The sequence below is a fragment of the Astatotilapia calliptera genome, chromosome 5 (assembly GCF_900246225.1).
Source record: "Astatotilapia calliptera chromosome 5, fAstCal1.2, whole genome shotgun sequence".
In the NCBI taxonomy this organism is placed as follows: Eukaryota; Metazoa; Chordata; class Actinopteri; order Cichliformes; family Cichlidae; genus Astatotilapia; species Astatotilapia calliptera.
In genome coordinates this window covers 10,253,571-10,374,891 of record NC_039306.1, presented here as the reverse complement: position 1 = coordinate 10,374,891, position 121,321 = coordinate 10,253,571, and the positions used below count along the sequence as shown (strand labels likewise).

Genomic DNA, 121,321 nt, shown 5'->3' with positions numbered 1-121,321 from the left:
CCAAGGACACAACGACCGAGACTGTCCAAGCTGGGGCTCGAACCGGCAACCTTCCGATTACAAGGCAAACTCCCAACTCTTGAGCCACGATCGCTTTATGAAACTTAAAGCCTATTTAATATTAATGATGGTGTTTATTTTGTTAAGTAATTATGAATGCTGATAGTTTGTGTTTAACATGGCCCTAAGATGCTTCCATTGTGATACTAACACACCAGTTCCCTATGTTGTTTCAGATATTCACTGTAGTGCATCCTGGACACATTGCCAAAACATGACAGGGCTAGCGCAGACAGATGACACACTCTCTGTGGCTGATTTAGAATAACCAGTTACCATAAATTGCATGTAATTTGGTCTGTGGTCACCAAGACATAAAATGTGCATGTATAGAATCGTCAGTCACATGTGATTTAAAAAGAAAAAAGAAAAGAAAAGATTTTTTTGGTGTGATTTCCCATTACCCACAGATTTCAGTTCAGGATTCTTTGAGTGCCATGTCTGTTTCATAATGTCAAAAGTTGTGTATCAAAATGTCTAGCGTTAAAACAAACCCATATAGAATTTGCTAGTAAAATAAGTCCATATTTGTTGTTTTTTACAATGCAAGGGATTATTTCCCATCTTCTCAAATTGTCTAACCTAAACAAAAATAATAATAAATAAGAAAGTATATACATTTATGTTCAATTCAGATAATAGACTGCTTCTTTAAAGTCCGTATTAAAGCCTTATATAAACGCACCTTAAACACAGGCTGTGTGTGGTGTGGGGGGAACACAAGGATTATAGTATTAAGCATTACTTTGCTGGAGAACCAAATGTATTTTTTCATCTATTGTTTCAATTCAACCGGCTGCCTAGCACAGACACCTTCATCCCACACGGAAGTGCTGTGAGATAGCGTTGCCCCTAATTCCTCTAGTCCAACCCCTTTTTGTCTGAATCTCGCCCCTGATTGGTGAAAATATCATCCCCTAGGCATTTCATTGGCTGAATGCTTGCCTTTGCCAATCTGCTATTGGTCAGTTGTGACTGAGAACCCTCACCCCGCTTTGTGCCGCTGTCTGGACAGCAGCAGGGGTCTGGAGAGTGGGAGGAGGGAGAAAAACCAAAGAAAGGACAAAATGAAACTGGATGAGCTGAGGGGTGGCGGGTGGGGGCAATAAAAAAGAGAGGGGAGACAGAGGGAGGAACCGAACCAGGCAGCCAAGAGAGGCAGCGAAAAAGGGGAGGGAGCAAAGAAGGTTACCTCATCTAGAACTGTACACACGGTGCAGGGGAGAAGTTGTGGGAAAGTAAACAGGACAGGAGGTTTCCAATCTGTGTTCAGCCACTTGCAGCCCTCACAGGAGACTATAAAGATGAGTGTGCTGGAACTGGAGCTGTGGTAAAAGCTGAGAGTTTATGGGAGGCTACCAGGATTAAAGGGTCATCAGGGAGTGCCTGAAGCTTCTCGGAGGACACACTACTGAGGACAAGGAGGTGAGAGGCATATTTGTTGTGTTCCAAATAGGTTCTCCCTTTCCTTGTCTTATTTTTTTTATCCTTTTATTCTGTCTCTTCTCCTTCTCACTCCCCACTCTCAGCATGGTTAGCATGTTGCAAAGACAGCAGCTTTGTCCAAGAGGGCTATTGATGGAGTGGAGTTGGGGGTGGGTGTGCTGGTTTGTGCCTCTCTGTCTCTCAGTCCGGCACTTAGAAGGGCAGCTGAATGGACAATGTGGAGGAGAAGAGCAAAGGATGGGAATGGTAGATACCTGTGTGGCCCTTTGGCAGAGTACACACCATCATGGACGATTAAACCTGAGCCTGCCTCAAATAGCCAGCAGGGATACAGAGGATGAGGCCTTGTTATGATAGCATTTTCAGAGACAGACACCAGGAAGGATGAGAGAGGGATTGGTGGCTCAACCTAGATCCAAAACACCTACTAGCTGGGGTTTTTCTCCAGTGCCTTCAGCTATAAAAAAGAGGCCTGATCCCGGCCTAAACCATTCCAGTTTGACGGTTGCTTCCCGGCGTACAATGGCCCCTTCTGGGATGGATTTCACACTGCCTCTATACTCTCAGCAGAATAGAAAGGGGACACAGGAGGGTGGAGGGTTGCAGTTGGGGGGCCTAAGGGACCTCTGACCAACTAATTTGCATTTTGTGCTAGGGCTCTGTTTCTGCTTCACTGGCCGGATGTCCAAGGCATTTTTTTTAAAGAAACTCTATGGGCTCACTGTATCCGATCTTTTTTCTCCTTAGTCACAGTCCAGCACTTCCAACAGACATTAGAAATCCATTCATGCATGTCTTTAAACTACCACAAAGACGTTACTATCAGTGGACACCCTCTTCATTTTGCCAAACATTCTCCCATGAAACTTGCACACATGCACTCACACAGTGTACACATGTAAGGCCTTCAGACTGAACTTAACAATAAGCCATTTGATAGTGGGTACACGCCTCCCAAATGTTTACCGGTGTACTGTATCGCACACTGACTACATTCCCTTGGGATGTAGTCAAGAATTAGATAATTAACTAGTAGAACACATTCAGAACTGTTTGGATGTAGAAGCTTATCTGAAGTATTTTGTAGTCACACTAATGTCATGTTACCCAAACATGTCTTATCTTATTTCCTGTTAGCTCTTTTTGATAACAAATTCTATAGCCAAGTCAACTTAACAAAATTCATTAGCCTTCATTAGCGTAATTGCCAACAACATGTTTAGTAGGTTAGTTAGTGATTCTAAACTGACTATTTTTGCAAAAGGCAATTTCATGGGCAGGTGCAGGCAATTCCTTCATTATGTCATTGTCAATTGAACAAATAAAGAGCCTGGAGTTGATTTGAGGTGTGGCACTTGCATCTAGAAGATTTTGCTGTAAACAGACAACATGCGGTCAAAGTAGCTCTCTGTGCGGGTTAAACAAGCTTTTCTGAAGCTGCTAACGGACAGAAAAACAGAAACAGAAAAAAACCTATCTGAGAAACTGCTACAATATTAGGAGAGGCAAAATCTACAGTTTTGTACATCCTAAGAAAGAAAGCAAGCACGGGTGTACTCAGCAATGCAAAAAGACCCAAACGTCCACGGAAGACAGCAGTGGTGGAAGATCGCAGAATCATTTCCATGATGAAGAGAAATCTCTTTACAACAGCCAACCAAGGGAACAACACTAAACTCCAGAAATATGCAGTCAAAATGATTGGGTGGTGTTTCATTATATAGATGGACAATTACCCAAAACATACAGCCAAAGGAACCCAGGAGTTTATTGAAGCAAACAAGTGGAATATTCTTAAATGGCCAAGTCAGTCATCTGATCTTAATGAGCATCCATTTCTCTTGTTGGAGCCTAAACTTTGGACAGAAAGGCTTACAAATAGACAGCAAATTTGTCCAACTACCTTTGAGCCCCTGAAATGAAGGTGTTGTGTTTATAATGCTTTAGTTGCTTATATTTTTATGCAATCTTTTTGTTCAACCCTCTAAATTAAAGCTGAAAGTCTGCATTTCAACTATGTCTTGAGTTGTTTAATTTAAAATTCATTGTGATAATGTACAGAACCAAAATTATAAAAAAAAGTTGTCTCTGCCCAAATATTTATAGACCTAACCGTAGTTGGATCAGGTGACCCTGAATCCTTCCTTAGTTATGCCGCAATTGGCTCAGGCTGTTGGCAGCTTCCCATGATGCCCTGAGTGTTTGTTCTTCGTTCACCTCTTTTCACTTTCTGTGTTTATACACTCTGACAATGAAAGTTTGCCCTGTTACTTTGAGCTGCATAACTCTGTGTTTATGCATTTAATCATTAGTTGTTAAACTCAGGCTCACTTCCACAGTCTGGGTTTTGTCCAGTCTTCCTCCCCTCAGCCCCAACCAGATAGCTGTCCCTCCCTGTGGCTGGTTCTGCCAAAGGTTACTTCATGTTAAAAAGGAGTTTTTCCTTCTCACTGTCACCAAGTGTTTGTTAATAGGGGATCCTTTAATTGTTGTGGCTTTTTCTGTGTTATTGAAGTGTCTTTACCTTGCTTTATTAAGTGCCTCGAGGCAACTATTATTATGATTTGGCATCATATAAATAGTATAGAATAGAGGTGAAATTAAACTTTTGAGCCATAAGGAAACATTTGTTTGAAATTCAGTGAAATTGAATATGTTTATTAATTGTCATCTTTTGATATACTAACCTTCATCGGTCACAGTAAGTGTCAAAACAAAGATAATGCTGGCACTCACTCAAAAGTTCTCTTAGTGTGGGAATATCTTTTTATCTTGTTTTTGCTTCAGGAACTATGAAAGGAAATGTGAAGTTTAAAAAGCTTTGACATAAAGCATTAACAAACAACCAGTGTTGGTTAAATTAAGGTAGGGTTTTCAGGGTCTGACCCTGACAATCTTGGAATTTCTGATTAGTAGTTTCAGTCAGAAATATAATTTCTCATACAGGATCTGGGGTTTTAAGGATCGCCTTTTTCCCCTTTGGTTTCAAAGTGGATTTTTTTTAAGGGGGGAGTTTTGCATTTATTTGGAGTGTAGAGTAGACAGGAAAGGAGGCGAGAGCAGGGGAAGATGAGCAACAAAGGGCCGTGGGTAAGACTTGAACCCATGCTGCATTTCAGCCATATGGCATATGGTCGCCTGCTCAATCGGTGAGCTGAACTGGAAAATAGATTTTTTTAAAACTTGATTTGACTGATGTAATTGTGCGAAAACAACTGTGTTCTTTAATTTAGCAATTCAGCAGCAATGTGGTGGTACTTTGAAGTCTCTTTATGTACTCTGTGAACTATGCTATATGTTCTCGTGTATTTGGAACTGCTGACGGTACTGACAAAAAAGCCAAAACATCAAATCTGAGTAAAATAATTAACTTGGTGTCTTGTTCCAAACAGAGGTATGCACCTATTCTTTTCACCCCATAAACTATTTTCATCTTCAGCATCTCACTATTTACACTTTTTAAAAAATCTTCTATGTTGTTTCTGCACATAACTGCTAAGTTATGGAAGTATAGAGATCTAATTTTGGAACGTAAGAAACGCTAGGAACTAAAGATTAGGGCACCCTGACCTCTGTAGTATTGACTAGTCTCTTTCTGTCAGATCTAATGAAACTAAGATTTCAATTAAATTACATGTTTAATGGAATTGCAGGAAGGTTTAAGATAAGATAAGATAACCTTTATTAGTCCCACACGTGGGAAATTTGTTTTGTCACAGCAGGAAGTGGACAGTGCAAAAATTAGAATACAATAAGAATAAATACAGTACACAACTGTACAGAATACTATATACAGTAGAATAAAATATACAATAAGATAAAAATAGAATACAAATGCTATATACAACTGAGTAAAAATACAACGATGCCAGAAAAGATTATTGCACTTAGTGTTATTGCACATGTGTGGATGTGTGTGTTAGATCAGTTAAAGTCTTTGTTGTGGAGTCTGACAGCAGTGGGGAGGAAAGACCTGCGAAATCTCTCCGTCCCACACCGTGGGTGCCGCAGTCTCCCACTGAAGGAGCTGCTCAGTGCTGTCACAGTCTGCTGCATGGGGTGGGAGATGTTGTCTAACAGTGATGACAGCTTAGCCGCCGTTCTCCTGTCACTCACCACCTCCACTGGGTCCAGAGGGCATCCTAGAACAGAGCTGGCCCTTCGGATCAGCCTGTTCAGTCTCTTCCTGTCCCCGGCAGAGATGCTGCCGCCCCAGCAGACCACACCATAAAAGATAGCAGAAGCCACAACAGAGTCATAGAAGGTCTTCAGGAGTGGGCCCTCCACTCCAAACGACCTGAGTCTCCGCAGCAGGTACAGCCTGCTCTGCCCTTTCCTGTAGAGGGCGTCTGAGTTATGAGTCCAGTCCAGTCTATTGTTCAGATGAACACCAAGGTACCTGTAGCTGTGTGTTAATTGCACTATTATTAAAACAACTTCTTGAGATTTCGTAAGAAAACCAAAGACATTCTTTCATTTGGGAGCACATTTTCATATGTGATCTCTGATTTGATTGGCACATCAAAAGAGCAGCCACCCCTGTTTGTCACTGACAATGACAGTTTGCCTTGTTACTTTAAAGTGCACAATAGCAAACATCAAACAAACACAATGTCAAATCTAATGCTAAAGGCAACAGCAGACTGCAGAAATCTAAGAAAGTCGCTGCACATATCAAAAACTGAATTGTCTGAGATTGTTTACATAAGACATTTTAGATTTAACTAAGTGTAGTTACTGTTGTTGTTCTGTGGTCCCAGTTGCTGTTTTTATTGTTACGCTCTAGCCTGGAGCAAGATCAGATAGAAGAGACTGACATCTACTTGGAACTCAGAGGAAAACCACTGAAGAGTTTTTATTGGCAACAGGGAATTATTCCCGCTACATTTGGATGCTCCAGCATTAGTCTGTACTATCTTTAATGTGCACAAAGAACAAATCAATAAAACACTTACAGCATACATCATACAAGCTCATAATAGCACTTCACACAGGGATTTTTTTTGAGTATTTGATGTTACTGGAGAATTCCCCCTTATGTATCAGACAACTTTGATATTTAGAAACACTTGTGATAAATGTTATGATCTTTCAGGCGTGTCTTTTTTGATGATTATATGCATTATATTATTATAGACATTGGAGACATTGAATCTAAAATGCAAAAAACCTTCTTCCTGGTTTCTTATTAGTTTTTGCATATTTGTCATACTTACATGCTTCAGATCATCAAACAAACTTTTAGACAAGCATAAACAAAGATAATACAAAACCCAGTTTATAAACACTGATTTCATTTACTATGGGAGAAAAGCTATTAGTGGTGCAACTGATCAGAACTCTCACGGTTCTGATCGGCTCACGGTTTTAAGTCACTGATTGGATCAATTTTCGGATCAACAAAAAAAGACAAAAATGTAACATTTACTTAGTGAAGTATTTTTTTGCCTGTTAAAAACATTAAACTCAATACTTATTCCACGAAATTATATTAAAAAAATGACTGTACAATATAGGGCTTTGCATCTATTTTATTTATACAGTGTCAAATTACAACAACAGTCGCCTCAAGGCGCTTTATATTGTAAGGTGGACCCTACAACAATACATACCGCTCATTATATCGCACTCCGCTGTGACATAATGAGCTGTCACGGTCACGTAGCTTTCCGTTGCCCTGGAGATCCACCCATTTGTAGTTGGGCAACAGAAGATGCCTGGGACAGTTCAGCCATAACTTTAAACTTTTCCTGCTCATACATGCTTGGAATGATCTTGCCACTAAAGTGGACGCGTAGCGTGGCTCAAGCGCGTTAATCATAGTTTAAACCCCGTGTTTCGCACAACGGAATACGGCTTCCCGTCTACAGCTAAACACCCCAAAAGCTTTTGTAATAACTTTGGCCCGGTCGGATTGGGCAGGAAAGGGCTGCTTGAATACCGCAAACTCCTCTGCTCCTCCACTTGGACCGCTAGCGCTGACCATAACTATCGTTTGACAGACCCACCACGCGCACCATACACATACTTTTTTTCTTCTTTTTTGAATCTTCGGATCATGTGCGTGCCGCACCCTTGCAATTAAGTGTTAGCAATAACTGACCATGAGTCTTTCACATCACTGCAGAGGAATTTTGGCCCACTCTTCTTTACAGAATTGATTTAATTCAACCACACTGGAGGGTTTTTGAGTGTGAATGACCTGTTTAAGGTCGTGCTTACACAAATCTTGGATGAAATTCCTTTTTTTTATAGCATGTATACGGAGGAAATATATCAACATTTGATACAGGCAATGTCTTTGGGCCTTTGTTTTCTAACAAATTGTATTGTAAGGTGAATAACACCATATTGATTAAAATGTTCCTCTAGACCTTTGAGTAATTGCTTTCATTCACTTCTAATAGCTGACTGCAGGACTTATTGAACTTAACCTTTCCTACATATGTTTCTGTCAAATCCTCCAACTAGTGACGTATTATTAACCTCACAGGTAAATCAAGGCATATAGAGACACCCAGATTACACATAAAATCATCAGTAATGGTTTTGCAAAAGAACAGGTGAAAATAAGAGAAGGGAATTAACATAGATACTACAGTAATTTGGGCTAGTTTGAATTAATCAACAATCCATTTCAAGCCTATGCAGGTACAGCAGTCAGTCAGTCTTACACATTTTTGCAGATATTTTATACTTAACATACTTTATGTTTTGGTTAAAAAAAAAACTACTTCATGGATCAGGATATTCTTCAGCATTTGAACAGTAAGGGACACACTTGTCTTGCCCACTATTGTGCTGTGTAAACAAATGGGATATGGGGAAGTCACAGTTAGTCCTACTGTTTTGTTTCCTTGATTAATGTGACATCACCAGCAAATGTGCTGTTGTGAGCTGACATTACAACCAAATCTCTGTACAGCAGAGGGCATATGAAGGCCAAAATGGTTCTTGAATGAATAATACATCCCCATATGTCTGAACAGTGAAAACATGACAGCAGATCTGGGAGAAAGTAGGAATAAACGATCAAAAATCTGTAAAGATAGCCCTCTTATCATATTGTGCTTACAGTGTGTTATTGTATTACACCTGGCCTTTGGCACAGGCGCCTTGTGAATCTCTCGTGATCATTCATAAAGTATAAACCAATAAGGCTTATCTTCTGGGTTCAAAGTCTTTGGTAGGGCAAGTCTATGTGTAAGCAAATCCATGAAATCCACAAATGTCTGTGAACAGCCTCCCACTCAAATTGTTACACCTTTTGACAGCCAAAGAAAGACATATTCCGTTTGTTCTCAAAGAACTGTTTGCAGTTACTAAATTGGCCAAGTCACATTTATATCTCCTGATAGGAAGTCTACCGGGATGCTGAAGAAAAGATGAAGAAGGAAGGAATGCCAGCGGCAGAATCATCTCTGCCTGGCACTGTTTGTTCCTGTCAATGGTCTGCTAGTCTCTCATTGTCTGCTGAGTGTTTGTGTGCCACTTTCTGTAAAGGAAAACCCTAAAGTAGTGGTGCTCTCAGTGACTCTCTGTTGGATCTTTCCAATGCTGTTTATTCAGTCATCACCAGCTGCTGTTCTTTGCTTTTGTCTATAGATATGTACAACATAGTCAGCCACTGACTGTTGGCTGTGAGGTTTATCTGTATTTGGTCTAGTACTAAATATGAAGCCCAGCAGTTGTTTTTTGTCTTCTAACTTTAAACTCTGTGATTTAATTTAATTTTTAAAGAAAATTATGCACCCTTACTGCTTTGTTAAGCTGTTAAGTAAACTGCAATAGAGAGATGAGATGGAATCGTGGAGCACAAATTGGATGCCAGGGACCCACAAGATTTCACTCAGTAATCAAAGACAGCACACTTTGAATGGAAATAAAATGCAGACGAGAACAATACTAAATATGCAAATCCAACAACTGCCACATTTAAAGTACGACAAGGTTTCAGCTACAAGGTACTCTGTAAATGTGTGTCCTGGCACAGCCTAAAAAAGACGCATTTTGCACTTTCCCTGTACACATACATCCCTCCTCTCATTACCACATTTGGTGCACAGTGAGGGAGTTTTCAGAGCCCTATGTAGGTCAGGGACAGGGTGTGTAGGAGTTGGTTTCATCTCTATTCTGTGATGTATCTCATTTTCCCCACAAGAATAGCTTTCACACAGAACCACTCCTGGGGCTCTTTATTTTTCTAAGCTTGAATCTTTTTGATGGCTTGTCCAAATGCTTTCTTTCAAAGAAAGTTTGCTCAGAATACCTGTCATTTTAATTCTGAGGGGGCTACTTCAAGTTAAAGATTCTGAGTTGCGGTTTTCTATTAGTATTCACAAGCAGAACCTTTGTTTAAACCACCAGCTATCCTGTTGTCTTGAATTAATTCATAAACATCAATATTTCCATTGTCATTCATGTGTTGGCTCAGACCAAGTCTATAGTGAAGAAATGAGAATGATTCTCCATCCAGTAAGGCTTTCATCTGTGGAAGCACAACAGCAGAAACTTTCCAGTGAACTTAGTGTTAAGCTTGGCTGATGTTTATTTTTTCACTATTTTATATTTTTACCCTACTGACATTTCAGTCTGGCATGTGTATGATAAAGATGGTGAAATTTACATTCACCTAAATAAATAAATAAATAAATAAATACATACATACATACATACATACATACATACATACATACATACATACATACATACATACATACATACATACATACATACATACATAAATAAAATGAACCAGTATAAAGGAAAGGTATGAACAGTGGGCAGACTAAATGATTGAACTTTTCTACTTGGCTAGCTGACACCAGATAGGCTACTATGTTAAACTATAGGGCTGTTATAATGATATATATCGGATGATGATATAAAAACATCTATCGTTTCATTTTAGCTATCGTTTGTTTCGTGGTGTCGCAAAATAAAATGTTTACGGCAATATTTTTTTCATCGTTTTGATGGTCACTGTAGTGGCTATATTAATTTCTTAAAGTTCTCTTTCTGTTATATTTTATATAACCACACTAGGGATGGACAAGCGCCTGTTTTTATGCGTTGTGGTTAGCAACCACGACGGTAACACCATCGCGTGTCCGCTTGTTTATGTTCCACATAAACCTTTCACAATAAAGCTCAAGATCCTGTTGAGACTTTTCAAAATAAACGGAATCACGTGAAAGAGCAGATTATTTACGGATGAGAATTAAAAAAAGAGCCGCCAGGTGCTAAAAAATAAACCTTAGACTCAAACGTTAGAACAGGCTTTTCCCCGCAGCACGCCGTGTAATAAATACTCACAAAGAAAACGGCGGCCTTTACAACTTATGTCTAAAAATGTGTAGTTTCATTCCCGCAAGACGAGCTGCCCGAGATTCACAGAATTTACAGAAAATTTTACATTTTTGTGATTTATATCGTTATTGGACGATAGAATTCTTATATCGGGATATGAGATTTTGGTCATATCGCACAGCCCTATTAAACTAATTATGTTATCAGGTGCTACAGTCAATGACTGGCACTGTACCCCAACAGTTCCCCTCCCCCATTATAGCTATAAACATGAATACTGAAAAGTATAATGGGGGGGGGGTCTGTCCAAGCCTTTCCAAAAGGGTCACTGTTGACCACTCAGCTGAATTCTGCTGACATACTTTTTCAACTGTAAATAATACTAAGACATTCAGTTTCATAAAGAAAAAGTTAAACACCATTGCTGATAAGTTATTGCAGTAACAACCCAGCTCATGTTCATTATTTGGGTAATAGTAGCTCAGTGCTATCACTTAGCTTAACTTAGGAAGACACTGATTTCGGAGCACATGAGTGTATGCAATTCAAACTTTGGGAAGTACCTCTCATAAGAGGTCATTCATCAGCTCATGAAGCCGTAGCTTTAAAGCATGATCTCACTTAAAAATTGTCAAACAAACGGAAAAGTGTTGAAGAGATTCTTTGCTGACAGTCAGTGACCCCAACTGTTCCAGTGTGTGGTGCGTTTATTAGCTGACTTCTGCACCTTGAGAAAATGTGTGTGGTTGCATAATGGTTCCTGATGTGGTTTTATAATGTTCTTTTTCTGCTTGCATTTTTTTGTATTTGTGTGTAACGCCCAGAAGTGGTCGAGTGTACATGTGTGAATGTAAGTGACACTATCAGTGTAAGTCTCCTTTCTCTCTCCCTGTGAGGTTTTACTCTCTTTAGTCGCAGCTTTCTAAAACAGTCCACAAAGCAGTATCTGTGTTGGCTAGCTCACCTTTATCACTCAGAATACCCCCCCAATTTTATTAGGTACACTTTAATTCTCACAGTCTCACATTTCAACAGGTAGCTAGGCTCGGTTAAATTTTCCACCACCATCCCTCGGATGGCATTTTCATGTAGGAATGTACATTGCGTGACCTTAATACAGGTCATGGAATCCAGTATCAATTTAGTAGAACGAGGAGGGTCTTTTAAAAAAAATGTTTTTAAAAGGGATTTCTAAATACACCAGCATAATGCAATACTGTGATATTGCACAAACCCCGTTGAAACATTCATGCATTCCTGCTACTTCTTTCCTTAAAAAAATCCTCCTTTCTTTTACAAAGAGATACAGCCATAGGCTACACAGCCATAGGCTACACAGCCATGATCCAAATGTCTAGTGAATTAATCAGTACCTCACTGCAGTGACGAATGTAGAAACAATGCTTTTGGAGGACAGAACAGAAGTTTTTTCATCCACAAAAGAGTCATTGTTGAGTTGACCAGGGAGTGGGCCGAATGGAGAAACTGTGTATGTGGTACAGAGGTTGTGAAAGAGGTCAAAGGCTGTGTTGGCATGCAGTTGTTAACAAGCAGAGAACCAGTTTCTGAGGAAAGGCTTGTGCTCTCTATTAAATTGTTCTGTTTTATGTTAATTTAAATACCCACAAATGTTAGCAATATTCCAACATTTTCCTAAAACTATTGTTAAGTTTTGGGGACTTGAATCAGTCCTTGTGTTCCTTAAAAAACACTTCCAAAATCACCATTTCCAATCTCTACAAAAATGCATGCTTAACTTTATCTAACATGAGGTAAGTCAGATGAATCAACACGATAGCTTCTTAAGTTAGTCTACGGCCTTCCTCTGCAGAATATCCTGTGTTCCCAGAAGCAATGTTTTTCCTTTTTTTTTTTAGCAGCAATGCAAAGAGTGAACTATAATAAAACACCAACTTAAAAACACATTCAGTTATTTTGTGTTATTTTAATTACCCGAAAAGGAAAATGGACAGAAGAAAGAACAAAATAACACTCTAGTGTTCACGTTGGTATGTTATTGGTGTTTTAAGATTACAATGAAAACTAATGAACCTACTCTTCAAACACATTTGCTTTAGGATTGAAAGCCATCACTAAACCAGAAGCACAGCACAAATAAACATCATCCAAATTGAGCTGTCAGCATGCAGTAAAAGCTAATGAGAGCCATAACAGACATTATCCTTGTATCCAGGTCAAACAAAATTGCTCACAATGATTTTTACAATCCTCAAGCAACATGTTTCATGGCTGTGTTCCCGTGCATCCCGTGTTTAGCTGTCATTTTCCCAAAGCAGTCTGACAAACTGCCCCCCCTAATCCCAACAATGTTCCAGCACTGGAAGCAGTTTGGTGCTAATCGAAATGCAAAGCAGATGCTGGGTTCAGCCGTGGTGCACTAAAATGGGCCGAAATGGAGTAAGTACAACATATTTAATAATTGGAGCAATTTAGTGCCTTGTGGGAATGTGTGCCATAGAAATTATAAAACAACAAAATAAAACAGAATTTTGAAAGTGCGATTGTGAAATCACAATGAAATGGCCTTTATTATGTGTACCAGTATGAAAGATTCTAAAATCATAATGTATTTATTGAGAAGACAAGATGAATTCAGCTTCTTCTTACAGTGTTCTCTATGCATTCATAAAACAGTTATCTGTTGTGTGAATGACTTCATTTCCTTAGTATTTAAAAAAGTGTACACGAATCTTATGTCCAAAACAAAAAGTCCAGTGTTCATCCTTTTGTTCTGAACACACTGCAAGGTTAAAAGTTCATTTTTTCCAGTTTGGTGTTGTTTAGTACAACAGAGATCTTTATCTCCTACTTCTTTGTGTCTCTTAAGCAGCTTTGGTATGTTTGCAAAGTTAAGACGACATTCCAGTCTTCGAGCTTATTTACCTTTTTGCCTTGATCCTGGTATTAAAATTGCAGTGATGAGAGTTAAAACAACATACTTAATGTCTGCACAATGTTTTTTGATGGAGCAGCTTATTATTAGACTTGGGATGATATAACCACCACCTTTTCTCTGCTTTCTACTTGGAGTGTATTATCACCCTGTCATTCAGTGCGTCAAGTAACCTTATCTTTTTCAATGCTGAGGTCTTTTTTTGATTACGTGGACACGATACTTTTTCTTGTTTTGTTCTCTAAGTTATTATCTGTTATGAAAATGCTATAAACAAAACCATTTACACTAGACGTTTCACTCTTTTTCAGCGATTATGTCTACTGTGGTGTCTCAGCAACTGCTAAAAGAGGATGGAGAGGATGATGACGAGGAGCAAGGAGAAGAGTTTGAGTTTGATGACAGTACAGATGAGGATAAACTTCAGGAAGACAGTAAGACGGTCACAGACTGTGTCAAACCTGTCCACGCATCAAAGCATGAAGACAACGTGACATCAGGCAGCGTCTCACAAACATTTACTGACAGCACAACTACAACTTCACCTTCTGCTGGACCAGACGGCGTTGCCACCAACGATCCAGTTTCAGTTTCTACCACAGGTAACTAGTGTCCAGAAGTAAAAGGGGTATCAGGCAAATGGTCATGTGGCTTCTTAGTTATGTATTTTGTAAAATAATAAATACATTCTACAAAACAGCATAAATAATTGGCTAATCTGATGTGTACACTGGGGGCTGTGTGATTATCGTTATTATATTTTAAGGAGAAAAGTCAGCTTCTTCAAACAGTTATTTATAGTAAACAGATGTGCTATTTATTTATTTATTTATTTATTTATTTTTTAGATATTTTTAAATGTCAAGGGATTTGCCAATTTTACATTTGAACTGAAACAGATAGTCCCTTTGAAATCCTTTTAAGACCACCCATTTACTCACATTTTTATCTTCCACTACAAAACTTAACTCTATCAAACATATCAAAGCCACACATCAAACAGATAAAACCATGGGATTTCATACTCACTTTGGCTGATGGACTACATACAGTCCAAGTCGGTCTCAATTGAAATGATTGTGCAATACCATATATTAAGAAAAATAACCTTCAGAAATGCCTTTTTTCCTTACATTTTTTTTTTATTTAAGAAGAGGATTTTATTAAAAAACCAAGTGAAAGGCCGCTCTTGCTCAGCTTTCTTAAAAATTCCCCAGGCATCAGAAAGTATTAGGCTATTTCCTGTAAAATTATCTTCTGATTTAAGGCAGTTTCCATTTACAAAACAGATGATGAACAGCCTGAGAGCCTACTGCCATGCGGTACAATGTAAGCTTCACAGTGGAGAGGCACAAAAACTGACAATTACAGTCTTTGTGCTTCAAACAACTTGTCTAGATCTAGAATTACTTATAATTTTCCAGACATTCTCACACCTGCACAGCAATGCTGGCAGCAGCACAAAAGATGAAGATATTAATTTTATTAAAACGTAATGCTAGCCATCCAAAGTGGACCCAAGTTGTGGCCTCCGGCCGCATGTTTGGCACTCCTCAAATATTAACAAACCGCCAGCCAACATGCCGACGCTTGTCACAGAGCAACAGCAGCCTGCAGACACAATCTACCTTTGCATAATAACTGTATATGATTGCATTCACAGCAACGAGCTACCGCAAGGTAACTTCGGGCGGCGATCGTGTGGGTAGCTGTTAACTTGCTCTTTACGGAAGTTATATTCCTTGTTTTTTGCTTTTTGCGAACTGTCTTTTCATCTATGTACAACCCTGCATCAACAGCTTTATTGGGCACGCGGTAAGGCTAGCCTTTCTTGTACAGCCTCTAAAATGGACACAGGTAAACAAACGGATATGAACAGAAATATCTAAAATAAGTAATTTACTCGTGTAGGCATCGACAAAAAATAGTAATCCAATCCATGTCCTGAAATTATTGACGAAACTAGCTGGCATATTTAGATATGACGTTACTCAAACTCAGTACTGGGTAGCCGCATAAACTTGTTCATGGACAGCAGTTAGCGGTCATCGGCTTTTAAGGTAGTAAAAGACTGTCGCGGTAAGAGATGCGCAATGCTTTTTCTTAGACGTATAGCTACTTTTTTATGCATTGTGTCCCGAAAACAGCTAACGTGACACCCAGAACACTCTCTGAACACCTCTAGCCTGAGCAGCAGCGTAATAGACGTGGCTCGTTGGTCTAGGGGTATGATTCTCGCTTAGGGTGCGAGAGGTCCCGGGTTCAAATCCCGGACGAGCCCTAGGTATGTTTCATTTTTATTAGTAAAATTCACCAGTATAGGAAAGAGAGCTTCTCTTTCAGCATGCAGTGGTTATTTGTGCATATTTATCTTACAGTTCTATTTCTGTACATACCTGCTTCATTTTCTTTAATAATTTGCCTCATGTTTGCTGTTTTGCCATTATTGACGTTAAGGACTTCAGTGAATTACACAGAGTCGGTAGGTACTTTCAGCTGCCCCTTTGTTTCCCAAGGGGTTATGACAGGACATGAATCACATGTGTGATTTGGCACAGACTTTTTTTTCCCTTCCTCGGGATGGGCATCTGGTGTAATATCTGCTCCCTGAGGCTGGGTGTTTCTCCTCCTGGCTTCTCCCAAGAATCTTTTGCAAACACGATGACTGTGTAACCTACATCATAGATTTACCACCTTCATAATAGTACTTAGTCTGTTTTCATTGTTATGTTTTCTTAGTACTACAATACAGCTGGGGTAGGCACATGACCCTCCATGACCCTGAATTAGATAAGCAGAAGAGAATGAATGGATGGGTGGATGGATTATAATTACTCATGTAAAAATTTCCAGATGTGGAAATACTGTATAATTTATAAAAATGTTTTTAATAAGCATCCAAAGCTTTGCATTCAAAGTTTTACATCCTCCTGTCTTTTGGTCTAAAAAGCAAATAAATGTCTGTCAAATGTAGTGAGGTAGAAGTATGAAATAGAATAAAGTCAGCAGTATAAGTGAAAATGACTGTGTGGTTGGCTGTACAGGCGTTTCAAGTCATCAAAATGATACCTATTCTGGTTACAAAACTCTATTAAAAGTACACTGAAAGTACAAATGGAATAAAATGGAGCTTTCTTATCGACAAAAGTGAAGGTTACTGTTTTGATATTTTTCACCTGTGAAACCCACAAGCTCCAGCCCTGTGTTATATTACGCAACTTCCATTAAACTGCCCCTGGGCATAACGGTGAACTGCACCTACTATGCCACTGCCTAATAGCTCATCTCAGGTAAGCTGAGATGTAAATGTGATTTTTCATCACTTAATGTGATCTAATCTGTTTTCTGTAGCGAGGCAGAGTCTCAGTGACTTCAACCAGTTGCTTGTGGATTTAATCTCTCCTTAAAAGGATTTAATTGTTGCCCGAAGCAGACAGGCGTTAGAGAGCAGAGTTAACTAATTGGATGAACTTATGTAGATATAAGTATGGGGGTGGTTGTAGCTCAGGTGGCAGAGCAGGTCAGCCGCTAATCAGAAGGTCGGTGGTTCGATCCCAGGCTGCCTCCTGGCTGCATGCCAAATATCCTTGGGCAAGATACTAACCCCATGTTTGCCTACTGGTGGTGGTCAGAGGGCCCTGTGACGCCAGTGTCCGGCAGCCTCGCCTCTGTCAGTGCGCCCCAGGGCAGCTGTGGCTACAATGTAGCTTGCCATCACCAGTGTGTGAATGAATGGGTGAATGACTGAATGTAGTGTAAAGTGCTTTGGGGTCCTTAGGGACTAGAAAAGCGCTATACATTTATATTTCAGGGTTTGTGCGTGTGCTTAAAATGCTTGAATTTTAATGGTGTATTTAATGTTGTATTTTCAAGGTTTGAAAAGTGCTTGAATTTCAGATGTGGTGCTTGAAAGTGTAACTGTATTTCATTCACCACAAATAACTATCTGATTGAATAGTTTTCTTACCAGACAGAGAAATAAAATGAGTCGCAAAATGTAAAAGAAAAATTTCCCCGCCTGGGCTGCCTTGTGTCTGTTTCAACGTGTGATCCCGCCCCTGCCTCGGCCAGTCGGTGATCTGTGCGCTAACATACCTGTAGGCTGCTGTTTTAATGTGTTTGTAGTCTCAAGTTAGTGTGTTGCCTTGTGTAGTTAGTGTGAATGTCACAGTGAATGTCACAGTTGCTGCAAAAAAGCCACCAAAGGCAGATTGCAGTGTAAATGCTGAGTGACACACTTGCTGTCAGACCTGCAGGTTTATCCCTGCGCTGTTCTCATCTGTTTTATAGTGGACACAAACTTTTTTTTGGAGTTGCATAAATAATTTGTGTGCCTTCTTATTTGATGCAGAACACCTGATTGTTCTGTACATACTTTTAAATGGTTATATAAAAAAACGTCTGAGCCTTGGCTGCATTTTTAGGTAAATAGTACCATATAACTTTGTTGTTTGCAAAACTGTGCATATTTTTTTAAAAATGTACAATTTGTATTTGCATTACAAGTTATGAAAATGATTCGTTAAACATGCTTGTGGTTTTTACAGTCAAAAATATCACTTTCTACTCGTATTTAAAATTTTGTCTGAATTTAGATAAATTGTGCTGATACAGTTTGTCAAAATGAGAAAATAACAGATTGGCAAGATGAACAGGTGAAATATAGAGGCCAAATCAAAAGTAGTCAAAAACATCCAGTTATACCCTGGACCCCAGAGGGTTAAAGGCTAAAAGCAAAGTTGTCACCAAGTACTGTTTATATTTGTGTGTACAGCTTTTTTGAGTATTAACCTTGTGCCTTTGGGTGAAATAATGGTAATATGAGGGACCGATCCATATGGTCACAAAGACAAGTCATTTGTTTCTGTGCTAAGTACCAGAGTTCCCCGGCTTTCATTCAAAATGTGTTTATCATCAGCACCTACACATTAAACTACTTAAACACTATAAATGTCTTCAAGCTCACACTGAGGCCGGTGCTGGAAAAGTTTGAAAAGGGACCTTGAAAGTGCTTAAAAAGCTTGAATTTGATCCTGAAAAAGGCGTATGAACCCTGATATTTACTACCTGGCTAATGTTGCCAAATAGGCCCTGGTAATTACATGCTCAGATAAAGAGGGAGATTTAGGTCTTGGAGAAGTTCTGTTGGACAAAGTGGAGTGATTAGTCCTTAATTAAAAAGCTTTTTTAGCAAGTATGTGTGGTAATCCGTTAAGTGGGCTGTGAGATGCGTAGGGGAATTCTGAGTGTCGATAACAGTGTGTAGTGGAGGTCTTATGTAATCGAGAGCTGAGAGCAGCTAAAATGTAGATTCTTCCCTCACTTGGATGACTCAAGCTTTTGTGAAAGGTGCCAAAGTAGATTGATTGTAGCCTTTGATTAAGGGCACCTTTTTTTTTTTTTTTTGTACAGAACGTATGCCATCAGAATACATTACAATCATGCAAATCACTTTTAGCTGTGGTTTATACACATATTGCTTCACTTTTAGTAACACTCATGATTTTATTTAAATTCTAAACACAAATTTAGTTTATGAAAATTTCTGCATACGAGTAGTAAATAAATAATAAATACACCAGAGTCACAAAATGTCTTTTTATCACGTGGTAAAGTTTCATTTTAAAGTTTGTACGTAGTGCTTCATTTTCTTCGGAATAATTTGCCTCATGCTTGCTGTTTTGCTCTTTTTGACAGATGTTCCAGTTACTGAGTCACCCAACTGGTAAGTTGCCTTTGATTATGATCAGACCATGGGGAAAATCACTAAAGGGTGGTGGAGAAAGTAAACTCATTACTATTATGTCATTACGCCTGCGATAATGTCATGCTTGCACTTCATCCAAACACGACATTGAGTGGGAGATACTGTGACGTTATAACATTTAGATGCCAGATGACATGTCACAGATAATGACGAGGTGATGTCAAGTATGAAGTGCTTCTGCTGATACAGTTCTAGAGGGAAATCACTGGATTGCCTGACTCACAATGATGCATACAGTATATTAGGATTAGCCTCATCTAGAATTCCTAATGTAGTAATGTAAATTTTGCAAGTCTTTTTTGCAATGCAATTTAGTTTTCTTCATATAGCACCAAATCATAACATATATCAACTTAGCACACTTTACATAGTAAAGACTAGACCTGGTTTCTCTCCATTATCCTTTGCAAATGTCTCCCTAGTGGAAATGAAGCAAGTCTAAATGTATGCATGTACTGACAGTGAGGTGCATGTCGATTACAAAAACGGGGACAGCGTTTCTGCGAAGACCCGTGTGTTTGTTTTTGTTATTGCTTTGAGTAGAACAAATTGAATTCCATTATTCTTCATTGTATAAGTGTTGTGGTACCTGTTAAAGCCCTGCACATATGGAACGCCCACAAGTTCATTCCATTTTTTTTTGTTGTTGGTGTTGTTGCTGATTAGACTTCTTAGAACTGTGTGGGCGTGTATGACTATAAATGACAGCTCCCTCCCTCGCCTGTTAGCTTTGCTCTGAGTTGTGGGGGAGGACTCCATGTACTCATATCTGTACACAGAGTCCTCACATAATTCCAAGCAGAAGTCTGACTGCCTCCAACCTGAGGAGTGGTCTAATCAGCCAGAATAGCTGAATATGCTTGTGTGGGTGTACAGGGACATTAGGAGGCAGATCACGGCATAACTTGGCGCATAATACTAACTGCGTGGTTCTCTTCCACGGGGAGTACATTTTACTTATTTTTGTTGTGCTTTTGGAAATATTACATATAATATTTGACATTCACGAATGAAACTTTCTACATCCATGAATATATGATAATCCAGTACCTGACTCTGAATCATTGGAAATGTAAAATGAACAGCAGACAAAATATCCATTCCTGAGAAGGTGCATGAAATGACCTTGATATTGATGCAGTCAGAAATCATCTTTCATGCAGTTAAGATGATTTGCTGTGAGGCGTCTGCATAGTAAATGATGATTTGATAGTTTATTGATTCCACTAAGGAAACTGTCTTTTTGCCTCCTGCTCTCCACGGGGAGGTCAGCAGTCAAAGTCACTTACAGAACAGAAACCCAGACACTAACGGGCAGAATTAGAGTTTCTCCAAAGCATATTTCAGCTCATGGTGTGTTTGAACTCACCGTAAGCTTGAAAGGCAGTCATCCTATTAAATCCCCAAAGGTAAAATCCATTGCGCCAGTCAATAATAATGAAAATAAAGTGAACACTGAAATTAGCCGCAATATACAAACACTTGACTTACACTGGTTATATAGTTACAGCTGAACTTATCAAGAGGTAGATTATCCTAGATTCTAAGTGGTATGTTTGCTTTAAAAAAGGACAGTTCTATCTACCTATAATCACTCAGGATTCACGACTCAAGTGTAGAGCAAAAACTGACCCGTGTGTTTCAGTCCCACAGGAGAGATATTCTGGCACACATTTAAGAAAAAAGCTGTACAATGTCAGTGATAGAAAGGTGTCAGAACACAGGAAAGATTGCTGTGTGTGGATATATGTAGCGACAGACTGGTCAAAGAGCCCACACTGACCCCATCTCCTATGTTGAAAGTGCTTTAATAGGCATGTGAGTGAATGGAAGTAGACGTGGTCTGATGAGTCACGTTTGCTGTTACACCGTGTGGTTGACTGTCTATGTGGCAGCAGGACACACTATTTAAAAAAGGCTGCAGAGGCACGCTATGGGCAGTATACTTTGTCTTAGCATTGATTTAGATTTTATTTATCAGTGTCGTGCTTCGGCAGAATTATAGCTCTTACTCTACTACAAAAATAGTTTCGGAATAGATTTAGGTATTGACTTGGCCTCTGAATTCCCTGGTGCTCCGATCAAATATCTGGGGATTGTGCTGGAAAATTTAGCTGTTTTTTGTTCTTCTTAGCTTTGTAGCTTATACTGCTTTTTGTACTATCTTTTACACACTGACCTTGTGTGCAGTTCTATTGTTTTTAGTTCTGTCTATGAAAAAAACATTAAAACTACAAAAAAAGACCAAAAAACCCCCTTTGGTTTGAGATCTCATCAGAATAATTTCTCTCTACCCTCTGTGCTTGCTTGATGGAAACCATGAGGTCTCCCACCTGTGCTTCTAGGAAGTGTGTTCAGAAACCTCTGCTGATAGTTTGGATTCCTGTCGACTTTCCTGTGCTGAGAGAAGTTGCCTGTGTTTGTACACAGGTGTGAGCGTGTCTGTTTGTGTACATTTCTGCTGTGTGCATATGTGAGCTCATAAATGATTATATACGTGTGTGCTTGCGTGCCTGTGTGTGTGCGATAAAGTCACAGCGAGGTCTTGGCAATTTCTCATTCAGGAAGATTTGTGCTGAGTGCACATTTCCAGTTTGGTTTAGTCAATAGTCTGCCTTTTAAAGAAAAGCTATCAATAGCACTTTCCACAATCAAGGTGTTAAGACTGTCAGCACATCCACTAAATCTGTCAGCAGTTTTAGAATAATATTGCCAAAATTACTTTGCGAATGTTATTGTAGAAATATGTGTTTTTTTTTTTAGCACTGCTATGACAGCACATCAGCTCGTTACAGCTATTAGGCTCAAAGCAGCACTTCTCTCCTGAGTTTTATGTGCATGTCAGTGTTTGATACCAGCATTTACCTCTGACTTCACATTTTAACACTTGACAGATAGTTTTCATTAAACGGATGACACGGAACCCCAGCAGTGAAAAGATTAGCACAAAAGATACCATGACAACGTGTCTGCATGCATCTGTTTTATGCACACAGAGCCTTAACCTTACCGAATAACTTTCCTTTTTCACTTTTTGTTGTTTTTCCCACAGAAGTTTTTTGCCTTCACCTTTTTTTCCCTTTTGCAACTTTGCGGGGAACTTTACACATTTGCCCTTGGAAAGCAACGTGTCTAATCTACCATGAAGAACGCATTTATTTTTCACAGCCACTTTGTTTGAAGAACTCTCACCTTGTGTTTCCCTCTGTTGGTGTTGCTGTGAACGAAAAAGAAACAAAGATGATTCTGTAAAAACATTCAAAGCAAACTAGTATATAAATATAATGAGAAGCCATGAACTCAAGACTTGCAGTGCAGTCTAATTGGAGTCTGTCATTGCTGTACAGAAAAGCTTGGCATTAACACAGTGTGCAATTTGGAAAAGGTTCAGGATAAGTAGTAGATTTTTCTATGCGTTTGCACCTTTCGTCCACACGTAAACGGCGTTTTTGGTCACTGAAAACGGAGATTTTTAAAAACTCCGGCCAGGGTGGATATTTTTGAAAACTCAGTTTTTTACATTTACGTGTGGACGAGAAAAACGCAGAAAACACAGCGTCAAAGGTGTGCGCATTTTTTGACGTCACACTGTGCGCCACGTTATTGTTTCGGTCAAATGAATTTCTACAATACTGTTAATTGTACTCTCTGCAGTGTTTAAATGCTTACATATACACACACAGTTACTGTCCCTCCACACATACGACTCGGTTCTGCTTTTATGCCCCAGCTTTGTTTACTTTTTCCCACCGAGGCTTCTAGACTTCTGATTGGCCAACATTTCTGCATGGTTAGGAATATATCGCCACCTGCTGCTTTGGCATGTTCATAGCCGTGTTTTCCTTCATTTCTGCCTTTAAGTGTGGACGGGATTATTTTTTAAAACGAAAACAGAAAATCTCAGTTTTCAAAAATACCCGTGTACGTGTGGATGTAGCCTCAGTGTGCTTAATAAAAACACTAAAAGTGCTACTGTTTATTGTTTGTTCTTTAAATTATGTTTGGACACATTGACTTAGATGAAGATCATTCAGATCACTGTGGCGGGGTGTGGTTTGTGGTTCAGCTGGGGATGTGTTCACAACGTTTAGTGGCGTGTAGTGTCTGCGCTGCACTCAGCGGTGACGTGGGGGTCGTCGGACACTTACTCTGGTGAGAAGGAGATGACAGGGCCCCGCCGGCTCCGGTAATTCACTCCATGGGAGATTTTCCACTTGAACAGCATCGTGATGACACCTTACGCTCAGCCTTTCACCAAGTGATAAGAATTGATGGTCACACGGTGTGCCCTGATGCAGCGCTGACCTACCCGCATTTTGTATTGATTAAAGATAGGCTTTAGCGAGTGAGTCGTGACACTCGCACAGAAGAGGAACACACCCAGCTGTTGGCGCCTAAGAGCTGCTGCGAAATGAATCTCCAGGCGGCTCATTATAACCCAGTGGAAGGGATTATGGGATATGACAATACTCTGGAATGAATTATGGCCCAAATTACTGCCCGTGCATTTGGGGGGATCTGCATCGATGGTGCGTGTCCAGCCTGGGATGTGAGCTGGTCAACTGACTGGCCATACCAAAAAAAACCTTTGCGCCCTTTGCCATTAGTGGAGGACCCTTTTGAGCACATTGGTATGGAGAGTAGGCTAGGCCAGATAGCTCCCCGGCCTAAGTTGGGCAATGGGGGGGCAATGGCGGGGCAATGGCGGGATGTGTGGTGTCAGGGGAGGTTTTCCATCGCATGGCCACGCCTTCCCTTAGTAGGATGCCGAGACCAGGGGGAAGGTGTGCTGCACAGAAAGAGGTGGCTGAAAAGCCTTATGAGCAGGAAGCAAATTGTAAATAAAGTCATTCACGTGTCTATAACACTGTGTGCTTTGGGTCCTTTCTACCACACATATTATGAGCAATCACCAGAGAAATTCTGATAATTCCAAAGGGTCACTTTTCCTTTTAGCTCTATCTGAGATGATCAGGAGAGATCGAGGGGCTAAAACGGGCAGAGATTTGGCATATTGCACTGCTCTGGTGCTGTTGGTAAAGAGAATGGAAACAGATGGAAATGCAGTATTTGCATTCAAGCAGCTTCCACTTTAGGCTGTGCTCTGCCCCAGGCGATGTCATTTGCATTGGAAAATCATTCCTCTTTCTCTCCTTAAGCTATATGACTCACTAGGGCTTATAGGCAGAGATAAGTTGTGACGGGGGTGCGCAGAAATATTCCTGGATCGATTGCTACCCTGCTCAAATTACTCATACTTGACATGAATGCACACAGTCAGGGAGGCAATCTGTGTATCACTATTGTTCTGACTCTGCTCTTTTCCCACACAAGTAATTTTAATGACAAGAGATCAGTTCATTGCAAGAAATGTGATGAGAAATAGCTCTTTTTTGTTTTCATGTGGGAGGAGATCCTTTTTGTCCTTCAGATTGAGATGAATGATGCCACATCATAGACAATGCATCAGAGTAATACTTTGCAGAACTAGACACCACTGTAAAACCAAACGGTATTATCAGTAGCTGTAATACAACATGTTGGCAAGGCGTATCTGCTTCCACCTATGGGGCAGGCGCTTATTGTGCAACAGGGAAACATGGCACAAACGACAACTGACGTTTTATTTATATATATATATATATATATATATAAATAAAAACACCCAGCACGCCCCTGCGGGCGGTTTATCCTTCAAGCTCGGGTCCTCTACCAGAGGCCTGGGAGCTTGAGGGTCCTGCGCAGTATCTTAGCTGTTCCCAGGACTGCGCTCTTCTGGACAGAGATCTCCGATGTTATTCCCGGGATCTGCTGGAACCACTCGCCTAGCTTGGGAGTCACCGCACCTAGTGCTCCGATTACCACGGGGACCACCATTCCCTTCACATCCTCTCGAGCTCTTCTCTGAGCCCTTGGTATTTCTCCAGCTTCTCGTGTTCCTTCTTCCTGATATTGCTGTCATTCGGAACCGCTACATCGATCACTACGGCCGTCTTCTTCTGTTTGTCTACCACCACTATGTCCGGTTGGTTGCCTGCTAGCATCTTGCACCCTGCTGTTATGTGCTGGATTGTCTCTGGGGCATCTTTACACAGCCTGCACCTGGGGTCTTGCCTGGTGTGACGCGGACCTTGTTGATCCGGGCGACATCCGAGCCGGCATGCCTTCATATTTATCTGTCTCGCTCATGTCTGCGGTAGGCTCGCTTAGCATAGGGGGTCTAGCCTTAGGACCCTTACTGGATACAGACGCCCCAGGCAGGAATCGAACTTGCAATCCTGGGTTCCAAAGGCGTGTAGTCTAACCACTACGCTATCCAGCTGCATTATTTATTTATATATTTATATATATATATTTATATATATATATATATATCATCAAAGAGGAGTGCATTTAAAATTCCATCAAGCAATGCTTCCATTACAAAAACTCAGTTAATCTTACCTTTCCATAGTCCAAAAATCGCAGATGGTACAAACGCCTTCCTGCTAGCTTTGATCATTGTATGCGCTCTGCATGCTCCCGCAGTGAAAGATAACAGTTTGCAAGATTGTTGAATGCCAACAGTGTATTTCAAGCTTGCGAGGCTACCTCCCCAGCAGTTCCCATGGACAACATTCTTCTGGCACGTCTCATTTGTCTACCAGTTGCCCATCACCTTGAGTAGCTGCTGCTGCTGGTACTGGCATTGCAAGTGTTGCTGAGGTGTTTAGCTGAGAGACAATTTAATTAGTGTAGATGAGATTCTCCTACATGCTGGATCCTGTCATATTATCAGTCATGTGGGGGAGAAAAATGCCTCACTGGCAGCATCAACACAAGCATTGTGATAGCTGTATCAACACGATTCCCCCCTGTGGTGCTAGAGTCTGATTTTAATAGCTGGTTCAGGGCATGTTTTCATTCATAAAGCCAGTAGTAATTATAGTCAGCCTCAGGCATGACAGACGATGATATGACAGTGCTCAGGGACAAGTTAAGTGACTCAAGTAGCACACTTTGGGCTTTGCAAAAGTTCTTGTGAATAATTGAGTCAGCAAAGTATAGCCCAGTTACAACTGAGGGTATCACTGTTTTTTTTTAATGGCATAACATTGCTGTCACAAGATTTAAACAATAATTCTACAATATGTAGCTTTTATTATATTTTCAGCATTGGTAGGAAGATGTTCATGACCAAAGAGCCTCTAAATACCATTAAAACAACCCCAACAACTCAAAAATACACAAAAAAGAAAGCAATGAGACAGGTTATAGAGGCTAAGCAGTCCTCTTAATTTAATCTTGGTTTCTGATCTGATTTCACAACTGCATATCGAAACACATAGTGACACAATGTCCACGTACGGTTTAGTGTTCATTTATATGATAGAAATCTGTGAAATTTTCCTGTTTCTGGTGGCTTGCTAAAAATTATGTTGACTTTTACTTTTGATGTTTGAAAACGCTTGATTAAACGAAACACAAATGAGAAAACAAGCTGAAATTATGTTAGAGACTTTTCTTTGGTCGTTGGACGGTGCCAGAATTCCCCAATGCAGCAAAAAAAAAACTGTCATCACTTCCAACCCAATTTCTTTGAAATCAGTTTTTGTCTTGGAGAAACTTCTCTTAAATATCAAATAAGCACAAAGACAAAAGGGAAAACAAAACATCCTCTTTGTTAGAGGTAAAGCTGCACAGCTAGCCAAATTGGGAAAAGAATTCTGTTCCTGTTTCCGAAAGAAGTTACTTCAGAAACGTCACATGAATTTGACAGTAGCAAGATGTGTTCTGTCACACTTTAGGGAGTGTGCATTTGCACGCTTGAACAGCAAAGAACTATTTTCGACCACCCCCCACTCACCCACCCACCTCCAACCACTCTGCCTCCCCTTCCTCCCATTGAAATTAACTTATTATGAGGCACACAGAACTCTGTGTTAGTTTAACTGTGCTAATGTTTGGGTACCTTCCAGTGCCTCAGCAGCAGAAGCAGATGAGCCCAGTGCTTCAGTTCCTTGTGTAGGAGAGGAGCTCCGGGGGCTTCCTGTGGCACCATCAGCTGTGGTGTCCTCTGTCGATTCAGGAGACCACAGCAAAGAAACCGTCAAGCAAGGCTCGAGGGGCATCCCTGAAGGTACAAAGCTAAATTATATTGACAGTGAACCGTGCACCTTATATTGTAGATCAAGGGTTCAATTTCAGACCAAAAAAGATTAAACCTAAGCTTGCCTTGGGACTCCAACTCATTCCACCTATGTATTACAGTGTTCACATTGCGGATAGATCTGATAGAAAAACCAATACAGCCTCCAGAATTGGGTAAACAGTACTGTGGACCACACCATAATGAAACTGGCAATATGAATTGTAAACAGTATTTTGTTAGTATCACGCATTCCATCTCTTGACCTTGATCAAAGGTGGCAAGAACACCATATTACAAATCTGTGGTCATCTCATGGCTCAGTGATTTCTACATTGAAAGGCCAGACACACATAAAGATGCCTTCATGTGTATAAACACATATGTACCCCTTTCAAACATATACTGATACAATACAGACTGACTCACACACACACACATATTCTGTGCCATGATTTGATTTCTACCCAGACATGACATGAATCCAATTAATTTAGGACGAGGATCAATAGAGTACCATTTCCATGAGGGAAAATTGCTTTCGGATTTCGACTCAGTCAGCAGTGCTGCTGTTTGAAGGTGGCTCAGAAACGAGAGATGTAAAGGAGCCCTGCAGTACTTCATGACGTTTTTTATGTCCCACCCCTCTGATGCATTTTCACACAGGGGCCTCTGCTTTAGTCTGAATGCGTACAATGCAGTTAAATTGATCAAATAATGGAAGTATATTAAACCTTTCTTCCTGATATCTAAAATTAAAATACAGAAAATGGTAGATGCAAGCTGACTTAAAGCAAGAAAAATGACTACAGTTGTGCTGATGCTAATGAGAAATTTATTACTATTTCACGCTTGCCACATTTTCAGATAAAGTCTTCAATTGTCGGACTTTGTATTTTGCATGTGGATTAACCTGCGCTGGAACCAAAGTTGTGTAGAGTCATTGTGAATAATTATGTTTTTTCTCTTTCTTAAAGCAAGAATATATTTTTGTGATCATAGATATTATATGGATTAGAGTGTGCCTTTAGATGCAGTAAGAACTAAGAATGAGTTTATTCAAACGTCATTTTCTTGCTGTGGAGAAAAGTTAACTATAAAGTAAGAAAACACAGGGAAGAACTTCTGGTATACTACATTTAAAGTAAAAAGCCATGTTCCCAAGAGGCCCAGTCACTTTGCCGATATGCTGGGAGTCAGGCTGGTAGCCCAACTCCAGTTGTTTTCTTCTCTGTTGTGAATCCTCTTTGAATGCACAGGCATCGGAAACCAAGCGAGGTATAACGAACATTTGTGGAGCTAATCCTTTTTTGTTGGGGGACAAAAGAGAGAAAGAAAAGAATAGTTTATCTTCTGGCTTGTATTGCAAGGTTATTTTAAATTTTAGACTCAATAATCCATGATAGAATTCACATCTTCAGTCAGATTAATTGAAAACAGTGATTGTTGCTGTTCAGGGTTTAGGGGAAAGTGTTGCAGACAAATCACAGTTTAAGACCAAATCAATAAAGCTCACTGAGCTAAATTAGGCTGAAACACTCTCAAAGCAGTTAATGACAAATCCTGCCAAGCGTGGAGAGAGAATGGGTCAATAGCTCAAACAAGCCTGATACAATCATCTTATGTCATGTAGGCAAAGCCGTTGTGGCAACAGTACACAAGATACACATGATATTTGGCAGATCTCCCTGTGAATGATGATGTTTAAATGCTGTTAATGCCATAAATGTGGAAATATTCTAAAGCTAAGTGACACCCAGAGTCTAAAAGATCGAGCATAAACATTCAGTCGGTGTAAAGCTCTGTTAGATTGTGTTTGCTGTTTTTTTTGAGAGATATAAAAGAATGATGTAACAAAAGCAGGTGCAAGTCAGAACAACAATGTTTATTTCAACTCTCCTGTTTTACTCTGCCAACTCTATGCGTGACTGAAGCCGAACCCCCGACGGCAGAGGCTTCGGAGGTGATCTATGATGATGTTCCAAGCGAAGAACCCCTCTCTCCTGATGAAGGTTAGGAGCTGTAGACACCTATTCACTTTTCTTGCTTGCTTTCTCATAGATCTCATTATGCAGCTTCTGATGTGTAATAGCTCTTGTGTTTAGCAGATATGATCTATGAAGACGTTCAGAGAGACACTGGTGCGTTAGAGGCAGGCAACGGATGGAGCTCCAGTGAGTTTGAAAGCTACGATGAGCATTCTGATAACGAGGCCAAACTACCGACAAAGAGCAAGGTAGAGCCTGTGTGAATGCATCCGTTTCCTTCTCTACACAAGTTGTCATTTCTCCAGATTGTAAATGGCATCATGACTGACCAGGTTGTTTTGGTTGGTTTCCAGCAGATAGAAAAAAAAATCAATGTGACTATTTCATCTGGTGCTTCTGCTGTGCAGTTGTCTTTATTAATGTATAGAACTGTAAGGAAACTATAAATAACATAAAAAATGTATACCAGGCTGTCTAGCTTTATACTTTCATTGTGGGATGAAAGTAAACACAAGGCATTTCTTTTTGAAAAGCCTCAGATCTCTTTGCCTCTTTTCTGCCAAGGATGCTGTTAATCAGTGTTCGGCTTCAGAGTGTCCTTCCACATGATGGCACTGTGTTCACATTCACAATGTGCTGCATTTCTTTTCATGCTTCACCAGCCTTCAACACGCATACACCGTTGCAGGCATAAGAAAAAATTGCAATCACTCTAATAAAAAAAAGTATTTTGCTCAGTTGAATCTTTATCAATGTATAGATGTACACCTACCTTTACATATTTTTACATATTGAAGGTGTTGATATAACTCCATGGTAATCCAAGAGAAGCTCAAGTTAAATTAATGCTTTGAGAAGCGAGGGAGACCATAGGTAGCAAAATGCTGCTTGTGAAGGGAGAGAAAAATGAGTTCAGGTAATTACACGAGGGTGTGCTGTGAAAATCCCTCCACAGGTCTCTTTGCAAACTTGTCCCAGGCCACTGAACAAAAGGAACGATTCAGCGTCACTGGTTTGACAATTAATGGCCCATTAGAGCCCAGTAACCCTTTTTGGCAAGTACAGCCTTGATCAAAAATATACTTTTTTAATTAGCTTCGTCCAATTAATTTTATACCAAGTATACCTAAAATTCTCATCTTACCGAAGAAACCTGGGAGACCTGCAATAGAGTTTTCTTATTTAATATGTTCACTAAACTGCCTGAAACCCCTGCCATCCTTCTCTAAATCAAAGGCCATCAGTCTGATACAGCATAACCCCTCTGACCAATGCAGTGCTTCCAGCTTTCACTCTGCGCTTGTGATTAATTCCCAGTGTTTCGTTGCTTGTTTTGCCTTGATCTCTTTGCCTCCATTTCCCTTTTCTATTTCCTTTTTCCTGCTCTTTCATCCCCCTTTTGCCTTTTGTGGCTAAACACAACCCGCACCTATGCCCTGCCCTTCCTTGTCCGAAACCTGTAGCTCACTCCTGAAGTGCGTCGGCTGAGGGAACGGTGTGCCAGGACCAAACGAGAACTGGCCATGAGGCTGTCTGGAAAACACAACTATGACATCAAGGTATATCTCCAGCAGCAAGTGAACACAGCAATATCTCACCGTGTCTTTAGAGAGCTAAAAATCACTCTGCTAGATGTTTGCCAATAGGATTGACCCTGAGCTGAAATATGCTGTCTTGTATGCTCAGCTGATGTAAAGGCTTAACTGGCTTGCTATACCATCCTTCCCAACTTTCCTGTGGACTCTGACTTTAATTTAAGATTCCTGGTCAGTCTATTGGTCTCTCTCTCTGACTCTCTCTTTTCCTGCCTGGTTTAATACTAAGATATATTTGTGGAACTCATTAATTATTAACTAATATTCAGCCTATTTGCTTCCATAAACACTAGTGCAACTTGCCCCCAATTAATGACCTACTTTCCTGAAGTAGCATTGTTTAAAAATACTAGCACTCTGGGTATATTCTGGGTCTGTGGAGTCTTGTTGCAGGGCTATTCTGATACTAAAGGTGGAGTTTGTGGTCAGCTGAATTCTCCCGCCATGAGCTACGCAGCTCTGTTGCTCTCATGTGGAACTCTCTTACCATAATCTTCCCATGATACGCTCATAGACTCACTGATTAGAGCCTGTTCAGCGACCCACGGGGAGTTGCAGATGGTGAGATTCATGATGAGTCTACTGAGCGCCACTTCTCTCCATCTCTCTCCAGAGGTGCACAGTAGGTTACCAAGTTGCCACAGCATGGCACTTTCCTCATGCGCTAACACTCCTTTGTTGTCTCTGTCTGCTCTTTCTAACTAGGTTCAGCAGCTCATGAAGGCAGCAAGAAGCGGAACGAAGGATGGGCTTGAAAGGACCAAAATAGCCGTCATGCGAAAAGTTTCCTTCCTGCAGAGAAAAGATCAATTGGGTAATGCAGGAAAGTCTAAAACTTTGTAAATCTTGGTCAACTGGCTTTTGGGGATAGAAGTTATACTATGTTTAGGAAGTTATGAAGTTTGGGTTTTGTAACTCTTTACAGTTGACACTTTGAATTATAGGCAGTTGCTTGTATATAAAGCTAGCCAAGCCAAAGAAGTGTTTCAGGGAGAGAGAGTAGAAAGTCTTACTTTTTCTTTATACAAATCCCTTCAGGGAGAAATGAAAGCACTGTGAAAAACAGATCTCACTGATTATAACTATAATAAATAAAACAGACACACTTCCTCAGTTTTCCGACAGACAGTGTGGTCGAGCTATTCTTTTTTTTTTTTTTTTTTTTTTTTTTTGATGCTGGAGAAAGCAGAAGAATGAAGCACCTCGTGCGTTCTCATATATGTTGCGTTATAAGGACCTTCGCTTAATGGATTAGCATCCATTAATGGAGAACTGAGCAGCCCCATAAACCACAGGCACTAAACCCAGACCTCCAACAAATCTTAAAAGCCATCACAAAGAAGTAAAGAGGCCAGTGTTGCTATTTTTAGGTATTGATTGAAGGAAATCAACACAGCATTGTATTTCTTTTCCACCAGTCTTCTGTCATCGTTCCAAAGTCTTTAATTGGAATTTTGGAAGCTTCTGGTATTTATGTCTTTATGGTTAGTGGTGAAGTAGGGATTTTTGAGACTGTCGAATGTCTTTGTGCCAATGCACAGATGAGAATGTTTTGGGTTGTGTCTTTGCAGTCACACTCCTTTGTGCCTCCTTTACTCCTACAGAAATACAGTATTGTTAGATTTTTTTTTTTTTTCGTTTTTCTAAAGGCCTCTCTGCCTCGCCCGCTTTCACTCTCTCACTTCTTTCTCCATTGCGCTCCCTTTTCAGAGAGTACAGAAGTCTCTTCATATTTTAGAGGTAATAAACTTAGTGTGTCGCCGTTTTTCTCCAACTGCAGTGAGATGTGAGGGCTGCATTTTTGTTATTCTCGCTCTCCCTGCCTCAATCTCTGTCACATACGCACTCTTTAACCATTTTGTGTTATTCTCTTTTCTCCCCCCCATTTCTCAACATCTACAGAAGAGGAGGATGATGCAGGATATCTGGATGTGGCTGTGTCAGAAGTGAAGCATCCTCCCCCACAGCTGAGCCCGATGCCAGAGGGGCTGACCAGCCACCAGGTACATCAGAGGGCTTTTTGTCACAAGCTTGTGCATGTTCTAAACGTCACATCTTTATGGTTATTGTGTTTCCAGTTGAGGCTGTTAATTGTATTTATTGTTTCCGCAGTATTTACCTCACACTCTATACTTTTCATCCTCTTTCGAAAAGCGTTGCGTTTTGTATCTGGTACAATAGTTGCTTTCATGTCAAACAAATCCAGTGATTCATGCAGTCTGCTGCAAACCTTGTTCAAACAAACCTTCCTGTCTTTCAGTGTTTTCCTCCTGTGACAAACATATTATCATAGTTCAATCCATCAAACTGTGCCATGCTTAACTGAAAGCATACACATACTTCTGCCCAATCATATCTTCTTTGCGCTAGATCTCCTGACTGGTCTGTTGTGTGCGCAGGTTGTCAGGCGCCATATCCTTGGCTCCATCATTCAGAGTGAGCGCAGCTACCTGGAATCTCTCAGGAGAATCTTGCAGGTAAGCTGTTTAGTCCAGTTGTCCTCTTCTGCCACATGCAATATCATCAAAATTTAACTGTTATGAATTACACTGAAAAGAGAAGCGGCGGTATCAATCAAATTATCGAGGTGTCTCAGTGTAAATAATCCTGATAAAATACCCATCCTCATTTTTGTGATGTTGTACCGCTGCCGCGGGAGAGAGGCAGAGTTGTGGTTGCATAGAAGGGGGTGGAGCTTCTCGTCCTTAATCTTCCTTTTTGGAGGGAAAAAGAGTTGTTATCTCCTAATCGGTGAAAAATAAGAGGCGCACCTACTGAAATTGAATAAACAGTGATCAGTGGCTTCACAGCAAAATCCTTCATTGTAAAGATAGAATGGGCTACCTTTGTTCTTGAGTGACATGATTGCTTATTATACATAGGTTGGATTAGCTCATTTGAAATTTCTCTTTTCTTAGTCAGAGAGTCCTGATAAATACAAAAATAGTATCTTCAAACATATGAAAATAAGAATCTATACCTACCACAATTAGATACAGAATTGTAAATCCATTATTAGAACTACATTCTGTATTATAACATAGAAAAACTACTTTGCAGTTATACTGAGTTGCCTAGCAAATTTTTTAATGTTAATTATCAGTTTGGTGGATATGCACAGACAAGACTTGCAAAACAACTAGAAGGGCTCTTGGAAAGCAAATCCTTTTCCAATGCCAATGCCAATGCCCTATCTCCAGTATTAGCACTGAGTTATAATGCTCATTTCCAGCTCCATATTTCCTCTCTTAGACCCTCTTTGACATCATACACATCCAAGAGTAGAAGAAAAATGTTGGTATCCAGCCATTTAGAGCTTGGCACGAGTTTTTGGTTCATAACAATTACTTGCATATACACTAGCTCATTATTTTAAACTTTGTCAGCTGTAATAAGAGTTGCACCCAGCATGTAACAAGTGTATATATGACAGGAAATACAGAAAAGCATAATGGACACACTTTAAAAATTTAATGGACTCTTTCCCAAATTTAATGGGTTCTTCCTTCAGATAGATCTGTCAACTCAATACACTCTGTTTCCATCTTCAGTCTGACAGTGCCTCAACTCTAGCAGACATACAGCTGTGGTCAGAAGTTTACATACGCTCGTCATAGGCAATAACGTCATGGCAATTTCGGGCTTTTAATGATTTCTTTGAACTGTTCTTTTTTTCAGAGTGGAATTTTTATATAGCATACATCTTTAATGACTTGGTTGCACAAGTTTGAATTTATTTTGGATTTTCTGTAATCTATACAGGGTCAAAAGTCTGGCTTCAAATATATATGTGTACTCGCTTAAATCCTTCGATTAATAGTGCTGAAGGTTCCATGTCTTTTACTTGACAAGGCCAAGGTCTGTTAGCTTCTCAATTTAAGGAACACAGCAAAGACCTTAGAAGGAGAATTATAGATTTACACAAGTTGGCCATTTCTAAACAGCCACAGATTCCAAGATCATCAGTTCAAACAACTATACCTAGCAGAGATCACTGTGAATACGGGCATCTTTTATATACCATCTATGGTGTACGAGGAAAAAATGATCAACATGGTTACAGCATTTGATTTTATTTTCTGTTAAATAACATTTTTATCTTTAACTTACAGCTTACACATTATATCTATACTTCAGCAATAACAGGTTCAAGGAAGTTAATTATCACCCACAGAGCATCAAGGCATTTCTGTACGCTGTATAGGCCAATATACCCATCAGTGCTGACTGAAGAATTAAGCCTCTTTTCGCCATGTTGTTTTTTTTAATCTATAACTGCTGGGAGCTCTTTTTTGTCATTATTATTCTGGCTTTTGTGATTACAGGTCACATTGAGTTCTGAACATGTTTGTTAGTGGCAAATGCTATTTTACAATCCTTGAATTACTGGGCTTCCAGGCAGAATAACTGAATTTTCTTTCTCTCCCTGATTCACAAGAAATGCGTCAGTTACCCTGCAGTTTATGTCTGTTTATGCTTCTGACAAGAGAAGTGCTTAAGAGAGTGGATTGCTGGTCTCTCTTAAGAACCTAACCTCCCACCCACATACTGTATATTGATATACAGAAAAATGAAAACACAATTTTCTGTCACAATCTCCCCAGGAGTACCACCGACCACTGATGGAAGCTGATCCGCGCATCCTGAGCCCACGGAAAATCCGGCCTATATTTTACCGAATCAGGGAGATCACCCAGTGCCACTCCATGTTTCAGATTGCACTGGCATCACGTGTGGCTGAGTGGGACAGTACTGAGAAGATCGGAGACTTATTTGTTGCATCGGTTAGTGTGCGTGCATGTGCATGTTTATGGTGTGTGCGTGGGGCAAATAGAAATGAAACCGGAGGATAATTTGCTGTCTTATACACGTTTGTGTGTTTACGTGCATTCTTTGTTTGTTTCTAAAATGCAATCGAAGTCTTGCATTGTGTCTAGAGGCACTCATATTGTTTTTACCATTTCTGGCTAACATTATAACACCGGCTTTGCTACCAGAGTTATAATGAGCTACAGGTTTTAGATTGAGCAAACAGGCATAGTTTACTCCAAACATGAAATCAATTACAGTTGTGATGAATATCCTCGATGCATCCACTGCTCTCTGAGATGTGTGCTTACAACTTCTGGCGCTAGAATAGTAGTGTTCAGGAAGAGCTTTCCTATGTGAGTCTCAGCCATGTGCTCACCCATAAGGTTGGCTCATTATTTGCCTATCAGAGGGGCTGATTTGACTCCCTGCACTGCTGGCCATTATAGTGCTATTCCATTGATATCATAATGCCTACCACCAAATGAGGACACATTGGAAACAAGAGTACTGGGACTGCGTACTCCTCACTGAGCAGGTCTTTTTCATGTGGTAATGTACCTGTACCTGCAGGGCTTGTTGTAATATCTGAAAGGCAGTATCCTGAGGGGCAGTGTGAGCAAAGAGGGTTAAATCCTTCATGCAATTTGCCAATTCCCCACTACACCTCATACTGCCACTATCAGCTGCCTGGTGTGGGTTTAATTGAGGATAGAGAATAAATGACACAAAACGGACACACCCCCTTCCCCCACAGACACATGCATGCACACACACTCGCTTGCTCTGCCGGCTCATTCCTCTTTGCCCAACTTCTCAAATGGCTCGTGAAGGGTGTTTTTCAGTAACTGGAATGGTAAACAAACCATTTTAGAGCACTATACTTAAACATCCATTTCCTGGCTTCTCTTTACATTAAAATTAAAGGTTGCAGGTCGTCCTGCAAAATGGATGGTTAGTCATTTGAGATATTAGAGGAAATTACAGGACAGTGGATTCTGCTATAAAAACCAAAACACGGTAGAGCCTCTGCTTGTCTAGCTGTTGCCTCCGATTCAGAAAATGATGCTTTCTGTTTGTGCTTTCTGTTTCTACAGTTTTCCAAGTCCATGGTGCTGGATGTATACAGTGACTATGTGAACAACTTCACTAATGCCATGGCGCTCATTAAAAAGGCGTGCATGTCCAAACCAGCTTTTCTGGACTTCCTAAAGGTGAGCTCCGACCAGAGTATAGTGTGCATATTTGTCTTATTGACAGATTAATATGAATCATTTGTGTTTTAGCTCCTATTTTTTTCCCCCTTTTAGTGTTTAGCAAACGCTGAATCTAGCAAATCCCCAAATCTCATTGAGCCATATAATTAAATCATACATTTTCGCTTTTTCAAACATACAAATAGTTAAGTTCATAAAAATGTGGTTATTTACACAAAATTGGGATTCAGCTCATTGATTGTATTAAATTATGGTCTGATTTAGTGTGTATGCGTGTGTGCGATTTAAAGGCTCTGCTGTTTACTTAATGTTTCAGGCATTAATTAGAAATCATGGGCTCACGGATAGGAAATAAAGTACCACAGTGTATGGAGGATGCCATGAAATGATTTAACAATTCCCTCTGCTCCCAGCATTTACGCATGAGTATGACCCAGATCATTGAGCTGTAATGCTGATTTACAGAACCATATCACCCGGCTGACAGGCTTGCATGTTACTCCAGATAAAATGTGTCCTGTTCTTTCTCTTGAAAGGTTCCTCTTTCTCTCCCACTGCATGTTGCACCTCTTACTGCCAATGGGATGACAAACAAAATTACAAATTACATGGACATAAAGAAGAAAAAACACTGAACTCATGAAGGTTTTAATGGGTTCTTTTTCAAATATTGCAGCAGCAGTGACATTATCATGTTATTTCACTGTGACAGCAAAATGACAGCTATAGTTGTAGATGTGCAACTTAGTGAGTTCAGTACACATCAGTTGATAGTGATTTACATATAGGGTTAAATCAGACAATACATAAAATCTCAGAAACACTATGACTGTAAGTACTCCTCGTTGATTCAACTTTGCACTAATGGTACTGTTAGACATTTTGTACTTACCCGCATTAAAGTGTAGCTTAATCCAGATCGCAAGTTCCGTTAGTAGAGCAAATGTGAAGTGAGCTTGTTCTTGGATGGCAAGACTTGTTATTAACCCTGCTGGAGATGTCACTGGCCTAATGTAGTTCATGGCAGCTGTGGAGGGAAGTGTGCACTTGATAGGTCCAATCCAGTCTTGCCCTATTCCCCTTTTTTCACATTAGAAATTGATGTCAATTTCTAATGTGAAAAAATAAAATACTTTCCCCCAAAATAAAATTAACATGGGGGAAAGTTCAATCATTTACGTCATGTCGGTAAATGCTGAGGCATCTTGCTGTTTGATGTTTAGGTTGCAAACACAGCTTTAGGCAGCAAGGTAAAAGTGGTTATATTTCTGGTGACATTGGCAGGTGCTTGCTTTAAAATAAAATAATTTGATTGATTGATCATACATGTGCCGATCTGCTATGTGCTTTTTGCCTCTTCCTCGCCTGCTTCGTAGCTCTGACACAGCAACAGATACTTTGCAGACAGTGGTTTGAATGACAAAATGGGGCTTTGTTGCATCATCCTACATTGTGGCTGTCACAAAGTACAATTTATTTTCTAGATGTCATCACAGAAACAGATGTTTTCTCCTTGGATACCACTTTGAACTTTTTTTTTTTTGCTTTGGATCTCATTTTAAGAACCTTGATGTGGTAATCAGAAGTTAAAATAGGTGGAGGAATCCCAATTTTTGGCACAGCAGTGCAGTGGTTAAATGACTAAATTAGAAATAGGCCACAAAGCAATTTGTACTTTGAGCTCCAGTTAATTTGTTTTCTTTGGCACAGTCTTTGATTATTGGCTGTGTTCAGCAGACCTGTGCTGGTGGTGCTTTGAAGTTTACTGCTTTTTGTGTTTTAAACCTCTACCTGGTAAAAAGCCAGTGTAAAGGTGAACTTCAACAGCAAATAACACCAGTGAGCATTACCTACTTAAAATTCATTGAAATTGATAACTGTTAACAAACAACAACAACCATTTGGAAACAAGCGCTGCATAAAATTTGCTCTCGTTTAAAAAAAAAATGCATAGAATGATTAATAAAATCTGATAAATAAATCCTTAAAAAGTCTGCTGACTGTGTCTCCAGATAGGATTTAAAAAAGCGTTTTCTTTTTGCATTTCGACCACCATACTGGAATCCCTCATTGATTCTGATTTAGCACTGGTTTAGTGTCACGTATGTCTCTTGTAATATCTCTTCAGTTAACTGTAACCTAACCTGACAATAACCGTGGCCATTGCAGTCTATTTACTGTCCAGGAACAAAAATCTAAATCAAAGGAATCCAGTTTGTTGTAAATGACATTTCATAATATGGAATAATGGGATAAATCCATTGACAGAGAATTGGGGATATTGTGATTAAACTTAAAGCATAAACTTGATCTTTTTCCATCTGTGAGAATAGCCTTCTCACACATTAACATTTCTTCTCTTATCTGGAAAATACAGCAACTGTGCCTTTAGCTAGCAGACTGATTCTGAGTCAAACTGCACAGAAACAGTTTATGTGTTTGGTGATATTTGATGAGCATTTTTAAAGGCTGTATGGGGAACTGTTGCAACTTTAATGCCATCTGCATGCGAGCGCACGTGACAGACATGGGAAGAAAAACGAGGATGTGTTGAGATTGCCGGCAGCACCATGGGGTAACATTACTTTCTGATTTGTTGATTGAGTATCTGTTTTGCATCAGCTGGAAGCATCACCAGGCTGCAGCTCATAAAAAATTAACCCGATTAATATTATGTATTAAACTGCCTATCAGATTTAATTACTCATTAATTGCAGGTGCTTTAACACCTAGTTCCCAATCATTTTGGCCCACTTTTATCTCTGGTGGGAGCTGATGTTGATGTTACATGGTTAAAACAGTTAACCCCCCCCCCCCCCCGTCTTTCTAACTCTCTTAATGGAGATACCTTTTAGTTCCTCATATATTAAGAAGCAACTCCAGGGTTTTTCTGGACACTTCTTATTAGTGTGGAACGAGGAGTCCTACTCTGCCTCACTTGGTGTTTCCCACGACCTCTCTATTAAGTGAGAGTATTCAGATCATGTCCTGAATGAGGAGTCAGGTGAACGTCTACGGCATTCAGATTATCTGAGACAGTATTATGGTTTTATAGGCCATCTGTGTTAGACAGATTTGACTGTACATGACTGCCCTCCAAAAGGGAAATAGAGACGTTCTTTTTAAAACTGCTCTCACCTTCAACTGCCTGACACCACTCAAACATTTTAGTGCACCAAGCAGGAAAGAGCCCATCTCCAATGACGTCTTGCCTTGGCCAGATGTGGTGAAAAAGATTTTAATCTGATCATTTGAAATTCTTCCACTCAGGGGTCACCTTTGGTTTGTTAAGTTACCTTAAAAAAGTTGTGTTTGTCAGTGTGTGAACATTAGATCAGGTAGATACGATCTTAGAGATCACTGCCTTGTACTTGCAATTGTGTTTGAATAGGAGGGTGGTTGCAGACTACTGCCAACTTGTCTTTGTCAAATGATTGTGTGTAACTTGTCTTCTGTGTTAGTATTTTCTTTATACAAGATGTCTCGTCTTAAAGCCCATTTACAAGGAACACTATTGAGCCACAACTGATGAACAAGAAACAAGTTCAAATCTTTTGCCATCATTAAGAAACACTGGTCTTTGATAACACTGCATGATCAAAAACTAATGGAATTATGACATGTAATGAATAAAAAACCAGTAGCACAGAGGTGTTGTTTTCTATGAAAGACTGTGTTTTCTTAATTCTTGCTGATGCATTTTCATGATAGCCAGTATGGGATCATAAAGGAGATATGTGAGAAAATATGATGAGCTAATAGTGGAGGTAGTCGTCAGCTTTTTTCATGAATTTCTTCTTTCATTTGAGGATGGAAGCTCATTTCCAGCGAGTGGCACGGGAGTAGCATTCGTATATTATTTGTATAATATTCAAATTACATTAAATTATGGACTTTTGAAAGTGAACATGGACAAAATACTCTCGTTTCACTTGTTAACTGGTTTAAATCACTGTTGAAGAAAATCAGTCAGTTTTCTTGTCCCATGATTCTACTAACAGGGACCACTAGCACATAATTACATCTAATCTAGGGTGCATTACACACAACATAAAATGTCATACACCAATGACTCCCACCAGCATTAATGCTCCACCAGAACCATACTCGATGGGCTCAAAGGGATGTTTGGCCAAATCCAATTCCCCCTCAGCACAGACATGCCTGTTGTCCGTAACTGACAACCTATCCTATTTCAAATAGCAGTCCAAACTAAAGTCAATAATGATCAGCAAAACAGTTTATGTTTTAGTTCCTAAACATAAAAAATGAGATGCAAAACGCCTTCTGGTCTTTTTCAATATTTCTTTTTTATAGTTTGGTTTATCCAAACTGTTCCACCATACAGTCTATTAAATAGGTCCAGTGATTTGTCTTTTTACACTGGCGGTGTCATCATGTCATAGACTTAACACTGCACCAAACGATATCTTTTCCTGACCTGCACCCACAGAAATACATTAGACATAACACACTCAAAGAAACTCCCCTTTTATGCACTCATATGACTAATACACCCTGTTTTTCATATCTTATTCACCCACTCACACACCCACACGTGGTCTAAAGAGAATTCTCACTAGATCCTTTTAAAGCCGGAATAACATAGTTTCCTCTTAATGGCCTTTTTTGAAAGACGTTTTCTCTAACTGCACAACTCTGTTTTCTTTTTGCTTTTGGTTTCAGAAAAAGCAGGCATCAAGTGTTGATCGGATCACTCTATATGGCCTGATGGTTAAGCCCATTCAGCGATTCCCTCAGTTCATACTGCTCCTGCAGGTATAAAGTGTTGTTTTTAGAGCCTAGTAATTTTATTTCTTTTATTTTAATCAATCTCTTTATGTCTTACTTGCTTTCAATATAAGAAACCTTGGTCACATTAAAGGCTGAGTATATAGACTAATAAAGATGAAAAGCTGCAATGCAATGGATTATGGGTTTTAACTCCAAAGTACATTTCCTCGCATACTTTCAAAGCACGAAAAGTAGCTAGCCACATCAGTTTTTCATATTGCTGTCTTTATGTCCTAGCTTCCATTTTCCATTTTGAGCAAAGATTTGGATTTGAGCTTGACTTGCTGGATCTGCAGTAGCTCATTTCATCCCTCAGTAGGCATTGATTATCCATGAATTCCAAAGATAAGTTATGAATGTGAATCAGGCATTTTCTTCCAGCCTAAACTCAGTACTCTAAAGAAGAAGTGTATGCATTAAATCATACATTACAGGGAAGTAGACCTGAAGGTGCAGCTGAGATGCATATCAAGAAAACATTTGACTTTTCACTGGGTCATAGATGCAGATGGAAGGCACAGCACAAGCATGTTAACAGACATCTGGGGGTTTTAAATCTGTTTTGTTGATTGTGTGCTTTATAGAGCTAACACTGGAAGATCAGTGTGATAAACATACAGTGAGCATTTGATCCTTCAGGCCACATTAATTCATTGTATTTTAGGATAAAGGTAAAAACACTGAACGGCTTATAATTCTAACAAGTTATACCTTTACTTAAAACTTTTTTGTGACCTTTTTTAGGACATGCTTAAGAATACGCCAAAAGGACATGTGGATCGCCTGCCCCTGCAGCTTGCTCTCACAGAGCTAGAGGTGCTGGCCGAGAAGCTGAATGAACAGAAACGAGTAGCCGACCAGATTGCAGAGACTCAGCAGCTAGCCCGCAGCGTTAGTGATCGCTTGCTCAGTAAGGTGACTGGATACGCATGCACTCCCGCATAAACATATCTACATTTGCACACACGTACATATGCCCCAATCAAATCAGCTGTGAACCAGTCCACTGAGCCCTCTAACTCCACGTGTTGTTATCACTGTGAGCCAAACACCTGAAAATTAAACTAGTATAAAGCAATCACTTATATCACTTTCCCAAACATTAATCTAGGGAGGCATTTTTATTTAGAGAAATTACCTCATAGAAACGATGCCCATTATCATCCCAAAACAGTACCAAATGCAGTGGCAGAGGCGTTGCTTCTCCATTACCACTCTGAAATTACAGTCCTGCTGCTGCGAATCTGAACAAATGCTGCTCTGAATAAGAAGAATTAGGGGGTAAATGAGACATTTAATTGGAAACTGTAAGAGAGCTATCTCTTTCACCCTGTCGCTCTCCCTCTTCCTTTCTCCCTCTCTCTCCTCTTTACCTCCTCTCTATTCCCCTCTTGCACTCCATTGCTTACTCTCTTGCTTACCTTCTCACTCAGCTTATATACTCTTCTTCTCTTTCTCTAGTGTGACTGCTTTTTTCTCTGTCTTCTTCACTTTTTCACCCTCCCCTTTTTACTTCTCTCTATCAGCCCCTGCTTTCCAGGACTCCGAGATGAGCTGATTCGGCCAATCTCCTCCACTCACACAGAATTCCATTTGCTGCGGTGACACTGCAGAATTCCAATAGGAAACACTCGCCTCTATTGCCCCCATAACTATCCAATGAAATATTCATTCTTTGTCTCAAAGTATCTAAGTCACCAGAACAGGACAGATAACCATGCGAGAGAGTTTCATACACGCACATACACAAATGCACTCACATGAGCGCACATGCACAGTGCACTGCCGTGTGTGTCTATTGATGCTTGAAGACTTTAAGAATGTATTCTCATAAGAGCCCACATCTCGAAGGAGCTGTATGGTTTTGTGCCCATCAAATAGCAGTCCAAGTCAGACTAATGAGTCATTCTGTGAGCTATCTGAGCCAAAATCAGCTACTTCTTGTAGATAGGACATTCTGTTTTCTGAAATGTGGTCAGCTGCGTTGTTGCACTGCAGGTTGTAGAATGAACGCAGCAGAGAGTTTCATTATTTGCTCAAATTCGTGCCTTTTAGCGAGCACAAACATCAATGTATCAGGATGTGAGCTTCATCTTTGAACTTAACCTGGTGCTTGCACTACAGTGGTATTCTTTTAATTGTGATGAGTCTAGCTTATTTTGGTGCAGTGTGCATAAAATAAAAGTATTGATTTAGCCAGTCATAAAAGAAGCTGGACCAAAGTGATAAAAAGCTTTCCTTTGCCATTTCTCTTAGACAAACATATGGATGACTGAAAAGGAAAGCATGTGCCAACATAGTGTAGCATAAATTCCATCTGTTATTGGATTCTTTAACTGTGTCTCTGTGTGGGTGTTCGTGTTAAAGGGGTGCACGCAACAGCTAATGCATTTGTATACCCGTGTAGTTGCCCTGTTGTGGTGGAAAGGATTGCATGTCCAAGTGTTCATAAGCTAAGCCAGTTTGGATTCTGTGTTAGTGGGATGGTGGAGAGCATAGTATAGGCAACAGGACAAGGAATAATTGTAAGCATATTTCTGAAGCATTGGGCGAAAAAAATCCGGGCAAACCTTTCTTGCCCTCAAATTAAACTGAAGGTTGGCTTTATGATCCTCTCTCATTACTTAAGAATAGTATGAAAAGCAGAGATAGGCAGAAGGGCATGCGTGGGCTTACTTTAACTAAGTCTGTAGAATAAACGTGCTTTAGATGTATTTGCGTATACATTCAGGACACACACATTAAACGACCTTGGGAAGGATGAGTGTGTTGCTAATCCCTGATGAGACATCTGTTCCTCCAAGCCTGACTTGTGCGTCCTCCAGGCACTGAACTCCAGAGGACTGGCCCTTTGTGATACTGTCTTCTGTGCCTCTGATCTGATTGCTGTGTCCCTTTTAGCAACTGAACTCGGAGCAGGGGTCACTCGTCCTTTGTGAGACGCTTATTGAGACTGTGTATGGTGAGCGGGGACAAGTCCTGAAGTCGAAGGAGAGAAAGGTCTTCCTCTTTGATGATGTACTCATCTGTGCCAACATAAATGTCAAGTAAGTCCCTCTTGTAGAGCAAATTGAGCTAAATGCCCTTGCATCCTAGAACACTTTGCTAATGCGTTCCTAATGTGTAGTTCTAGCATGAAGTTGTGTGCAAGTTGCGAAAAGACAGTGTGGTACGCTGCACGGTTAGAAGAAATTGCTATTAGGTGGCAAAAGGCTCTAATGTTGTGCCCTAGGTTTCGCAAAGATATTTTGGCAAACTGCATAGTAAAGAGAAATAGCTGCTAGGGGTTTTGAGCACTATCTGGAATTGCAGCAGCTTTATCAGCTTTAAACAAATGGTAGAATACCTAACTACAGCTTCAGGACTTCTAGATTACTGACATAAAACATTTTTTGGTTTCTGTCCAATTTATCTTATGTGACAGCACCATTGATCACATCTCTCTCGCTCACTCTCTTTCTGCATTTCTCTCACTCTTCCCTGTCTCTTTCTGTCTGTCCCTCTCTTTCTTGAGAGAAGTAAACAGGAAAGGGATTTTGTATATTTTGCAAAGCCCCTGTCAAAGATGTCGCTTAAAGCCTTCTTGTTCAGCCTTCAAAGCAATTATCACTCTTCGTCTCATTCAACTCGAGTGTCCCGAAGTTGACTTTGTCTGCCCTCCAGGAACTTGACAAACCGATCACAATGTTGATTGTCTGCGTGATTACAGGAATACATGAATAGCAATGAACTCCTCCTCACAGCCAGGGGTACAATTTTGGTGAGGAACATGGGTGATCATAAAAATTCTAATTCCCACTACCAACCACCTTTGTAACATTTCGCAGAGCATCTCGTTCCATCGAGTGTTTGGTGTAGTGCTTTTAGCGGGAGCATTTGGCTAGAGCGAGGTTTTCTCTTGAGTTGTTTTCCTTTTAATTACATCCCTCCTTTTTTTCTCTCTCCGTCTCTAACAGAGGGCCTCCAGATATCAGCAGCCTAGTCCCTGTTGGCCCCAAGTACACCATTAAGTGGAGCGCCCCCCTACTACAGGTGCAAGTAGTAGAAGTTGGGCAGGAGGGCTCTCAAAGCAAAGACACCTTGTTCCAGCAGAGTGGGGCTAAGAGGCCAAGTGGTACCTTCACGTCAGGTAAAAACAAGAATGCGAACACGCCAAACTGTCTTTTCTCATTTATTTTGTTAATCTCATCACTGGGACTGACTGTTAGCCCCAGCCCTTGCTTCCGACTCAGCAAGCCTAATCTGTTTCTGTTCTGAAGCATCGCATGGAGGGGAGGAGATGCGTCCGCGCTGCTTGTCACTCTGATTGAGGATGTGTTTGTGAGGAGGATAGTGATGATGGTCACTTGTTCTCATCTGCCTGGGGTGTTTTATCTTGGAGAGCGATGTGGGGCTAGTGAGCCCCCTGCTGCATCATCCTCGCAGTCTCATTTCACTCTCTGATAGACCACAAACACATCTAGAGTGGAGTCATCAATCTGCAGAGATTATTCCCTCCCTTTCCAGGCCCAATTAGAGAGCCAGTAGCTGTAGATAGGAATCTGTGGTTGAAACACTAGTTCTCCCACCACCCCTCACAAAACTCTGGTGTATACAGAGCTTGACGAGATCCCTGATAAATGTGCCATGGGAAAAGGGAGATACAAAGCCTTATCAGGATGTAATGCTACACACTTTTTAAAGTTGCAGCTCCATGACTTAAATATTAATGGCGCCTTCTTCAGAGCTCTCCGTGTCACACTCGGTGAGCTGCTAGTGTTTTGAGAGTTGGTTTAGATTCTCAGAGGATTTAGTTTTTGCAGTTGTTCAGGTAGTCTGTGGTTGTATACTCACTACATTGCTGCAAGGTTTTGGGATCGTTTAGGGTTAGCTCTCACCCACCTGTCTGTCTTCCTTACCTGTGTACAACTCTGCAAATGTTATGCCCCTGAGAGGTGCTGGATACTGATTCTAACATTCTCTGTTCTCTTTTTTTGCCATTTCGACACAGTGTGGTAATCATAATCATGTCTATCCAGAAACCTCTCTGAACATCTGGGGGCTGTTTCCCAAATTTTCATTCTGACTGGCTGTCCCATCTATTTAGAGTCCCCTGTGATGTCATTCAGGTTTCGGGTGTCTAGTCTAAATCCTTCTCTCGCTCAGCATGGCTCAAAATGGAGTCATTTTTCATCTTCTGCAGGCCCCAGTACCCTTCTTTATTGAAGAAAGCTGGCCTTCAGGGACATGCAGGCCAGTCTTTTTTACTCTACCCAATGAATCTGCCTGTGTCTCTATCGTGTTGTCTCTCTACTTCTTTTTACTAATACACAGAAGACCTGACAATGTTTATGGGTTGTTTTTTTTATTTCCTGAAAAGCCAATTGTGCCATTTGTTTACTCTCATGCTGTCTTACCTCGTTTTGCCCTTTTTATTGCTGCTTCCCTTTTGACCCACTCCCAGAAAAGCTATTTTTTTTTTGTCAGAAGTGTAACAGTGGGCTTTGGCTGGGAGTCAGACAAGGATTTTGGTGCAGGTGTGAATCTGCATTGTCTCTAAAGCTACCAGCTAACATTACCGGTACAGCAGCTGAGTGCAAGGATGGACCCCTCTGGGCTCAAGCCTTCCACACCAGTGAGTTATATGCCTGGCGGCTCGTGTGGATAGCCGTGTCTGAGTGTATAAACCATATCGTGCCTCACCAACTGGATTACGCTGGATTACAACTCAGCACATTCACCTCTCTGGCCATAGCCAACAGCAAGCCCGCGAGGACTCGACAAACCTGCACAGGGTTCCCGGCAGTCTCCTCGGGGAGAAAAGAAAAACGTTGTTTTTGCGGCTCGCTGGCCCACCTCTTTGTATTCAGATGTCTCACCTATTGATTTCCTTCCACAGATGACAGATGTCACTGTCTCTCTGTGTCAAAGATCCATTAAACCCCAAAAGCTGCAATGGAGCTTTTTAGATGAACAATACCAGGCTATCTCTCTCTGTCTCTCTCCCTTCCCTATTTTGGCTATACCCTAATTTCACGTATGCACGTGAATACACAGAAAGCTGCAGGTCCCATTGGACATGCATGCCTCACCAAGCCTGCCCACCAGCTCTGCTCTTCTGCTACTTTATTGTGTGGTAGTGATGACAGTGCAGGACAGCTCTGGAGCAAAAGCTACCTGCAGAATTTAATTAGGTGGTTCTCATAGTGCCTGCTGCTTGGGAGATGTGGGCCAGGGGAGCTAGGACTGAGGATGGCAGACAGGAGGAGACGCAACTATTGATTCCTGGCAGTAGGAGAGAGAGACTTTGAAGGAAGCGGAGCTCAAATCGATGCTGAATTTTGCGTCTAATGAGACACCTGCATTCCTTTTGGCCAGTAAAAGGGCATCATGGCTCCAAGTAACAGTTTCTCCATCTAATTTTTTTTTTTACTCATAAATTCACTCTCTGTAGTTCAACAAATAATTAAGATCGATCCATCTGCACATCGAAGCTCTTTTATTAGTGCCACTGGAGTTTCAACAAAAGCAACTTTTCTTTCAGCACTTCCATGAGTTCTAAGGAACAACGTCACCATGTTCTTTACAGTTTTTGAACACTGTGACCTTGAAGCTTTTGCTTAAATATATAAAATTCTTTTAAAACCTAATCTGGCCAGTTGGTCCATAAACTGAGTACATTTATAATATAAACTGAAGTGGGATTGAATCAATTTATTTTTTATCACTCAATTAACGAGTGATACCGGTACCGGTCCGAGGCCCGGAGGTTGGGGACTGCTGCTGTAAACTGTCCACTTGTTACAGCTTCTCAAACCTGAAAAGTCTCTTCATTATTATCCACATTTATTTTTGTAACAGTAACATATGTAATATATTCCCTCATTACTAGCAGTTGTTGAACAACGTCTTATTCTTTAAATAACAGTAGAGGTGGTCATTTCATAAACTCTCCAACTTTGTGTGTTGTCTCTTAGGTAGAGCAATCCTAGGCCCTCCACGGCTTTACCAGGAGCTACAAGAGCTACAACATGACCTTTCTGTTGTGGAAGAGGTCACTCTGCTCGTGGGTACATTGGAAGGGACATATCAGGTACTTGTCTCTTTATGCGACTTTTGCTGTTCCCGGAGTGTCTCACAGGGAAGTGTGTATCCCAGAACATTTGTAGTACAGCAAAATTAGCTGAAAGACAAGGCACTGGACATTGGCTTTGTCAGTCCAGCTGACTCTACGGGCCAAACCACAAAAGTCACAGTGTGTCGTTTGTCATATGGCTGCAAAGGCTAAATCTCTCAGAGTTTGCTTAGAGAACTTAATTGTCAACTATAGAAAAAGAAGAAAAAAATTTGCACTGACCTTGAGGCATGCTGTTCTCCTCTCAGAAACCGCTTTCAGCATCACAAATTATTCATAAATGCGTTATCTCAAGGCATGGAATGGAAATGGTTGAAGTATGGAATGTGTTCTGTAAACTGACAATACCTTCTAAGCCTTGAGAACACACTGAAGATTCACAGAGGTAGCAAAGACAACAATGAAGTATGCTCAGTTAAATTAAATCTCTGAACTCAGTGTAAACTCAGTGATCACATTTGGATAGTGAAAAGACCGTTTGGGGAGTCTGTTTCTGTTCCTGTAAAAGATATTGCAAAAGGCTTCAAGATGTTTTAAGTATGAACAATGAGATGTATAATATGCTTCTCGGATCACTGGTTTCAAATTCGTCTAATTATCAATAGTAGCACAACTGTGAGAATGAGATGCACCTCTCATATATTAAAGGAGTGTCAGATTTGTTATGTTGCAAAAGAAGCTGTCAGTACCCCTCCTGCAGAGTTTAAATCAGGGCACAGTAGTGCAGCACTGTCACATTAACAGTGCCATACACTGCATACAGTAACACCTCCGGGGAGGTATACTCCAGCAATCACCAAAGAACCTCTCAGGCTAATGGTGGCACCTTTGCCTCCCTGCACTTAATGAGCATAATGTCCTCAGGAAGAGTGATATTCGCCTTGCACTAAATGACATTCACTTTCCACAGAGTTCTAATATTGTCCGCTGAACAAATAGACAGAATATCTCTGCACAGCTCATTGACTTCAGAAAATTGATTTGATTCTGTTTGACTTGAGGGTCTATGTTTTACTGTAAAATGGATACTGGTACTGAAGTCAATTCAGAATTTCGCTTGATAAGATAAAAATGCTTGTTCAATATGTTATTTGAAGCACATTGCCTCAAATCACCTACTGCAGTTTTTTTTTTCTCAAATGGATGTGTGGCAGTTTCTCAGTTTGTGTGCAACAGTATCAAGTACATCTATAGTATACACCTGTGCTCGGTGCACTTGGGTCTGTGCTAGATGACCTAGTGTACGCTAGAACTGAGAAACAATTTTTAACTGTGTGTTTTTCTGTCAAAGAACCTCAACACCACTGTGGCCCAGGACTGGTGTCTGGCTCTGCAGAGGCTTATCCGCATCAAAGAAGAACAGATCCAGAGTGCTAACAAATGTCGCTTACGCCTGCAGGTGCCTGGCAGGCCAGACAAGTGAGTAGTATTTCACATACAAATGTGGATCCAAGTAAAATGTACTGTTTAAGTGTATATGACATGAAGAGTAAAAACAAAACAAAACACCATTAACAGTAGTTCAAAAGTGTTTTTTGGTAAATGGTTTAAATGTTCAAATGATGAAATTACCAAACACTGACACAACCTGGCAGTCACATAAACCACTAAACGATAACACCCAGTGATGAGCGTTTTATAACCAATGAGTATATTAATTAGTTATTATATTACTGTGCATGTTCTATCACCGTGGAGAATTAGGCTTATGCTCGGCTAGAATCCATGCTCCCTATGCTTTGCAACATTTTTACTTTTTCATGCCAAGCAGCCGCCGAGGCTGATAGATGAAGCCCATGCGCAACGCAAAAAAACTGCAGTTCCTCAATTGGACACTTGAGCTTGAGTCATTTAAAAATTCCAACATTTTAGTAGAAATAAACATGTTTAAAATCTAATTGAAAAGATGTTTTTGGTCTTTATGATTTACTTATTTTTTTATATAACTGGCATACAACATATATTTCAACCATTTAAATTATATAAAGGCTTAAAGTTGTGACTTATTTGGTTTTTGGCACTTGGTGAGTGCTATTTTGTCTCTGTTGTGAGAGTGAGAAAAGTGGTGCTTAAAAACACAAAAATCTACAACCACAATTTAAAAAAAAATGTTGGAACGTTGTGTAACTTGCAAATCAATACAGAATGTAATAAGTTACAGATATTGTGTTTTAAACTGACAAAAATCTAAAAGATAAAAAATGGCAGAAAAATTCAAAAAACGTTCCAGAAACATCTGGAAACTGAGGAGACCAGTTGCTTGATTTGTGGGAGAATAATGTTGTCCCCTTATTGTCGGATATAGGATTCTAGCTGCTCCTTGGTTTTCTTTGCTCTTTGTTTTTTTTCTGTTCCGTGTTATCAAATGTTTTTATTTGTCAAAGTCTGGACTGCAGAAAGGTCAGTTCAGGACTCAGACTCTTTCATTCCTAAGCCTTGTTGTTGTAATAGGTGTAGTATGCGGGACAGTATTGTCTTACTGAAATATTCAAGGTTGGTCTAAAAACTCTATATATACACCTTTCTGTATTAATGGTGCCATTTCCGTATGCACAAGTCCATACAGTCAGGATTTGTTATTTTGCTCTGATAACAAGCTGGGTGGTCTTTCTTCTCTTTAGTCTGAAGAACATGGCTTACATTTTTTCAAAAAAAGAATTTACAGTTTTCCGTTTTCCACTTTGCCTCTTTCAATTTAAACGAGTCTTGGCTCAGAGAAGACAGCAGCGTTTCTGGATCACGGTCACATATGGCTTCTTCTTTGCATGGTATAGCTTTACCTTACATGTGTGGATGGCATTGCAATCTGTGTTTACAGACGCTGATTTCTGGAAATGAGTCCATGCAGTGATTGACACGACAAAGTCAAGTCTATTTTAATGCAGTGCTGTCCAAGGGCCCAAAGGTTATGAGCATCCAATACTGAGTTTTGACCTTGTCCCTTGCACACAGAGATTTCTCCAGTCACTCTCCATTTTGTGTTGATATTATGTATTATTATGATGATAAGAAATTCAAAGTCTTTGCACTGGGAAATTTTATTCTGACAGGGCAGTTTTTTGCAGAATGGTAAACCTCTTTGAGGCTCTTTTTTTATACCCAGTCACATTGCTGACCTGTTGCCAATTAGCTTAATTAGTTGCAAAATGTTCCTCCAGCTGTTTCTTTTTAGTACCATTTACTTTTCCAGCCTTTTGCTCACAACTTTTTAGAGTTGTGTTACAGCCATTCCATTCCATTACTAGCATAAGCTGATTACTGCTCTAGGGCTTTTCTAATGGCTGTCCACAAACCGGTTGCTGATTTCACAGTGGGTACATCCATCTTTTATATACAGTCAGTTACAGTTCCAGCTGGCAAAAGCTGTGGCTGGAAGCTTTCTGTTTTTGGGTACATTTGTGCATATGTTGATACATCTCACAACATTTCTTAAGTGCCTTGAGGAAACATTTACAGCTTTGGCACAAAAATTCACTTGGACTCATTTGATTAGATTTTAGAATTCAGAGGTTAATCTCCTGTTTCAAGAACACAGCATCTCAGGAACACTTGAATTCATTTATATTTGCAGCAAATGGTCACGAGTAAATGTTGAAACAAATGTTTTTGGCATTTATTTTTTTTTAACATTGACTTTTTATTTATGGTATTTTTTTAAATGCCTAAATTCATATATTTTTATATTTGTTAATGTGACCGAGGCAGAAAATACTGGAAGAAAAATAGGAATGGGTAAAAGCAACAGGAATTGTGGTGACATACATGCTCTTAGAACCGTGGGCCAACAGGCACCTTGACCTTTTGCAAATCAGAGGTGGGAACAGTTTGTTCTGTCGTGACTGCGTAATTACCCAACTCAAATAATTCATTTTATTCAGTGCTTGGATTGAATAATGAATTGTCTCCACAAAATTTTCTTTTTCGAGCGTATAATGAGAAACGTTTTTTGCTTTGGCCTTTACTTAACTCTCGGCCCCTAATGTGTAATTTTGATGAATTGCCCGGTAATATCTTTCTACATTTACGGTGTGTTTATAGTGTCTTGAAATGCAAGATATTCGGTCCTATAATTGGATTTCCTAATATAAATGTTGTAGTCTTATAGTTCTTTTATTTAGTTTTATTAAGTCACAGAAAATTTGTAAAATGCAATACTATGAACTTTCAGGCATGTTTTCTTCAATAGTCCAAAAACAAAAAAACATTTGATTTTTTTTATTGTCTTAGGTTAAAATACAAAGCTGCATACAATGCACAGAAGGTTACCTTGCACAGAAGTGCTAGTGTTACATGTTGAGGTGCATCCTGGTGGGTGGATTGACTAATGAATGACTGAACACCTACTTAGAGACCAACAAAGACGGCAAGGAGAGAGCATATGAGTAGCTTAGAGTGCTGGAACAAGAACTGGAAAATAGCAAATAATGGCAGATTATAATGGATTCCATTTCGTGGCTTCTGCTGGGAATAGGATAAGAAAGAGGCAAGGGAAGACAAAAAGAGAAAGATTGCGATAAAGAAGCCAGAGCCCTGCTGAGACATACTAAGCAGGGGGAGGAGAGGAAGAAAGAAAGAGTGAGAGTGATGAGCGACCTCCCCCATGAAAGATTTGGCTTGGTGCCGGCAGGGCAGCGGCAGTCAGAAGAGTGGGCCTAATGCTTCAGAGCCAGAGAGAATCTAACTGTGCCAAACCAAGCTAAAATGACAGCTTGAGCAGCGGAGCTGTGCAGATCACTTCTCCCACATCTCCTAGCTTCCTCATCGGCTGTCACACCAGGCCTGCAGGGCCAATCTGCTTACTCAGATGTTTGGTGGAGCCAGATGCCACGCTTACAAGAGAGTCCCCGAATTCCCCTTTAAGGGGTACCCTATTTGCAGAGTTCCTGTGATAATGTCATTAGCAACTGAACTGACAAGGAGATTCCCCACCCCGACATATGTCCAAGCTGTATATTTGTACTTAAAAATTCAATACTGTAGAGCAAGACTCGTGTTGAAATCATACTTGGAGTTTTTGTGGTGACGTAAAAGATAACAATGTCAGCTGAAAGAGAGAACTCTCCTGTAGGGAAAAAGAGCCAATTCTGGTTGTGTGATAGCAATCTAATTGAGGCTGGGCCTCAGTGCTGGGTGGCTGGACCGGCAGTGAGCCTCGGGGCTGGGGTGACAGGTGGCACAGCGGGTACCCGAGCCATTCTGACACTACCCAGGGTGCAATAGCAGCAGATTGTAGGGGAGAGCAGTGGACAGACTGGCTCTATTTCTCTCAAACACACATGCGCACACACACGTGCACACATTGTTTTTTTCCTGACTGTCCTTTTTTGTTTTGTGACTAATATGGTTCACAATTTCTGGTTCACAGTCTGTGTTTCTTAGAAATGCACACACACACACGCACACGCACACTCACACACACACACACACACACACACGCACACGCACACTCACACACACACACACACACAGCTCCTTCCTAACTGTCTTTTTTCTTTTTTCCATTTTGTGACTAGTATGATTCATAAGCATCACACTGCTTCCAGCACCTGTATGTTACATGTATTCACATATACTTCCCACTGACAAATGCAACTGCAAAAAGAGCAAGCATGTATTTCACACGATGAGGCACACACATTATGGGGCAGAAACATAGATATACACTCTCGCACGCAGAGCTAAGCCTTTGCTCTGCTGGTGAGAGAGTGGGACCGCAGCAGGGACCCCCTGTACTGAGTTGGTCCCCTCCTGTCTGGCCGCAAGCGACTCTCTGCAGTCAGGCAGCACATCACAGCCTCCACACTGCAAACAGACGAGTACGTGGAGAGAATCCCGACTGCTGCCTCAAAGGCACCAGCCTACGTGTGACAGCAGTTCATTAACATCCTCTTTTACTGCGTCTGCAGGAGCAACCACAGGCATAGATTCATGGACCATACTGGCAAGCGATAGATACAGAGTTCAAATTTCATAGTTTAACCAAATGTGTTTGTTGCTTCATCCACTTACACCACCAGAACAGCATACACAAAAGAGCAGTAGCAGAGAAACATTTTTTTCTTCCTTTTTTTATTTAACGGAAGCTTTTATGTGCCGAATGCCTGCAAGGCAGGTGGCAGTACTTCAGCTCGCAGTCAGATGACTGATTTCTAGTGCATTCTGACTGAAAGTCTTATCTTTGCATCTGGACAACAGAGGTTTTTCTTTGATTGTTCCACGTGTCTAACAAGAAACATACAGAAGGCATGACTTGATATTAGTACCGGAAGCCCTAGTTTCAGGAAAAGGTTTCTTACTTGGACTACTTTTTTAGCTTTAGATTAAAGTTATTCATGCTTTGTCCAACTCTCAGATGTTGTCTGTCACACAAATAAAAGGGGACTAAAATAGAATTGAACTTTACATTACTCTTTTAGTAGAAATTGATAATTAACGACAAGCAAATCTGCCGCTTGAACAGGCAGCAAACTAACTGAATTGTTTGCAGGGAAGGGCAGCGGAGTAACTAAATAACAGGATGACTCTTTTAATTAAGCACAGCTGGACTGAAGAGAAGGGATCTTGTGTCGGCACTTCTGTGATTTAGTTACCATTTAGTTATCTGGAACAATGAGACATATATATACTGAGGTTGGCAGGTGAGGCAAATCATCAGGCTGATGAGTAAAAGCACACAACAGAGTGAGGATCCTGGCCACCGGCCTAAGTACTGGAAAGCATCCAGGGCAGCGGGAGACACTTGTCCCAAATTTCTGAAGATGGCAGTGTTAGTATAACATCTGTAACATACATGTGAATACATACTTATGTGAAAGGCACTCCACCTTTGCACCTACCTGCGCTGTTCTTCTATTTATAGCCACTTTTATCCAGGGACAGGTTGCTCTTTTGTTTCTTTTTCTCCCTTCTTATTCCCACATGTACAGTACCCACATTCGCACAAGTATGTGGCAAAGAATAACCACCGTTCTCTACTATGTGCTAGTTATCGTTTGTAGTGGGGCTGGAGCTGAGGGGCACCTAAGACACGTTTTCCATGGTCAGCTTTAAGTGGAAACATTTTACTCACTGCTCGAGCAGTCAGGGCTGCTGGAGGAGTATGCTCTCATTAACTGAAGAGGTATCTTATATTATCTGAACCTGTTTCCACAAGAACATATTCATAAATAGCTTTTTGTTATGTATTGATTTTTTTTTTGTATAAATGCTTCTAACCTTTACACCATGAATTTTAATTACTAGATACCACTCAATTTAGATGTCAAATGTTGCTCTAAACCTTTATTTATATCTCCAGCGCCTGACAGTAACATCAATGAGATAGTGGACGGCCCACTCAGCTGTCTGTTCTCCCCTTCATAGTTATAAAGATATGATTCTTGTGAGTTAACATTAACTTTTCATAATGCAAAGAAAAATAACTTGTACTAACAACAACTCTGCCAAGCTCACAGAAATCTTTAAATGAATAATTCCATATAGCTAGAGAAAGTGGGGGAAAAAACCCACTTCACATCAAACACTGCTTATTTTAAATGTAGCCTTAAGCTGTGGAATAAATCATATAATAAGGTCACCTCACCCTGTTAACTACTTTAACTGTAAACACCGAGGCAACCAATTAAGATGAAATTAAATTAATTTTAACCATGTCCTCTAAGTATAATTCTTTTGTGTAGCAGAGAGATTTCCACTACAAGGATTGCAGGCTGACTTGAGACTTGTATTAATACCGACAAGCAGATATTTACTTGCGATCAACAGTATCGCAGATAAAACCACAGTGTATGCTGTCCGTGTCTGTTTTTATTGTGTCATCTGCAGGAGGGCTGTGCTGGTACTGGATTCACAAACATTTAAGTATCACGACTGCTGCTGTGGCGGTTTGAGCATTCATTCAGATTTTAGGCGCTCTGGAAGTTGCAACCTGCATCACCAAAAGCCAAACATGATTTTGCACATTATCATGAAACGCCTCTATAAATCAGATTCGATCCTGACGCACTTTAAGTGTATCTCTCCTGAAGTTCCATCAAGTCATACCAGAACTACATCTGAATGCTTCCCTTAGTTATCTCACTTTTTGCAGAACAAACTTTCTCTTTGATTCTCTGGAGGACGGGGTGAACTGAAGGATGGGTGCATGACAGGCTGCCACTCAGCACTCAATCCTACATCTGTCCCGTCCTTGTGCATTAGTATCACACGTGTGCTTCGGCACTGACCTGCTCCCATAAATCCATTGGGCGAGCGCCTCTCTCCGCTCCCTTGCCCCGCTTTGCCCTCTCTCTGTTTCCCTCCCCTTCCCTTTTCTCTCTTTACCTCTCAGCCTTTCTCATCTCGCCTCTGCCAGCATGCCCGAGTCTAGTTCTCCATTCTGGCAATGCACCACACCTGCACTGCGGCTGTCAATCAGAGGGCAGGAGGGAGGAATGGAGACTGCGCTCAGTTTAGCATGTTTGATGCCGTGTGGGCATGAAGTGTTACCTAAGGAATGTAGCCAAGAGAGTAGTTGTATTCTCATCACACCCTGTCTACCCTTCTGTCTTGGGCAAATTGCCTTTCCTATATTTAAGCAGCAAATTGTATGAATTACACCTCTTTGTGAAAGGTCCACTTTTTCAACATGTCAAGGAAGTTTGAGATCTTAGTTACTTTATTCTGTTCCTGTCTTCAATCTCTCTCTCTCACTATACGTGTGTGTCTCTCTCTGACGTTTTCATCCTTCCTCTATGAAATGAAAATTAATTTGTGGCGGGCAGTGGCAGGTATGACAGAAGCATAATATCCGACTACGCACTGCTCTCCACTCAATTGCCTTCTAATGATTCCTGAGTGTGAAATTGTCTTTCTTATGTGTGCCTGAGACCCTAGCCCCTCCCCACCCCTTTTTCTGCATTCCCTTGCACTTTTTTTTTCCTTTCATTGCCTCAGAATCACTGCAGAATAGCTGTACAGGTGACTGAAGGTAAAGCATTATTTTGGAAAGTTGCTTAGCGCTCTAAAAAGATGTCCCATCCTTGGCTAGACAATTTACTTGCACTTCCAATAAAGCCAGACACCACACCACCGTCTGTCTGTAGTTAGACACTGACTAACAATGAGTCATTGTTAACTCGGGGCAGTCTTTGCCAGTCTTGTTTTAGACTGCTAGGAATTTAGAGGTTATTGTATTTGACTGAAAAGAGAGTGAAAAATCAACACATGCATGACTAGTGGTCTCAAGCTGACAAAAAGCCTGACAAAAGGGGATGCTTGAAGAGACTAAGTGTTTAGACAGGCGTCTATTACCTGAGTTTTGTGTTTCTAGCACTTTACACAACCTTTAAGTAATGGCATTCAAACAGAAAATCTACTTTAAAACATTTTGCTCTGGGAGAGACCTTGCATTTCACGACCCATTTTGATACCTGGTTTGGTAATCACTTGGAGTGTTTTCTATTGGGTGGGAAAACCCGCTTAAAGCTTTTACATAAGACACGCTCAGTGTCACAGGCATAGGTCTTGTTTCAGCACCAGGAAGGAACACATTAAGCTGAGAATCTTGGGGTGTCGAGACCTGTCGAGATTTCCTGCGTTCAGGTGAATTTTAATGCACCAAATTGTTTTTTTTTTTTTTTTATGTAACAACATTCAGGCACTAGCTAACAGTTTAATATAGACTGCAGTATAATGCAGTTAGACTATTGCTTTCAAACAATTACCCTCAACTTTTATCATTTACTGTTTACTGCTGAGTCAGCACACATGTGTTTGTGTGATCCCAGACGTTAGTGAAAGGTAAAATTTCTATCTGATATAGCACAATGGTGCTCAAGCGCATGGCAACCATGCATAGTATATAAAGCATTTGAGTGCTTTAAGCTCAAGCAGCCAGGAAGGCTCAGCCCATAACAATTTGACTGACGTTTATTTGTTCACCGCACATGTTTTTTTGTTTGCAACCCAGGACTACAGAGAAAAAGAAATTGACCAGAGGGGATAAAGGAGACACAACACCAGCTGGCTTTAAGGCTATTGACAGTGTTAACAGCTGGCAAATTTAGGGTGGTTGGCTGTGCGTTAGGGAGGAGTCAGTGCAAGTAAAATATTTTGTCTTCACATGTTTTCACTGCAGTTTGCATTGATAAAATTCAGATTGTTCTGAATTCAAATTGTAGTAACTCCTTTGTGCTATTTATCACGAATAATTTTCTGTTTTCTGTTGCTCACTTGTCAGTTTGTTTCCTAAATCTGAAAATATGCACATATTCAGAAAATATGGGAGAATGTTGAACATTTTCAGTTGTTGGTTACTGTCTGCACTGTTGTTTTAATTGTTTTGTTTTTTACTTTTTTGAATTTTTATCCAATTTAAAAGTTAGCATTTTTTCCCCTTTCATATCATACATATTTTAAACTCATGTAATTTTAAAAGGACTTTACGAAATAACCTTTCTAATTCTACGTGCTGCCTACCTTGAAGAAACAACCTGTAAATACATGTAGATACTGATAACCAATATTACCATAAAGCATTGGAGGCAAAATGCAAATTTGTATAAAGGCCATAAGCAAACTATATTAATGGGATATAAGGATGTAGGTCATTTTTCAGCTTTGTTTAACTTCAAGTTATGAGTTCATAATGGAACTACACATAAACAGAGTAGCTAGTGTTGTTCAGGGCATTTGTTTCCTCTGGTAAATTATTCCCTTTCCATTTATTCAACTTTTGAGCACCTTCATTAATTAATGACTAAGTTTGTCTTATGGTTTGCCAGCATATTGTGTATTTTGAGGATAAAGAAATGCCCAAATCACTCATTCCCTGTCTGCACTCCTTGTAAGAAATCTACTAATATCTTTGTCACATTAAGGCTAGAAAAGAGTTAAAAGAAACTTTTCTTGTCACTCTAATAGCAGAATCATTTTCTGCTAAGTATGGTATTCATAAACTTGTCTTCCTTTTAGATTGAGAGATTAAAATCTTGTTTTTTTTAAAAGAAAAACTAAGAAAGCTGTTACATGCTGACTGAAATTATATTAATTTAAAATGAACATGTATTTCCAAATTTCTCAGTATGTCAAGTATAATAATCCTTCGTTCTACCAGTCATTTTGTTCCTCTATTCCTTTCACACCTATACTATCTGGTCTCCCACTGTTTCTGAGTTTCTTTCAAAAGAGCCTGTGCTGGTTGTGCCATTGAAGCCCATGCATTAGTGGCATTTTGAACACTGGAGGCTACCTATAAGCGATTTAGTGGGACCACGCTGTGTGATCATCACAAGCCAAACTGAATGTTGACGTACAGGCTGAAATTATAAAGCCCCAGCTTACTGGACTGAACTGCTGTAAAGCTACAAGCAGGCAAGCAGCTGTTATGACATAAAAAATCTTGTTGTATTAAACTTAAAGTCCCATGAAATGAAAAATTTCTTTTGGTGCTCTGTTGGTGCTGTTTCTCTGAGCGTATTGTTCTGCTTTCTGCTTTTATATAGAACATCTCGAGAATATGTCAAAAATGTGCTTTTGCTGTCTTTCGTGTGCCTTAAAGGTATCAGCCTTGTAGTGCATACAATGTATTAATAAAGATAAATAAAAAGAGGTAAATCTAAAACAAGTTCACCAGATTGTCACTTTAATTATGTGTTAAAGCAGACTTTTTGATTAGTTTAGTTCACAATTTAAACACATTTTAAACCCCTTTTTTTGGCATTTCTCAGCCAGTTATAAACTAATGCATGGCCGCAGTTTGTTTTGTTTGGTTAAAGTCATTACTGCTTGGTAGCGCACAGAAAGGAGTGATTACATGCAACAGTTAGAGTGTGATTCCTCTGCTTTTAGAGCTCCATTGGTTGAATCCTCCCTGCTGTTTTGTTTTGGGGATCAAGAACGCCTTTGCATTTATATGTTTATTTAGTTTTTTTTACTGCACCAGTAACACTGATGCAATTTTCAGCTCAGTGAAATGAGACCTGTTAAGCATGCTGTTTTTTCCCCTGTTTTCCTCATTCTGGTTTAAGCTTCATGCTTTCACATTAATGTGAATTTGAATTTGTAGCCTTCTGTTTTGATGTCACAGTGATGTCAGGTCTACTTTGTTGTATACCACTTAAAATGATCCCAACAACACAGACAAAATCCATCCATTCATTCTTTTATCTTTTTATCCAAGTCAGGGTTGCAGTGGGGCATGGAACATATCTACGCCTCCACAGCTTAAATAGGGTGTATGCCACAGATCTAACAGAGAAACAGACAATCATTCACTCCTACTGTCAATTTAGAACAACTGATTAACCTAACCAGCATGTCTTTGACTGTTGGAGAAAGCAAGAGTACTTGGAGAGAACCCATGCAGGCTAGACAGGAACATGCAAACTCCACCCAAATGCCACCAAATTGCACAAATATAATAAAAATAAAAGAAATAATACCCAAAAAGTGTTTCTGCTATTGCTTAATAATGCCTTTCGATGCCATATGATGTCTGCATCCATCTGAAGCTGAGTCTGTGTGTTTTTTTTTTTGTGCATTTGTTTTCTCCACCAGGTCAGGGCGTCCTGTCAGTTTCATGGTGGTCTTCAACACTCCTAACCCCCTTAGTAAGATCTCATGGGTCAACCGTCTGCACTTGGCCAAGATTGCACTACGTAAGCACACACAAACACACACATTCACAAAGGCATGCAGCAGTCTAACACAAACAGAAAGGATTACGAAGTCATTTCTTTTTAAACGGGATGATGTAATACAATGAAATGCAATGACAATGTTTTAAGTCAGGCGCTCAGACACATCATCAGTGTTTGCTTCTTACTCTATTGGCTAAGTACTAAGTATTACGGCTTATGTAAGCAGAGAAAAGGATTCTCACTTGGGTCACCTGAAGTTTATGTTGAACAGTGAAGCAAACTGTTAAAACAACGTTACGTTAATACAATTTTCCATCTGTCTGTTGTGGAAACAATCGTCAGTGATCATTCAGGAAAGATTCCCGCCTACGAGTTAATGAAGTTGCTTTGTAAGGATGAAGGTTACTATTGGGACTGAAAAAGCATTAGCTTTAGAACTGTTTTATGGCTCTATATTCTACCATTTTTAATGCAGTAAGTCTTCTTTTTCTAATTCTGGACATCACGACTGGGTATCAAGACTTCACAACGTGCACATTCAACATAGAAAGAAATAAAATTGGCCAGACCCTGCCCAGCAGGGAGCAGCACAGTTCTTCTTTATCTCCCTAACCTCTTTCCTCTAACCCTTGTCTTGCTCTGCCCAGACTTTTGCCTATTATGCAATCTGACCATGCTGTAGTACAGGAGATCTTCCTGTCTTTGGTTCATCGGTGCATTCTGTCATCCAGTGGCAAAAGCAGAAACAAGACTCTCGAGGACAGTAATCTGTTTATTTATCCATGAAGGCGCATTTTCGACTTAATCACCACCTCTGTTTCCTTTTTCCAATCCTTTCCCTTTCACTGTATTGCCTTGAGCACTTTTTATGTCACATACAGTTTATTCTGGGTTTGTTGTGCGTGCAATGTGTCCCCTTACACAGCTCTTGTGCAAATTCAATTGCACTGTGCATGCTGTTGGTCTTCCAACAAAGCTCTTGTGCAGTTTTACTGATGTGGTTTCTTTCATCCAAGAGGCTATTGCATTGAGTGTTAGCACAGAAAAAAATAGTTTTAGAAGGTTTTGTAGCTAGATTAAAGAAAACTCAATGAAATGTCTTGTTTAGATAAGTGGCCATGTATTTGGGAATGATTTAATACCCCTACTGGGCTTTGAAATGAACAGGGGGTCGGATAAATCTTGGTTGTGCAACGGTCAAGAGGAAATTTGAAATGTTTTGTGCTTTACAGGATTTTTCCCAATAACTATACTTCTGCTGTATCTAGAGATTCTCCAATCTTGCACATTACAATAAAAAAACAACACTGGATTCTTCCCATGCGCTGCCGGCCTACCTCTCACAGCAGGGGTATAGAGGTGCAAGAAGCATGAAGTGCACCTGTAGACCCTCCAGTAGATCCTGCTGTATATGGTTTGTGTCAGAGTGACATCAAAGACATCAGGCTGAGAGCAGAGGATTCTGTGGTGGCAGTGAAGCACAGCATCCCCAGTCTTTCCTTGTTGCTCACACCTTTATCAGCAACACAGCAGGCGTACTGATGAGGACAGCACCATAGTTATAACACGCAGCTCTCCTCCCCTATGGCTTCTGTGTGGACATGGGCATTATTCAAAGCCAAATCATGCAAATTAGCCATAGTTGTCATACTCACAAGGAACCCCCATGCTGCAGTTATTACTCATTTATATAGACCATCCATATCAAATATGAATTCAAGAGAATACTAAGGAGAATACAATGACCAGAAGAAGATTAAAAATATGCAATTTTAACCCACTGTGCTTAAATTAATCCAGTAAACAAAATATATTTGGCATTCACATGGGAGGAAGACAAACATTGAATTTTCTTGGTTTATTGGATTTGACACCTTTAGAAAGAACCTGAACAGCCTGAAGACAATGGATAAAATGCTATCAAAATGTAAATATTGTATTGTATTATTAATATTATTTTACTGTAATGTTTATTCACAATAACGGCAATGTCAGCACCTATTTGTGTTTGCCACGTTACCCTTCTACCTTGCAGTGTCAAGTGCTTGTCACTGACATTACAATTTTTCTTTGACTTAGAAAAGTGTCACATTTTTTGACATATCTAAGATTGTAAGATTTTAGGCCTTTAGCCAACACTGCTATCAAGGCCATGTTACCATGAGAACTGCAGTGCCATACATCTAGATTTTACCATCACCAACATGACAAGCAGTCAAGTGTGAGGAGAACAAGCTTGAAGGTGCATGGAAAAGTAATAAAATAGCAGCGTAGGGACAAGGAATGAAATAAGAGCGAGTAAGAAGATGAGTTCAAAGAGGGGAAAAGATTATAGACAACCTCCCGCTGCAGTCAAGATATCAAGTAATTATGTGATTACTACATATCAAGTTCAAGACACAGATTTGGGCAGTGTAGGCTGGAGGAAGAATGAAGACCATGCTTCAACTTGATTCCCTGTCAGTGATTGACAGCATTTGTGTTTAAACCTGTGCTTACTTTGATGATGTTTGCTTTTTTGATTGGATTATCAAAAAACAACTAGGGTTAAGTCTCAGATTTTGTCTCAGGATAACATCAGATATTTACAAAGAACTTAAGTTGCAACATTATTTTTTTGGACTTTAATATATACATAAGCCTTGGTTGTTTCGATCTGCAGAGCTCTGTGGTGTTATTTCATGCTCTTTTGACTTTTTCGCCCAGAAATGATAGAAGTAACTCTCGTATTATGCATCATACAGCTGTATCAGTGCAGTTTTAGGATCACTGCAGTCTTAACTTACCAGTGGCATGCACAAAAATGATGCACATAAAAGTGCGAGCAATTGGAAAAAGTCGTGAGTGGCACAGACTTGAGAAAAGTTGCTTGTTTTCGTTTATTATTATTATTTTTTTTCAAAGTATTAGTCTAGGGCCATCTTACATTTCTCTTACCCTTGAAGAGAGCGAGCCAGAGAGAGAGAGAGAGATGGGGAAAGATGTAAGATATTCACAGCTGACAGTGCACACAATGTCACTCTACTTCATTTGCAATCACAAACTGAAACTAATGGAAATTTTTAATAGCTAATAAGAGTATAGAGTTTATGAAAACAAAACAAAATAATTAAAAAAAAAACCTTGTTTACCTAAGCTGGTCTAAAAGTATGAATTAAACGAGCTGCCTGTAGTTCATCTTTCTGGTTATTTGTGATAGCTTCTATAGGATTACAGGGGTGCAGATGACCCCAAATGCTGTAAAGTAAGCGATACCACATGCAAACCATGAATGATTGTTGAATATTAATACACAGTTTAGTGCTAATTTTATTTTATTAATCTGGAACATATGTTGTGCAACTAAATAGATTCTAAAAATGTACGCAATTCTGACCAACTGTCTAAAATGGTCTTGCATCAATTTCATGAAGCTATGCTTGAGGTTTATTCTTGACAATATTTGTATGACCAGCTGTTACACTTGTACAGCTGTTGTAAAACATCTTCCTTAAGTTTAGAATCGGTGTCATAATTCTGCGAAATATATCTTTTTTCCAGTTGATCACAGAAGCATTTAGATCACTTACATTACACCGGTTTGGTAATGAAGCTGCCCTGTGACCCATTGGTACTCAGCAAATCATTCATTTCAAAACAAATGGTACAGAGGAGGGCAGGGAGATGGATTTCATTGAATCCCTTGGGGAAATAGATCAGCACCAACCTGGTCAGGATGACAATTACGTGTTAATTGTATTACAACCACACTTTGCCTTCCCATTTAACCAAATGTAATTACAATATGGGAGTTGTTGATTTAATTTCACGGATGGCGTGCTGTCATCGAGGCTTCCTCATCATTGCAATCGTAGGCAGGCCTGGCCTGTGCTCAGGGGAGACCTAGAGTTGAATCAGCATTTCAAACGCACCGAACCATGGTCTTGTTTAGTCTGAAATGGGTGCCTTGCTTCGAAATGTCCCTGAATAGTGGACAACACAAGTAGATAATGTTCGCATGCATGATTTAGTGAGCGATTAGATATCACAAAACTCATTTTCCCAGACCCATCTTCACACTAGAGTTTATCCTGTTACCCCCATTTAGAGAAAATACGGCTCCATCACTCTGACGTACTTGCTGGCCTTCCCTGTGCGTGCCGCATGTGACTATCACTGACTTTTAATGACATTTCTGTACACTGTATTTAAGTCTTATTAGTGTATTGCCCATTAACCATGGTTTGTTGATACATTTTGGTCTCTCAACTCATTGCACCTGGATCATCCATAAACCTTTGGTTTCTTGGTAGTTTAAAAAAAAATCAACTACAGCATGATGTGCTTCAGCAAGATGTTTAAACTGTTCTGGTAGTGGAGCTTTAGATATGATTATGGCAGCACATTCTGACAAGACATGTTTCCAGAAAACAGTTTTTGTCACTTTTGAGTGAGTGTGGTGTAGTTATGAGGCCTAGAAACAAAAAGTGAGAATTATCCTATGGTGGTTCCTTGCCAGGAGCCCTGGGGTCCATTAATAACCTGGTGTGCCACTGCATCTTTTATGCCTCTCCGAGTGGCCCTACTGTTTCTGAAGGGTCTTCGTGAAATAGCCAGAAGCATTGCTTAATTAATGGGTTTTCTCACTGCAGAATTAATTGCTTCCTTCCATGCAGTCCCAGCTCTTTCAGGCAGGGTTAAGGCTGCAGACTTTGATGGCCCTCACAAGAAGAACAAGAGGCCGTCAAATCATGAGAGACTGTCGCTGAGACATTGGAGACAGAAGTGGAAAAATGAATGAGGGTAAAGAGAGAGAGAGAGAGAGATGGTGAAGTTGTGTGGGATTGTGTGTTTGTGTGTGGAGGTGAGAAAGTGGCGGTTGTGGAGGGGGGGGGTGAAAGGATGATTGAGACAAGCAATCAGTCCCACTGCAGGGAACAGAGGGCAGACGGGGGGCTGTTGCCTGCGGTTACACTGCTAAGTGTGGCGGTCTCTCCTTTTTCCCTCGTACGTGGATCAATAGATGAGTTGAGTGCGGCTTGGGGGTTCTGGCACACACTCTGACACGCCTTCTTAATCCACTGTGTGATAACCTATGCCATGCCGATGTATACCACACAGGAGAAAAGTAAGGGTAGAGAATACAAAATCCACCTGGTCTTATGGGAGACCGTCAGGGGTTTACTTCCATTAGCCAAGGGATTTAGATTACTTGGTTGCTATGGTGACTGATATTGCTGCATCTCTTCAGATAACATTAGTCAACCTTATGTGGAAGTGTTGTCTTTTATTTTTGTGCCAGTAAGCTAAAGAAGGTGGAAAGATTTCTTTTGAACACCTTTGTCTTTTAAACTAAACATTCAAGGAAAACCTCCCATTTAAAAAAGGCGTTCATCGGAAGGATTTTCTGTTAGCCCTAAAATTAATCTGTCAGACAGCAGAGATTATCTCCCTATCTCACTGTGCTCAAACATGGGAAATGTTTATGATGAGCAAACATTATCACGGATTTAATTAACAGATCCCACACTCGCATTGATCCATGGGAAATATCAATTGCACTGGTGTATTTAATTAGTCTATATCTTTGGCCTTTGTGTCACAAGGGTTGATAGAGTGCCATGATCTGCAAATTAATCTTAATCAGCAAAAGACTTGAAACAAAAGCATGATAAGAATAAAGAAACTGAGAAACGAAATCTCCCTACTTAGTATTCCAATCCAGAAGCGTTACAAATGATGTTGTTATGAATAGTTACGGTACAGTAGCTGGGATTGAGTAGAACTGACCATGACCTTTAATTTGTGTAATCTCATCTTTTACATAATTGCTTTTAATCAACACTGTATGAAAATAAACATCACGGCTGGAAATCACTGCAATTTATTTTTTGCTTTTTAAGACAGTAAAATTTTATTTAAAAAAATTCAGTGTTATGATTTAATTGGTTGTTTTATTAGTTTTTATTGTAACAAGACACTAACGCTGGTATAAAATGGTCAACAGTGTTCCAATAAATCCTTACGATGGAGGTTTGCAGGAAATGTAGACCGAGAACAGACTGAGTACTTCAGTGTCATTAGGGGCCAGAAACAGCAGTCACGTATAGATGTAACTCCATTTTTGCGAGTGGGAGCATAGCTCAGTAATTGACTTCAATATGGTTTACCCTGAGATAATAAGTGTAGCCCTTGCCCAAACAGGTGGTAGCTTGCCCTGCAGAAGTGCCATTAGCAGTCATTTAACTAAGAGCACACTAATAGAGCCGTAGCATCCGGGCATTTGAATTTAATATGTACCTCAGCCCCCTGGTGAGATTATGATTTAGTAAGCCTGGTGGTGCGAGAGTATTTGCCTGTAAATGGCAAACTGAAAGCTACATTTTGACTTCTGAATATTTTCTCAGACTCACTATAGATTTTTCCCAGGAGACTACACAGAAACACAGGATTTTCTGGTTTAGAGGAAACCCAAGTGGTTCATTCAAAGGTTTTGCAAACAGCGCAAAAATTAAATGTTAAATATCAAAGAGGTTAGATTCATGAGAACTATAATGTTCTTGTAATCTGTGAAAGGTTGTATCTGTCATTATTTCTTGATTTATTATCGTGTATATTTGTAATCCCATTTAACCAATGTGATGTAGTTTGCATGTGACACCAGCGTGAAAGACATTTACTGTATAAGCTGCCAAATGACGAGGATGATATGATTGATGTCTCGTGTTTTTGCATGGGGGTGAGGCAAACAGGAAAAATCAGTCAAGATCTAGTTATCTACATGGTCTGTGATGTTTCCAGGGAATCTGATTGAACTGTTACTTGGGCATACTACCAGATTTTCCAGTTTGTGTCTAAGATGTTTATCCATATGGTTCATGCCTTCAGTTTCACTGTTTTCCAACAGGGAATTAACAACTAAGCTGACAAATTTTGTACTGTCACATAATTTTATATGTCAATTTCTTTGGATCAAATGTTGTATTATTCTGATAGGACACCATGGTAAAAAATAAACAAACAAACAACTATTGTCTGTATGTGACATTAAAACACATGTTTTTAACAGCCTGCTTACAGGTGGATGCACATTCCAAGCCTCTACATTTAAGTTACTAACCACCTGCATGGAAAATAACTGTCTCATTTCATAATACCATAATAACTCACCTCTTTGGTTGTTTTTTAGACTGCTTTTGTTAGTAGCTTTGCTGTAGTTTTCTGCCTGTGTCGACAATTTCCGACAATTTGAATCTAATTGGTATGCATAGGAAGATACAATAAATCGCATGTCCTACACAACTGCTTGTAATTGCGATTCGAAAGCTAACGTGACTGTCTTTCTCTCCTGATTTGTAAAGCCTATCTGTGGTAAATTCAACACGATGTGAATCTAGTTTGAGGTGCAGTGTGCTGTGAAGACACAAACAAATGCTGTAAGCATGTGAAATGTAGTTTTCTTATAAATATTTATTTGGCTATTGTCCTTTAAAAAGGAGAAAATCTAAGACATGATATACCAAAATCACATTTGTTGTTGTAATAGAGATAAATACAGCAAAAGTTTTCGTGTGCATCAATAGGAGCAGTTCAGGCTCCTGTATTAGCTGATGTAACATCTGGATATGAAATATAGAGGTTATAAACGCGTGTGTGTGTCTGTCTGTGTAGTTCATATATTAGTTGTCAAAAAAACAGCCAGACACCGGAGCTTGCCCTGTTGTTATGCGTTTACACGATGTGATTGGTTGCCGTTGTTGTGATGACGGACTAGCCCGACAATTTAGTTGGCCAACACATGACGTCACCTCAATCAAAGTGAATGAGAAGTGAGACCACTGAAGCCTAAAATGCTTACGTGAGAGTCCTTTATAGGAGAAATGGGATGTAACAGGAGGACTTGATTGTTAGATTTTCCTGTGTTTAAAGGTTTGACTGATGCAAAATAAATTCCCAGATGCGAAAGTGTACTGTGTAGTTGTACATGCGTGTGATTGTGCGAGTGTGTGTGTGAGGATACTGGCCTGTGTGTCCCTATTCGATGCCGTATTCAATTTAGGTCTGTGCTTATCATTTGTTCACCGTTATTCATCTTCATTACTACATGGCAAAGATTGAAGGTTAAGGCTAATTTGTGTTCTTTCCTACCACTTTTCTCTCTGTCATTTTCTTTGTATCCCAGTCCTTTTCATTCCCCGTGTTTCTCTCTATGTATTTGTCTTTTAATTTTTACTGAGTGACAATTTAGTAAAAGAAGTCAGCGTACCCAAACGGCACATTATTTATGCTAATCTAATAATTAGTTGAAGAAAGTCGATAATTTCTCTGTGGAATAGAAAACCACTGAACTTGCTGCTCCGTCTTCAATTAGTCTTTTAATAAGTGACCTCACACCTCCATGAATCGTAGCAGGGGCTTGCTGAGGGATAGTCAGCACACAAGCCAACCACACACAAAATAATCACTGTATTCAATAATACTCCACAATTCAAGATGATTAAAAAAATACGAAAGGATTTATATTAACCCTGCTTTTAGTGTGACTGTTTAAGTGTTGAGATGAAGCACTCAAATGGATGAATTCTTTGTAATATCTCCATTAAATATCTAACATAAAGCATAATTTGATTATACAGCTTAAAAAATGTTTGAATTGTAAGTAAATTATATCAAGTATGTTGTGTGTATGGGGTCAACAAGGTACAATCTGTATGCAAAGCTGCTTAGAATTTATAATATAATGTACGAATATTTTTTTCTTTATATCTTTACAGGAGCCAGGAATATATCCTGTTATACTTGAGGATATTTTGATTAACAGAATATTAATATTAGTTTGCTTTTTCCATTGTAAATTTTGTTTTTAAAATTGCTTTCATCCAATAATTCAAAGTGACAAAATTAAAATTTGGATTTGAAAAGTAAGCAACCTTATAAAATAATTAAAAACTGAGACCTTTCATTTACAGAAGCACTCGTGATTTTTGCTGTAGCGTTCCAAATTGTGTCCAAATGGATCCTGTTTGCTTTTTTTTTTTTGTCTTTTTTTTAAATGTTTAAATTTGATTGGAGTCCATCAATGGAATATCTTTATGAACATACATCTGTAATGAAGATGTTGAATTTATAAACAACAAGAAAAACATTTCTGGCCCTGGGATGGTTCTGGTTTTTGCTTGAGGTCCACTTATAGTCTGTGGTCAATTGGCCAGTCAGTTTACAGACGGCTTTAATTTTTCTAAAATGTATTCTTGAAATTATCGGTCATTGCCTAACAATTCAGTGGACAGAATGACAAAATTAAAAGCCTTTTTCCTGATCTCTGCTGGCTACACTGAAAGCCCAAAGACGAGAAGTGATCCTCCTCCTTTGACGATCATGTGGATAAGACAGGGGGTGGGGGGTGGGGGGTTGCTTGTCTCAGGTACAGTTAGACTGTGCAAAGGTTGAATGCAGCCAAAAACGGAGGTCCTTGTAGAAAACCTGTTACAGGCTTTTGAAAAGGCATTTGAGTTTGGGGAAATAGTTCATCTATAATTTCAGTGAACAAAAACATTCTGTCACAATATTGCAGAAATGACTTAAGGACAAGTCACTGACTGTCCTTGAGTAGCCAAAGCTAAGACATAAACCCCTCAGTTTTAAGCCTGTAGACACTCGCCTAAGAAGGTTTGAATTTGTAATGGCTGCCAAATGACAAAGTACTATTTTTATACAAAAAAATTGACAATTCATATACAACAAATAATTAACATTTTTTTAATGGTTTATTGAATGTATGTTGATTAGAAAAAATGACAGTTATGATTCTGCTTTTACGAATCCAGTAGAGCTGAAAGAAATTCTGTAGAGGTCAAAAGTTTCAGTATGGAAATGTGAAAATTATGAGAAAATACAAGGCACAAAGCACAGGATGAAACTCACTGAAAGAAATTTCTAAAAAAAGATAGAATGCACTTATCTAAGTCTACACAGTTTTGCCCTTGATCATTCTTATTGTTTTCTTTGTATAAATGTGTTTTGGCTTTTATTTATACTGCTAAAGCCTCGAATATCACAACAATGCAAGATGCCTAAAACAACATCAATATTAAATAGATATTAAAAATCCAGGAATAATATTTGAATCTAAACATATTAAACACAAAGCATGACAGCTGATATGCTGATGGGAACAGGTGGATTTTGAGCTGTAATTTAAACTATGTGATAGAGACTAGTTGTAAGAAGGTGAAAAGGGTAGTACGTTCCAAAGACGAGGCACAGCACAGCTAAAGGCTCTGGCAACCAATGCGTTTAGTCTGAAACGAGGAGCAGTCAGGACAGCTCCTGAGGTTGAGCGTAAAGCACAGGATGGGGTGTGAGGGTGAAGGAGCTCGAAGAGATATGGGGGTGCCAACTCACTGAGAGCTTTAAAAGTGAAAAGCACAACCTTGTACTGGATGCACTTGGGAATGGGGAGCCAAGTTGGATAGGTGCAATATGGTCTGTGAACTTTGTGCAGGTGATGATTCTTGCTTTAGAGTTTTTGAGGAGATGAGAGAGAATGGCATTAGAATAATCCAAATTAGGGGTGACCAGGGCTTGAACCAGAACTTGGATGCTGTGTTGAGAAAGAAAAGTGCATAGTCTAGAAATGTTACATAGGTGGAATAGGCTGACTGTGACATTATTTGTGTGAGTGGTAAAAAAGGGAATGTCTAGCGAACCAGCTATGGAGACACTTTGGAAAGTGAGTACTTTGAGTTAATATCTATGACTTCAGTTTTATAGCTTTTTGCTTTGAGCTAATTGATTGTTAATCAAGTGGTGATGGCTTCTAGGCGGGCAGTGAGGTTAGAAGGTGAAAAGAGGTGTTGGGGTTCGTGGAAATATAAAGTTATATCCTATCAGCATAAAACTGAAACTGTATTTCAAAATGGAAAAAATATTTCCAATAGGAAGGAAATAAATTATAAATAGCAGGGGTCCCAGAACTGATCCCTGAGGGACACCACATGTTCTGGAGGCTGATGGAGTGCAGAGAGTCTTGCCTTGGGCAAACTGTTTCCTGCATTTTTTTTTTGCAATAAAAGGAGAGCTATTGTAGTGCTTTGTCCTTGATTCCAGTGCTGGAACTTTTGAGTAATCCAATGATTTTGCAGTAATGCAAGCATTCTTGTAGAGGAGTTGGTGATTAAGGTATGTTTTCTTGGGTACAGCCAGGCTAGTTGTCTTGGCCAACATAACTGACTGACTCTTAAATTTTATCCCCTACCTAAAGAATAAGGATATGATACTCCTATAAAACAAACTCTGCAATTAGCTTTTTCCTTTTGCTCATTATAATGCATCTGTGATCTCTACTAGCTTATACCTAGATAAAATATGCAAACAAACCAGAAAGGAGAGCTGTTAAATTTCATGCTCAGTTTAGTTTCTATACATTGAAATAGATGATTACACAATTATATAATGGGAGTACCTTGGCAGAATTGCCCAGTGACTTGTCAGGGGTACACCTGTTGTAAGGCTCAGTGCTATGAGGCTCACACACCAGGCAAATCCATTATATTATAACACAAATCCGGCAGTTGCATTTTTCCTGCTGGGGCAGACTCTCACTGTTGATTAAGTAAAGGTTTAATCACTGTTGAAGCCCTGCATTGGCAGTACCTGGCCTCGCCTCCTACAACAGGGGATAAGCCTCTGGCTGATTATTCACATGCTAATCACACCATTCATATTATATACCTGAGATTGTGAAATGTCTTTATGGTGATTTTATGTGGTTTGACATAGCTTGAAATAGTTTACAGATTAGCTGAGCTGTGGGAATGAGATGCATGTTGAAAAGAAATAAAATAAGTACATAAACTAAACATCAAGTTGGGGTGACCTAAGTAAGAATGAATAGAAAAGAGTCTCTTTTTTTTTTCTATTTCAGGAGAGGAAAATTCACCAGGCTGGTTATGTGGAGAGGATGAAGGAAAGACGACAGCCCCCTTTTGGTATCCACTGCTTGCCTGTCACATGTCTGTCTTTGCTACAAAATCAACAGAGAGAAAGGTAATTTTGCTTCTGTGATTAAAGGAAAAAAATCTATTTTTAAAAACAATTAGTTTGTACACATGTTTCTGAAGTTTCAAAGATCAGCCCCTGCCAGCACTGCTTTCCAACAGTCTAATGGTATTTCAACATATAGGCTCCATGTTCAAATGTTCATTCTGGTCACTGTTCTGGTGAAGCCAGTCCAAATAGCATCCCTGCTAGGTCAGATAGTAACTGTTACATGTTGTTTTAACATGGCTGTCTCATTTACAGATGAGCAGACACAAAATTAGGATGGCATCTCTATGTAGCGCCTTGAATTGCGCACCAAAGTCATTATTGTTTTGGAGAATGTTATAAACAGCAAGAACATAAAAAACCCCAGAGAAATAGATTCTCTCCTTCAGTCTCTATCTTACATTCACACTGCTCAAACTAATCTCATGGAAACCTCAAATCTGCTGTTTTGGGAAAAAACAGCAGTACATCTTAAGGTTTTAGTGCACGCAGGACAAAGTCTGAACATTAAGCTTTTTAACATTTAAACACCAACACTGGTACACAAATATCACTGAGAGGAAGAGGCACAGATTTTATTACCAGAGGTGCAAACAAACCACTCCATTAAGACAAAACTCCTTTTATGTGTGTTGAATTTTCCTCTTTTCCCCCACTTTGCTTTATTATCTGTTATAATTTAGATGTTGATTTAAAAGCAAAAATGTTAGGGTTTTACTATGATAAGGGCAGAGTATGTGATGACTCATTACTCATGACTATACCTTAATCCATCCATGAGGAAGGTTGGAACAATCACCCACAGAGTATGACAGCAGCAATTCATTAATGAGTTAAACCATTTCTGGCATGGAGACTAGAGCATTCAGGGTCTAACAGGAAATGGCATTATTCCCCCCACTTTAGACAGGCGAGCTGTTAAACAGTCCAAATTTATAAGCTGGAGTCTACTAATTGTCTAATGCAAATCCAGAGATTTCTTGGTCCGTGTTTTTGTTGGAAATAGCTGTCATCATAACAGACACACACATGCACATATACACAAATACACAAGTTTGAAAGTGTTATTACAATTCTCTGCAGTTAGTGCTTACAGTATTGGTTTCAAGAAGTGCAACAAGCCTATTAAATGTTCACACCACGCCCTGGCTCTTCCTGATGGAGTATGTCTCAATGAAGCATCACTTTACCAGATTGAGGAAGCCAATGGTGTTACATATCCCATGTCTGGAATGGGCTAAATTGCATCACAGGTTTCAGCTTGCTTATTTATGGTCAAAGCAGCACATCTGGTGTAATATTAAGCTGTACCTTGTTGAGGATTATGGGTGTATGTAATTTTATCTTGTAGAATTAGCAATCCACTGGATGAACGCATTCTGCTTTTTAATACTCTCACTGACTCGGTATAATTTAATTGGAAGTGCAGCAATAATGCTAATAATGACTGATGAAGTATAAACAGTGGAACAAATTAAATTTTTAGCAGGATCATCTTACTGTTGTTGTCAGTTCAGAATTTTAAATCTCTGCTTCTTTTTGAACTTGCCAATTGTGCTTTAGCTGCAAATATTTTGATGTGTTCAATGTTTTTGAACTGGCAGTGTTTATATTCGGGAAGCAAAGTGCCTCTCTTAAGATCAATCTGTCAAACCAATTTGACTTCCACTGACGTTAACTTTTCCTGTGAAGCAGCCATTAGTCCATAGTGGTGGCAGAATGGCTCCTTTAATAAAGATTTTGTCAAAAGAGATCATAGTGCCATTTTACACAGCCATTTCCCATTGAATGTAATCAAAGCCCACTTGCACTGACCTAACAGATAAAAATACACCATCTCAGTGATGATCTCACTCAAAAATACATAGACTATTGGAATTACAAGGTGACACGCAAGCTTTTGCTTCTGGTTGCTGGCTCAAGAATTTCGATCAATACAAGCTGTTAAGACCTAGAAGCCGCCGATAGATCAAATGGTCAGTACAGGTGAGAGATAGACTTAAGGGGTTTTAGAAGTCAGTGGTAATGGTATGAAATCAGTTTGCAAGGGCTGAAAGATGATATTTCCGACCACATTTTCTGTATCCATAATGTGGTTATGGGTCCTACTGTGCAAGTTGGAATGTGGCGGGGAGGCAAATTACCACAACCACCAGGGGAGGATGTTATAAAGTGATCATGCAATTATCTTAATGGCTGTGGGACAACCAAGCATAAATCAATCTTCCAGCATTAGATTAAGACCTGTACAGCAAACCATTGTCTGCTAGCCATGTTGATGAGAGAGGACGATAAGGTGAAAGAGCAGCTGGTGAAAAGTGGAAAAAGTGCAGCACTGACACAGCGGGGTCAGGGTGGGGTGTGGGATTTCCCAAAAGGTGCTAATGACTATCTGGAGTATTTTGCAAAAGCGTGTTACACCCGTGTAGAAGCTGAGCCAAGTGAATTAATGAATTTTGAGCCAGAGGGACGCTGCAGTCTCTAAGGATCTGCTGATACCACCGTCTTCTTGCAAAAATAAATGAAGCACCTGAGCACACCAGTGAAAATCATAGCAGCTATGTCAGTTACAAACCTTGTTTACCGCAAAATTGGTCCATGTGGTGAAATGAACATGCATGAGTAAAAGGTAGAAGCATTTACGCTTGTACTTCTGTGTGTGCAGGTATTATGTTCATGCTTCCTTAACTCTATGAATGTGCATGACTTGCGCGTTGCGCTATATTTGAGTGTATACTGTAGCTTTGGAATTTTATGCATCTCAAGAATGGGTTAGTAATGGGAATGGGGGCCGAGGTATCAGAAAGCTGGAGAGGTAGGCAGTAATATTTCTTTCCTTTTTTGACTAAAGAGAAGGTAGCATTAAATGGAGTGACTTTAAGTCCTTCATGCAGAGCAGACTGTGATTAGGGGCTTAACTCAGCAGCAGCCCCCCACTCCCTCTCTGTGTCTCCATCTTTGCCTCAGACACTGCCTCTGGGAAACACACGCCTCTCTGTGCCAAAGCTCCACAGCTCTTTCTCCAGCTTTTGCAGCTTCTCTTGGCAGTCTGAGTTACAGTGAGTAGAAAGGATGAAGAAAAGGCAAAAAAGAAATCCCAGATTAAAAAAGATGTGGCCGAAGGGGCCAAAGCCATTTCCTACAAAAATAAAGTTCTAAAGCAGCATAGCATGAACAACACGCACAGGTCACCTTAGGGAGCTCAATTCACTGCTGGCTGTGTGCAGCTCTGTGTGCCCCGGTCCACTCAGTGGGAGCTGGAGTGGGCTACTGGGCGAACTCGTTAGGCGCCGGAGATAAACCTTATCACAAGTCTGCTGAGTGAGAACAGCAGGGGTGGACTGATTCCTCTCAATTTATCTCTTTCATTCTTTTCCTGTCTTTCTCCCTCGTTCTCTGTCTGTCTCTCACATACACACAAACACACAGGATCAGGCACTATCTTGGTTAATAGACAAACCACATTCTGATGGTCCTTGTTGTTTAAAGAGTCAGTGCACGCTCTGTTTCACTGCCCTCTTTGCCACTTTGAAAGATGAAACGGAGCAGGTTTGGCAGTTGGCCCAAAGGGAGGGTGTGAGGTGGTTGGGTTAAAGGATTAATAGGAAATCCTATAGCAGAAAGGGTAACAGCCGAACCAGACTTCTATACAGGAGAATTGGCTGTTAAATGGAACAATTAATACTATTTTCTGCAACAGTTGCATGTTGGTGCATGATGTCAGTCTTAACAGGATTGATGTTTTTAATTATTACAGATAAACAGATTAAACGTTAGCTCAGAATTTGACTGAATTTTTGCCGAACTGTTCCCGAGTGCATCGGTGGTGATTCAAATAAACATAGCACTGAAACGAACCAGTTTTGAAACTCAGGGTGTGTTTACAAAACAATCCGTTTTAAATTCAATTAACTGCTTAAGTCATTTTTCAAAGTAAAATGCCAAATGTAAGCTACTTTTATCTTTTCAGTTTCAGTATATTTACTATTTTGTATTGTACGATTGGAACACTTGGGTTTCAGCCCAAAGCCTGGATGAAGCAGTTTAAAAATGGCATCCTGGACTCTGTGGTGACGTGGTAATGTTTCATTACTTTAACTGTGAGAAGAGTTGCAGCTCTAAAAGGAGGTAGTAGCTGAATCAGGAATGGTATTTACTGCACTGTATTTGCTGTAAAAGGGGGGAAAAAAAGGACATGATATTTTTTGGCATGGACCGTAATCATGTTTGTTTGCTCTTTCTCCCCTTTCATCTCTCTCTTTGACTGTACAGCTCCTACAGTTTAATCGGCCGTATCTTTCGGTTTTGTCAGACAGGCTGTGTTAGTTTGAAGCCTGGAGACCAATAATGGAGGCGTTTATGAAACCCAGTAATCTGACAGCTCAGCAAGCTGTTTAACAACTAACTGGCATTCGATGGCATCACATGGAGCACTTGGAACTGAATTACCTAAATTACATACCTGTCTCTATCTAGGACACATACTGTATGTTTTCTTGTGCACAGTATTTCTGTCCCACCACTTAGTCAGCAAGGCTCTGAAGATGATCAATGCCTACTTCCTTTCGTGATCTAACCATTTTCAAAGAGGTGTATGTGCATTCTGTATTTGCAGTATTTTACAGTTAGGGGACAAATAGTGAATCACAAATGCCTCATATCTTCTCCAGTAGGAAAGCACCTCTTCTTCTGCCGCTCTAAAAAGGTTCTTTACGATCCAAGACTACAAAGACTTGCGAAATAGTAAAGGGACATGTTTCTAGACTCCATTTATGAGGCATTAGGCTAGGATGGGGTTGAGGATGGCTGCTATGCCAGAGCTCTTATAATACCTTGGGGGATTTCATCATGTATGCTTTGAAGTGCGGAATGACAAACTGGAAGGGGTTTGGACTGCATCAGGGTTAGCCTTCTTTCTCTATTTCTGAGAGGATTAGCTTCTGTGTCTCAGCTCAGAAAACGGCAAAGCCTGCTCACATTCACCGCTAATACACTCCACTAGTTTACATAGATCGCACAGATCATCGCCATTATTATTTATTTACTTACTTATGTTTGCTGTAGTCAAACAAACGCGTTTGAATTGATTGGTACTAAGCCTCGAAAACTATTAATTATAGGTGCTCGGGTCATTACCATCTGTTGAAACGCACCGAGGTCAATTCTTGTTTCCCGGACTAGCTGGTGCTTTTGGGCCATGTTGTGCATGTCCCTCTCACTTGCTGTGTCATCCATCTTTCCTGCTGATGGAGTGATAAGAGAGCAGCAATGCACATTCAGCTAGGCACATGAAAGTGACTGCATGTACAGAAAATGAGCGGGTTGAGTGGCACCCCTGGCAGCAGCATACACTTTGTTCATGGCTACATTTATGGCATTGTCGGGGGAATGAGTGATTTACAGACATAATGACTCAAAGCTTTTACACAAAAGATGAATGAAAGAGTTCACTTTGAAGGCTCTGTGTGTGTGCATGGACAGTACAGATGAGACACAATGTTATGAAATATGGATTAAAAAGGACGACAGTGTGAAAAGGTGGCCTTCCCCTGTAGCAACACATTTCTGATGATTTATTTCCTTTTCCCCCTCTAGACTATTTTTATTCTAATTTTTTAAAGGTAAAGTCATCAAATTGGCAAGTTACGCAATGCTTGTCCCTCTGTTTTTCTTGAAGGTCATTTGCTACCTTTCAAGGTAGCAGCTTCAGCCACCTCTCTGATTTGTTGAGAAAAGATGCCCCAGCATGGATTAAAAGCTTGTTCTATCCACATAGCCACCCAGGCGTAGCGGCTCCCCTTCTAACTCTGCAGTAATATCCTTCTGGCAAACAGAAAAACACAAACAGCAGGATGCGCAAGTGCTTGAGACTGTTTCGAGAGAGCACATCGATCTCTCTCAGACCCGATCCTCATCAAGATCACTTTGCTTATATTGTTAAAGGCTTGACATTAACTTTGAAGCATCTGTCCAAATATCTGACAAGTGTGTTTAGATTTCACGTAACTAAACATGAGTCTCTTTTTCATTTTTTCAATGCATAGTGCAGTTCTCAGATTCTGAATGAACATTAGAAAGCAAACAAAGGAATTAAAATAATTCATTTATTAGGGGTGCAACGATACACAAAATTCACGGTTCGGTTCGATACTTTGGTGTCACGGTTCGATAGTTTTTCGATACAAAAAATGTTCACGCTTTTTTAATTTGTCATTTATTATAATTATAAATATATATTTTAACTCAAATGTACAGTTTTTTAATTTAATGTTGCTGAAACAACAAAGTAATAAAAAAAATAAATCTATCTTATCGAGAAATCACTCATCTTTGGAAAAGAGAGTTTATTACAGAGAAATGTCTCTTTCCAAAATAAAAGCTATACTATACGCTTCTTCTGGGCTATATTCTCAGCAGCATATTAAACATATCAGGTCCCCATAAGGAGAATCCTGTGCTAACGGCTGTCTAAATGACTCGGGTAAAGTTTGTAGCATGCGTGCTTGTTGTTTTTGTCTGCTTCCACTTGTCTTTGCACTAGGATGATGTCGGAGTAAATGTGCAGTCATATTCGTTGTTCCCACTAGTGCTGTCAGCGTAAATCTCGCTAAAATGACGTTAACGCCACAACACGGCAAATCTCCATTAATGAGCTACCGCAGTTCGCCCCGTGCGTGGGGCTGGACAGCGTCAACACGTTAACGAGCTAACTGCGCTAACGCAGTAGTTCCCACCAATGTAATTGAACATTGCGTGGCACATCCGACATACTGTTTTACTTTTGTCCATGACGCGCTTACCTTCAGGGTCATACATCACATGAAGACCAAAATAGTTCCAAAGGCCAGATCTGAATGAGGGTGGGGGAGGTTCAATTTGCCATGTTGCAAGGAGAGCTTAACTTCTGTCTCGCTAGCTTGCCCTGCACTCAGTGGATCTGCGCTCGACAGTGCAGCCTAGGCGGAGCAGTCGAACGCAGATCCACTGAGCTCTCAACACAGACAGCATCGTCAGAAGAAAAGTTGATAAAATAAATTAAAAAATTTCTATTGTTCGATACATATGCGTACTGAACCGAAAGCACTGTATCGAACGGTTCAATATCGATACGAGTATCGTTGCACCCCTATCATTTATGCGTGATTCTTATAAGTGGCTATAAACTGTGTAACCTTTAAATACTTCACAGTAGACCTCGTCCCAGCTACAGGGCAATATAAGGTGAAGAAATTGTTTGTGGTCGCTTCACAGATTATCTTATTATTTTTCAGTCAACATCATATTCGGAAAAAATGTTTCTCAGGGCACATTCATGAACATTTAGTGATTAATTAGTTTCAGTGCCATTTCAATTCAAGCCACTGCTCCTCTGTAAACAATCTCTTCATTTAATCCCTCAGTTGATTAATCACTGATCATCAATACTGTTTTACAGGCACATTTCATAGTAGTTCTATAAATCGCCATATCCGTGCCTAGCAGGTCACATTTAAGAAAGTTTCTACATCAATTTATTAATAATTGCCGGAATGGAAATGAAACGTGTGTCCCTATTTTTACAATGATTGCAATTTTGTAAAACAAAATCAGGTGCGTCTGAGGCTTTATAAATTGACTCTTGATTAGTCAATCATAGAATTCTGAGTTGGGTAAATGAAGGGGAAAATAATTCAGACTGTTATTCCGCATCTAACTGTTATTTGGAATATTTAACTAAATAGTGAATAAAGACAAACTCTTTAGTTTGTTTCTGACTTTTAACTTGTCCACTGAGCACAGTGAAGCATTAGAAATTTAGGATACTCAACATACATTGGGTCATATTAATAATGATGTTCAACAAGTTCAAATAAGTTTTTCTTCATAATTTTTTGCTGCAGCGATGCTCAGATCTAACACCAATAACTGCACTTTGATTTTGATTTTTGATTTAACCCCAAATAAGGCTAATATGTTCATGTGCGCAGCTTCTGGATTTGTTTTGGTTTGCAAGGTTTGCAGTTTAGATTCTGAAGATTTATTGTATATGCTCACCACAAATTATGCGTCACGCTGATGTTTTCACAGGATAACCGGCGTTGTTGGAGTTCTTGCTTATATGTTCGAATAATTGCAGTCTTAAGCATTAAATGCATAGATGTTGGCACATTCTGTTTTTTAAAACTGCTTTTGTGTTTGTTTCAATCCGCAAACTTGTATTTAAAATGGATTTGGTATAAAAACTGTATCCTCTGATTAGTAGATGTAACTGATTGCTGTAATTGCTCTATTTTTAAACCACTATCTGAAGCTTTGTAAACATGGACCATTGTCCTGACCACAAAAACAGAGCACTTCTGTTCATGCTCATCTTCTGAGTTCAGAGAGGGCAGAGGAGTGTTTGGCATGCAGAATATAACAAAGCAGGAGGAAGTGTCAGTCTAATTTCTCTGTGTGAAGCTGGATCACAGCAGATCTGTCGCCAGAGCTGGCTCTTCTGGTCACTGCGGCTCAGCACAGCAAAACCCAACCCCAGACACACCAAACTTGTCACTGTCACAAATACAGGGGGCATTGACAACCTGCAGTTTCAGACTGCTTGACATTCCCGATCAAAGAGCCCTCTCTCTGAGGTCAGGGCAGAAGTCAAACTTTGGCATTCGCCGAGAACAACTCTGGGGGAGTTGTGACAGTTCCCAACATTTTGGCTAATGTACCAAAGTGTCCAGAGGTCATGCTTTCTTTGTAGATCTGTATCTACCCTGCTGTTGGTCAGCAGCATCAGCAGCCGAGATTATTGAAGTCATGTAATAGTTAGAAGGTGCTTCGTATAATATTGGATTGACTGCTGTGTGTCTGGATCTCTCTTAAATTCTGTATCAACGGTTACAAACAGGAGCTGACTATGAAAGTGGGAACTTTTTACAATTTTATAAGCACCTGTGGAAAAAAATGTACTAGACTAAAAAAAACAAAAAGAAAGATAAGGTAAGAGTTTAAAGCCTAAAGCACATTATTTTTATAATAAGTGATGCTGACCGTGTATTCTTTCAGACTTTCAGGGGGAAACATTTTTGTATTGTATATACAACCTAACTAACAACATAATACCAGAGAGGAGTTATTGTATTGTGTAGTTATTGTATTGTATTGCAAATGGCTGCCAAGCTCACTAACAGTAACCACCTTTTCTCCCTGCCTTATTGGCCAGCAGGGCAATACCGCTTGGACTGCCAGAGCAGGCATTAAAGTTGCTGAAATAAACAGCGGTGTTTCGAAATAAATAGTGCAAACTCTGAAAGGCTTTTTTACTACCTGCATGTTAAAATAATTATGTCATCATTACCGCCTGCGTATCTAAGCTTTTAATTAATTTGCTAAACAGCTGGAACTAGGAACAGTGAAAAGGATTTGAAAATTTTAATTTATAGTGTAGTGAATGGATTGCGGTGGTCTTGCTGTCACAGTTAGTGCTGTGGAGCAAGAGTCTTTCACTGAATGCATTTTCAGTTTTCTTATTATTTACACATGCTGTGCATAGTCTTTGTAAACTAGTTAAAGGCTTTGCAATGTTCACTTTCCTCTGCTTTCCTCCTAGCAATCTCCTTTCCAAAAGAGGGCAGTGCAGTGTCTGTATAAATGTGAATAGAGCAGCCACACCCCTGCTTGACAGTGAGGTCATTTGCAAAGGGCCTGATCCGTTGCTGTGACAGCTAACATACTAATTACAGTGAATCATAGACACTCTAGCAATGCCTCAGAGTGGAGTTCTCCTTCTCGGGCCCTGGGTTTCTGTTCGCTCTGTACTTGTCAAGATAGCATGCAGGAACAAATTATGTACCCAGAAGGGAAATCCTGCAGATCTGCTAAATGTGCTAATTTGGTCACATTTTCCTCTGTGATTATACATCAATATGGAAAGGATGATAGGAAAAAGCTGTATTGAGTCAAAGGGAAAGGGATGAAGGCCGTCTTGTCTTTGAGTTCCTATTGTGCTAAACAAGTCCTGTCTATTGCAGTGATAGCTTCTCTCCTTATATTGCTTTTCCAGTTTGTCTAATTAGTGTTTCTTCTTCATATTTTTAAGACATGCAGAGCTACTGCTCTGAATTCTGCTTAATTTTTTGTTGTTGGCCACTGGTAAGCTTTTTAAGGATAGGCTGTCTTTGCATTCTGATCTCTCTTTATGAAGGTGCAAACACCAGGATTACTTTTAGCTTTCAGGTTTTTCAGAATGTTTGTTCAATTCATTTAATTACTGTGGAAACTCATGAATTTGCCGTTCAGTTCAGTCATGAAAGAAGGTTAACCAATCTAAGATCATCACATCATGGTTAGAAAAGTATATGTTCATCAAAAGTAACAGAAGAAGAAGAGAAATTGAGATAACTGGCCTAACCTATGGTGCTTGAAGTCCTGTTTAAGAACCAAAGATTTATGTTTGTTTTATGTTATGCCAAAGAGGCCACCATAGATTTAGTGTCCAAGGATTGTAAGGGCCACATTCAAATTTGGGAGGTACTCCTTGATGTGCACAGCTTCCTTGGCAAAAGTGTTACAGCCACCAAATGGCTAGGACTGAGCTGGCACCAAGGTTCCCTTTGTTCTGCATTTCCTGCCATCTGATATTAAGGATTATTGAAAGCCCTGTCCAGTCTTATGCCCAGGGTTTCATCTGGGACCCCATGTTGACACACAGTTGTGTCAGTTTCTGTGTTTGAGGTGAGTAAAGATCCCAAGCTTGTTTGGACCCAGTACGGATATCTCCTGTCTCTGGCAAAAGGGAAGGGAAGATGGAGGAAGTGATTGAATACACAGTAGCCCGTAGTCCTCTTTTGAACCCATTAATGCAGGGGCAGTACAACCGCTTTCATCCAGAGTTGGAACTGCCATGGCCGCAGGAGTCAGCGGTGTGGGTGTGTGGATCCGTGTGTGTGTATCTGTGAAGAGGGGGCATAGCGACACAGCGAATTTGCATCACATTTGTTGAGCGTGTTGCAATCGTTCAGCCAGGAGCGGTGAAGGACACGAGGAATAAAATCTCAGTCGAGTCATGAATATGAGTTTGTAATGTCCTACCAATGTCAGGCTGTGGCTTTGAGCAGAGATATGCAAAACCACTCTCCAGCTTCATTCCACTTATTGCTGATATGATCAGTGGCATAGCCAGGGGAGACAGGGAATCGTTACTGTACAGACAGTGGTTATTAAATTGGAGGAAATGTCCTGAGCCAGTTTTAATAATAAGCTGATAGCCATATGGTTTTGCAGCAAGTCCTAACCACCTCTAAAAGGCCCGATACGGACCTATCAAGAATTAAAAATCAGGTTGTCTACTCAGCCTTCTTGTGCAGATGGTTTAATCTTATTGTCTTCCAATGACTTTGAATATTCTGAGTGTAACGCAGGCCTGCAAGCACAGCAGGTGGTTGGCCCTTTGATCTCTGCTTGTTGATGCTAGTGGAATTTAAATCACAGGGTGACATCTAGCTCATGAAATCATAACATTAACAGCAAGTTTCTGCTTTGATCCTGTTGTCCTTTTGTATTAGGTTCATGACAGATTATGATAAATTGCAAGAGTGATAATTAGCAAACAACACTTTGCCGTGGCCATATGGTCATGTCTTGAGAGTGTGACTGTCCACAAGCACTATGTTTGTGAAATTTTGTGTGCATATGGTATACTCTACATGTATGTGCAATGGAAATGTTTTGTCTTACCAACTCTTTGACCTTTACAAAATCTGCCTGCAGGTACAAATAAGGTAACCTGAACCTGAATGACCTCTGTTTCAGCGTCCATTTACTTTTCCCTTTTAAATAGGAAAAAAAAAAAGTTTAAAAAAAAGTTAATATTAGTTAAAATTTACTAGTTACAGCAAATTGTGATTTGCATATAATAGTTACCAGTGAATAGACAAGAGATTCTAAGATGTAATGTCCATGTTTGTGATTCAGCCCGAGTTTTCTTATGGTAGGAAGAAGCAAGCACATAAATATGTTAGTTAACCTCTCTCTAACCTCAGAGATTACTCCGTGCAACTCTGCAGGTCTTTGTTCAATTTTGCTGTCACCATTAAAAAAAACATCAACCTATTAGTAAAATAATATCTCAGTTGTTTCTATAGCAACATTACACCGTGCCAATAATTTATTTACACAGCTCTTCTCTGTTTTTGGGTAAAATGTGTAAAACTAATGTCCCTTCTTCCCTATATGTACCTGTCACACAGAATGGCCCTGTTGAATATGAGCCCAACAGTCAGTAGTGTAAAAGGAGCCTCCGCTTACTTAAAAAAACAATAATAAAACTAACAGACTGGACTGTCTCGTCACTCTGTTAGTATTAAGTAGTTCAAATACATTACCCAAACTGTCCTCAAGTGTGCCAGTGTGATCTTGGAGGTATTAAAACTACAGGTTGACAGAGGTCAGAGTTCCTTTGTTCCAAATGTATTCATGGTCTTTTTTTGTTTCTTTTTCAAAATTCAGTTTCTTAGACAGCAACCAAAAAGTACATCATTTAGAATTAGATTAATAGCCAAGGATTCTTCTGTAAATTGATAAAAAGATAAAGGGATAATTAAGGCTTTGGATTGTATCATCGTTTTGTTTTTTTATGCGTGTCAGTGTCAAAAAGAACTGCAAAGCACACCAAGGACTGATGGGATTTTGACCGTTGTGCCACCTGCTGACCAGCAGAATTGAATCGTTGAAAAAGAAAAAAACAAAGCGTAGGCATAGTTGTTACATGCTTTCACTTTGTGTAGTTGAAATCTTGTCTCTGGTTGTCCTCCCTCTCCTCCATTACTCTGGTCAAAAATTCTCACTGAACATTTGCTAAATGTCACCTTGTCTTTTGTTTCTTTCAGCTCTCACCATCTGTCTTTCATGTCTTTGTAACATTTTTTTCTTCTTTTGTTTGTGTGTGTGTTCAGACTGCGTTGTGTATACCTCACTGTAAATTATTTTTACCTACACTCAATTTTTACCTACACTCTTTGACTCCCATCACCCTTTGGAACACAAACTTGGAGTTAGTAGGACCCTACACCACCGGGCAGAACATGTTCCCTCTAAGCCTGAAGGAAAAAAGAAGGAACACACACATGTAAAGGAAGCACTCAAAACGTGCGGCTATCCTAAATGGGCGTTCTTAAAGTCAGCAAAGAGGCACAGAAAAGAAGACCAGACACCAGCGAGGGAGGATAAGAAGGACAGACGCAACAACATTGTCATCCCCTATGTAGCCGGTGTATCAGAAAAACTCAGGAGAGTTTTCTCCAAGCATGACATCCCAGTGTATTTCAGACCCAGCAACACGCTCAGACAAAAACTGGTTCACCCGAAAGACAAAACGCCAAAACACAGACTTAACAATGTGATGTATGCGGTACAGTGCAGCAAGGAATGCTCAGACCTCTACATTGGAGAGATCAAACAGCCACTTCACAAGCGCATGGCACAACACAGAAGAGCCACCTCCACAGGACAAGACTCAGCAGTCCATCTGCATCTTAAGGATAAAGGACACTCTTTCTAGGATGCCAATGTTCACATTTTGGACAGAGAGGACAGATGGTTTGAAAGAGGAGTGAAAGAAGTCATCTATGTCCACTGTGAGCGACCATCTTTGAACAGAGGCGGTGGTTTACGACACCAACTCTCTGCCATCTATAATCCAGTTTTGAGATCCCTTCCCAGACGCCTTAACGCCCACTCACATCCTGGGCCATCTGATCTCAGGAATTCGCATGATAAGGTGGGGCCAGGTTTCACAATGAACTCACCCGAAACTCTGGCTGATTGGGACCCACACCCAGTTTCACACCTTGGCTCAGGCGATTAGAGGATCATCAGGGGGTCCTATTGTCCCTCTGTGGGGGGTTACTCCCACTAGGTATATATCTGGGACTCTCCACCATTTGACCTTAGAACTGAAGAAGCTTCTCGGATGAGAGGTGAAACGTCTTCAAGCAACTTAAAGAAGTCCAGACGCTTTTCTTTGCAAGCTCCTTTGACTACACTCACTGATTTACTTTCTTTTTTAAAATGTAATTTTCGTATTTGTTTTTTGTACTTTAGTTCAAGCACAGAACAAATCCAATATATTAGGAGTTTCAAGGGAATTTTTGTGCAAGGTTAGAAATCACTTACTCAACCGGGACCAGGCTGTGAACAAGTTTAGAGCACGTTTAGATGTAGAGAGCACGCTCAATAGAAGACACGCTTGTCAGTGCTACACTGACATAAAAGGTCAGATTAAGACGAAGAAATGTGGTTAACCAAGTCAGTATCGTGTTATTTAGAAATACCTGTGCGTCAGGGTTGCCTTCTTGATAATCTGAGCAGAAACTTTGAAAAATCTCTTATATTTGTGGTTTGTTTAGTGTGCATTACCTGTAGCAAGGCTTTGGATGTAAGCAATTTCAGGCTGACTGGCGATTCACTCTGCGGCCATCCTGCCTGTAGCCTTAGGCAGTGGGGTTGCAGTGGGGAGGGAGCGCAAACACCAGTCAGTCAATTACCAGTTAATAAACAGTGGAAGTTTTCTATTAGTGCTTGTTAGTGCGTGTAAAAGATTGTTGGTATGTGGAATTGGGGGAAGTCACTGTGACTATGGAATCCGAAAAAAATAGTACAGCCATATTTGCTTTCTCTGGGTGTAATATACAGCACCCAGCCCTCTCTGTGCATGCCATTTAAAGAGATAATATTTGTTATTTGATTTTCAGAAGGCCATGGTGCAGTGTATAGCGTTTCCAAATACTTTTTTGTCTCGTAAAAAAGGTCCAGAAATGTGTGGTCAGGAGTTTCTAGTAAGGCAATATATCATAATTGACTATAAAGCTCTCTTTCCAATAAAGCATATATAAGTGTAGCGGAGGCCAAACAATGCAACGCTGGCTGCAGCGTGTCTCATCTTCTTGTTGATAACATTATAGGACCCTAGTGAATATGATGCATGGACTTTTTTCGGGAAGCAATTGTCAAAAATCCCACGTGTAGTAAATCTCCCGCATATCTGAAAGCAGGTTTCACTGTGCTTACAGAGGAACATTGCTGTAAGGAAAAACAGTGCACCTGAGTAGCCTTGGGAAGTATAACAACATTAATTGGATTTGGAGAAGTCATCTTTTGCAAGGGAACACTGTTCTGACAGTCTGACAGCCAGAAGCATGAATCATTAAAGTGCCTCCCTGTCATATTAGACCACTACCAATCTCTACCACTGCATGCATTTGCAGTTGTTGTTGCACAGAGCCAAGAGCTGTACCAGCGTGTACACCAACTAGGCAAAATCTTCACAGTAAATAAAAGACAATAACAATAAATGGTCCCATCCATTCTTCCCTGTAGGATTGTAATTTAATTACACACGTTTCACATTTATTTTCAGAAGAACAACAAAGCTCCCGTGCTTACCATTGCCACCTGGAGCCAGCATCTGGGCTGGCGCCGTCTTGGGGTAATGGGTGGGGGACTTTGCAACTTGTTCTCTAACATGTGCCTTTCTTTTATTTTTGTATATGTCCCTCTTGATTGTATATATTTCTCCTGTTTGCTGTTTATTCCCGCTGTCTACTTTTTATATTTTATTTTGGCACAGCTGGCTCAGAGCACCCACAATTTCATTGTACATGTACGGTGACAATAAAGGGCTATTCTATCCTATTCTGTTCATTGGTAACCAGCAGCTGGGAGGCCGCGCTCTCATCACATCAACAAATCTTGCTTTAATTAGCTCACCTGCCCATTTCCTCCCTTTTCTTCCCCCGTGTTCCCTGAAGTCTTCCATCAACCCTCCCTCAGCTGGCTTACAGGCTCACCTTCCTCTCTCATCCTGCCTCCCGCGCAGGGGAATAGCGTTAGCTTTTCAACTTCACACCTACAGCTCTGCAGGCACACACACGCAGAATGTGCGATAAACGAGACTGACAATAGACTTTGAGAAGGCTTGGATCTTATTGATTTTTAAATGGGGCCTCACTGATACGGTATTAGCATTGGGATTGCCAGTGATATGGCCATTGCTGAAGGCTCACATTTCCTAGGTGCCTGTCAATATAATTTGCACATTCACAGGTAGAAGTGGTCTTACAGGCTCTGTTGTTATGCTCACCCGTGCTCTTTCCACTGGCTGCTTAAAGAACTTCAATAAGTGGACCAGTGGTTTACTGTATCGATCATAGTCACTGTCTGCACTTTAATGGGAGCCAGATCTATCCTTGGCTTGGTATCCTTGTGTATATCAGGCCTTGTGAGCTATTTCCACTCAAATTGTTCATGTAGCTGTTGAAGAGCTTCATTTCAAATTGATAATATAGAAAATATGACTCGCACTAATTATCACATGATTGTGTGGAATTAAATAATTGCCCTATGAGGAAAGAAGTGCTGTTTAAGATTTTAAGCATAATAAGGGGTCATTAGCAAATAGCTAATTGCTTATACAATATTCTAAAATGAGATTTCCTCTTTATACCCGCAATCATTTTTACAAGAGTAGGCGTCAAATTTTTCGAATGGTGGATAACTCATTAAGGAAGGAGCCTCTTCATTTACAAATGAGTTCTTTATCCGAATGATCCGAATGCACATTCCTGTTTTTGAATACTGCTCCCATTTGTGCTGCCAGATTGACTTTGCTAACTCAGAAAGTAATCTAGGTCTGGGAAGATTGGCCTGCAATGCTTACCGGTCTCAGGTGACTGATAAACTCCAACCACCATTGTGCTGCCAGCACCGTAAGCTATAGTGTTCCTGTCCCTCTGGTCCACCGTCACTCTCTTTCTCTTAACCACAGGGCTTCCATATGGATACCTATTATGGCTGCCACTTAATTACCTATCAAAAAACATTTCACAGCTCTTGACGGAGGGCTTGCAGAAGGGGAAAAGGGGTGGGGAGGCAGGGATAAAGAAGAAAAAAGCAGGGATAAAAAGAGCATGAACGATGCAAGAGAAATGGGAAATTGGGACTGAAAGATTGATAGAGAGGACCAGCCATGCATCTGTGGGGTGAATTTGAATAAATGGAGAGAGACACAGAGGGAGTGGAGAAATAGCCTCGCAGTGCAGATGAGGGGAGCCGTGAGCTATCCACTACCATTTTTTTGTTTAGTGTTTACAAACACACCCAACAAGAGAGAAAAGAGGGAGGGTCTTGGACAAGGGTGGCTATAAATTACCTGTGATTGATGCTTGCTGCCATAGAGGACGACAGTTAAAGACGCGCAGCTCTTATTGTTGACACTCTGTTCACTTTCACTCACCCTTCCCACCATTCTCAAAAGCAGCACCTTACCCACTGTCACCTCCCATCATCCCGACAACACACAATTAGCTGTTCTCTCTGTCACACAGTCCACCCTTAGCGGTCATACAGTAAAATGGTAATCATTTCCTATATGACAGACTGCAGGTTAGAGAAGCTGGGGGTTTGATCGGGTATAGACTCCACACTGCAAATGTCAATGTCTCATTTACAACCTGTCAAATAACTTTAGATTTATTTTACTTTTTTTAAAACTTATTAGCTCTTTTGTATTGATAATAAATACTTTGACAGGTACTTTGTCTTTCACATCAATGTGCATTCAAGTTTGACAAGTTAATATTGTAAAGTTAGCAGCTATACTAAATCCCAGGTGCTTTTTAAGGGAATAATCTTTGCAAAATTATTGCACGTGGAAATAATAAGGAGATTCACTTTTCTGCCTTTGCTCTCTATGTTTAAATTGTTATTTTTGTGTTTCAAAGTTTGCCAAACAAAATGTATAAAGTGCACTGAGCAAAAGAATTCATAGAGCGAATAAGTTGATAAGAAGGGAGCTGAGGGCACTAAAAGAAAAAAACTAAACTGAAAAGTAACAAATCCAATCATTTTTTATAAAGAAAGCTCAAACTAAACTAGAACCCCAATGGTTGCCTCCAACAATAGCTGGAACATCAAACATTGTTTTGGTGTTGTTCTTTTGATCTTGCCAATGGTAGCAGAATGCAAAGTAACATTTAACACCTGCTGGTTATATAATAATAGGACATTGGATGGAAAAAGCTGTGTTTTTCTGTGTCAGTGTTCTTAGAATTCAACTCAAGAGTATTTCAACAGCAAACGAGTAAAAAGAATATATACAGTTGTGGTCAAAAGTTTACATATACTCATCATGGGCATGGATATCATGGTAATTTTGGCCTTTTCAGGATGTCTTTCAAATGCTCTTTTTTAAAGGTTATAAAGTTGTACAGCAAAAACTTTTAGCAAATAAAAAAAGCAAGAATTGGATGAACAAGTTTGAAATTGTCTTGGCTTTTCTCTAATACGCACGGTGTCAAAAGTATACATATACCCCTACCAATATTTGGTTAAATGTCTCATAAAACCAGCTCGTCCAAATAATTTTTGGTAGCCATCAACAAGCTTCTTCCATAATCCTGGCTAGACATTTGACGACTCTTTTTGGCGGTGTTGGTAGAATTTATTTATTTGCTTTGTTTGGACAGCCCCAGCTTTTAAGCTACTTTTTTTTTTTTAATAGGGTTGAGGTCTGGGCTTTGGGCAAAACTTTCAAGAAGCATAATATTAGTCTGCTTTAACCATTCCAAAACCACTTTTGATGCCAGAAAGCCAGAAATTAATCAAGCATGATATTCAACCACAAAAACAATTTTTATTTTTTATTTTTTTAGGGGAAAGCTAGTAAATAACTGTAATTTGGCATTTTAATCAAACAGTAATGATTTGCTTTACTGATTTTTTTTTTTTTAATGAATTTTAAAATTCATGGATAACAATAACAATAATTATGTTTTAGCATTAAAAATATAATTTTGATTAAAAAGCTAGCACATACTGGTGGATTAACCAGAAACATAAAAAATGATTTAAGGCAGCTGTGGCGTAAAACTTGCATTGGGTGATGATGTAATATGAATGTATATATATATATATAACAAGGTTCTGTCAGTGTAAAAGGAAAAAAAATGTTAAGGTATGGAGCCGTGATAAATACATTATATAAGCAATATTCATTTTTGTCTCTTAAAGCTTGAAGCTGCTCTCCACAATCCTGTTCATTGTGCACTGTTGGGCTTCTCTGCAGCAAGTACATCCTTACCTCAAGGATACCTCTGGGTAAGTAACATCTTCCTTATACACGCATGCAGACATTACATTACAGGCATTTAAAGTAAAAAAACAAACTCTTCACTCTGAAAATGAAGAGATCTGATGGTGGTGATGAAACATTTAGTTCCTGAGAGGGGCGATCTCATCTGGAGCGCTTTAGGCTATAACCTTAAAAACCACATCTCCACCAAACTGGCCATCTATTGGAGATAGTGCTCTCAACTGCTATCATCATCAAAACAGCGGGTAGATTTTACAGGAAAGGTGGGACAAGTAAAGTTCTGGCAGCACACAGTGACCTTGACGCTTGAATATTGGCTTTCCTTTAATTTGTCACCTGTCTGTACAGGAGTGTATATAAGCACACAGACGCTGTTTAATGTCCATTGACTAAACTCAAGGGAGAAGAATGCCTGTTTTATTGGTACTGATTATTTAAGCTTTTCACACAATTACCATGACAATTTAAATGTCCTTCCTAAATTTTCCTCTCATTCATTAAAGAGCGAATAAAAAAATCTATCTCAAGGCTAAGAACAGGATATGCAACATTTTTCATTTTGCAAAATATCGCCTGAAAACTGTGAATTCATTCTGTAAAAAGGCTACCGTGGAGTAACTGCTGCAGAATGTTTCATGGCGAGCGAGGAAAATTGCAGAGCCTGACTATCGCATCGTGTCTCGGGACTTGTGGAAATTTAGCTGAATCTACAAAGACGGGGAGAATTTAAAATGATGCAGACAATCTATTATTGCTATTAATCTTCCAGTTTTAATTTTTTCTTCCCCTTCTTTTTGGAGAAGGGTGGTTAAATCAAGTACAGGCCCTCCAAGAGACAGACTATGGCTCAGTGTCTCAGGCTTAATTGCTTTTGTGTTGGTATTCTAAAGAAGACTGGATGCTCACTCAGATGAGGAGGAGATATGGTGCCATTACCATTTAGGGTCTTTTGATATCAGTGATTAAAGGAGAACAGGCTGATCTAACTTTCTACTTTTTTTTAGAGCAGAGTGGCCTAAAATAAGGTAAAATAAACATTTTAAGGGGGATTAATGTATTAAAAAAGCTGAAGTTGGTTCACACAGTTTTTGTGAGTACTTTTTTTAAATCATGAATTTGAATTAGGCATTCAGAGAAGATTGGTTTGATGCTTGTAATGATGCAGTGAGACGCGGTTTTGTACATGTAGATGGAAATGCTTTAGACTAGAAGAAACAGTTGTATTGATTAAATAGAAACCATCTGTTCTGTCAAATCAGAGTGAGAAGGACATCTGCAGACCTTCTTAGACGTCTGTAGGCGTAGTTTGTTAAATTTGCAGCTCTTCTAAAACTTCAGGAACTTCCCCAGGTCTCTAACTGCTGACCCACATTGTCTAAATGTTTTCTTTCAAAGTTCCAGTTTTACCGTGTCTGAATTGAAATCTTTTTCAGTTAACTAACTGCATTTTGCATGAGACCATCAAAGGTTTGCGGGCCGTTTCGTATTCTCGGTTATTTAGAAACATTTTCAGGTCATCGCCTCAGAGGTTTCATTTCTAAGTCAAATATTTAGGGACTAAATTCCAATTTTGGTGACGCTCAAGCTAAAAATGTAAGTTTCTTTTGCCTTACAGTAAAAGTTTTCTATGTGGTTTGTTCTTATTCTCCTGTGCTTGTTTTGGGTTCTTCTTCTGGGTTCTCCCACAGTTGAAAAGCAGGCCATGGTAATGTCTTGATGCATGCTCACTCATCCAGGTGACTGCAGAAGTCACTTGGATGAGTGACGAAACGTTTCTCCCACTGAAAACTCTACGTCCTGTTGAACAGAATCAACTATCTGGGGCGTGCTGTGTTAATGCTGCCTATTTTAAACCAGGACACTTGAATGACATATCAGATCTTAATGAGTGAAATGTCCAAGTTGAAAATCATGACTAATGTACTGATGCAATTTGCTGAAAGAAAATAAATAAATGATGTACAATGGCCACTGCAAATGAAACTCCAAATCACACCAACAATGAAAGTTAAAATTGTGCAAGTTTCCCATTCAGTTCTCTTGAGCATCATATAAGTGTGCTTCAAAAGAGAAAATGCTGGGGTTTACTCAGATGGAACATTGCTCGGTAAAAAACGGAAATGTATCTCTTGACGTATTTATAATTTTGTTTGGAAACAAAACTACTCTAAATTGTTTTTACTCTTATTGCTCTTCCATAAGTTCAAAATATCTCCCTGTGGAAACTAAAGGACTGAGAGTCCTTTGTGTTGAATGTTTTCTATAACAAAAATCCATTCAGGAGGTAATTTTTCTTTGTTATGAATTAAAGTCTCAGGAGTGAATTTCCTTTGCATTCTGCTTACGCAGTGGTGCACAGTACGCAAACCAACCTTGCAGACAGAACAAGCAGCTCCTGAGTAGTAAATACACTGGTCCTCTTTTTTCTATCACGGTGATTGTTCCATACAGTACGGTACCAAGTGTAACAAAAAGATGGTTTCCAATAAAGAAAAAGATAGCGAAGGCCTGAGGAACCAGGACGAATAATTAGTGGCTGAGTGTTCCGCCTCCAGTTGGTTCTACCTCCCTGGCAGGCTTGTCAAATAAGGGATGACACTAATCATGTTAAAGTGAGATGGGCTATGGGGATTTCTGCGTGCTTTGATCAGAGTAATGACATTGTGTCTAATCATACTGATACCCCAGTGTTTCCCTGTTTGCCTTCACCTTCCTTGTCCCACTTTCCCCAACTTCCTACTTCTCATTTTAGATAAAGGCCTAATGAATTCTGGTTTTGTGCGTTTTCTTTACGCACCTATTCAACAAGCTACCTTTCATAGCTCATGAGAAACTTAAAAATATAACAGCTTCAGAGGAAATTAACAATGTAGTGACCCATGGTTTGCATTCTGTGTGGTGAAAAGAATTTAGGAGAGGGTGCCATCATAACCACTCTCCCACACCTCCTCACGGTTTGCAGAATAATCTCATTAATGCTGGCAGAGAAAGTTTGTTTTTCTTTCTCCAAGGCAAAGATTCTTTCCAGGGCATAACTCCAAATGTATCTGTCCCTTTAAATAAGTCTTTGTGTGGACACCACAGATTCCCTGGATAGGTTAAACTAAGGCTGTTTGGGTTTTGGGAGGTACAAGTGGACGTGTGAATGTTAAATTGTGTAAGAGGCAGGATGAAGGGGTCTAGGCCTCTGGCTCTGTTTCCACAGTCCTTTGAAGTCATTTTTGGGCTCCTTCCTGCAAGATAAGTTCTCCCTATCGTCGCTTCACCCTGTGCAACAGAGCATTATTTGTTCTGGCTCCTTCTCAAGAGCTCGAAGGATTGCTCCTGTCCAGATTCTGCACACTGATACAAATCAAACAAATGATTGCATGCAAATAAGGGTGAGCATGGAGGAGAAGAGCTAAAGACTATATTTAGCTCCTGTCACATTCGCACGATGTGATTCATACAGGGAATAAATCCTCGCTGTCTCCCAGCAAGCTGCTGTGTGTGTTCTTTTCCAAGAACAGCATTGTGTTTTGTATGTACATCTACCTTGGCTTCTCACAGGAGTAATGAAATCATATTGAAAACTCAAAGTGACACTTTAATTGTTTAGGAATGAAAGCGATGTCATCTTAATTGGAATTGCATCAGCGATAGGTTGGAGGGTTCCTGCCCTTTTAGTTTTCTCAGCATTGGTTTTGACAGGCTTACTCACAGACCAATAAATGCGCAGTAAAAATGTGGTACACAGGATATCAAGCTTCTGTTGAGGCAGACTTTTAGCTACAGCTCAGGGTGTCAATCGCCTTGAGGAATTTGTCATGGGTGGTGATGCTTCTCCACCCATGACAAATTTATGGAGCATCAAGCAAAGTGGGCGACATCTACAGTCATTGATTGGTGAAAACTTTCTCCACATCGGGCCTCCACGAAACTGAGCTGTCAATAGCTCAGTTTGTAACCTTGTATATATCAGTGGGGTCAGTGTTGACATTGTGGAGGACTATAAATACCTTGGAGTACACATTGACAATAAACTGGACTGGGCTAAAAACACCACAGCACTTTACAGGAAGGGCCAGAGTCGTCTCTATTTTTTGAGGCGACTGAGGTCCTTCAACATCTGCCAGAAAATGCTGAGGATTTTCTATGAGTCTGTTGTGGCCAGTGCGATCCTCTATGCTGTTGCATGCTGGGGGAGCAGGCTGAGGGTCGCAGATGCCAACAGACTTATAAACTAATCCATAAGGCCAGCAATGTTGTGGGGATGGAGCTGGACTCCCTCAAGGTGGTGTCGGAGAGGCGGATGCTGTCCAAGATAAAGACAATGTTGGATAACACCTCCCACCCACTCCATGACATGCTGGTCAGTCACAGGAGCTCGTTCAGTGAGAGACTGAGATTACCGAAAAGCACCACTGAACGACACAGGAAATCATTCCTGCCTGTGGCCATCTCCCTGTACAATGCATCCACTATGTTGGTTTAAAATGGAGCACTGTAACAAAAAATAATTTCCCCCAGGGATCAATAAAGTATTCTGATTCTGATTCTGATATCTGAATATTAGAACTGAGAGCAGCGTCTCAGATGTTTAGTGTGACCTTGGACTTGTTAATATCAGATGTCAGTACATTTAATTGAAAATGATTTTTCTTTTCTCTTTGTAATGAACTGACTCCTGCAATAGATCAGTCACTTGATCTTGTAAAGTAACAAAAACCATCATGATTAAACAACTCAAAGCCTTTCAGAACCCTCTGTTCTTCACTGATGAAAAGATCGCACAAGTTTTAAGATTCGTTTGATGTTCTGGCGATGACATTGTGAATCCATTATATAATGGTATTTAATAGCCTAAAGAATATAAAAGGGAGTGAGTTTGGGCTACAAACAGAACGCTTTAACAGGATAATTGGTTCGATTTTTTTTTAGGTCTACATTGTTGTCAGGTAGATAATGTTTAATCATGATACTATCCTCTTGCCTTCAGTGAACATACACTGCAATTGTGATCTAAGAGAACTGCTCCGGTTGTGCTCCCTGCTACTGGTGTCCTTATTTCAGCAAAATAGCTTATTATCCGTGGCATTATGATTCAGTCCACTGGTACCGCTTAACATGAGGTCTCAACCTTTTTCACTCAAGGTTTTTTCCTTTCTACAGGTGGCTGGTGGAGCAGAAGGTTCCCAAGGACAGATAGAGATATTTTCCCTCAACAGACCCATCCCACGGGCTGTAAAAAGCCTGCAAGTAGATTCTCCAGTCCGATGTCTAGAATATGTCCCGCTACCTTCCCCGACTGACGAAGTGGAGTCAGGAGTTCATAAGACACCCTCGGCAATCGGCTCCAATATTTGTGTTGGATTAGATGATGGCCGGTGAGCGACACAAAATATAAGAGAGGTTTAATGTCAGAAAAGGCCAATTTTTAAAGCTATGCTTAGTGTAACAGAAAAAGCACAAATTCAAAGATAAGGGAGGAAATGGCTTTGGGTATACCTGACATCTTCTGTTTTAAAATAATCTGCTGTATTATTCTCTGTGATGGTCCCCTGGGATTTCTAGCAGTATAGATTTGCTTGTCAGTATTTCATCAAAGCAAGATATCAGAGATGAAACCTCAACACAGCATCAATACCGCTACTTTAGCTAAGATCACTGTTTCATTTTCAAATAATAAACCTTCTGATCCTCACTGTGTGAGATAGGGGATAGGTTTAATCTCAGTCCCCTGTCACAGTTACAGTGCATAAATTGTTGTTGTTGTTTTAGACAGAGAGAACTCCTATGTTTATAAATTTAGTTATTTTTATTAACGTTAGTGTTAGTCATTTGCATAGGAACTGATATGTCAGCAGTTTGTTTATGCTGACATATTCCTTTTCAGTGTAAGTGTCTATTCTAGGGCAAGGGGAAAAAAGATATAATAACAACTAATAAATAAAAAAAAAAAAACCACAATTTCAGCATTTTAGCACAGCTTGTCAGCTCCAATGTGACTTAACATTTTTTTTCTCAGTCAGAAAGAAACAAATGTGATGTGCATTTGTCATCCTGAAGAAGACAATAAGATGCAGCAAAGTTCAGATGGCATTTCAAACACAAGAAAGACGGAGTAGTCCCACATACTCAATGCTCCGTGCACTCTTAAATCAAACTGCATGAAAATGAGCCACTCTGTCATTTCAAATGATGCTCATTTATCACGTTGGCTTGTGCCGCTGTTGTTCTTACAGAGTGCTGGTCTATGGCAGTGTGGACACTGCAGCACAATGCTTACTGACCCTCCATAACCCAGAGGAGTGCCCTGTGCTCTGCCTGAAGCACTCCTCCCGCTTCCTGTTTGCAGGACTGCGGAACGGGACCATGATGGTTTATGGAAGAAATAACAGTGGTAAGGTGCTCCTGAAGCTGCTTTGCTCCATAGACTGATTGGCTATAGTTTAGTGTCTGTGAGGGGTGGCTATCTGTCTGTGAGTGTGTGTGTGTGTGTCTGTGTGCTAGTTAAGGAAGTTAAGGATGTATAATTGACACTGGGTGTAGTTTGCCCTTTGTAATGGGTATAAAATGATAAAGACATCAGAACATAAATGCATATCCGTTGGGCATCTTTCTTCGCCTTTAGACAATAATTCTGATAGCAAAAGAGCAAAATGGGACAGGCAAAAAAAAAAGAAAAGCATATTTATATTAAATAAATGCCAAAAATGCTGTTTTTTCTTTTTTTTTTAAAAAACATGTATATCCTGTAGAGATGGCAAATGAGGTTTTCTCCTTTATGAAATCAATGTGTGTTGTTTTTCCAAAACAGTCCCAATTACACAGGCAGAAAGCATTGTTTTTAACAACAAATTAAATTTAGATTACTTTGTTGGTTATTTACTCATGTGAGGTCATCCCATATTTCAGGTCTTTTTGTGCCTCTACAGATAGGCACCTGCATGGCACTGATGTCAACTCCTAATGAGACGTGACACCAAAATGGGCTAAAGAGTATTTTATGGTTGATTTCTAATGGGGATCGTTAATCAACAATAATATTTTTCCCAGCAGTGAAATAATTAGTACACATGGGTTTGCTGTTTTCTCTCATTAGGTATTTATAAAACATCTATTGTATTCAAATGTAAATTGTTTCATTAATTTGGTCTGCAAATTTGTGTGTGTGTGTGTGTTTAGATAAAATAATGTAAAAATAAAAATGATTTATTCTATGTAATATATATATGTCTCCTATGGCAATAATTTCAAATCTAGTCCTATATCTATATATAAAACACCCAGCACGCCCCTGCGGGCGGTTTATCCTTCAAGCTCGGGTCCTCTACCAGAGGCCTGGGAGCTTGAGGGTCCTGCGCAGTATCTTAGCTGTTCCCAGGACTGCGCTCTTCTGGACAGAGATCTCCGATGTTATTCCCGGGATCTGCTGGAGCCACTCGCCTAGCTTGGGAGTCACCGCACCTAGTGCTCCGATTACCACGGGGACCACCGTTACCTTCACCCTCCACATCCTCTCGAGCTCTTCTCTGAGCCCTTGGTATTTCTCCAGCTTCTCGTGTTCCTTCTTCCTGATATTGCTGTCATTCGGAACCGCTACATCGATCACTACGGCCGTCTTCTTCTGTTTGTCTACCACCACTATGTCCGGTTGGTTAGCCACCACCATTTTGTCCGTCTGTATCTGGAAGTCCCACAGGATCTTAGCTCGGTCATTCTCCACCACCCTTGGGGGCATCTCCCATTTTGACCTCGGGACTTCCAGGTTATACTCGGCACAGATGTTCCTGTACACTATGCCGGCCACTTGGTTATGGCGTTCCATGTATGCCTTGCCTGCTAGCATCTTGCACCCTGCTGTTATGTGCTGGATTGTCTCTGGGGCATCTTTACACAGCCTGCACCTGGGGTCTTGCCTGGTGTGATAGACCCCAGCCTCTATGGATCTTGTACTCAGAGCTTGTTCTTGTGCTGCCATGATTAGTGCCTCTGTGCTGTCTTTCAGTCCAGCTTTGTCCAGCCACTGGTAGGATTTCTGGATATCAGCCACCTCCTCTATCTGCCGGTGGTACATACCGTGCAGGGGCCTGTCCTTCCATGATGGTTCCTCGTCTCCCTCCTCTTTCTTGGGTTTCTGCTGCCTGAGGTATTCACTGAGCACTCGGTCAGTTGGGGCCATCTTCCCAATGTATTCTTGGATGTTCGTTGTCTCATCCTGGACTGTGGTGCTGACACTCACCAGTCCCCGGCCCCCTTCCTTCCGCTTAGCGTACAGCCTCAGGGTGCTGGACTTGGGGTGAAACCCTCCATGCATGGTAAGGAGCTTTCTTGTCTTTATGTCAGTGGCTTCTATCTCCTCCTTTGGCCAGCCTATTACCCCAGCAGGGTACCTGATCACGGGCAGGGCGTACGTGTTGATGGCCCGGATCTTGTTCTTACCATTCAGCTGACTCCTCAGGACTTGCCTGACCCTCTGCAGGTACTTGGTGGTTGCAGCCTTTCTAGCGGCCTCTTCATGGTTCCCATTTGCCTGCGGGATCCCCAGGTACTTGTAACTGTCCTCTATGTCTGCAATGTTGCCTTCTGGTAGTTCAATCCCCTCAGTTCTGACTACCTTCCCTCTCTTTGTTACCATCCGACTACACTTCTCCAGTCCGAACGACATTCCAATGTCATTGCTGTATAGCCTGGTAGTGTGGATCAGTGAATCGATGTCTCGTTCACTCTTGGCATACAGCTTGATGTCATCCATGTACAGGAGGTGGCTGACAACTGCTCCGTTCCGTAGTCGGTATCCGTAGCCAGTCTTGTTAATGATCTCACTGAGGGGGTTCAGGCCTATGCAGAACAGCAGTGGGGACAGAGCATCTCCTTGGTAGATCCCGCACTTGATGGTAACTTGTGCTATGGGCTTGGAGTTGGCCTCTAGTGTTGTACGCCACATCCCCATTGAGTTCCTGATGAAGGCTCTTAGGGTCCCATTGATCTTGTACAATTCTAGGCATTCCAGTATCCAGCTGTGGGGCATTGAGTCATAGGCCTTCTTGTAATCAATCCAGGCAGTGCACAGGTTGGTCAGTCTGGTCTTGCAGTCTCGGCTGATTGTTCTGTCTACCAGTAGCTGGTGTTTTGCACCTCTGGTATTCTTGCCAATTCCTTTCTGTGTCCCGCTCATGTATTGACCCATGTGCCTGTTCATCTTAGCCGATATGATGCCTGACAGGAGCTTCCATGTAGTACTGAGGCAGGTTATTGGTCGGTAGTTGGAGGGGACCGGTCCCTTCTTGGGGTCCTTGGGGATCAGGACCGTCCGGCCTTCAGTTAGCCATTCCGGGTGTCTCTCATTAACTAGCAGCTGGTTCATTTGTGCTGCCAGACGCTCGTGGAGTGCAGTCAGCTTCTTCAGCCAGTAGGCGTGAACCATGTCGGGCCCTGGTGCTGTCCAACTCTTCATACTGGAGACCCTTTCTTGGATATCTGCCACTGTGATGGTTACTGGACCCTGTTCAGGGAGGTCGCTGTGGTCTGCCCTCAGATCCACTAGCCACTGAGCATTGCCGTTATATATATATATATATATATATATATATATATATATATATATATATAGAGGACTAGATTTGAAATTATTGCCATAGAATCACTTTTCTCAGTATGCTACACTTCCCTTTCCCAGTGATTTTCACACCTGCTGAAAGTATGAAAATAACACTACACCATGTGGTAGATGGCATGCCATGTTTAGTCAGGCATTGCAAAGGCCAAGGGGGCTTAACACCATCTCAGCAGCGCTTTGCAGTCTTCACAGCCAGCAGGAGCACAATAGCTCTATCACCAGATTCCTTTTACCTGGCCGCAGTATGTCAACAGGCTTGCCTGCTTGCCTCTTGTGCTTCTCTCTCCTCCCAAGCAGAAAAGATGATTAATTACACCAAGCTGCTGCATACCGATTAAATATTACTATTCATGCATTGCATTAAAAAAATTTTTTTAAAAAAGAGGACAGGAGAAGAGCTCTGGAGGTTGCCCAGGAATGTTTGTGGGTTCGGCACATCTGTTAGAGATTTATGCCCCTGACTAGCATGTTGCTGTCTGAAAACGAGTCTACAGCATTCAGGATATACCAAGGCTTCAGCTGAAACCTTTGTCAATACATTTAATAAACTGTTGACAATAAATAGCATGCTTCTGCAGCTTATCTCACTGTGAAGTGCATGTTGAATATCATGTACTCTTGCGATGGTAATATTACACAAAACGTGGGAGGGAAGTTTGGTTTACTGCAACAAGATTGGACCATATGTTAAAGAGAGAGAAGTAACGGCGTGGCATTGCTTCGCCATAGTGGCCAGAGGGACATTTACAAGATTGAATTTTGAAAAGGTGAAAAAAATGACCTTTATAACATGCCAAACAATTAACCTGTGGAAGTCAGAAGGCATTGTAAAGCTATTCTGCACTGAAAGGCAGAAATAAACAATTCAAAATGTTAATTAACTGGTTGGATGCACTCTTCTCTAATTTTGCTTCATTAACGCATAGCAAAGGAAATTCTCGTGTAATTTACTTTATAATGTGCTTCTGTGGTAGCCACAGTGTGTGCCCCGTGATTAAAACTCTGCTTCATTTTCACACCGATGAACCAAAGAACGAGGATGAGGTGTCGAGAGCCAAAATTTCAGTTTTTTTTGTTTTGTTTTATTTTTTAATTGGCAAAATACCTGGTGATAAAGATGTTAGGAAATGCACTAAAGTGTACACCAGGCTCGTTGGGATATGGGTGGCATGGGTGTAAGCATTGTTCTACACAGTGTGGCGTTACACAGTGTGTGGCGAGACGCAGTGTGTGGTGAGACACAGTGTGTGGTATTTCAAATGGAAGTCCACAATCTTCAGTCAACCTGTAGTTCTCTCACAGTTGTTCAGTAGAATGAAAAAAACAAAGCAAATCTCTTCCGCGAACCCTCTCCGCTGAAGCTTTCGTAATTGCTCAACAGTGTTAAAGAGCTCTATTTATATTTATTTTTTTATTTTTTTGTGTTATAAACACCAAGCTAACTTGCTGTGGTACAAGTGGGAAGAATTGACTTTAATTGCCTTACTCAGTGTGAAAGGGCTCCAGCAGAAGTGGGGCATGTGTTCAGACTTTATTAATATAACTGTAGGCTAGCTGTGATAATAGCCTTTTCTGATTTTAAGGGGTTTCTCACATGTTGGTTGTAGTTTTGAGCATTGTGGTGTTTGTTTGTTTTTTCTCATTTCGTTACTGTTTTTGTTCCTCAGATGATCTTTGGGACCCTAAATCCCGTAGATGTGTAAGCCTGGGTACAGAGTCAGTTCGGACACTGCTGGTGTTAGACGACTCAGTGTGGGCGAGCTGCGGGAACTCTGTCACAGTCATGGAAATATCTAGCTTCAACACACAGGTAAATAAAGAAACTGTCTCTGGACATACAGTTTGGCAATGTATACAACTGCTAAAAATGTGAACAGCCAGTGATTTTTCTACATTGCTTCAAACTAAATAAAACAGAGCAAAACACAAAACTTAATGTTAGTATTTGAATACTGTTGAATTTCCACAGCTGATAGTAAATCTGCGTTATGAAAAAGCCCATAGAACAAAGAGAAATGTATTTGGTTGAAACAAGTCAGATATAGTTAGCAAGTAGCTGATGAGCTGATAGCTGTTGTCACTCCCTGTCTGTGTGAAATCTCATTTCCACATGGCACATGACACAGAAGAGAAATTATTGCATGCTAAAATTCAGTTGTTAGAACATCCGTTTATGTTCCCTGCTAATATTTTGTTCTAAGAAATATTAGTTAATGTTATATTTTCAACTGCATCTAGATTTAGCATCTCATCACGGTTACCCATCATATTAAGAAATGTGGACGCTGTTTAAAAACAGGTTAAGAAATAAACTTCAAAGAGATTATCTTTGACTTTTTCCAAAAGGTTACGCGAGCAAACAAATGAGTTCAGTGAAAATCCACATTACAGTGGTTTTGTTCTATTTTTGTTTTCTGCAACATTTGAAGAAATGCAAACTTACACTCCTTTCATTTTCTGGGAAGATTTATGCAGCCATCCTAGAGAGCCAGCATTCTAATCTGTGATGTAATCAAGATTTACTGCCTGGAGCTGCTGCATAGACAGAGACACAGACCCCTTGTAGAGTCATACAGTGTTTGTTGGAGTTCTTGCTCAGAAAATGGTTTTATTTTTCTGTGCCACTCAAAGTTGCGGCACAGAATGTGTACCATTCTCTCCAGAAAATTAGTTGCCTTTGTCATTGTTTCCATTTTTCGTGTAGTCATTCTCCAAGGTGTTCTTCTGTACAGCGCGTCATTAGCGGTTTAGAGCAGGGTGACTTCTCCAGCTGAGGTACACAATAATGAATGACATAAAACAAACTCTTCTGGGTAATGTTAATATGGTATTCCGATGCAAAACTGCAAACCATTACTGCTTAATTATAGCTCCCAGATGTAAGTCTACATGGCTGTATAAATGGACAGGGTGTTAGCTTAAATGAGCATGTGTACCAAGTCAACCTTTCCTGGGTAAATAAAAGTTTATGACATATAAAATTAATTGCTGAATTTAATTAAAAAAACAACAACTAACAAACAGAAACAATACCAATTAAGAGAATTCACTTCATTTCATTTCATATAAAAGTGTTTTTCATTTTCATTGTAAATGAGTTACATTTTCGGGGGGGAGAAAGCGGTAGAAAATGTACCACCTTCATTTCAATTGCAATTACTGATGTTTTTGTTCCCCCTATGCCTATCATAAAACTGCTGATGTAGAGGAAAAAAAACATCTTCCTCAAAAATCAGAATTATATAAGATACATTTTATAGGTGTTGTTTTTGGTTTTTTCAGAAACATCACGTGACAGATCTGGATATTCAAATCAAAAATAGCTGCTTTTTCAGCATGCTTCAAAATCGAGTCGAGCTAGTGTCTCCTTTTATTCCTTCACCTTTTTTCCCGTAGTCTACTTCTCCAGAGACACAAGCTTAATCAGCTGAATGACCACGCAGTTCTGGTTCACAGTATCTCCCACAGAGCTTAGCAGGTCAGCTCTGGTTACTACTTTGCTAACCTTGTCTTCCTCACTAATATGGACTCAAGAGGGCTGACTTCACAGGGGCTGTGGTGCATATCCAGGATCTAGACAAGAAGTATTTGGCACCTACAGGAAGAGATGTGACTTGGTTCAAGGCTCAAGGGTCATGGACTCAATTCTACTTCACTTCATTGTTTCCCCACATGGATGTTCACCACTTTGTGAGATTTGTACTTCTGAATCATTTATCTGTGACTCTGCTGGACACGTGCCCCGTTTCATTTGATGCACCCTGCTGCTCATCGTGAGAGTCTTTTTAAATGTTCACAATCTGGCCTTGGCTGCACAGTGTTATTTAAATATATCATTTTTAGTCTGTTTGGGTAAACAAGAAAATACTTCCTATGGTGTTGAAATTGCCTTCAGCAGATCCCCAAAGGATTGTCATAACACTTGCAAAATTGTATGGACTCTCAGCTTTGTATTATTTAATTATATTCACTCTAGCCCAGTGGAGTACGTGAAAATTATAGTGCTGACAAATGCTTAAAAATACCATGTTTGTAAGGAAAGGAGAAAGCAATAATAGAAGAAAGAACACATTTAGAAATTCAGAAGCAGCTATCAGTTTTATCACACAAGGATATTTTATGTAGTTCAAAGAAACTCCAAATGGCACTTTTCACTGCTGTATCTGTAGCTGAAAACAAGATGAGTGTTATTTTAACCAAAATGCAAATACTAGCATGACAATGACAACTTTCTCAATGCTCAGATAGCACGCCGTTTATCTTGTTCAGCTCTAAAAACAAAGTACAGTTTATGACCCAACCTCAACAGATTTTCCCTGTTTATGAAAATGGATCATCATTTAATCGTTATTTGTGATTCAACCTCTTGGATCCATCTAGGTCGGTGCAAAATTTCATGCTAATCTAGCCTATATTAATCAAAACGCCCGTTGCCGTCTGAGTTGTTAGTGGTGCTAAAATGTTTTTTCAGACAGAAGCAGAGATCCAATCCTTGCCAAGATCAGCATTAGTTCCCACTAATCACACCTCTAATTTGGCACACATCTGTTTTATGCATAGACTGAATTTGAAATGTGTAGACCCCTCGTGACTTCACTTGTTGGTTGTGAAGTTCTGTAAGGTTTTAGAAGTGAATCCATATTTGTGTTCATTTACAAAAATATGTTCAGAGGTTGCAGATCTAACATTTACATGCTTAAATGTTTACATATGCAGCTTTCAAAGGGTTCTAATAATGTGCTGACCGTTTCTGTGGTTTTCCTATGCAGTTTAAGATTTTCTAGCTTCAGACTGGTGGAGTTGATAAAGTGTGGCAAGACTAAAGGTGCTGCTTTAGAGAGTTATCTATCTCTATCAGGCTGTTTCTTTTCAGTAAGAGTGATCAACTACCTCACAGCAAGCCCTCACTTTACAACTTTTTGGAAATGGTCGTGACAGCAAAGGCTACGTGGTTAGGAAGTGACTTGTCAATCAAGATGTAAAAGTAAGGATTGAGACCACATGCTCATCAGGAAAAAAATTATTGATGTATTATTTTAAGTCAGAAGTTGGAGCGTTTTCTAATGCAGTCGACCTTGCAGTCGCTCCTGCTGGCCATGAAAATAAATATAGCTTTAAGAAGTGTGCTTTTGTGTTATTCTCAGCGGTTTGTTTTCTTGTATTCAGACTAACAGAGCTCAACCTAGATGTCGTTCAGTTGGCACTGCAACAAAAAAATACCCCCCTCTTGACCTAAAAAGGATTGCCACCAACTCTTTCCCCCACCGCCACACCCACTGTGTCTCTTCACATACAATTGCTACAGTCACGCTGTGAGGCATGTTCACACCGACCAACCCTATTTACACCAAACACACACAGAAGGTGTGTGTCGGGGTGGAGGGAACAGTGTTTTTATTTGTTATTAAACTGTTTCACTCAAACAAAAACAACGAAATTACTAAAATTATAACCCTGTTTACATTCACATCACGCCAGAGGAAAGGGTTTGGTAGCAGCAGGAACGCTGAATACGACGGGACTCTGAAACACCTTCATTGATTAGAAAATGAAGAAAATTTCAACCAATCAAGGGATTTTTTATTTAGTAGATTGTCACGCAGTAGGGGATCTGACTATGAGAGTAAAACAGAGCTCGGTTTGTTTGTTTTGATTCATACACAAATTTCATTTTGCTCGAAAACTGCCAAGCTTGGCTTCGTTATTTCAGGCACTCAACATCCAGTCTCAGTATCATTACAGTGCTCCACAAACTCCAACAGTCTGTGAAGGTTTGAGTCACTCCCATATAACCAGACCTTAACAAAGTAGGACATACGTGGGCATACAGGCTTTGATCAATACTGACTGGCAGGCCTTGTTCTTTCCTCTTCCCATTACTATTTCTTACTCTTCCTGCTTTCGCCTATCACTCACACGTCCACTCAGCTCCTTCGCCCTTAGAGTGAAGATGTGGACTTTGCACTCAGAAAAGGACAAAGACACCTTGTCACCCTGTGTAATGAAGGACTAATGAGCTGTTCAGACCAGCTGTAGTGTTTGTGGCTTTAGCTCTGCTGTTATTTCCCACTGCTGGTGGGAGGAATATAGGGGAGATGTTGCTGTTAGTGTGGCACTGCTGAGCTGAGTGGAAAGGGCACATTACTACTGTCAAGCTTCACTGACTAACTCATCTCTGTAAGCAGCGTTGGATTCAGGAGACTAATACCACGTTGTTGGTTGGGGGCAACAGTTGTGGCTTTTACTTACCTCGTATTTGACACAACACAATGGGCATTCACTGTGTTTTATCTACAGTATACGTGTGATGAAATATGGAATGGATTTTGCCGTGCGGGCTGAAATGTGAATCGATGCTTTTGTAAATTTTATTACACCCATTAAATCAATATTTTAAATATTCTTGGGCACTTTTTGAGAATCCTTGTAGCCCCGTCAGATGGGCCTGATGTGTTGGTTTCGTTTTTCCAGGATCCCATCCAGGTGGTTTCACACACATGGCAGGAAAGATGGCGTCTAACCGCCGCAGTATGTTACCCATTGATGAGCTGGAAGTCCGTTTTAGAGCCACCTTGCTCGATATTGAGGAATGCATTACTTATACATCGCATGCAGTGCAACAGAATTTTTCTCTCCAAACGTGTCAACATATTTGAATTGCAATGGCTTATTGAAGGTGAAATTTTCCTTGTTATTATGGATATCTAATTTTTCGATGGCTGCACTTGAAAAACGTAGAGATGCACTGCATATTGTTTCCCTAGTGGAACAGGCACCCACTGCTGAGGAGTCAATTAAAAGGGAAAACACATCAAAGTCTTCTCTCCTTTTCCCTAATTTCAAACAAAGGAGGACCCACTGGCAAGGGCACACAAACAGGTGGTAATCCCTGTCTGCTGGTGCACTTGGGTTGGGGTGGGTGGTGCATTCTCATCCATACTGAGTCACTCTCACTGACTAATTGCCCAGCTTCATGCAACTTGTGCATTGACAGTGATATGAGTTTCAAGATGATGCCCAAAGCAGCCCTTGTCACGCCTTAGACCGCAGGGGCTGTATGTGTTGCCATGATAAGGCTCATTGCATTTATTTCAAGCTACTCATTAAGACTGTGCCCAAAACTATTTTTCCATTGTGCTCTTAAAATGATAGAAGCCAAGGCAATGATGCAAAAACATGCCCCGTGTGTCAGTGACTCTTTAAATGACTAAATTAGGAGGGACAGCTAGACTTTATTTGTAGAGCAACACTAAATGTATTATTCAGGGGACTTCTACTTCGACCTCATCGAGTTGTAATATAACCACGGCAGTTATCTTAGATATTTAACAAAAAAAATGAACACTACACACTTGAAATTTGAATTGAATGCCACAATAATTTGAACGCTAACTGAAAATGTTGTCATTTTTTCTCTGGTTCACTTTGTATTTTAGCTGGATTTTTATAGTTGATGCTGAAAATCTTGCAAATATTGTACCGAGGCCTCAATATTGGATGTCCACTCATTATGTGGAGAAAAAGTCATGTCTGTTGTTTGAAAGACCAGAACGAGAATCCAGAGAGAGCTAACCTTTCAGTTTTCTAAATGTTTTCTATATTATTTATTGATGAAATGGATGATTGCATTTTCTTCACATGTTGTTGTAACAGAAATAAACTGTTTGTTTGACAGAAGTTTGAAGTTCATCCAGACCCGCTGGTCAGTGTTGCACACATGGCGTGTGCTGGTGGAGGGGTGTGGATGGCATTCTCAGAAGGTTCCTCCATTCGTCTCTTTCATACTGAAACGTTGGAACTTCTGCAGGAAATCAACATCTCAACACGCTCAACGCTCCAGAACACTGGTACATGCCTGTTTAATTTTTTGGGGTTTGTCTTTATTGCACGACATGATGCTTTCCTCCAGAATGCAGAGAAATATTCTTCTCCTTTGGTTTCTTGCACTCACAAGATTGACCTGATAAGTATCCATCTCGGGCCTCTGGAAAGCCATAATAGAGTCTCTCAGTGAATGACAGGGATTAATAAAAAAAAGATTCATGTCATTAAGCAGTAGTAAAATGGCAGCCTTAAAGATTTTATACATAGGATTACTTTGAAAATATTCTTGCCTTTCTTCAAATCCATGCTTGTTTAATATCGTGCCATTTTACCTCTTCTTCTCTACATGCACCTCCCCTCTATCCTCTTTTTGAGTTAATATTTTACTTTCTTTTTGTCCCACTTTTTCCCTTACGCTCCCTTTTTCATCTTTTCCACTCTGCTTTAAAATCCTCTCACCCCTGTTTTACTTCTCACTGCAGTGTGTTTAGGATGCCACAGAGAACCCATTACTTCCTGTGCACCTTCCTTCATGATGGATGAAATATTTATCTGCAACTGTGGGTGTTTTTCCCTTTTTTAAGCAAGAACTATGGTAAACAAATTAGAGCATACCTAAAAGTGTCTAATGTGATAATGATAGTTTGACTCAGTGTCAACTTCGCTCAAACATTTTCAGGCGGTGGCTTGTGCATCTATTAGCCTATTTGTAACATGAATTCAGAATATTGAAGATCGCTTTAAGCTTAAGGGAGAGGTATAAATACATCTGGATTCAGAAAATTTGGTCCTTTTATTGAGTCACACCAGAGTGTGATTGATGTATTTAGAGCATTACTCCATCATATCAGGAATAAAAAGCTTTTCTCTTGTGAGTTGTGTAAAGAAAGAATACCAACAGGCATATGTTTCAAGCACAGAACCTTTCTCTTTTAGATCAAAGTTCCTTTTTTTCCCCCCCGCTCACGAGGAGACTTTAAGGAGAACAGGCTCCTATGGCCATAGTATCTGGAGAAAACTGTGACCCAGAGGTCATCTTCACCCAGCGCTGGTGCTCCCCCTTGAAATATGCAGTAGATCTGTGGGAGGGTCACAGCCTCAAGACTTGGCCCTGGGGGAAGTTACAGGGTGAAAAGAAAAAGAGTTGCGCGGCTCATGTCTTCTGGGTCCACAAAAGGAAGAGGATCTTTGACTTAAGTTGTGATTTGTTGAGCTCACAAGAGAAAAGCGGATCCCTCGACACTCTACAACCAAAGATACTGCACATGAATTACTGATAGTTGCTTTCCATCACTCGGTCTCTGCTCCCTTAGGTTTCTCCTTGACTTATGCTAGGACATGCAGTAATGATATACCCCCTAATCCTCTCCCCTTAATGTGATTTATACTCAACAGGGAATTCCAGTTGCAGTAAACAACAGAGAAGTTTCTGAGGCAGAGAAAACTGCTGATCTCTTCTCTACTAATGCCTTTAATAGTTCTATCCTTAGGGTGAAAAAAATATCCCAAAATAAACTCCTCAGTGACATATCATAGGGAAACATTTATCTTTTGGAGACATCTTCTTTTTAAGCTCCCACGATAAACCCACTACATTTCGGAGTGTGTACATTGCTGTAAAAATTGGAGGTGCAATATTGCTCGAGGTTAAGCTATACCTCCTTAATCTTTGCCATTATCCCTCTGTAACACTGTTCTAAAGACAATGCCTGGTGCCCACATCTTCCGACTTAACTTGAGATTTCATGGTAGCCTGTGAGTGGGTGTTCATGAGCATCATTCTCTCACTTAAGCCCTCTAACCAAAGCACAAACAGACAAACAGCTCAAATAAACAGTTTTGAGATAAAAGCCATTTCCCCCGACGTCTAACTAACTGCTGTGACCCTCTAACGTCTCCATCCAAAGGCCTCTGCGCTCTGTTTGCTCACTGCGCTTCCTCTTGTACACACTGCATGAACTTCTTACTTGGCAGGATTCATCTCTGCACAGTGAAATTAATTAATTAATAACAGTGTTGAGCCACTCATGCAAATCGTCATAATCTGAGCATGACACACAACCGCGTGTAAATACAGCTACACATGTAAATGAGCATTCTCTTGGTTGTATTCAAATGACTGTTGGTGTAATTCAATTATCATTGCCATGGATATTATGGTAAATGGTTCTATAGATAACTAGGCCACAGTGGGAGCCAAAAGCTGAGGGACCACATAAGGAATGCAAAAATAAATCCACAGCAACAATGTTTTTTTAGTCCTTTGTTAACTGGAAACAAAGAATGTGCATGTACAATAAGAGGGTGCAATTATCCTTTCCAAGGCACTAATGCAGTGCTACAAACAGCTCTGCAGTGGGAAACCTAACAGTACAAAATATATGTTGAATATTGCATCATGCTCTATAACAGAATTTCAAAGTTAACTTTATCCAAAGGATTATTAACACACTCTAAAGGAAAAGAAAATATGCCTGAATTGTAGCAGAATGAATAACAACTTGCTGCAGTGCATCACATCTGGTGTTATCAACTACAGACGAGAATAAATAAGTAGGTAAAGAGTTAAAGCTAATTCTGCTTGTCCACGTGCACAGTGATGGCCCTGGTTAAGATAAATAACAAGACACAAAAATCAAAACTTTTGTAGATGCGTGTGTGCGTGTGTGTTATCAGGAGAGTTGGAACTCCCTCCACTACAGTCAGCAAAACATTTCTCCCATGCCTTCTGCTTCGCTTGCACTCTAAATCTTCCCAGAAATTGCAAAATAAATATACTTTGAATAATAATGTGAAAATTACAGCCCGCAATTTTAAAAATAAATCAGCTAGTATAATTACGAAGCAGCTGAAAATGATATTTTTTAATAAGAACGGCCAGTAAAAAAACAGCAGAGGTTCAAGCTACGAATAAGACAAGATATTGCTCTTCCCAAAATAAAATAAAGCAGGAGGTGGCTGTGTCTCAACAAAACTGTCACAGAGCAAAAAACACCAACCCCTTCATATCACAGTATCAGTTTTGTGCAGCATTGTTTTGGGGAGACACACCTGACACATACCTGCACAGCAGATAATACACAAACATGTGGCCTACAGCATGTAGTATACACACTCATATTTTCACCATCAGGACTTTTTAAAAATCAGACCCATGTTCGTGTTAAAGTTGGGTTTGTTTTAGTATAGAAGGTGCAGCGACTGTGAAGCAGGTGAAAACGATGTAGCTCCACATTTCTGAAGCACTCAGTTCGCAGACAAAAATGTTTAATATTGAGTTCACAGTCTCGTTTCTTCTGTTGTGCTTCTATGAGTTTTCTTTCAACTGGGTCAGTAGCAAGAACATGGATCCAACTTTTCATAATCTTATGTAACCCAGAGCCCTAGGTAGCTGTGCTGTGCATGTGTTAAGCTTGGCAAATACAGACTGATCACAGAGCTTAAACCTTACCTAAAGCTAACACCGGGAATCAACAATGAAAGTATTTCTATTTATTTATTTATTTATTTATTTATGTGGACATACTAGGACTGAACTGTTCTGGTATTATTAAAATAAATGAAAGCCCATAATTCACTCTCTAAAAGATAGACCATCCAGTCTGGTTGTATCTTTTTATCAGCAGGGAGTCTATTTTTATTCCACAATCTCCAATAACATGCTGGAGTTTTGAACTATGTTATTCTGTAACAATACGTGGTGAAGAAAACTCAATTTTCTGTCAATGTTTTCTATATTGCAGGTCAGAAGAGCATGCGAGTCACAAGTCTTCTAATTTGCCAGGGGCTGTTATGGGTGGGCACAGCTCAAGGCTTAATTATCACTCTTCCAGTTTCCAAACTGGAGGGCATCCCCAAAATAACAGGTATGGATCAGAAGGGGGTGTCTGACTCTGATTGAACGGCCTCTTAAGAGGTCAAAAGAAAATGGAGGAGTTGTGCTTTTTTTCGAAAGAAAATTACTCTGCACTGCCCATTATTGAGGTCGCACTTCACATTCTTCTTGTTACCGTGGGAATCAGTGCAAATATAACTAGGCTGACAAGACACAAATCATTGTGTGTATATATGTTTTCGAAGGATAATTTAAAAACTGCTTGGCTGTGTTTTCTTTATAATGCCAAGGAAATGAGGTCATTAGTTTCCCACTTGCAGTACCCTTACTTCACGGCCATCTTATTCCAGGCTAGTTTATTGAATAATATGTAAATATGCCACAAACTATAGCTGCCGTTATTGCTGCTATATTGGTAGGATTATGATAAATTGACACAGTTAACAGCTGATGACATATGATCCAAGGCTGGGTTCAAATCATTTCAAGTTCATACATTTGAAATTGGAACTTGCATTATTCTCACATTTAATTGATGCAACTCATGACGTCTTGACCCCGGCCCTGTTTATAGCAGAATGCCATTTGAATATTTTTGTCTTCTGCCTTCTTCAGGAAAGGGAATGATCTCACTAAATGCCCACTGTGGGCCTGTGGACTTTTTGGCGGCCACCACAAGTTCTCTGTCTCCTGAACTTCTAAAGAGGGATTCTGTTGGGGAGAGCCCAGACTCTGCATGTGTAGTCGAGGATCGCAGTGACAACTCCTCTCAGGAATCCCTGCAACCTTCCAGCTCCTACCAGGGAGAGGGGAGAGGCAAAGGGCGTGGCGTTCTGCTGCAGTATAAGCTGCGCTCCACGTCGGGACTGCCCGGACGGCCGTTAACGGCGCTGGGCGACGAGGCGTCGGACTCCTCGCTGGAGTCTTTAGAGCACAGCGTGGAAGACGGATCTATCTACGAGCTCAGCGATGACCCAGAAATGTGGGTCCGGGGACGCACTTGTGAAAGGGATGGGGGCCGCAGGGACAGGGTGATTTCTGCTGCAGTTATCTCTGGAGGAAAAGGTTTTCGCAGACTGAAGGAGGGAGCAGCAGCAGGTACTAGGACAAGTGGGGAGGGTTTAGAGAATATTCTTATGGTATGGCAGCTCCCACTGACAGTGTGATGTGGCAAACTTATGTGTATTCATAGAATTCTCCATAGCTTAGGCTTGAATCACCTACTCCATAAATTCTGTACATTTGAGTATATGATGAGAAGGCGGTTCCTCTGTCCCAGAGCATGGCATGTTATGTTCGAACCTGTGAAATAAGCACGCTAATGAGTTAATGCTGCTTATAAGTCAGCCCATAGGATCCTTTGAATGTTCAGGATGGCGCATCGTGATCTTTGCAGCAGAGGCACAGGCCACTACAGATTAGGTGTGTGCTGTGGGATTGTTTTGAACAGCTCCCCTCCTTAGTTAAGATTGATGCGCCACAATTTAACCTCATCATTGCTACGTGTGCCGTGCCACATCTACTCGGTGCAAAGGATTTCTGTGTGAGCGCCCATGGACACGACGCGTTTGAGAGGCAGCCTTTGTGGAATCTGCCATGCTCTGCAGAGTTGGAAATGGACGTCTTTTATCTGATCCTGTGGGAGAGATCCCATCTGTTTAGAGCTGAAAGCTGGGGACTACCATCGCATCACAAAGCACATTAGCATCACTTTATAAGCTTTGCCAGCTTTTTTCTCATCCCATACAATGTGAATGTACGATACCTTGCATTGTGTCTCAAAGCTGAATCGGTGCTCTCTGGGGGAAAAAAAAAAAAAGAATGTCATTTTTCTTATTTTTTTGCAGGTGTTGCAAAAATTACTCTTGGTTCTTAAAGCGTACTTTGCCTATATTAAGAAGAGTCATCCTAGTACAGTGTTTTTAAAAAAAAAAAGAAGAAGAAGAAAATACGTGATTTGGAAAACTACCTGATGAGAGTCACAGATGGTGATACTCTACACTACAGAATCTATAATCACACTGCAGAATGATCTAATTATTACAGTTTTATTTGATCAAATGAAACTTTTCAGTGCCAGAGCAGCGTATTATCTTCCCGCAATATTATAAATGCCAGATATGTGTTTCATTAGTCACTGGCATCTATCAGCATAATTAAACAAATGTGCACCCTGGTTTGCGAATACTCTGCTCACATCAGTGGGAAGCCACATTCAAATATTCAAAGTTAGACTCAAACGAATGATGAAATGAAAGCGCTGCAGCCATCTAAACTGCTGTCAGCTGTGTACAAATACAAATGCTCATGTTTACAGGACCATTAATTTCAGTAACAGAGGAAGATTCTGACTAAATATGTTCTAATACAGTTACAATACAATTAACAGATGGTCGTGATGATGTATATTACCAGTGATATCACCCAGGACTTTAAGTCATGGAGACTTTTTCGTGTTTTCCTTCTGTTTTGCTAATGTTTTGTAAATATTTGGAATTTTAGTCAAACATTTTGTCCATAATATTTTATAATCAGGATATGAAGACGTCCTTAAACAACCTGTCATTCCTTATGTATAGAAACCTCACAGTTTTTCTGTGGTTATCATGTCTCGAGATTAGTTGATTTACAGAATTTGTGTTTAACCAAAAAAATATATATATAAAACTCTTTTTTTTAAATAATTAAAAAAATACAAAGGGATAACAAAGTATATGTAATGCAGTGTCCTTAGAGTCCATACATATTTTTAAACTTGTGAGCACTGTTAAGATTCAAGAATTGAGAAAGGGTACAAGAGGTGATCGAAAAATAACCACACTGGTCCGGCCGGGTGAAGTCAAACGAAGATTTTAATTCACATGTGGGAAGATCACTGAACACAGCAATTGATCTTCAACTTACTAAAGCACAAACAATTATTTTATAACATCAGGGTTTATTTACTGACGCCCCTTCATGCGTCACAGATACATTTTATACATAGATCAGATCAACATCATCATGACTTTTTACCTAGAAAATCATCTTCTATTTTCATGGCTAGCCCTTCCTGTCTACCTTTCAGTTCTTGTCTTGTTCCTCTTTCTTGCCGAGACACCAAGAAACGGTTCCTCTTTTACCAAGACAATTTTGCAGTTACAGCCAAACATATCTAACCTCTTCCTCTAAATAAATCTAATTTAAAGTGTGTGTGTGTGTGTGTGTGTTGACCTCACATGCTCTTTGTGTCACCTCTTCACCTACTGTCTGTGTCTCGTCCTCAAATGCTCTTTCTCAATTCACCTGTTGCACTTCTGACCTTTTACCAGACCAGAAGCTCACTAAGACTATGTGTATGTCTTCTACTAAATAAATGTTTTAACCAAGAACCTCTACTAAAACCTTAATACAAGAATATGAACATATAAAAGATAATAAAATAAACTGATATAAGTGTTTTGTAAGCATGTATTGCAATTCCTTCTATGTTCTAGTTTTCCCTCAGCATGTATCACCTGAACAGTCACGTCAGTGAAGCTTACGACCTTTAAAGAACCTGAACATCAACTCAAATAAGCACAGATATGCAATATGTATAAAATAATTATAACTGCCCCTGAAATACAAAGTTAACATCATCATAAACATCTTAAGGCCATCTTAAAGCTATCTGTTATATTGTTAAAGCAATGCTCATACTGCAGATTATATTATGCTGGTAAAATACTTTTTGTTTATCCCCACAATCCCCCTTTCGACCTCTGACACCCCAGAGGTCGATACATAGGTTGTTGTTCACTCCTCAGTCCACTCGGCTACCTCCAGATCCATCATCGGCATCATGGACATAGGGGCCACCGCCCCAGGGTCCACTGCCTTTACAATCACTTTCTCTACCAACCTTCGTGCACAAGGAATGAGACAACAACCACAGGTCACCAAAATACCCACCAATACAGATAGAGACGACATAACTGACAGAGCAAGCCCCTTCCACTTTCCCCTTTTTTTTTTTTTTATTTAAACCACCCCTTTTCAAACTCTCAATTTGTTACCACTCCTTTTTGTAGGCGCGGCGATCTCCTCCTAGGCTGCTCTTCTTTCTTCGGCCTTCCAGGTAGACTACTGGTCGGCCCGTTGCACAGGTGAAGAGGTTTATTCTGCCTCTGTTTCTTGACACCTGCGTTCTTTGAAGACGAATTTTCCTCCACCAAGCTCTCGTGTGCGGGTGCACACTGCGACCAATGGTACCAGGTGTCGCCTTTCCCTTTCAGCTGGACTGCTGTAGCCGTCCGGGCGGTCACCTCATACGGACCAGTCCAGCGGGGCTCCTTCCACTTTCGCTTAATGACCTTCAGCCACACTGCCTTTGCGTCCGGGACCTCTCCGTTCCCCGTGGGTCTCTCACAAGTGACCTGTTTTGTAAAGCTGGACACAAGAGCTTTCAACTCATTAAAATATTCTGCATGCGACCTGTTGCTTGTCCTGGGCTGCTCCACCGGGACCACTGTCCAGGGTGCTGGAAACTGTCTCCCAGTCAGCAGCTCATAAGGGGTGAAACCTGTGGATTGGTTAACAGAACATCTTATGGTCATCAAAGCAATGGGCAGGGCTGCGACCCAATTTAGCCCTGTCTGCGCACAAATTTTAGCCAACTTGTTTTTCAAATTTAGGTTCATCCTCTCTACCTTTCCTTGAGATTGAGGATGATAGACCGTCCCGAACTTATGTTGCACTCCCAACATCCTCTCTACCTCTTGCAAATCTTTATTCTTGAAGTGAGTACCATTGTCTGATCTAATTCTCTTGAGAAACCCATGCCTTGGAATGTAATGATTGATTAAGCACTTAATCACACTTTTCGCATCTTCACATTTGGTCGCCCATGCTTCGGGCCATCCAGTCAGAACATCCACACACACCAACAAATACCTCACCCCACCTGGGCCTGTATCAATCATGTCGGTATAATCAATCACGACCTCTTCTCCTGGCCTTTCTGGCATGAGAAACTTACCAGCTTCAGGTTTTACTGCTGGCTTTGGGTTGTGTGCCCCACAAATTAGGCACGTTCTGGCCTTTTCCAGTATCATCCTTCTCAAATCAGGATGCCACCATCGGCACAAATTTCTCTCCATCTGTTTCACTCCCACGTGACCAAGCCCGTGAGCCTCATTCACCTTTTGTTCCGCCATTTTGGCCGTTAAAGCGGGACGCCCATCTGGCCCCCTCCACAAACCGCCATCTTGCCAGGCTCCTTTGTTTTCCCACACCCCCTTTTCCTCTGGGGATGTCTCCTCCTGAGCCTTTCTAACTTCTTCCATGCTGTTAGTGCTAACCTCCTCTTCTGGGGTTACCTGCACCAGTTGTCTCTGTCCTTTGTAGCCCGCTGCTTCCTTTGCGGCTTCGTCAGCTTTCTGATTTCCTCTTGCCACCATACTGTCTGCTTGTGAGTGGCCTTTGCATTTTATAATACTTACCTCGTCTGGGTCCTCCAGGGCCTTTTCCAGTTCCTCCATTTCCTTTTTGTGACAGATGGGTGCATTAGTGGCCGTCCTGAACCCGGCTCTCTTCCACTGAGCCAGTTCCACATGAGCTGCTCCAAACGCATATGCTGAGTCAGTGTAGATGTTCACTCTCATGTTTTTAGCCAACCTCAGGGCTCGAATTAGGGCTATCACTTCAGCTCTCTGGGCCGACTGTTGTCCCTCAATTTTTCCTGCTTCTTTCACCTGAAACTCAGTTCCTACTCTACAGACTACTGCATAGCCCGCTTTCAATCCTTCTTCATCTCTGTGGCAGCATCCATCTGTGAACCAATCCTCAGCTCCGTATATGGGCTCTGCCTTCAGGTCTTCCCTGATTTTTCCTTCAACCTGGGCTTTCTTAATACAGTCATGTGGTTCTCCTGACCCCATTAGGTCTGCCATATTTATTCCTTCATGTGTGAATATCAAATTTGGCGCCTCTAAAATTTTGCTCAACCTTTGTTGCGTCAGTGGAGTCATTGTGAATGCCTGTGAGTTCACATAGGCCACTACACTGTGTGTAGTAAGCACTTTCAGTGGGTGTTCCCTCACTATATGTGCTGTTTTCTGAATTATCTTTGCTACTCCTGCTGCGTGTTGTGTGCATGTGGGATGCCTTGCTTCTGTTGAATTTAATCTTATGCTGACATACATAAGTACATCCCTACCTCCCCCTTTTTTCTGAAACAACACACCATTCACAACTCCCTTTGTTTCTGAAACATCAAGGTAAAATGCCTCATCATAGTTAGGTGTGGCCAGATCTGTGGCTCTTGACAAATCCTGTTTTAGTGAAATGAACGCTGTCTCTGTGTCCGACGTCCAAGGCAATTCAGCCTTCAGATTTCGAACACCAACTTTCTTGATCATGTCCCTTAAAGGGGCCGTTTTACCCGCATAGTTCGGAATGAACTGCCTGCTGTAACCTGTCAAGCCAAGAAAGGAAAGCAACTCCTTCACAGTTCTTGGTTTTGGATGTGTCAGAATTTGGTCTCTGTGTGTGTTCATTAGCCCCACTGATCTGTGTGCGATCACCCGGCCCAGGAATGTTACCTCTGGCCGGACCAACTGCAGTTTTTCTTTGCTCACTTTGAAGCCACACTCCGCCAATCTGTTCAACACCACGAGCGATGCTGCCGTACAGGCCGCTGCTGACGGGGCTGCAATAAGAAGATCATCAACATACTGTATTAATGTACAGCCCCCTGGCAGTTGACATGGGGACAATGCCTCTTTCAACACCTGATTAAAAATTCCTGGTGAGAGTGCAAAGCCTTGTGGTAGGCGTGTGTACCTAAATTTGCGGCCTCTGTATGTGAATGAGAAAATGTCTCTGAGTGACTCGTGCAGTGGGAGACAAAAGAATGCATTCGCTAGGTCAATACATGTGAACCACTTTTGGTCCCCAGTAATTTCGGTCAGAGCCGTGTAGGGATTTGGTACAGGCACAGTGTCAGTCCTCAGCATGGCATTTATTGCTCTCAAATCATGTGCCATACGGTACTTCCCTGTCCCATGTTTTTCCACTGGCAAAATAGGTGTGTTCCAAAATGACCATGAGGGCTCAAGCACTCCTGCCTTCCACAGTCCTTCAATGGTTTCAGCTATACCTTCTTCTGCTTCAGTTTTGTGCTTATATTGTGGTCTGT

At 40.3% G+C, this 121,321-nt stretch overlaps 1 protein-coding gene and 1 non-coding gene across 6 annotated transcripts; both read left to right on the top strand.

Moving 5' to 3' along the window:
• The first annotated feature begins 1,083 nt into the window (after positions 1 to 1,083).
• Positions 1,084 to 116,999, top strand: arhgef10la (Rho guanine nucleotide exchange factor (GEF) 10-like a). Of its 5 annotated transcripts, none has more exons than XM_026167150.1 (27): positions 1,084 to 1,485; positions 14,041 to 14,331; positions 19,427 to 19,454; positions 27,455 to 27,615; positions 29,559 to 29,636; positions 29,730 to 29,860; positions 31,076 to 31,171; positions 31,913 to 32,021; positions 33,110 to 33,210; positions 33,607 to 33,684; positions 35,812 to 35,991; positions 37,114 to 37,230; positions 41,920 to 42,012; positions 42,772 to 42,942; positions 44,929 to 45,074; positions 45,984 to 46,156; positions 48,984 to 49,099; positions 50,433 to 50,560; positions 61,679 to 61,779; positions 73,667 to 73,788; positions 92,821 to 92,907; positions 98,054 to 98,268; positions 99,127 to 99,284; positions 104,171 to 104,313; positions 110,179 to 110,350; positions 114,071 to 114,193; positions 114,778 to 116,999. In XM_026167150.1, the coding sequence occupies exons 2-27, from the start codon at positions 14,046 to 14,048 to the stop codon at positions 115,326 to 115,328; spliced, it is 3,864 nt and encodes a 1,287-aa protein (XP_026022935.1). In that variant the 5' UTR covers positions 1,084 to 1,485; positions 14,041 to 14,045; the 3' UTR covers positions 115,329 to 116,999. The 5 variants fall into 5 exon arrangements, with proteins under 5 accessions (XP_026022935.1, XP_026022937.1, XP_026022936.1 ...); XM_026167151.1 differs by having other exon boundaries at positions 1,085 to 1,485; positions 29,733 to 29,860; XM_026167152.1 differs by lacking the exon at positions 31,076 to 31,171.
• trnap-agg (transfer RNA proline (anticodon AGG)) lies at positions 15,939 to 16,010 on the top strand. Its single transcript has one exon. It is a non-coding gene; the product is annotated as a tRNA-Pro (tRNA).
• Positions 117,000 to 121,321: the final 4,322 nt, after the last annotated feature.

Excerpts from the sequence above, each read along its gene's own strand:
- arhgef10la (XM_026167150.1), top strand. The coding sequence starts at position 14,046 with ATGTCTACTGTGGTGTCTCAGCAACTGCTAAAAGAGGATGGAGAGGAT. Across the intron at positions 32,022-33,109 it reads GCAGAGAAAAGATCAATTGG|AAGAGGAGGATGATGCAGGA; the intron begins GTAATGCAGGAA and ends CAACATCTACAG. Across the intron at positions 104,314-110,178 it reads TATCTAGCTTCAACACACAG|AAGTTTGAAGTTCATCCAGA; the intron begins GTAAATAAAGAA and ends TTTGTTTGACAG.